The sequence below is a fragment of the Prunus mume genome, linkage group LG2 (genome assembly GCF_029339155.1).
Source record: "Prunus mume cultivar Tortuosa linkage group LG2, ASM2933915v1, whole genome shotgun sequence".
Taxonomy (NCBI): Eukaryota; Viridiplantae; Streptophyta; class Magnoliopsida; order Rosales; family Rosaceae; genus Prunus; species Prunus mume.
Genome location: NC_142699.1, coordinates 1,431,068 through 1,566,225, shown reverse-complemented (window position 1 = coordinate 1,566,225; position 135,158 = coordinate 1,431,068). Strand labels below are relative to the sequence as shown.

General features: G+C 35.9%; 11 protein-coding genes and 3 pseudogenes across 17 annotated transcripts; 7 read left to right on the top strand and 7 right to left on the bottom strand.

Annotated features, from left to right (window-relative positions):
- Positions 1-3,667: 3,667 nt before the first annotated feature.
- Positions 3,668-7,654, bottom strand: LOC148919393 (rab escort protein 1-like; annotated as a pseudogene).
- Positions 7,655-16,982: 9,328 nt separating this feature from the next.
- On the bottom strand, positions 16,983-20,206 carry LOC103319068 (Protein kinase superfamily protein). 2 transcript variants are annotated; one of them, XM_008220560.3, is made up of 2 exons: positions 17,971-20,122; positions 16,983-17,282 (listed from the first exon to the last, which is right to left on the bottom strand). In XM_008220560.3, the coding sequence occupies exons 1-2, from the start codon at positions 19,947-19,949 to the stop codon at positions 17,261-17,263; spliced, it is 2,001 nt and encodes a 666-aa protein (XP_008218782.3). In that variant the 5' UTR covers positions 19,950-20,122; the 3' UTR covers positions 16,983-17,260. The 2 variants fall into 2 exon arrangements, with proteins under 2 accessions (XP_008218782.3, XP_088902774.1); XM_089046648.1 differs by lacking the exon at positions 16,983-17,282 and having other exon boundaries at positions 17,530-20,206.
- Positions 20,207-21,344: 1,138 nt separating this feature from the next.
- On the top strand, positions 21,345-23,432 carry LOC103319066 (uncharacterized). Its single transcript, XM_008220559.3, is given in 4 exon segments — positions 21,345-21,563; positions 21,566-21,616; positions 21,983-22,683; positions 22,785-23,432. Coding segments are annotated over 4 exon segments (1,314 nt in total). The 5' UTR covers positions 21,345-21,455; the 3' UTR covers positions 23,239-23,432.
- A 245-nt stretch (positions 23,433-23,677) lies between these two features.
- Positions 23,678-29,519, bottom strand: LOC103319065 (Glycine cleavage T-protein family). Of its 2 annotated transcripts, none has more exons than XM_089045921.1 (13): positions 29,249-29,519; positions 29,035-29,139; positions 28,396-28,429; positions 27,103-27,176; positions 26,904-26,969; positions 26,727-26,791; positions 26,107-26,194; positions 25,926-25,991; positions 25,629-25,794; positions 24,792-24,875; positions 24,589-24,716; positions 24,113-24,299; positions 23,678-23,908 (listed from the first exon to the last, which is right to left on the bottom strand). In XM_089045921.1, exons 1-12 carry the CDS (start codon positions 29,459-29,461, stop codon positions 24,114-24,116), a joined length of 1,275 nt encoding a protein of 424 aa, XP_088902047.1. In that variant the 5' UTR covers positions 29,462-29,519; the 3' UTR covers positions 23,678-23,908; position 24,113. The 2 variants fall into 2 exon arrangements, with proteins under 2 accessions (XP_088902047.1, XP_008218780.2); XM_008220558.2 differs by having other exon boundaries at positions 29,035-29,136; positions 29,249-29,518.
- Positions 29,520-30,510: 991 nt separating this feature from the next.
- On the top strand, positions 30,511-32,805 carry LOC103319064 (Pentatricopeptide repeat (PPR) superfamily protein). Its single transcript, XM_008220557.3, has one exon. The coding sequence runs from the start codon at positions 30,653-30,655 to the stop codon at positions 32,696-32,698; it is 2,046 nt and encodes a 681-aa protein (XP_008218779.2). The 5' UTR covers positions 30,511-30,652; the 3' UTR covers positions 32,699-32,805.
- Positions 32,806-33,726: 921 nt separating this feature from the next.
- Positions 33,727-38,995, bottom strand: COX10 (cytochrome c oxidase 10). The gene is made up of 7 exons (XM_008220556.2): positions 38,592-38,995; positions 37,959-38,088; positions 36,834-36,971; positions 36,582-36,715; positions 35,695-35,820; positions 35,153-35,256; positions 33,727-34,408 (listed from the first exon to the last, which is right to left on the bottom strand). Exons 1-7 carry the CDS (start codon positions 38,906-38,908, stop codon positions 34,038-34,040), a joined length of 1,320 nt encoding a protein of 439 aa, XP_008218778.2. The 5' UTR covers positions 38,909-38,995; the 3' UTR covers positions 33,727-34,037.
- Positions 38,996-40,132: 1,137 nt separating this feature from the next.
- Positions 40,133-46,081, bottom strand: MEF8S (Pentatricopeptide repeat (PPR) superfamily protein). Of its 2 annotated transcripts, none has more exons than XM_008220555.2 (4): positions 45,783-46,081; positions 44,799-45,075; positions 42,708-44,623; positions 40,133-40,554 (listed from the first exon to the last, which is right to left on the bottom strand). In XM_008220555.2, exons 2-3 carry the CDS (start codon positions 45,042-45,044, stop codon positions 42,734-42,736), a joined length of 2,136 nt encoding a protein of 711 aa, XP_008218777.2. In that variant the 5' UTR covers positions 45,045-45,075; positions 45,783-46,081; the 3' UTR covers positions 40,133-40,554; positions 42,708-42,733. The 2 variants fall into 2 exon arrangements, with proteins under 2 accessions (XP_008218777.2, XP_088903494.1); XM_089047368.1 differs by having other exon boundaries at positions 42,708-44,668; positions 45,783-45,924.
- Positions 46,082-47,594: 1,513 nt separating this feature from the next.
- Positions 47,595-73,225, bottom strand: EBS1 (EMS-MUTAGENIZED BRI1 SUPPRESSOR 1). The gene is made up of 37 exons (XM_008220554.2): positions 72,886-73,225; positions 71,533-71,952; positions 71,272-71,425; positions 70,080-70,251; positions 67,770-67,843; positions 65,839-65,935; positions 65,653-65,765; positions 65,403-65,518; positions 63,495-63,552; positions 62,525-62,677; positions 62,323-62,421; positions 62,078-62,221; positions 61,495-61,563; positions 60,655-60,743; positions 60,355-60,517; positions 59,947-60,081; positions 59,713-59,812; positions 59,530-59,624; positions 59,276-59,388; positions 58,971-59,181; positions 58,616-58,684; positions 58,289-58,434; positions 57,116-57,217; positions 55,747-55,894; positions 54,430-54,486; positions 54,205-54,335; positions 53,973-54,061; positions 53,499-53,848; positions 53,287-53,376; positions 51,547-51,611; positions 50,274-50,376; positions 50,018-50,176; positions 49,774-49,914; positions 49,547-49,590; positions 49,064-49,178; positions 48,305-48,457; positions 47,595-48,172 (listed from the first exon to the last, which is right to left on the bottom strand). Exons 1-37 carry the CDS (start codon positions 73,044-73,046, stop codon positions 47,996-47,998), a joined length of 4,875 nt encoding a protein of 1,624 aa, XP_008218776.2. The 5' UTR covers positions 73,047-73,225; the 3' UTR covers positions 47,595-47,995.
- A 14,930-nt stretch (positions 73,226-88,155) lies between these two features.
- On the top strand, positions 88,156-96,466 carry KT2/3 (potassium transport 2/3). Its single transcript, XM_008220553.3, has 11 exons — positions 88,156-88,781; positions 89,472-89,690; positions 92,126-92,269; positions 92,360-92,417; positions 92,978-93,295; positions 93,473-93,712; positions 94,125-94,466; positions 94,582-94,770; positions 94,962-95,037; positions 95,118-95,684; positions 96,066-96,466. Exons 1-11 carry the CDS (start codon positions 88,537-88,539, stop codon positions 96,197-96,199), a joined length of 2,532 nt encoding a protein of 843 aa, XP_008218775.2. The 5' UTR covers positions 88,156-88,536; the 3' UTR covers positions 96,200-96,466.
- A 2,279-nt stretch (positions 96,467-98,745) lies between these two features.
- LOC103319200 (uncharacterized) lies at positions 98,746-100,252 on the top strand. The gene is made up of 2 exons (XM_008220723.3): positions 98,746-99,263; positions 99,453-100,252. The coding sequence occupies exons 1-2, from the start codon at positions 98,898-98,900 to the stop codon at positions 100,056-100,058; spliced, it is 972 nt and encodes a 323-aa protein (XP_008218945.3). The 5' UTR covers positions 98,746-98,897; the 3' UTR covers positions 100,059-100,252.
- A 1,330-nt stretch (positions 100,253-101,582) lies between these two features.
- Positions 101,583-104,186, bottom strand: LOC103319059 (nucleolar GTP-binding protein 1 pseudogene; annotated as a pseudogene). The gene is made up of 2 exons (XR_016123657.1): positions 102,141-104,186; positions 101,583-101,796 (listed from the first exon to the last, which is right to left on the bottom strand). The product of XR_016123657.1 is annotated as a nucleolar GTP-binding protein 1 pseudogene (transcript).
- A 4,833-nt stretch (positions 104,187-109,019) lies between these two features.
- LOC103319058 (H/ACA ribonucleoprotein complex subunit 4-like) lies at positions 109,020-111,468 on the top strand. 2 transcript variants are annotated; one of them, XM_089046690.1, is made up of 2 exons: positions 109,020-109,170; positions 109,568-111,468. In XM_089046690.1, exon 2 carries the CDS (start codon positions 109,571-109,573, stop codon positions 111,335-111,337), a length of 1,767 nt encoding a protein of 588 aa, XP_088902816.1. In that variant the 5' UTR covers positions 109,020-109,170; positions 109,568-109,570; the 3' UTR covers positions 111,338-111,468. The 2 variants fall into 2 exon arrangements, with proteins under 2 accessions (XP_088902816.1, XP_016648035.2); XM_016792549.2 differs by having other exon boundaries at positions 109,020-109,187.
- Positions 111,469-111,591: 123 nt separating this feature from the next.
- LOC103319199 (geranylgeranyl transferase type-2 subunit alpha 1-like) lies at positions 111,592-115,100 on the top strand (annotated as a pseudogene). Its single transcript, XR_016124376.1, has 8 exons — positions 111,592-111,681; positions 111,896-112,212; positions 112,297-112,473; positions 112,568-112,681; positions 112,985-113,056; positions 113,173-113,353; positions 113,871-114,055; positions 114,512-115,100. The product of XR_016124376.1 is annotated as a geranylgeranyl transferase type-2 subunit alpha 1-like (transcript).
- Positions 115,101-118,046: 2,946 nt separating this feature from the next.
- On the top strand, positions 118,047-124,132 carry LOC148919392 (rab escort protein 1-like). The gene is made up of 5 exons (XM_089046556.1): positions 118,047-118,109; positions 118,228-118,458; positions 123,447-123,572; positions 123,817-123,897; positions 124,037-124,132. The coding sequence occupies exons 1-5, from the start codon at positions 118,047-118,049 to the stop codon at positions 124,130-124,132; spliced, it is 597 nt and encodes a 198-aa protein (XP_088902682.1).
- The last annotated feature ends 11,026 nt before the right edge of the window (positions 124,133-135,158 follow it).

Below are 135,158 nucleotides of genomic sequence, written 5' to 3'. Positions count from 1 at the left end.
GAATTCAGTCAAAGAAAAGAGACCCAGTTAATGTAATCATCTTAGAATTGGAGCCATTTCCACTAATTTTAGCATACACAACCATATCCAAATATCCAGACGTGAACAGAAAATCGGCCGCCTAGGTGGGCTAGGCGTCTTATATATATATTTCAAAATAAATAGTATAGCCACGAGTGTACTCCTTAAATAATATATTTAAAGAGTAGAGATGCGCGGCTGTGCTTTTTTACTCCTAATTTTCCTCGATCGTAAGAGTAATTTAGAGCAATATCCATTACTCTTAGAGCACTTCCACCAATTAGCCCTTTGCCATGGAAAGGGGAGCCCTAGGGCGGCTACTATTCATGTGAATAGTGGCTACCCTAGCCCCTCCAGCAAAGTGTGTTTCTAGCAGTTTTAGGCTTGCCATGGCAAATACTATTCAATTTTTTTTTTTTCACAACTTTGTTTACTTAGACATTTGATTTGGATAAAATGGTTTTTCGGAATAATCATTTTCTCAAGATAATTTTTGACGGCTTTTATTCCTTACACATCAAATAATAAAACTTGATTTTATGAGATTTTAAGATGAAGTATATATTGACTTAATGAACCATAATTTTTAGCCTAAATCGTATTTTGCACTAAAACCGATTTTTCATATTTTGATTTGGTGGGAATTTGATTTTCTAGTATTTTTATTTGAATCCAAATGGGGGGTACTTCCTTATTTACATTGTAAACTTAAGTAAATGGAGTAATATAAAAATAAATAAAAGTAAAAGGACAAAGACATTTACTTAAATGTTGAAAATGAAAATAAGGTATAGAGAGAAAAAAAAAAAAAGAAGGTAATTTTTTGGTTTTTTTCAAATTTTTCGGATTTTTTCAAATTTTTTTTACAAAAATATTGGCTGCCGTTGGATTGGAGCAAAAATTATGATCGGAGAGCCCAGGACACGACACATGGCACATAATTGTTGGCGGACATTGTAACGCAAGGCGTCACGATGACGCGTCGACATGGGCTAGCCCTGGAGCTCCGCCAGCCAGTTTGTTGGGTCCCACCATCGCGCCGGGCCTGCCTCCACCGCTGAAACGAGTTTTACCCCAACCCCAGCCCTCCCATTGGGCCCCTTGCTGAAAATGCTCTTAGGCCATTACCCGAGTTTCTATTGTAGGAAAGAATCATAATTTCTTATGAACTCTAACTCTGAGCCTGCATTCTATATGAATAACTAACACTGCCAAAACCATAAAATACAAACAACATAATGCATTAAGTCACCAAACATACATGCCAACTAAAAAACAGGAGAAAAAAGAGAGTAAATCTTACTGCTTGTAACTTACATGACAAGGATAAGGTGATGGAGAAATCAAGTCTTGTGCACTTCCCTTGTTTCCTGGACTAGGAGCGTTGGACACTACAGGTGCGGGTAACACATGGGGGGACAATTGACATGAGGGACTAGAAGGCGAGTAAGGGGAACCATTAGGTGCATAAGTAGGAGGAACAATAGGGTTAGGATGAGAAGTTGGTGAGGAGCTTGGAGGAATTCCAGAACCGCGGTATGGACATGGATGAGGATGTGGAGGTACCTTGGATGGTCTGGTGGGAGGTGATTCTTGTGTCGGGTGAGGGCGCTGGAGAGTGAAGCTGGAGAAGCAGGATACTGGGGAAATTGTTGGCTCTAGAGAGGAGCGGGAGAAGGAGTCGAGGGGTTGCATTAAGTGTACCCTTAAGATAAGAAGATAAACTGATACTTTTAAATTTACCAAAGACTGAGTTATCAAGCCCGAAAAAAGAAACTAAAAAAAACACGCCATTCAAGTTTTGAAAAATGGGCGCCTAGGCGGATATGCGGGTTCTTTTTATTTTATTTTAATAAATAGTATAGCCGCGCGGCTATCGTTTTAAATATAAAGAACACTGTATAGCCACTCGTCTATAGTATTTCTTAAATAAAAAAATTAGAAAACCCCATTATAGCCGCATGTACTATTTCTTAAAAAGAAAACCCTAGTATAGCAGAAGGCGATACTAGTTTTAAAAAAATTAGAAAACAGAGTATCACGCTCGGCGATACTATTTCTTTTTTTTTTTATTAAAAAAAACCAAGTATAGCCCGCCATACTATTTCCCATAAAAATTAGCAAAACCGAGTACAGCTGTACTATTTCTTAAAAATAAAAAAACGAGTATAGCGGCTATACTATACTGTTCTTTAAAAAAAACTAAAAACCACATATAGTGCTGTGGCTATACTATTTATAAAGTAAAAAATATGAAAAACAGGACCACCTAACTAGGCGCCCACTTGTCAAAAACCGTAGTATAGCCATGTGGCGATACCCTTTAAATACATATTTAGAAGGTATAGACTAGGGCTCGTCAATGGGCCGGGGCTAGCCTGACCCAAATTTAACGGGCTTGGGCCGGGCGGGCTTTAAAGAGGAGAGAGAAAATATCGGGCCGGCCGGGCCGGTTTTTAGAAAATTCAAAGCCCAAGCCCGACGCATAAGTCGGGCTTGAGAAAGCCCATTGGGCCCGGCTAGATAAAGCCCAACAAGTTGGGCCGAAACGGGCATACTTCATTCGAAAAAAATCATAAACTTAATCATAAGGGCATTTTAGTTTAAATTTGAGATTAAACTCACTTAATTCCAATATTTTCACATCAAACCAAATTCATAAAATACCCAATAAAGTCACACAACTTAATAAGATTTTCCACAAAAATAATAAAACAAAGTATTATTTTTGAGGTTATTACATAATTAGACCGTAATATGTTTTAAGAAATAATTTTAAAAAATAATAAGTATCAAAAAGATATTTTTTTTAAAGGATGGTATAAATAAATATGTAAATGTTTGGTGTTGTGTTCAAGAAAAACATGATTATATTTGGTGGTAGTAGTACGATTATGTTTCGTGATATGATTATATTTAGTGATATGATATATTGTTCATCTTATTTATATATATATATATATAATTGTTGTATTAATACTTGACACAAATTAATGTGCTAATCATCCAATTATAAACTAGGAATGAGTAAAGAAAAGTAAATGAAATGAAACAAATTATATATGTGATTTAAGTGATATAATCCTAATCCTAAACTCTTCTTTATACATAATTATATATGTATGCGGGCCTAACGGGCCGGGCTTTTGTGGGTGGGCCGGGCCGGACTTTCTTGGGCATAATCGGGCCGGGGACACCCAAGCCCAAGCCTAGCCCAAAGCGGGCGGGCCATCTCAAAGCCCATAACGGGCCGGGCCGGCTTTTTCCAATGGGCAGGCGAGCCCCATCGCCCATGAGCCCCGGGCCAAATGATGAGGCCTAGTATAGACGCGTGGCTATATTATTTAATTAAAAATATATATAATTAATATAATTTTTAAAATATATATTATGTTTATTCAATAGTATGTGAGAGTATAATACATGAATTTGTGTGTATTTTTGAAAATTTTATAATAAAAAATAAGTGTATTAAACATGAAAAATATGTACATAGATGTATAATATGTGTATTGCACGTTTGCCTTTTTAAAAAGTGAGTTTTACTAAGTCTTTAAGGCGTGTATAGAACACAGATGTAGTATTGAAAAATCAAAGGGGAGCAATAGGGACTCGGGTAATGGCCTAATACTATTAGTCCTCTAGATTAATCGGAATGTACATCATCCTCCAAATTCTCAGGCGAGGGTGTCTTGGGAAAGAATTCTTCATTTGGATACAACTTCTGGAAAAGCTGTCAAGTGCAAACATTGACACCAAATTTCGTAAGGGTTAACATCAAGGGATATATAATAACAAAAACTTTAGCTTAATGAAAACAACACAAGATGTCAGTAAAGAGATAATAATACCAGCACAGTTGCATCTAACATAATATTGTAGCTAAGATTTCCATCTAGCATGGAAGTTGAAATAAGATAATCATGTTGATCCTGAAATTAATGTAAATCAAAAAAGATATCACAACTCATACCTACATCACAATTCATGCCCCGTATACAAAAACCACAACAACATGGTTTCACCAAAGAAATCCTAATGTCTATCAAGAAAAGGTAACACAGAGATATATATATATATATATATATCTTTGTAAACTCGATATGAAAATAAATAATAAATGTTTGTATATCTCTCTATATGCGTGTGTGTCTGAGAGAGAGAGAGAGAGAGAGAGAGAGAGAGAGAGAGAGAGCGCTTGTTTTCAAATAGCATGCACATACATGCCCTTTGGACAAACACCCGTTTCCAAACTGCCACATATCTGGATAATCTGGATTGAGAAATTCTCTTATGTAGACATCCGGACGTTATTATCATGCAGACGCCATGTATTTTTTACTAACTCTCCTTGCTTTCCTCCATGTTAATAACGTGCGGACTTTCGAATGAGAGAATAATTGTGTGTGTGTATATATATATATATATATATATGACCACACATTTTGACACACATTCTCAACCATTAGATAATGAGTCATCCAATGGTTATAAATGCATATGATATGATTTCTTATTTTTTATTGAGTGCTGCTGTTTCCACCCCATGTCCTATTTCCTCACCCACCTTATCTTCCCACCCACCATGTAAATTTGAAAAAACATAATCAGGATACCACCTAAATAACTGCGGCCAGAGAGTAAAATAGGTCGGGAAGAAAGAGTCTGAGGTTGGGTCGGACGACATACATCTTGGAAGGAAGGTTCATTCTTTAAATCCGATGGTTACTTTTGTTCCACTGCTATCGAAAAGCTTGGACATAGTGCAACAAGAAGAGAATTAGCAGAATAGGATAAAGAATTTTCCTTCAAAAGAAGGGCAGTGTGAAAGGAATAGCGTTGAATCTTGAGAATTGTAATACACTATCTTTCCACCCACCATTATTCCTAAAATACCCTTTAATTATTAGTTCAAAAAAATTCTCTTTGCTAATCTATTAGGGATTTGGATCCTTTGCTTTGGTTTTTCTCATAATTAAAACATACAAATATATTTTCTTTAAAAAACGTAAATTAAAAAATAAAAATTATTCTTAAATAAACGCCAAGTTTAATGTCTTTCTTCCTCTTACTTGTTCTTCTTCCTTTCTCTGCAAGTGAATCTGTCTCTTGAATCCAAAAATTCCCTCTCTCATTCATTAATATTGGGGAGATATATTTTCTTTATGTTTTATTTCCCCCCCAAAGCAACCATTAACCACTGTACTAACATTGATTTTGAATAATATTTTGATAGACCGAAATCGGACACTTTAGCTACCCAATTCTCGTCCAATAGAAGGTTTGTGGTTTTCGTATCTCTATGGATGATAGTGCACCTGGCACCAGTATGAAGATAATGTAATCCTCTAGCAGCTCCAATTCAAATTTCCAACCTTTGCTTCCATGGGAGGTTGGTTGCTCTTGTACAGGTGTTCCTTTAGAGTCCCATTAGCCATGTAATCATAAACAAGGACCATCTCACCGTCTTCTTCACAAAAACCAATCAAAGAGACTAAATGCCTGTGTATATTTAGAAATAGAACATTCTCCCAAAGATTCCCTCTCTCATTCATTATTTGGTGTCGCTTTGTTTAATTAACTAATTTTTTTTCCTTTTTTAATTCTTATGAAATTGAGTTTTTATTTTAGGGTTGAGGTTTGTTCTTTAAGTCCTTAAAAGTCATTTTACAAAGGGGTAGATTTGTCTATAAAATTTTGAAGATAAGGTGGGTGGGAAAATAAGACATGTGGGTGGAAATAGCGGCACTCTTTTTATTTTGTCAAGGACATGATTTTTTTATTGAAAGCATTCATTATTGTTTTTGGGAAACACATAACTTCACGCAGTGATGCAGTATACGAGAGGTCAATTCGATCACTCTCCCTTCATTCTTCTCTCTTCTCATCAAATTCAACCTGGATTTTTTTTTTTTTTTTTACAAAGGTTTTGGAATGACAATAATTGAAAATGTACAACTTCATTTTTCTTGCTGTCATCTCAGAGAATACAAGAAGCCAAAGATTGAAGAAGAAAAAAAAAAAAGAATAAACATTCTTTCCCATATAAATAATTTGACATCCCAATTCAACTACAAAAGTTTTTATTTTACAATCTATAGGGAAAAAAGACTGATTGGAATGTTGATGTTTCATCAATGGCAAGAAGTTTAAATTTTGTTTTCGGCTTCCCTTAAAGATTGAATGCTGAAAGAATCACAGTAAAACTTTCACATAATTTTTCCACTGGGAAAAGTTGCTGGGTTATGTTCCTCTAAAACATCCCTCCAGCCATTGTAATATACATATACATATATATATATATATATATATATATATATATAGGTTTGTTTTCTGTTTCAAAAAGAAAAAAACAAATGCGGTTTTCCTAAGTTGTGTGAAAAATCGATTACTAGACTGAGGACTTAGGAAACTGACGAGGTCCTAATAGATCAAGGAGAGTAGAAGAAGAAAGAAAAGAGAAACCCAAGTTTTTGGCAGAAGAATAAATGAGAAAAGGGAGGAGAGTGGAACGGGGCACATGTATATGAAAAAGTTTATGCAGGGCAACAATGGTGTGGGATAACTTTTCCTTTATATTTTTGTTTTTATTTTTAAGAAAAAGGTAGCATATAATTCCACTTTAACGTACACCAATGCAACCTTTAACAGCAGCTCGGCGGGCAAAGGCAGCTGATAAATCCCCATGACCATATTCAAGGTCCATGGGCATTTGTCGACCTAATAAGAACAAGTACAAAGAAGTTATATGCGGGATACTGATGTAACTAGATTCTATAATCTAAAAATGTAGGATAAATGTTATTAACAAAACTTTATGCAAAAAAATCACCTAACCTCGAACTGTGGTAGAGGGCTAAACGCTCCAACCCATCTCTTGTCTTAAGTTAATAAGAAAAAGAAAGAAAGAAGCATAATTCCAGTTCCAGATAAAGAAAGGCGAAGTTATTGATGTGTACAATTTTATTTTGGTTGGCAACTGCATTCTATTTATGAAGTCAACAAAAGGAGTCTCCAAGTCCTCCTCTGAAATCTTGGAACTTTCACTATTGCGGCTCCCTTCTTGGTCACCGCCAATACCACGAGAGGCTTCCAAGTAGTGCTCAAGAAACTTGAAGAACCTTGTTAACATAGTCTTCTCTTTAAGGCTTAGGCTCCTGTCTTTAAACATTTCTATTCGAGAGTGTGGAATATTCCTCAACTGCCCACTCTCATCACAAACGAAAATTGCACCGACGCTATTGAATACCAAGAGCCCACATTCAACATACAAATTTAGTCCGGATTTCATCAAAAGGTCAGTGGCTTTGTCAGCAGGGAATAGCAACCTAGGCCTCCAAGGTCGATGGTGAATTCTCTTGGGCAATGCTTTTCAACGATTTCAGGGGCATATGCGGCAGTCTCAATATTAGAGTATAACAACCGTGGTTTGAGGTCTATGGCAATGTAATCATGGTCGACACTAGGATCAATAGAGGTGGTGGTGGCAGTGGTAATGTGATCTGTAGAATGGGAATTGAGGAAGGAGGTGAGGTTATTTTGGGGGGAGAGAGGCGAAGTGGCTGCCATAAAATGTGTTGGGATCAAGGTGGAGGACAGTTTTTCCGACAGCAGAGGCTGCGGCAGCAATCATTAATTAGGATTTGATAAGATTATTAAGGTAAAAAAAAAATTAGTATAGACGCGCGGCTATACTAAAAACTGCCCACAGCCGAGTCTAGCCGCGCGGCTATACTATTTCTTCAAAAAATTTGGCATAACCCAGTATAGCCGCGCGGCTATTGATAACAAGGCAGATGCCTTGTATAGCCGAGCGGCTATAATATTTTATTGTAAAGAATAAAAACCCGAGTATAGACGGGCGGCTATACTATTTTGTAAAAAAATAAAAACCCGGGTATCGCCGCACGGTGATACTATTTTGTAAAAAAATTAAACACTGCATATAGCCGGCCGGCTATACTATTTCTTTAGATAAACCAAGTTCAAAGAATAAAGCAGTTCTCTGACCAAAAAAAAGAAAGAAGAATAAAGCGGTTCTTGATGAACTATTTGGGTCATTCAGTCGTTTGATCAACCAAACTATGATCAAATTTTCTCAGTGAGCAAACAGAAAATCACAAATTCAAGAAAAGAGAGAGAGAGAGAGAGAACAAAATCGAGGAGACAACTTTTCATGAGGGTAAAAAAAAAAGAAATTGAAAATGAAAAATGAAAATAGAAGAGAGAGAAAGAAAGACACATCGGCGAAGATCGCGAACTGGAGCTTGGTTTCGATTTGCTCAGCGGTGTTAGGAGTCTTATTACTGATTGACAAGACTCAGTATCATCTGAGCCCCTCGAAGTCTTAGAGGCGAGGAGAACGACGCCATTTCTTAAAAAAAAAAAAATTAGAAAAATCGAGTATAGCCGGTCGGCGATACTATTTCTTTTTTAAAAAAATTAGCAAAACCTGGTATAGCCGACCGGCTTTACTATTTATTTTTTAAAAATTAGCAAAACCTGGTATAGCCGGCCGGCTATACTATTTATTAAAAAAATATATAATTCATATAAATTTGTTAATATATATTATGTTTATTCAATAATATGTGAGAATTATATGTATAATACGTGAATTTGTGTATATTTTTGAAAATTTTATAAAAAAAATGTGTATTAAACATGAAAAATATGTACGTACATGTATAATACGCATATTGCACGTTTGCCTTTTAAAAAACATGATTTGGCCAAGTCTTTAAGACGTGTACAGAACACGAATGTACTATTGAAAAATCAAAGGGGGACAACAGAGACTCGGGTAATGGCTTAATACTATTAGTCCTCTAGATTAATCGGAATGTCATCCTCCAACTTCTTAGGCGAGGATGTCTCGGGAAAGAATTCTTCATTTGGATACAACTTCTGGAAAAGCTGTCAAGTGCAAACATTGACACCAATTTCGTAAGGGTTAACAGCAAGGGATATATAATGACAAGAAGTTAAGCTTAATGAAACAACACAAGATGTCAGTAAGGAGATAATAATACCAGCACAGTTGCATCTAACAGATCATTGTAGCTAAGATTTCCATCTGGCATGGGAGTTGAAATAAGATAATCATGTTGATCCTGAAAAATGTAAACCAGAAAAGATATCACAGCCCATACATTCATCACAATCCATGCCTCATATACCAAAACCACAACAACATGGTTTCACCAAGAAAATCCTAATGTCTATCAAGAAAAGGTAACACACACACACACACACACACACACACACACACATATATATATATATATTAAACATATAGCATCTCGGCTACATTGTTTAAAAAAAAAAATTGTTTCCCAGATTTTCCTTTGTCAGATAAGAGTAGTTTAGAGCATTATCCATTAGTATTAGGCCATTACCCCAGTCTCTATTATCCCCTTTTGATTTTTTTTTTTTACTTATTACACATATAAAGAATTTAGTATTTTCCTGTTTAATATTTGTATTATACACGCAAGTAAACTTAATGCTTACCGAGGGTAGTTTCCGGGTTTAACCCTGCAATATTTCTGGCAACATCAATAGGATCAACATTTGCAAGACTGCACACAGGGGAAATCAAATTATTAGAATACCCTTAGACCGGAATCATCCATCCTCTGATAAAAATACGCATATAATCCTTTAACCCAACTACCAAGACTAGAACCAAATATTTACACACATAATGCATCTAACATAGTCCCTGAATATGGGCTATGTTTCTTCAACAACCACAACTCCAATCAACACACAGAATACAGATTGCTTTAAAAAAGAAACATAAAGAAAATTTGAAAGCATAAGCTTAATGAAACAACACAAGATGTCAGTAAAGAGATAATAATACCAACACAGTTGCATCTAACAGATCATTGTAGCAAAGATTTCCATTTGGCATGGGAGTTGAAATAAGATAATCACGTTGATCCTGAAATTAATGTAAATAAAAAAAGATATCATAGCTCATATCTACATCACAATCCATGCCCCATATACAAAAACCACAACAACATGGTTTCACCAAAGAAATCCTAATGTCTATCAAGAAAAGATAACAGAAAGAGAGACAGAGAGAGAGATATATATATATATATATAAACGTATAGCCGATTGGCTATACTCGTTAAATAATATATTTAAAGAGTATAGCCGCTCGGTTATACTTTTTTAAAATTAAAAAAAAAATCCCAGATTTTTCTTTGTAGATAAGAGTAGTTTAGAGCATTATCCATTACTATTAGGCCATTACCCGAGTCTCTATTATCCTTTTTTGATTTTTTACTTATTACACATATAAAGAATTTAACATTTTCCGTTTAATATTGGTATTATACACATAAGTAAACTTAATGCTTACCGAGGGTAGTTTCTGGCTTTAACCCTGCAATATTTCTGGCAACATCAATAGGATCAACGTTTGCAAGACTGCACACAGGGGAAAGCAAATTATTAGAATACCCCTAGCTTAGAACAGAATCATCCATCCTCTGATAAAAATATGCATATAATCCTTTAACCCAACTCCCAAGACTAGAACCAAATATTTACACACAGAATGCATCTAACATAGTCCCTGAATATGGGCTATGTTTCTTCAACCATCACAAGTCCAATCAACACACAGAATACAGATTGCTTTAAAAAATAAACACAAAGAAAATTTGAAAGCATAAGCACTTAAAAATTGATACGTAAGTACTTACAAATGCAGTTGCATTCCCCTTGCTGTTTCGATAGCCTTTGGATCTGCAAAATGTAATCAAACCAGTGAACACTACCCAAAGTTTATTCCAAAGAAAGCTTAATCATTTTCACAAGGAAACTCACACTAGATAGTAAACAAGACTGCAAAATATATGCATGGAAAGAATCACCTAAACCTGTTTGAAGAGGACCTGAGAAGCTGCCACCGATACCAACAGCTATATTATCTTGCATCTCTCTGGGAGTTTTTGATTTACTCTTTTTGCCCATCTTATGGTACTGAGAATTGACAAAATGTACTTGCAGAGATGCTAGACCCTCCAGGAATAAAGAAATCTGAAGAAAAAAAACTCCATTCAAGTTTTTGAAAAATCGGCCGCCTAGGCGCGCTAGGCGGTTATTTTAAATAGTATAGCCGTGCGGCTATACTATTTTAAGTTTCATAATTGCAATAGACCGGCCAGGAAAAAAGAAATCTTAAAAAAAAGAATGCCATTCAAGTTTTCGAAAAATCAGCCACCTAGGCGCGCTAGGCGGTTCCATTTAAAAAAAAATAATAATAATAATAAATTAATTGTTTATTTATTTGTTATAAATAAAATAAATAGTATAGCCGCACGGATATACTATATTTCATAATTGCAATTCTGTTTGAAGGTACTCTATCTTTCAGAAAAAGAAAAAGAAATAATTCAATATGAGGTCTACAACGTAGCATCCCGTTTTGTTCGAAGCAAGGCGTCCCGTATGATTATTGCCTTGCTCAAAAAAATATCCGCACCCATAACTTCTGTCGCGGTGCTGACCCGTTCCGCAGGGACTGCAAACGTTGACTTGCCGCAATACGTACGTATTCTGCTTCTTGTTAGCGTCATGCAATATTACACTAGTTTCATTTCTGGATGTAATTAATTAAGTGGGCATGGACGACACTTGTAGACTGGTCGGCTCTGCTTGATTTGGTTATGGACCATGTCTTAATTAATTAAATAAATAATATGCTGTTGTTGCTTGCCTTAGTAGATAGAAAAATTTGTATATCACGAAGATATTACTGTTTTGTTATTGTACTCGTATAATGTTGGAGTGTATATATGGACTTCACAATTGCGTGCAGTCTTGGTTAACACACTGAGGCAAGCGGAATCTTGGTCTGTGGGGAAGTAAGACCCAATCAAATTCTCATATATTTCTGGTTTGGTTGCTACCCAACCTTTGTGGTTGGGAGATCCTACTAACCCCCGAGGGTAAGGGGTGTGCTTTGTGCGACTTCACCCACCAATGCCAAGGTGAATAGCCCAAGACCACTATGCCTCACCTAGGAAGGTTTCCATAGCAACCAATCACTTTAATGCCCTGCTTAGTTACAAGCTCATGCTACTAGGCTCGGCAATGTGAAGTGATATGTAAGTCCTTATAAACCTTTGTATGGTCGCTTGTTTGACCAATGTGGGACTCTGTATCATCAGAAAACTAGAAATCTGCTCCAAACTCTATTTAAAAAATTTGTCAATAACTCTATCTCATAACCGCTCCTTCTTGCTTTCTCTCTCTATTTCATTGTTTTAGGTTCCTAGCCCTAGGACAGCAGCCATCGTAATTGCCACGAGCCATCGCTACCAGCAGCCGCCATAGCCACCATCCAAAGTAGGTAGCAACGATGTCCCTTTACGTTGATTTTGAATGTATGCAATGTAAGTTCTGATGATGGGTTTCTGTAATGAAAATTAATAAATTTTACAAAACCACACAAAACAAAGGTATAAAGAGAATGGGCGGGGCCTGTACTTATTTTAGTCGGAAATATATACACAAGCTATAAATTGTTACTTAGCTTGTACAAAACAAATCATGTGCTTAAGTTTGGCTGTGAATTGAGAAATGTAGATATAGGGGTAAACGACTGAAGGTATAGTTAGCACATGAATCTTGCAGTTTTGTGCTGCCCTGTAAAACACAAATGGTTAAGCTATAGTTTTCTGTTTTATGCTTCTTCAACAAAGATTGCACAAGTATTTCCTTTGAGGCTAGTATGTTTTATTAGGAGCAATGTAAAGCTTTCCTGCATATTGCTGCTTTTGTAATGGTGGTGATTACACAATATAGCGTAGCTCCCACGACTTCTTTAGTTTTGAATGATGGTAGGTTTGCATGGATCTTAGTTCAAATGGTTCAGAGAATATAGATTTTCGTTTATGCTCAGTTTTGTCATGAAGCAATCATTTAATAAATGTCTCATCATTAGGTTTAAATCAAGAAAATATTTATTAATTAGGATTTGATATGATTTACAAAGTAAAAAAATAAAACAGAAAAAACAGGAAAAAAAAAAAAGAGTATCGCCGAGCGGCTATACTTTCTTAAATTATAGCCGGGCGGCTGTCCGATTTTAACCGAGTCTAGCCGTTCGGCTATACTATTTATTTTTTAAAAATTAGCAAAACCGGGTCGGCTATACTATTTCTGTACAAAAATTTAAAAACCATGTATAGCCGTGCGGCTATACTGCACTGTTTAAAAACCATGTATTGCCGATCGGCTATACTATTTTTTTAAAAAATAAAAACCCGCGTATAGCCGGTCGGCTATACTATTTCTTTTAAAATGTTTGCCAACATATTATAGCCGTGCGGCTATACTATTTGTTTAAAAAAATAAAAACCGTGTATAGCCGGTCGGCTGTACTATTTCTGTTAAAAAAATTAAAAAACCGAGTATTACCGCGCGGCTATACTATTTCTCAATTTTTTAAAAATAGAGTATAGACCGACTGTACGATTTAAAAAAATAAAAACCGTGTATAGCTGCGCGGCTATAGTAATTATTTTAAAAAAATTAGCCATGCCGTGTATAGCCGTACGGCTATACTATTTATTTTTAAAAAATCAGCAAAACCGGGTCGGCTATACTATTTCTTTACAAAAATTTTTAAACCGTGTATAGCCGTGCGGCTATACGGCACTGTTTTTTAAAAAATTATAAAACCATATATAGCCGAGTGGCAATACTATTAATAAAGTAAAAAATATGAAAAAAGAGGACTCGTCTAATGGCTAGGCGCCCACATGTCAAAAACCATAGTATTGCCGCACGGCGATACTCTTTAAATACGTATTTAGAAGGTATAGACCCGCGGCTATATTATTTAATTAATATATATATAATTAATGTAAATTGTTTAATATATATTATGTTTATTCAATAATATGTGAGAATTATATGTATAATACGTGAAGTTGTGTGTATTATTGAAAATTTTATAAAAAAATACATGTATTGAACATGAAAAATTTGTACATACATGTATAATACGCATATTGCATGTTTGCCTTTTAAAAAAGTGAACTTTACCAAATCTTTAAGAAATGTACAGAACACGGATGTATTATTGAATATCAAAGGGGGACAATAGAGCCTCGGGTAATGGCCTTATACTATTAGTCCTCTAGATTAATCGGAACGTCATCCTCCAAATTCTGAGGTGAGAGTGTCTCGGAAAAGAATTCTTCATTTGGATACGACTTCTGGAAAAGCTGTCAAGTGCAAACATTGACACCAAATTTCGTAAGGGTTAACATAAAGGGATATATAATAACAAGAAGTTAAGCTTGATGAAACAACACAAGATGTCAGTAAAGAGATAATAATACCAGCACAGTTGCATCTAACAGATCATTGTAGCAAAGATTTCCATATGGCATGGGAGTTGAAATAAGATATCACGTTGATCCTGAAATTAATGTAAATCTGAAAAGATATCACAGCTCATATCTACATCACAATCCATGCCCCGTGTACAAAAACCACAGCAACATGGTTTCACCAAAGAAATCCTAATGTCTGTCAAGAAAAGGTAACAGAGAGAGAGAGAGAGAGATATATATATATATATATAAACGTATAGCTGATTGGTTAAATAATATATTTAAAGAGTATAGTCGCTCGGTTACACTTAAATTAAAAAAAAAAAATCCCAGATTTTTCTTTGTCGATAAGAGTAATTTAGAGCATTATCCATTACTATTAGGCCATTACCCGACTCTCTATTATCTCTTTTTGATTTTTTACTTATTACACATATAAAGAATTTAACATTTTCCGGTTAATATTGGTATTATACACATAAGTAAACTTAATGCTTACCGAGGGTAGTTTCTGGCTTTAACCCTGCAATATTTCTGGCAACATCAATAGGATCAACGTTTGCAAGACTGCACACAGGGGAAAACAAATTATTAGAATACCCTTAGCTTGGACCAGAATCATCCATCCTCTGATAAAAATATGCATATAATCCTTTAACCAAACTACCAAGACTAGAACCAAATATTTACACAGAATATGGGCTTTGTTTCTTCAACCACCACAACTCCAACCAACATAAGCACTTGAAAATTAATACGTAAGTACTTACAAATGCAGTTGCCTTCCCCTTGCTGTTTCGATAGCCTTTGGATCTGCAAAATGTAATCAAACCAGTGAACACTACCCAAAGTTTATTCCAAAGAAAGCTTAATCATTTTCACAAGGAAAATCACACTACATAGTAAACAAGACTGCAAAATATATGCATGGAAAGAATCATCTAAACCTGTTTGAAGAGGACCTAAGAAGCTGCCACCGATACCAACGGCAATGACATCCTTCAGGATCACCCTCATTGCTCTCCAGGTGTTCCTGTTGCAGAAAGTAGGATCAGATGAGGCTTCATATATATGCCTAGTAATTGAAACATAAATTAAAACCAAAATATATGGTAAACCTGAACTGAATCTCAACCAATGATTCAGCAATATCTTGGCCGAAGATGAGGGTTTTTCCTCTTCTACAGCAAGCTGTATTATCTTGCATCTCTCTGGGAGTTTTTGATTTACTATTTTTGCCCATCTTATGGTACTGAGAATTGACAAAATGTATTTGCAGAGATGCTAGACCCTCCAGGAAAAAAGAAATCTGAAAAAAAAAAACTCCATTCAAGTTTTTGAAAAATCGGCCGCCTAGGCGGGCTAGGCGGTTCTTTTATTTTTTTTTTATAAAATAAATATTATAGCCGTGCGGCTATACTAAAGTTTCATAATTGCAATAGACCGGCCAGAGAAAAAGAAATCTTATATAAAAAAAAGCCATTGAAGTTTTCGAAAAATCAGCCGCCTAGGCGGGCTAGGCGGTTCCATTTAAAATAATAATAATAATTAATATTATTAATATTTTATTTATTTTTATTTTTATTTGTTATAAATAAAATAAATAGTATAGCCGAGCGGCTATACTATATTTCATAATTGCAATTCTGTTTGAAGGTACTCTATCTTTCAGAAAAAGAAAAAGAAATAATTCAATATGAGGTCTCTCAATTCTGAGACTGATTTATAGTTTTTCTCTGCCTATGCACTGGGAGCATATAAGCATGGGAATATCTAATATTTAAGTTTCAGATTTCGCCATTAAAATGTTTTGGTAGCTTCTCATTATATCAACATCAAGGCTGTTATACACAAATGGAGGTGATGCCATTTTGGTGTTAGCATCAAATGGCATTCATTTTCTCTGGAAATGGCCACAGGATCTTAATTCCAGTGATTTGTCCAAGAATGATTTATCTCATATCACCAACAGGAGGGATGATCTCCATTTTTGAGTATTTGCAGAGATACCAGACCCTCCAGAAAAAAATAAATCTAAAAAAAAATCACGCCATTCAAGTTCTGGAAGCACATCCATTCATATTAGGTCATTACCCGAGTCTCTATTGTCCCCTTTTGATTTTTTACTTATTACTCATATAAGAATCTACCATTTTCTCATTTAACTATATTATTTAGGTTATAGGTAAGAGACTGCTGTTAAACGTCACAAACTACAAGGTTATAGAAAATGTTACTGGAACGTTTTGTTTTCATCCATTCATATACGCTCCCCGTCTTGGAAGCACATGTGATGCGGGTCTGGTGCTGACATTGCTGACGCGAGACGGACCAGCAGGATGTTTTATCACAAAATGCCTTGTATTATTGTTAGTAGTGGAGTTGCTCAATATATATTGTACTTTATTATGTCAAGGTTCCGATATGGGATTTTTTTACATTCTTCAGCACTAGAGGTATGACAAAAACATGGAGAGAGCTACTAGCAGGACCAAAGATTTGATACCACTTCGTTGCTTTGCTAAGCAATTTTCAAAGGGTTTCTCAAAGAGAGCAAAAAGACTTGTCTCTGAAAGGAAGAACTCTGATGAATGGAAGAAAAAGTTTCTGCAAGAATATATTTCTTGAAACTCAATTATACAAAAACTGTTACAAATGACATACATGAGAAAAAACTTAATTGATAAAAAAAAAAAAAACTTGTAAGCGACGGCAAACCCTTTTTTCGGTTTGCTATTTCCAACTATAAAGCTTATAGGTATTTACATTACTATACAATATCAATCAGAATTCCAACTAAACCTATGTTGTTGAACTAAAAGAGTTAGAAATGTTGGACTCTTCCAAGTACTCAAACCCCATGAAGTGCTTCACTCTTCGTCTTTGATGAACCTGTTGTATGTGATATCAATGATGCCACTTCAATTGACTGATAAACAGTTCTCTAATTCAACATAATAATGAACAACCTATCATGCTTGCAGCTTGGTAAAGCAAGAAAAAAAAAGCTGAAAACAAAAATCCCAAGATCTTTACATTCAACAAGTGAAAGTACAGCTAGAATCAAGTTGGATTTCTCATTAGATTCATTTCCACAGAAAACTTCCTAGTAGAAAGTTGATTACTGGAACTCTGGAAGTAGACAAAATAGGAATCTTTTATTGGTACCAAGATGATTGTCCAAATCCAAATTCTTGAGTCAATCTGTTATTCTGGAGTGGCCGGTTCAATTCAAATAAATACTGAATTTCTTACATAATAATCTACATCTTCTTTGCGCTATATATGATGTAAAGTCAAATCATATTTGGTAAACAAAACAAAACCACAAGAAGTTACAGCTTTATAAAACAAAATCAAAACCTATCCCACACTATCTAGTTTAATTCCTGACCTCGGATTTTTTAGGTCGTAATATGACCTTCCATTGGTCTATGAGTTTTTATGTGTACTATTTACAGCATTCTCAACTACATACCTTGAGTCAATTCACGGAGGGTCTTCCATGAACATTAATCTTCACTCTTTGCTTTCTTCAAGGCAATGTAGAAACTATAAAATTAAAAGTTTTCTTGATTACCTGAGCATGTCTCCACTATGCAATTTTGGCCCGCTCAAAGCTGGTGATATGCTGAAAGTATTACCATTGCCATTGCCATAACCTGAAGGGTGACCAAGAGGCATTGGCCTATCTGGAATTGGTGGCACTTCAATATCTCCTTCCAACATTTTCAGTGCATCCAAAATGGTAGGCCGCAAAGCCACCATTACATGAGCACACAAAATGCCAACCAGCAAAAATCTCTCCATTATGCTCTTTGGATTTGAATTCACATTATCACCATCTTTAAGCAATGAAAAGTCTAAAGCCTGTTCAACTTTTCCAGATTTCACTAATGACCAAGCCCAATCTGTGATCAAAAATGCGCGTGGTGATCCCAAGGAAGACAAATCAAGTGCTTTTCTACCACACATAATCTCCAAAACAACCACACCAAAGCTATAAACATCGCTCTTCTCAGTCAGCTGTCCATAAAGAGCATATTCCGGGGCTAGGTATCCATGAGTTCCTGCCACTCTAGTAGTGAGATGAGACTGGCCTTCCATGCTTTGTTTTGCAAGCCCAAAATCTGCCACTCTTGCTTTCATATCCGCATCTAGTAGTATGTTTGTTGCCTTAATATCTCTGTGATATATTGCAGGCTTCACTCCATAATGCAAATAAGCTAACCCCTTGGCAACATCCAATATAATGCTCTTTCTTTGAGGCCAAGTCAAGGGTCTCCTTTCAATTTCACTCTGATTACTAGACAGAGAAATAAATAGATGGTCATCTAGATTCCCATTCGGCATGTAATCATAGACAAGGTACCTATGACTTCCTCTCTCCTCATAACTGTCTTCACCCTCAACCACGCAACACCCTCTGAGTGGCACAAGATTTCGGTGCTTCAAATTGCTAATAATCTCAACCTCATTGCAAAATTCAGCATCTCCTTGAAAATCAGATTCTATGACTTTCTTGACAGCTACAGTAGTCCCATCCAGTAAAACACCCTTGTAAACAAGACCAAATCCACCTCGACCGATAAAATTCTTCTGTGAAAAGTTATTAGTTGCCTTCTCAAGGTCCTGAATTTTAAACCAAATCGAACCGGTGTTGGGTCTCACTCTAATCCTAGACTCTCGTTCATCTAAATCAAAACCAGAATCCATACGGGACCTTTCAACCCTTTTGTTCCTCCAACTTCTATCATACCAAAAATACAACCCCAACAAACTAGACATGACAAATACTGCAACCCCGGCACCAGTTAGACCGAAAACAAGAGCGGTACTGCTCTTTTTCGATGAACCCGCATGAGAATCCGGTGACAACCCGAATATACAGGACACAACACCATTACTTTCAGGCCCAAACTCATTGACAATACCAGCAGCATAAAGAATTGCAAAATACCAACAATCTCTACTGTGAGAAGTGTTACCATCAACAGAAATCAGCTTCTTCTGAATGTCAAAGCCGGCGTCCACGCAAGCGCCGCAGGAGGATAGATCAGTGAGGTCTGGCCTGCAAGCAGAGTCAAGAGAAGTACTCTGGCCAAGCTTGGCGACCCAATCTTGGGAAGACTCAATTTTGGCACAGATATTGGGAGAGATGACAAACTGCATAGGGTCAAAGCAATACGAGACAAGATTGGGAGGGAGGGAGAGGGAGGTGAGCTTGGATTGGTAGTTTTGGAGGCAAGAATTGGAGGTGGGCAAGTTGGGAAGCTGAAAGAGGGATGTCTCTTTGAGGTGTTGGGCAAGGCCAACTCCAAGGAGGGACAAGAGGGTTTGGCAACATGGGATCTTGGTGAGGTCCATTTGGGGGGTTTTGGGAGGGGGCTGGAAGTTTTTGCATGACGAGGAGTTGAAGGGGATTCGTAGGACATAGCTGAGATCCATGGGGCACGTTGTTGTGGTGTTGGTTGTGGGGGCTGATGCTGCTGTTGTTCTTGGAGACAGGGTAGAGAGAGAAAGTAGAGAGAGAAGCACCCAAAACCCAATTAGTTTCATCTCTTCTCTTCTATTCTAATTTCTAACTATTTCTCTCACACTCTCTATCTAGGGAAGAAGATTGTGGGTTGTGCTTGAATTTGGATAAGCTGTAGTTGGGTTGTGATTTTGAGAGAAACTCAACAATCTAGAGAGAGAGAGAGAGAGAGAGAGAGAGAGGGAGAGGGAGTGAGTTGTGTTGGTCTTTCACTCTTCCTCGGTTACAGAGATGAGCTTTGGAGGATTGGAGCTTTGGTCAAACAAACCTCCCCCTTCCTCATTTCTGGCTGCTGGGTTGGTGTCACAGTAACTAACTAGGAAAAGGAGCGTGGCCCAAACGCGCTATTTAATATAGAAATGTATGATTTTGATGTTTAATTAAATGTGTTCTTTAAGAGATTAGATTCTGACGTATGTATTTTTTCCGTTAAACATGCGTGGTAGATTGAATGTTTTTTTTTTTTAATTAATTTTTTTTTTAATACAAGCGATATCTTTTTAATTATTCTAGTATTTGCATTCACAAACTATTAATATATTTGCAGATACATTTGTGAGTATACATATATTTAGTTATATATCCATTCTTAGTATTTAGATTGAAAAAAGTGATATTTAGTTATATATCCATTCTTAGTCATCACTAGTAATATAGATAAATTCTACACCATTTAATTTCTATAAACAAACCCAAAAAAATAATAGCTTATCCTATTGAATTTAATTTTGATTATTAAATTACTTTACCCTATTAAGTGTTTTTGGTATTTTTATAAGGTTTTGGGGTTGGACCTGTTTTAAGAAATTGATGGCAATTTTGTAATTTATAGGAAATTCGAAGTCTCTTTCTTATATTGTAAACGGATTTTGGATGTATTTTTAAAGTCCATTTTATGTAGAATTTTTATATAATTTGAGCTCATATATTAAGTATAATAGTAAATCTCCTTTGATTTTTTTTATATATATATTTTTTATTTGATCAGGCAAGCTACAAACATGACCCACCTTGGTTTGTCTTACTTTTGCATTTCCAGTTAGACATACGTTAATTAGGTTTTTTTTAAAGGAATTAGGAGGATGATGAAGTTCAAGCAATGAAGACCTGAATCAAACAAACGAAGAGGAAACACAAGTTTTGAAGCTCTGTGACATAAATTTGTTTCAACTCATGATTACAAAAAGTACGTTTAATTTGAAGCGCATGCATGCATGCATTCATAAACAATGTCTTAACGTGCTTAGAATTGCATATGGAACCGATGGGAATGAAGTAGAAAAAGCAGTTAGGTTAGCTTGGAATGAACCTAAAAATAGAAGCTACGAGAGTAAAATTAAATGAACTAACTAATTAAAAGAATGACCCGACCTATACTCATCCATGTCACAATAACAAACACTTCTTCCTCATCCCACCGAAAAAACAAACACTTCGCCACATAAACGCTCCTAAAGAAACGCTTCTTCATCTTTGAATCCCCAGCCATTCTCTTCTGATATCGACCTCCTCCCTGCCCCCTCTCTTTTATGGGGGATCCTCCACGTTCAGCATCGACGTCGGATCTCTACAGCATGCTCGGAATATCCAATATTTGCAAAGGATACAAATCCTTTGTTATGAAATTGTCCCCAACAACCATCACAAGAACGGACAATCCAAGTTTACAGACAATCATGAAACCACCAAGGTAACATAAATTCATATGTTCTCATTTTTTTTTTTATAAAAAAAAGCAGAACAAAAAAGTCCTCGATTATATGCATTTGCCAAACACCTGCATGTGCTTAAATCCATCAAAAAGTCATACAATTAACATGATGTACGCCTGCAAATCTGCATTGTTGAATTGGTAACATGTATTGTATGCATTTGTGACAATTTTTATCTAGAAATTAGGAGTTATTTTAAGCCTAAATATTGGGTCAAAATTTGATGCTAAATCTTTAATGATGTTTATATCAATTTGCATCGATCCTGATCTTGGAAGGTTTATAGCTTGTTTCTAATCTCATTATATGCTTAATTTGCATAATGATCATGATCCGAGATGCAGGAGGAAGAAAATTTTACAATTAGTTACCCAACGACACCAATAGGCAGTTTTGATCATCAACGAAGTATTGATGATAACTTCTTCTCACGTCGAAGTCTTTCAAGGACTGGGAGTAGAAGATGCAAAACACCCACCCCGAGGACCTTCTCAAGAAGTGCAAGCCGGAGCACCACCCCGACGCCGACGACGTTATTGAGAGATATGAGTCTAAGGCAATCGTCAGAGACCGAAACCTCTGCCTCAATATCAAGAAATATGAGTCGAAGACAATCGTCAGAGACCAAAACCTCTGCCTCAATATCAAGAAATATGAGCCGACGAAGCACCTCAGAGACTGAATTTCATGCCTCTCTATCAAGGAATATGAGCCGGAGACGCCCATCTGAGACTGAAATACCCTCTCCATCACCCGCAGCCTCTTCAGTGTCAGCACCTGCCTCTCCGGCGCCTGCCTCTCCATCACGGACTCTATCACCTAGTGCCAGTAGAACATCAGGCACATCTGATCAACCGGACAAACCTTCCACACCTCTGTCAAGAAGTATTAGCAAGAGGAGCCCAACGCCTATCGTGTTCTCTCGGACAACTGCACGAAAGAAAGCTCCTCCGGTTGAGAAGAGGCTTGGATTCACACTTGAGCAGTTGTGCCATGGATGTGTAAAGAAGATCAAGCTTACAAGAGATGTCATTAACGATGCCGGGTTTGTTATTTTCATTACTTCACCTTATCTCATGTTAAGAGACGCTTAATCTATTTGTGAGGTGATTAATTATACTGATGTGTGTGATTGTTATGAAACAGGATTATTGTTCAAGAAGAGGAAATACTGCAAATAAACGTGCAGCCTGGATGGAGGAAAGGTACGAAGATTACATTCCAAGGAAAAGGAGATGAGAAACCAGGGTACCTCCCTGCTGATATAGTCTTCTTGATAGATGAAAAGCGGCATCCCTTGTACAAAAGATCAGGCCGCGATGACTTGGAAATGGCCGTTGAGATTCCTCTGGTGGATGCACTGGGAGGCTGCTCATTTCCAGTTCCTCTGTTAGGAGGTGACAAAATGAAACTCTCATTCGATGACATCATATATCATGGCTACGAAAAGGTCATCCAAGGACAAGGCATGCCATTGCTTAAGGAACCAACAAGGAGAGGAGACCTCCGGATCACATGTCTAATAAACTTTCCGACAACTTTGAGCGATGAAGAACGTGCAGAAGCTGTCAACATTCTACAAAATTGTTCATATGATTAACAATTCAAATCTCTCCATCACTTATGAGGAACCATTTAGAATTGTTCTCTTTTGATCTTCTCTATGGGGAAAAATAGAAACTCACAGTAGTCAAAATTTTGAATTGAATTGCATATACTCACATGTACATAGCTCTGCAGAGTTACCTATACAATATGAGTACACAAGGAACAAAATACCCTTACCAAGTAGAATTCCACTGAGAATTTTGCAGTAGAGATAGCATTTGTAATGTATTTTGTGTCAAATATAGTAATCTTTCCTCAGAAATTTTTTTTTCTGAATTCCAAAAAACAGTTCTAATCCATTGCTTATGTTTTCTATGCTGATGTTGTGCCTTTGTCCATGACTGCATCAATTTAGGGTTCCCACTTACCTTTCCAATATATGCTCTAAATACCGAAAGGCAGACACCCAAAATGCTATCAACAAAAGAAAATATAGAGATATTCTTTTATAATTGAAATATACTTGGAATATCATGTCAAGTCAACATAATTAAAAATTTAGCTTTACACATGGTAGCTATATAACTGGGGTTTCAGATGGCTAACAAGAGCGACAACTTCACATTTTTATGAATCTGGCACCAAGGATGAAGATGAAGTTGATAGGTCAACAACAGAAAACCCGCCTAGATTAGTGTGCCACAGCACTGGAAGCCTGGACTCTAGCCAATCAACATAAAAGTAAGCCCCTCTTTCGCACAAAACAACACGAAAATATAATTTGATGTTATTTCATGAATAGCTTCATAACAATTTTACTTCCCTAATGTTACAACACCTCTGTGTCTTGGATTGGTAGAGAACAATTAAAATCAAGCCCGAATATAAATTGGATTTGAGATTCATGGTCTAAAGGATGAATGCACCTCAAGAACTTGAGCTCCTTGTCGGTGAGCGTTGCCCAGCAAGAAAAGGTACTTCTACCACTCTTCCAGGAACAGCATCTCCAACAATTACAGTGTCTCCCTCTGAAACAGTTTGCCTCTTGATGTAGCCTAAACCAAAATACCCATTTTCCTTTCTTCCTGATGTGCAACTTGTGAGCTTCCCAACCTGTGAAAATTTCACAAGCTGTCATGACACAGCCTTGAATCTTGCCCTTTATTTTCTATACTCGACCACTGACATAAAATACTGGTGACATTTTCCAGGGAAGGAAAAAAAATTCTTAAGCATTATCTATTTAAAGTTTTGAAGGTGACTTCGTGTTAAATTCCGTGGCCAATTTATTCAGGAAGTTGAATGGAGGTTTTGCTTTCTTCCCTATTATAAAGATAATGACAAGAAAAATATTTGACATGCAAAATTTGAACAGTATATTAGAGAGTGAAACAACTACTACCTTTTTCCCATCAATTGTAATGAGGCTGCCAACTTCTGCCGGGGCTGATAGACGAATCGCCCAAAGTCTTTGCTTAACTCCGTCATATGTTATGAGTCTAGCTATAGTCTCTTGTCCCTTGTAGCACCCTGCAAAAAGACAGAATTAGACCAGCTATTTTCTCATTTTCTTTGAGATGCATTAAAGAGTAAGGAGTATGATACCTTTGTTTAAAGAGATCGAATTCCAGAGACCAGCCTCCAGGACATTATATTCATTAGTAAGCTCCTTCTGAGGAGCTGGCCTTCCTGCAAAAAGTAATCTGGGCTGATGATCACAAGAGAAATCACAGAAAACCGAACTTTAAACGACTAAAACACACTACTATTATTGTCAAGAAACATTTGGTTACATGCTTCTATATTTAATTAGTTGTTCCATTCCATGATAATGCTTTATTTGTTGTTAGTGCACGAGGGGAAAAAAATATGAAAACAAAGGAATATGTCTTTCTGTTTTAACACCCAAAAACATATGAAGCATGTCCACTGCGAGCCTGTTTATGGAAATTACAGACGAGAACTCATCCAATTTCAAGTTTTAATTATTTTCAATAGCAAACAAGCAAACAAAAAAGTGTTTCCACTGAAATGCAACTTCTAAAAAACTTTCTACATTAAATTGTCAAAGAAAACTAAATTGGCAGTTAAGAATATAAAATAGGTAACAGCAAACATATCATAATGCATCAGTCAAAGCATTGACGAAATTAAACATGGACAGGCTTAGCTCCTTGGTGAGGAAGCACTTTCTCCCTACAGTTAAGGTGCTACCAATAACTTTGTATGAGTTGGTGAATGTAGTGGGTTCAATCACATTAAAGTTGTTAATTATGATGATTTAATGTTGTGAAATGGGTGAGCCACATTACTTTCACCATTTATTTCCGTGAATTGGTCACTCAGGGGTGAGGGAGAAGTTCTTCCTTACAGGTAAGTAGCCAACCATTTTTCATTCAAAAATGGGGGATAAGTGCCAACATCTAAATAAAAAATTCTTACCTTGGAAAATTCTTAGTTTTTCCCATGCATTAGAGCCCATTGGAATTGCACCCTGTGACAGAATCGTTTTCCAGACTGATCCAGCAGCAGCTGGTGACATCAAAAGTGAAAAACCCTTTTCAGAAATGACATTACCCACACCCACAGTTATAGGCATCCCGTTAACCTGCAAAGTAATAGGATGTCTTATTAATCTCCCTTGAAAATAATACTTTAAATTTCATCTCTCCTACAGTTATTCTTAAAGAAGATGAAATCAATAAGTACAACACACTCGTATACATTATTGATGCTTACACTAAAATGCTGATGTGTGCCATATGGCTGTCCAACAAGATCACCTAGGTTTAACTCTTCCATTATCTGTTCTCATTTCATGATAAACAATTAACATCATCAAGCTTCAGCTTAGTGAAAAGCAAGATCAAAGACCGAAATAATGCTTGCCACATGTACAAAAAAATTTAAAAAATCTTACCTGGTTGCTTTTAGGTCCCACCAAAACAAAGAAGCAAGTTTGCTTAGTGATGTCTTGAATCTCTACCTTGTCATTAAAGAATATGTACCTGTTGAAAAAATGGCCCAGTGATAAGATTCACTACATGGAACTTATTCCCAATAAAAGTTTATCAATTGAACATCCGCCAGCTCTCCCCTAACTTATACCAGCCTAGAAAACTGTCATGTCCACCCTTAACTCCACATCATTCAAGTCTCAAAAAAAAAAGAAATATTGCAGTTGAGAAAATTCCCACTGTCACCAAATGTAAGTCAACAAAATCTTTATCAGTAGCCATGCTGAATTGGACAGGTAAGAAACTCTCTAAAGAACTGCTTGGCCCCACAGTCATGCCAGATATTCATCTCAGTCTGATTGTTTAAATTTCCATGCCTTCGTAAAAATTCAATGACATTGAAAGTGAGTATGAAGCACTTCACCAAAATATAAGAACTCCCGAGAGAGAGAGAGAGAGAGAGAGAGAGAGAGAGAGAGAGAATTGCAAGCTGGGCATAACAGGACTGTGGTATACATGATGATACCATCTTTCAAAGCTTTTTAAAACAACACTAAGAACTTAAAAAAGAAGATGCACGTACTTATTCAGCATTTCAGAGATACTTCTCGAAGTCACAGGTGAGACCACTAACAGTACAGCATTTTTCTGGGAACACAAAAATAAAATATAAATAACAAAGTTGATGAAAAAAAACATGAACACTATTAAACTTCAGGGAAATCAACAGCATACAAAAATTATGAAAAAGAAAGATTACCATTATCCACGCGTGTGCAATATCTATTGTCCGAGCTGTTGGTGTAACAAAAACGGTGTCACATCCCTACGGATTTCAATCAGAAATCCTATTACTCAAGCCTGTATGATTGTATACATATAAGAATTAAATCAAAAGAAGAAAATTGCGTCAACAGCACATACGCAACCAACTTCTGATTACATCCGACCAAAAATACCTGTCCTTCATGAAGGCATTCAAAATTGGCAGTTGTTTGGTTGTGAAGAAATTGGATACGGTCTTCTCCGCTAACTTCGTGATGAGGCCACATATTCATATGCACAAGGGAAAAACACATTAAAGCATCCGCCAAAGCCAAATACTACAGACTTGACATAAATTTGATTGCATTACCTCAAACAAGTAAACAATAAATACATGACAACCCTAATTCTCAAACAAATAGCAAAAGATTATGAACTCCATACAAAAGGATGACAATATGATTAAATTAGTACAAATAATATTAATGTGAGAGAAAGATGCATCTCTTTAGCACTGCTACTTGTATGCTCACAGAGCATATCCAAGTTAAACAAACGGAGGCTGACTCCATTTAACTTGGCTACACGAGCTTGACTTGGTGACTGGTAAGCTGCATGGCCATCAGGCCAAACGACCTACTGTCTTAGAGCAAAGGCCAAGGTCCCTCAACAGCTCTAAACGAGAGGTAACCTTCTAGACAGTCGTTAGACCTAGCCGAGCACTTCAACACGGTTATGGCTTTGAATTCCACATACAACATTCAGCATAAGTTTCCCCTTACTAGAGAAATTTCCACTTGGGGCCAAATACGGTATGAGATATTTATGCACAGGTTTCCATATTTATCTGTGGGATATTTGCGAGTTATTCATTATAATATCTATGGGATAAGTTACATTTTGGGCTTCGCTTTGGGTGCCGGTTTCTGTCTATATGGGGAAATAATTCTGAATATCTACTTTTTATAGACGAAATTCTGAATATCTATTCTTCTCCATCTAAGACGTATTTAAAGTGTTACAATGATTTACAAAGTAAGAGAAACAACCAACCTAATAAAATTAAACAAAGTCAACTATATAAAATTCTACTAATAAAAAATTGCTATTTCTATTGTATTTCAACACATGTCAACAGTTTCTTCTGCTTTCTGTGATTGTCCTTTCTTTCTTAGGTTTTCCTGACTGTAGTTGTCTGCTTCTTGTGCTGTTTTGTTTGGGTAGGTGCATTTTTTACTGTTCTTTTACTAAGACTGATTTACATCATATAGTTTGAAGTTTATTTATTTTGGACTACTGGTCCACTTTGATTGTTCCTCTCAGTTCTTTACGGGAATGTATTGGGAAATAGAATCTCATATCTCTATATAAAGGACATTGGGCTAGTCTCCGAGGTAAGCAATACTAATCCTTATTGGACAATAATACCAATATGCAACACAAGTTGATATATATATTTATGAAAAGTAAAGGAAAAGATAATATACCTCTTATCCGTCCAAAATGTGAAAGGTCTGCTACCTGAGGCATTACATGGATTCAGAATAATTAGATGTGGTCACAAAATTAATGGCTGCACACTCAATAAATATGAAAACAACCATTATTCAGTTGCTAAAAGTGCACAAAAGAAAGTGATGCCACCTAAACCCCATTCAAAGAATTGACGCTCTATTTGAGTATTGACATAAGAGCAGACAATCAATGTCATAAAGCCGGGCCAAAAGTAAGATGCACACAACACAAGTATGAATCAATCTTATGACTATCCATTCCCAGTGATGGGTCTTTAGGTTCAATCAGCACCAGCTGTTTACATGGTGGCAAGTGATTAAATCTATATCCAGCAGTGCTGAGAGTGAACCCAGAGAATTCAAACCTTAATATAACTAAAACAGCAACTTGACCATCACTTTTCTCAAGACACCCATTTGAAAAACAAAAAAACAAAAATTTTGCCAAGGACGAAAAATGCATCTTGTCAAGGATATCATTAAACCATTTTCAACCTTACAAATCGTGCAATCTAACATTTTATATTGAATTCTCAAGTTCTAAAGCTTACAATACACAAGCATTCAATTCACAAACTATGCAAAAACTGAAATAATGTAATGAATACGCACCACAACACCATTATAGGCTGCATCAAAAGCTTGGTCATCGTTATCGAAAGTTTCGACAATCCCATCATCGGAAACCTTTGCCCCTTCAGTTGCCACAATGTCCTGCTAACAGTCCGTTCATTTTGTCATGAAATATTGAACATTCTTGTTGTGCTTCAGTTTCTTTTTCTAATTCTCGAGAAAACAAACAGAGGAAAAGGTGGGAGGCACTTACCAGGAGGTCGTGGTCGATGGGAGGAGGGGAGAGGTCGAAAGGCAAGGCCAAAACGACACCTTTCCTAGTCGTTTTGGAAGAGAGTGTGAACTTATGCTTCTGCTTATGTTCCTTCGTCTTGGTCTGAGTCCAGGGAAACGCACCGTTCTGGTCGAGATAAGAGAAGGAACGCCATGGATTGAGAAGCAGAAGATCACCTGTAATTGAAGCCATTTCTTGGAGTCCTTTGAGTCTGGACAGCCCTGCGTGTCTCAACCAAATATATGTTCGGATGGACGTTCCTAATCCAATTACTTTACAATATTTTATTTATTTATCAATTATTTTAAATGATAATGAACTTTCCTTTTTATCTACCAGGAGTTAAAAGTCACTTTTCGTCCTTATAATTTGACGAAATTTTCACTTTAGTCCTTATGCTGTGGTTTTCAATTTTGGCATTTTATTGCAATTGAGGGCACGTCCAAATTTCTCTTACTAGGAGGGGTATTTTGGACAAAATATTGGATAAAATTGGATGGAAATTTGGATGTGTCATTCATTGAATTATGATAAAATCAAACTATAGGGTTAAATTACAAAATTAAAACTATATGAACCAAAGTGGAAACATCGGCAAACTACAGCGACCGAAAGTGACTTTTCTCAAAAAAAATGTTCTACACATAAGTGTTCAATCATCGGACTAATTAAATAGCCTACTCACCTTCCGCATAGCAATTAGAGGGAACCTTACCCTTGATAGGGCACCCCATCTCCCCCTAAAGCGAAAGTCATAAAAATTATAGATTACAATCCTCAAAGAAGACATCAATAATAAAATCAGGAGGTTCTTCAAACCAAATCTTAAAATTGCCAATGTTTAGAGCAAATTTCACAATTCTATGAGCCACTCCATTAGTTGTGCAACGGATATGAATGAAACATACTCCAATAACCTGTTAAAGTATAAATTTACTATCCTCCGCTATTGGACCAATTTGGAATCAATCCAATAATGAATTTTTAAGCGCCGTCACGATTTGGAGCGTATCACTTTCAAAACAAACATTTGTTCCCTAGCTGCCAAAACCTCAGAGTGTATAGCTGAGAAAATATTATCAAATCACTTGGCTCCCTCCTTATAAAACTTGAATAGTTTTTGCATGGCCTTTTGAGCAACAACATCAGGCCTCCCTCTCTCTAGAGTTACCCCAAATAATTGAATTGCGGGCCTCCCATATTGCGCACCCAATACCATAAAAATTCCAAAGTCACAAGTGGAGAGAGAGATCGCCACAAAGGGGACCCAATCAGCCACTTTAAGGTACGAACTGCTGCCAACCGCTCGCCCCAGCGGTGAACTGAACCAAACACTTCTTCCAAACAGATAGACAGATTGTAATTAGTTAAAAAATAAATAAAATGAGCATGGACGTGCATTCTTTGTTTCGCATACTGCATTCATGCAACACCCACCATTCAATATACTTAGGAAAACAGCTCCACCTTATTTGTCTCAAAAAAGGTATCATAAATTCTGCTGTTGCATTCGGAAACCGTCTTCTACAAATGTATGTGAAATGCGGTAGGATGATCGATGCACTGAAGTTGTTTGATGATATGCCCCAAAGAAACTGTTTCTCGTGGAACACACTGATTGAAGGTTACACAAAATCTGGGGACCTAGAAAAATCTTTACAGTTGTTTGAGGAGATGCCCCGTAAGGATGATTTTACGTGGAACTTGATTGTTTCCGGGTTTGCAAAAGTGGGTAAGCTGGAAATTGCTCATAGTTTGTTTGATGACATGCCTAGGAGAAATTGGGTTGTCTGGAATTCTATGATTCATGGTTATTCCAAGAAGGGATGCCCTAGAGATGCTTTAAGGCTTTTCCAGGATTTGAGTTCGGACGGGTTGACTTTGTCACATGAATATAAGTTTGTGTTGGCTACTGTTATTGGAGCTTGTGGTGATTTGTTTGCGCTTGGTTGTGGTAAGCAAGTCCATGCACGCATTTTTATTGATGAAGTGGAATTTGACTCTGTTTTGGCTAGTTCGTTGATTAATTTGTACGGGAAGTGTGGGGATTTAGATAGTGCAAGCCACGTTTTCAATATGATGAAGGAACCAGATGATTACTCTCTCTCAGCCCTGATTTCAGGTTATGGAAACTGTGGTAGAATGGACGATGCAAGAAGAATTTTCGATACAAAAAGTAATCCAGATGTTGCATTATGGAATTCATTGATTTCTGGATATGTTAACAGTAATGAAAACATTGGAGCATTAGTTCTATTCAGTGAAATGCTGAAGAATGGTGTTCATGGGAATTCATTTACGCTTGCAAGTGTTTTGACTGCCATTAGTATCTCAGGCATCCTTAAACAGGCTGAACAAATGCACACACATGCTTGCAAAGTTGGGCTGATTGGTAATGTTATTGTTGCTAGTGCTATTCTTGATGCATACTCCAAGCGTGGAAGTCCTAACAACGCTTGCAGATTGTTTAGTGAGCTCAAAGCCTTTGACACAATATTGCTTAATTCTATGATCACTGTGTATTCAAATTGCGGCAGAGTAGAAGATGCGAAACAGATTTTCAAGGCAATGCCAAGTAAAAGCTTGATATCATGGAATTCGATGATCGTAGGCCTTAGTCAAAATGGCTGTCCGATTGAAGCATTAGATCTTTTCAGACAGATGAATAAGCTGGACTTGAGGATGGACAAGTTTAGCCTCGCTAGTGCGCTCAGTTCATGTGCTACTATATCGTCGCTTGAATATGGTGAACAGGTCTTTGCTAGAACTACCAAAATCGGGCTCAATTGCAATGAAATTGTTTGCAACTCGCTTGTTGATTTGTATTGCAAGTGTGGTTTTGTTAAAAATGGGCGAGAATTATTTGACAGAATGGCCAAGTCTAACGAAGTCGCTTGGAATTCTATGTTGATTGGTTACGCTACAAATGGTCATGGAATTGAAGCACTAGCTCTTTTCAATGAAATGAGGCTTGCTTGTGTGGAACCCAATGAAATTACTTTCACAGGGGTTTTGTCTGCCTGTGACCATTGTGGGTTGGTTGAAGAGGGAAGAAAATGGTTTTATAAGATGAAACAGGATTATCATATCGATCCAGGCATCGAACACTACGCTTGCATGATTGATCTTTTCTCCCGCGCTGGTTTCCTCGAGGAAGCAATGAATCTAGTTGAAGTGATGCCTTTTAAGGCAGATGCAAGCATATTGTCTTCAGTCTTAAGAGGTTGTGTGGCTCATGAACACAAGGATCTTGGCAAGAAAATGGCAGAGCGAATCATTGAGCTTGATTCTGGGAACTCTGGTGCTTATGTTCAGCTGTCTAACATATTTGCATACGTAAAAGAGTGGGAAGGATCTGCACAGGTTAGACAAGTGATGAGAGATAAGAGAGTAAAAAAAAATCCTGGTTTCAGCTGGTCTGATTGTTGAACAAGAGACTCGTATGGCAAGATAGTTCTTGCAACCCTTTACGCCTGTATGCGAAATGCAAATGGGCACGTTACTTCGGCCAAGTCATAGGTGGAGGCTGAAGGTGAGATATAACCGGAGCATCAAGTGACAGCACAAATCGCATTGGCCAGATCTCAAACAATCAGAGGGTAGAAAGGGAACGTCCCCTTAGTGTACCTAATTACAGAAAAATCTTGAAATGAAGATATGCAAATCAACAGTTCAACACAACCCAGAAATCTTGGGGAAAAGTGATAAAAGTATCAAAGTAGCATCAGAGAAGGTAAAGTTTCTCAAGGAAGTCAATATAAGGAGCACTATAGAAGTTAAAGGGCAGCCAACACTCATATCAAGAGCCCCTTACACTCAGAACTTGATTCTAAGTTTCAGTCATCAGTCTCGACCTATAAAAAAGGTCAATCATCAGTCTATTTATTCTACAAGCTCGGGTATTATAATCTTTGCAAATTCCGATGTACAAACACTATGATTAGAAAAGATTGAATATTTTTTATTATTTAGAGGAAGCGATTTTCCATTGAATTACTTGGGTATAATTGTTTCATATTTGTAATTATAATAATTCAATACGTTAAATGCCATGACCCCTCAAGGATTGCGCCTCACCTTGTTAGACATAAACCGCCTCACCTTTGAAAATCTTGATTAGCACTCAAAAATGGCCATCATGCACTTCTTCTCTTGTGTAAGGAGTGCATAATAACAGTTTTGAGACAGCTCTCGAGATCTTTTATGGGCATGATACAAAGACCAAAATAAAACTATCAAGATGATGTAGAACAGTTAATCCCAAGTGGTGTCTAACACCAAGACAACATAGTCCACATTTAGTTGTACGGTTGTAACTGGTTTAAACAGAAATTCTGAAATTCTACAACTATATCATTCGATCCGCAGGGACATTTTTTCCGTTTTGCGATTTTTCTAATATTAAAATATAAGACTAATGCATTCTTATGTTGCAATGTTAATGCTGAGACCAATCATGTTCAAGAATACTTGACGATTGAGCAACTGCTCTTCTATAATTATGAATAGACGGCCACCTTATTCGTATACTGCAATTGCAAACGAACAATGCATTACTAACTCAAATACCTAAACCTCAACACTTCAAAAGCAAGAAATACATTTGCAAGAAAAAACTTTGGGACTTGCAACAAACAAAATACAGGCTTTCGACCTTTCATGGAGAGGTTTACTTGGGTAAATAGATATTGGACTTGGAACAAAAAGACCTTTATTGGGCAGCTTTCGGCATTTCATTGTACAAAGCCAGGGAGAAATATATCAACGATCACGATGAAACATACGAAGGAACCGGGAGAAATGGAAATGGTGCAATAGAGGCATATGATACAGGTGGCCGCACTTGTGTCCTATCTGTGGAATTCCTCAACTTATTCTTCTGGTTGACATTTCTATCTTGTGAGGACAATGAAAGCTCAACACTACTCTCTGAATTCTCTTCAGTAAGGCATTGTTGATTATCAGAGAGACGGTGAAACATAATCCCTGACATGAATACAGGAAGATACAGAAGGCTGGCATGAAACATCTTCCTAGCTTTATGTGTAGTGCGGTCCTGATGGAACGAAAATGCCGTTGCAGTTATTGCGAGAGTAAGAAGAGTAGATTCAAGACAAAACCATCCAGAAGTCATACCCCCTGCAGACAAAGAGATGAAATTGGTGGAATTAGATGTAAGCCCCAACCTTAAACTATTCCTGCTTAATTAGTGACCAAAGATTATACATCTCACTCGTGGATGTTCATAGTCATTTTATGACCAAAAGAGTAATCAAGATGGCATGTCCAATTAATCAACTACTTATAGAAGAGATGATCAACAACTGTCCCAATATCATACAATTGGTCATCGGTAGGGGCCACAAATTAATTAAGTGTATCAAGATATACAAGAGGAACAGTGACATGAAATCAACCAAAACCATGAATAACAAATATAACTTGTCAGATTTGTTACACCTCTAAGAGTAAAATCTTAGGAAACATGCAAAAAATAGGTAAGGCCTCAAAATTTAATCTGAATACAGCCACATCAGACATGAAATGGGGCAAATTTTTTGAACTAAGACACATAACAACCTATTTCATTAAAAAATATGATATTTCATGCTTTAACAAATTGTAAATCACATCTAAGTCTGTTATTTTCAATTTAATGCATACCAATGTTGACACCCAAATAATGGACACAAATTCTTTTATTCACTAAGAAACAAAATTGACCTACCATTGGTTGAAAAGGGAGACGAAGAAAAATACTCAAGTAGCTTCACAAGTATACTAGCACAGATAAAACTACAAAACTACAACACAAATAAAACTTCCATTGAAACAAGATTAGAAAAGGAAGAAGTTATTGTGTCTGCGAGTATTCAGACTCACAATCATAGGCCAAGAATCCCAAAGGGATCAAGTATACACAATTCCTTAAAGCTACTAAGGCTGTTTTCTGACCAGAAGCATCAGCAAGGGAGAGCATCCTAAACCTGGATATACAACAAATAAAAAGGGATTAAGGGGAAGGAGCCAAACAAACCGAGGGAAGTAAATCAATAATCGGTGGACTGTCACATATACAAAGATCCCACCCGCCCCATAGATTATCTATCTAGACAATAACTTGATCACACGTTCTGAAATGTCTAGTTAATCATTTGGAAGGGGAAAAAGTGGATCACAAACAGATTACTCACACCATTTGCTCTGAAAATTGTTCAGGATTAGGTGGAATTTCTGCCTTGAACTCATCGGGCATAATTGGATATTGATTAATTATTTCCATGAACAATAAGGCCCATGTCATGAAATCAAAGGCAGGAAATAAAACCCATGTTCTGAAACACTTTCCCAGTACAATAGGTGGATCTGTTCCACTAATGACATAACATTTAAAGTAAGACCATGAAAGAACTGAAAGTCCATACCCTCCAGCGGCATAGTCATTACGGCACAAGTATGCAAGGGCCATAAAATGAGGTATTTGCCAAAAGTATAAAGCAGCTGGGAGAAGCATTGCATTGAGGGAAACCTGGCCAGCAGCTGCAGCCCAACTGAAAGCCAAAAAGAGAAATCTTGAGTCAGAATGCAGTAATAGTCGGTTCTGAATAACATATTTATTTCATTATGAGGAAAGTGGGTATTTCAATATTTGAAAGAGGTAAGAAGGTCTCTTTTGTAGCCCAAGTATCACATATTCCCCTTTTTCCCTTCAAACAAACAATTTAATCAAGTGGAGAGGCACCACCCTGGTGCTCAGAAGATATATAGGAGAAACAAAAGACTTCAAGCAATGCTAAAACAAGAGCTAATCTTTCAAGAAGTCAAGCACTGTATTAGTTAAGAGTGCCGCTATTTCCACCCACTTGTCCTACTTCACCACCCACCATTTAATGAAAATATTAACTGCACATCAAGTATTTTGTTAAATGATCTCTATAAGGGTTCAGGTATAAATAAAAGAATCAAAATTATCATACTATACCCACTCACCTATACTTGGGGGATGGGCAGTCAAATGTATAAATCTATTGCATAAAACAGTGGGAATTTTTAATATTGAAAATCAAACTTGTTTGTTATTTAAGCTTAATGGGAATTGTTTCACCAAAAGACAAAAAGAAAAAGCTTAGTGGGGATTACAGAGAACAATGATCAGTTTTCAGCCACAAAAATATGTTGCAACAACCAACATTACAGCTGCCATGAGTTAACTGAAAACATAAGTTTTCAATAGCCAAATCAATAAGTAAAGCTCCTACAACAAGTCTACTGAAGGAAGCATGTAGCTCAAAGAAATCAGGGGGCATATTACCCTAAAAGTGGAGGAATAGCACCAACAACCGCACCAACCCATGTATTTACTGGGTGAATCTGCTTCAACGGAGTATATACAAATGCATAAAGTATTAAATTTGAAGCTGCAAGTCCAGCTGCCAACATATTAGCCTGCAACAACCTTGCCATAAAAGTTGCAACATTAGCCCCCAAATATTGCATGCGATGGAAATCAGAATATTATTGCCATATAACATTTACAGAAGGAAGTGTTAATTCATGGGGCCACCTGGCTTGCCAACAAAGCAGTGCCAGCAAAACCAGCAGCAGATGCCCAGGTGACTGCATGAGGTATTGTAATGCGTCCTGATGGAAGTGGTCTTTGCTTCGTTCTATTCATTTTAGCATCATTATTCTTCTCAAACACCTAAAAGCAAACAATTTTTAATGATTTAACACCTAATCAAGCCAAAAAGTTAACAATAAAAAAGTAAAGATACTGCAGGCAATGAGCCATTAACTACTCAAGCAACATAAACCAACTCAGCATCAACTGCTGAAAAAATGTTTACCAGTGGCAGGAAAACAAGTCCTACAATCGCTCAACAGAAGTATGGAATTCCTTTAATGCTTTATCTTAGATGCCTTTTATACCCTCACTCCATTCTCCCTAGTTATTTTCTTTATCAACATAATTAAGAGAAAATAAGACAATAACGTGAAGCAATAATTGAGTATAGCATAAGAAACTGCACATATAGTAAGCATTATAAAGATAATCAAATGAATTTGGAAGTGCTTTATCTAATCCTGTATCCTATAATATACATTCCATGTAAACATTCATCAACATAAAACCTCAATAGGAAAGTAAACCTTTACTGTAAAGTAATGTTGTTGCTCATGCACTTGCTTATCAACAGGGAAAAACAGAATAACAAAAGATAAAGATAACAGAATGCATTCTTCCAAGGCTCATTTTAGCTTTTCAAGTACCAAACTCAATTTTGAATTAAAACAAATAGCTTAATGACCTCAAAATCTAAATGTGACTATTGCGGCTTACATATTTCTTTTCTTTTTTCTGAGATAAGAAACAAAGACTATATTCAATCTAAAGAATGAAAATTATAAACTGCACCCCTAAAAGAAGTATAAAACTTTAGAACTCATTCCTCTTGAAAAGGTTCTAATTAATCTATATAGTCAGAGTCCCAGCTTTAAGCTTCATTCCTACTTGTATCTGACAGATAGAAGCTTAATGGACAAAAATTAAATAACTAATAAACTGCATTATAAAAATAAAATAAAAAATAAAAAATTTGACTGAACATGGTGAACACTGCCATAATATAAAAGTTATATATATACAAGTGTGTGTGTGCGTGAAAAAAGCTGTCATCAAAGAGCAAACCTGATTTAAAGAATTAGCAGATGCTGCAACCATCATGGTACCAGCACATGTCCAACAAAGTCCAGAAAAATCAATGGCATGGCCACTTCCAAGAACAAATCCAGTTCCAGAAGTTGCAACAACTAGCATGCTGGATTAAAAGTGAAAAAATTTAAGACTTCACAAGCACCAGTATGTTAGTTGTGGAAGAAAATGAGTTGTTTTTGTAGTCTAGTTTTCATTGTTTTACTGTTTAAGGTGGACAACTTGTCCACCAAAATTGTAATGTTGTGTAATTGAAATAAAATTTTGTTTCTAATAAAAAATTACACATATTAAAGAATCACCCCCCACTATTATAATTCTCTTCTTCCAAAATGATACCATTTTTACCATATCAAAGAAGTAACAAAATATCAATAAAAAATTCTGTAACAGCGATCAAAGAATCACGTTTTATAGAATACAATTACGCAATGTTTTCTTTTACTCTTCTATTGCTACATAAAAAGGACTGAATAATTAACAATTTGAATCAGAACAAACACTACCCAACTTCACAATCAGTTTCAAAAAATTATGAATAAAAACCCAGAAATGCCATTTTCAAATTAATAGAAATGAAAAGAATGAGAATTTCGTGTAAATGTGTACCTGAGGCGAGCTTTGGAGAGCTCCCAATAGCAGCGACCATAGTGGCGAGCCCAGTACGAAGCTTTGGAGGCCCCAGACGCGAGATCAACAGCAGTAGCCGCCGAGAGGGCTCGGAATCCATCGAGGCGCTGAAACCCTAGCTTCAGAGAATCTGAAGGTGAAGGTGAGGGGGAGTAAGAGTAGGATTGGGAGAAAGAGTGAGAGAGCAGTGGCGGTCGAGCGACGTCTTTCGCTGCCGAGGAGGAAATGGAAGAGAGGTGCAGTGAGTTGTTGGATATTACGAGCTTGGGCGAGAATCTCAGCGAGTTCCTCCACATCTTCTCGTCAATTGAGAAAGAGCGAGACAAGAGGAAGAAGAAGAAGAAAAATAAGTCGACAATCGTTTTTTTTTTGGGTCAAAAAGTTGACGAGTAGTTTCTAAAGGCCGTGCAGCTTACCTGAGCCCGTTTCTTCTAAGGGCTCTTTTGATATCGCCCATTAGATGAATCCAACGGCACAAAATGACTTATCTCATCGTACACTTGTTTTTTTGGTTTTTTTTTGGGCGAAATCATCGCACACTTTTTATACCAAGTTATGTGTGTATCTTTTTTTTTCCTTTAGAAATATGCTTTGTTCTTTTCTGTAAAGAAGCCAAAAAAGGGGCACAAGTAACATAGAAGAAAAGAAGACAGAGCCATAGATATTCAATGGTCGCTCATACCGAACTGTATATCCTGAACCTGAAGAAATGAAATCGATTGGGTCATTGGCAACCAGGTCTCACCACTTCAATGTTGTAATAAGCCCAATGAAAAGGTTAGAACCCTAAGCAAGCAAAAGGCCCCACTATGAAATGCAACCTGTTGGCCGATAATATCATGTCATGCCATAAGAGTCTTATAGATCAGGTGGTTAAAAACATTTCCCCCAAACATCCTAAGTCTTAGGATCGATCTCTCTAATATCGCTTATATTGAAAAACAAAACAAAAATCATGCCACACCGCTATCTTTCTGCCATTCTATGCAAAGATTCATGAATTAAAATCCAAAAGTGGTGCATTTGGGCCGTTTTTCTTGTTTGGGAGTAAAACTAATCTTGTGCCCTTCTCCCTCTGCATATTCTTTAACAGTTTCATAAGCTTGGATTCAACAGAAACAAACACACACAAAATGAAGCTTCCAAAATCTTTCTAATAGTAGGAAGGAACAGGGCAAGAGGTATGCAGCCTTCCAAAACTAAGTTCAAGCAACTTTTCAATCAGCTGTACCATTTAGGTCTCTTGCCTGAACCCACCAAGTAGATTCAATCTGGTAGTGCCATAAGTCATAGGTCCAGCAGAAACTTCACTAAGGGATTTATGAGGATAAAAAATATCAACAACATTGCCCATGTATATTAGGTAGAGCAAAATCAAAGTCTCCAAAGATCAGCATGATGGCAAAGGTTTGTCTAATTAGTCCTTAACGCCCATTACAACGTCGCCGATTGCACTGTCATGATGCTCAAAAAATAACAAACTCTAATATTCATGATGCTCACAAAATAACAAACTCTAATAAAATAAAAAATAACATATGACATAAATTAGTGGATATATCTGTATGTGTTTATGCGAAACTACATCCCTGCCATAGTCTAATCTTCACTAATTATTTCTTAATCTAAACAAATTCATTTACTCACTAATTATGAATTCCCAGCTAGTCATCATTCCTTTATCAACTTAAAAAAATCTTACATGCATTGATGTCAAAGTACATCCATGCAGCATTGTACTTGCTGTCATGTCCACAGGCCACTACTTGAGGAGCATTAGCCAATGGTGCTAGCATGCATATATGAATCTTCTTCTGCTTAAATGAAAGGTCAGCCAGATTTCCGTGCAGAAAATTCCCACAAGCATGTCAAAATGGTCATTTCAGAGCTTCCCTAATGGCAGCAGCTATGGCAGGGGTTGGCTCTGGTGTTGGTATCAATCCTGCAGAAATGGAAGCAGCAAAGCAGAGAAGTTAGAATCATATCCAATTTCTTTTGCTTCATTACAAATTTACCACACAAAGGATATATTTACAGCTCCATGGTTAGCTCCCATACTATAGAGTACATAAAATCTGTCAAGAAAATTTGAAATACCATCAAAGCACTCAGTCTGGGGAATTGCAATTTGCTTCCATGAAATCCACTTCATAAACATGTGGAATCAAGAACAGGAAACATATAGCTAGAAAACCATTAGAGAGAGCAACAGGGCCAAACCATCCAGGTCATATGCATCTTTATACAGAGTTTATACTTCTATTTCTTCTAAGTATGTGTAGAATCTACATATATACTTCTATTTCTGCTAAGGCAGTGAAACAAAAATTATACTTCCGTTCCTGAAGTATCAGTTTGTGAAAAGTAGAACATAACCTGTGAAAAACAGACCCAAAAAAACCCTATGAAAAAATATTTTAGTGACAAAAAGAAATACCAATATCCAACTCAGCAGATATCCAACCAAACAAAATTATACTTTCAATATTTTTAGAAGAAAAAAGCCACTATTGCATAAGTAATCAAACATATTGCAGGCAAAATCAAAATGTCCAAACCCATTCATAAAGTATCCATTCAAATACAAAAACCAACACGTACATGGAAAAAAACTGAAGAAATGAGACTTGAAAATCACAAAATGACTATTTGGGAGCTGAGAGATAGCAAGAGTGAGAGTGAGAGAGTCAGTGAGTGCGAGAGAGGTTTTTTTTTTTTTTTCTTTCTAGAACATAGCTAAGAAATAAAGATGCATGGCAGCAGACCAACAAAAAATAGCATATAGCAGAACTCCAATCATACAACAAAGCTTGAAAAGAAATATCCTAAACTCTGAAGATACCGATGCCTGAAGAGACGCCCAAACATGAACTCTACCCCATAGAAGATCCACCTCTTGTCCCTTGCACCCTCAAAATTCTTCTATTCCTCTCCATCCACACCACCCAAAAGATTACGATGATAGCACATCTCCCTAACACCAAGCCCACATTTTTCCACCCAAAAAACTTACACCTCTCACATAATAATGCAAAACAAGAGGCTGGAGCTGCCTATCTCAAATTGGTCTCCTTAACCAGTCTTCTCCACAAGGTCATAGTAATGGGACAACAGGTGATCTGAAGTCTGAGAAGCATTACTACACATCACACATCACACCAGTGGGGAGAGAGCTACCAATAAGACTGTCTCCACTGAACCACATCACAAGTGTTCACATTCCCATGAGCTATAATCCAAACTAACACCTGTAACTTTGGAGGTACTTTGTCCTTCCAAATTGTACGAAGCCACAAAAATAAAAAGAAAAAGAAAGAAAGAGAAGAGTTATATATTAATTTTTCTGCATAAGATTTACAAAACACACTCCTAAAGACTCCAACTTCCATATTCTTGTATCTGGCCGAGATTGCACCAATAAAACAATCTCTAAGACAGCAATAGCTCTGCTAACTGCCCACCTCATGATCATTCAAGTGTATACGAAAACTGAAGTCCCAACTCAGAGGAAAAGAAGAAAAGTCTGCACAAATGCAATTGGACTACCATGCGCCCCCCACCCCCCCTTCTCCCTCTTTTCCTTTACCTGCAACATTTATTCCCAATTAACCAAATGATCTTTCTTCCTTCCAAAATTCCTTCCCACAAAAACTTCCTCATCACACTTTCAATTCTGTTTGGCACACGAACAGGAATACAAAAAGTGAAGAGTAATAATAGATAGACACACTGCAAACCGATTGCAGATGGGAAATCTCCACTTCTTCTCTTCCAACTACCAAACCCCTTATCGTATTCAACTCCCTAGCTCTTTCCACCAACCTACTCAACCCATCTACCACAACAGTAAATAAGAAAGGAGACAGAGGATCTCCCTGTCTAAGCCTCTATATGCTCCAAATTTACCCTTCATCTCCCATTAATTAAGACTGAAAAATTAGCTACTCAAGCACCCCCATATCCACTTCCTCCAAACAGTTTTGAAAGCATTATATCATTATAAATATTTATTTTTCTCATAGCTGCATTATAAGTACTTTAATTATAAAAAACTTTGTCGTTTAAAAAAAGAAAGTTGAGAGAAATTTTTTTTACCTGAGATAAATCAACTTTCATGTTGTTCACCAATAATCTCGACAAGAGCACAAGCCATCTTTGAAATGGTGGAATCTCTTAGCATCTCTCATGATGAGTTCTCTGCCTACAATTTTTGAGATGATCTTCAATGCATTATGGCAATCACCACAAACACGAAGATTCTTGATTACCCTAACAGGTGAACGAGCTGGGCTGCTGAGGAGGGCATAAGCAACAGCAAGTCTCTCACTATGGGCAAGCAGAGCATCTTCCTTGCCTTCCTGATCTATGTCATGTAACACGAATCTAGTCTCTGGAATGTAACCAGCCTCCTTCATTTGTTCCCTTAAACCCCTAAGTTGAGCATAAATCTTATCATTCTCAGGATGAGATGTATCTCCTGCTCGATATTCATGGACTCGGCTCCTGACTTCTAAAAGATTTTGCGATGCTAATTTTTTCTTCTCTTTCTCCTTTACAAGGTCTGAATCTTTTACAGGAACAAGGCCAGCCTTTGATTGCTCATTTAAGCTGGAGGCATCTAGCTGCTCAACAAGCTCAGCACACCGATCCCCGAGCTCCAACTGCCCATGAACTCTGCAGAGATTCATCAAGGTCTTCCAAACATCGACATTAGGTTCCAATGGCATCTTTTCAATGAACTCCAAAGCTTCTTCCAGATAGCCTGTACTTCCTAGCATATCTACTACACTCACATAATGATCCATACTCGGGACAATGCCATAATCTTTGCTCATTGATTCAAAATGCAGCAGTCCTTCTGTAGCATCTCCCAATACACTACAGGCATAGAAAACACCAATAAACATTTGGCCATCAGGTTTCAGACCTGCTTTCTTGAACTCAGTAAATAAATCAATGGCATCTTCCCCAAGGCCATTCTTAGCAAGCCATGTTATCATAATGTCCCAAGATGTCAAATTGCGGTTTGGCATCTTGTTGAAAACCATAAATGCGCTGTCCATAGAACCACACTTGGAATACATCTCCAAAATTCTGTTGTATGTACTCACGTTTAAGGGAGACAGTAATCTTGTAATGTTTTCGTGAACAAATTTTGCTTCTTCTAGAGCTTTAGCCTCCCCGCATGCCTGCATTAACTGAAAATATAGATGCAAATCCACCTGAACCTGTTGCTTCTCTAGCATACCCAAGATCTCCACAGCCTCCTTCACTTTGCCCTCCTTGCAAACCTTATCCAACTCTTCAAGAGTACCACTATATGGGCTACTTTCAGAAGCCTCAATAAGCTTTCTTTCAGATTTAGACTCACTTGCTACTTGAGAATCCACTATTGTATTTTGAAAAGGATCCGGATTTGTTTGATATTGTCCAACATGTTGGCTTAGCTGCCCATAACTTGTAGGGCCTTGCTGATATTGTCCACAACTAGGGGCTTGATGATATTTTCCATAACTAGGATTCGGCTGATTTTGTCCATAAATAGGGTTCTGTTGATATTGTCCACAACTAGGGTTCTGCTGATACTGTCCATAACTAGAGTTCTGATGATGCATCACGTCATTCCTTGTGTAGTAACCATTTAAATTTTGCTGATTTTGTGCAAAATGTTGGATATAATTCTGATTTAGGTTTCCCTGAGACCCTAAATTGCCTTGTAAACCAAAAGCATTTGAGTTCTGTCTGACTTCTATGGATCCCTCCTGCCGAGATGCATACGGATTCTCTATACTACCATTTCCTAAATTTCTTCCATCCAGTTTAGGGGTCTGCAGCAGCCCTCCATTTTCTTGCCGATAATGCCCACTAAAATTTCCATCTTGTTGAACTACATTATTCATGTTGCCTGTGTTTCTCCAGAAAACCCCATTGTAACTCTGATTATACTGATTTGAGCTCTGCTGGGGATCCCTTGAACCATCTGCACGAGCCCCATTTAGTTTCTGTTGCAACTGCACATTATTTTGACAATAAGTTCCACTCGGTTCAGATGTACTCTTCCTCCGTGTATAAACATACAAGAAACAAAATCATTAAGTAGCCCACAACTAAGCAAACTTCATTATCTTAAAGCTTACTGTAAAATTGCAACAAAAAATATAAAGAAGATGTAGTTAAGTTGTCAACCTCATTCTCAGCCTCAATGTCATCGTGCTCGTGACCTGTAGCAAAGGCAGATGCACTGGAAGAGGAAGTGAAGGTGGCGCGGGATGAGGAGAGAGCAGCGCATCTCTGACATGGCATCATTGAAGAGGAAGATGAAGAGATGAGGGGTTGAAAGCTGAGTTTGAGGCATGAGGATCTCCATGAGGCTGATGATGAGGCAAGGGTTTGCAGCTGAGCTGATGGCAGAAATACCATTCGCCTCCACATTTTGCTCAGTTAGCCTGCTGTTTTTCACTCTCTGCAAATGCACAAATTACCCATTTATGCCAGTGTCACTGAGACTGGGACCAAAACTATCTCATCTCAATCATTAAAAGAATCAAATAAAACTATAAGAAATTATATAATAAAATAAAATAAACATAACCATGGGATGAAATTATTATTACAGACTCGATCAAAAATTTGGCAGATGTAAAATTTCTGATTCATGGTTGCTTCAACCAAGGATTCATGGGTGACCTATACTGGAGCTTTTTATCCTAGATAAAGATTGTATTTTCAGTATTTATTCACACTAGAGCTCCTTATACTACATCTTTCAGGTGAATAGATTTCTCATAAGTATTCCTCAAACACAGAATACTTCAAGCGTTATGCCTAAAAGGATTACAAGTTTCTGTAGAAACTCTCTGGTCTCCTTTTTGGTTAAAGCTAGAGACTCCACAGCCTCATAAACCTTGCTGATCGTCTCAGCTGGACAAATGGCTCTTCGGACAATTAATAATTCATTCACAAACAAAATATAATTAAATTGACAAAACATAATGCATTCAGAATATCAAAACACAAACGCAGTACTTATTCCACCCAGACGAAGAAATATTTTATACAGATTTTCAAAACCCATCAATCATTCAATTCGGGATTAACAACCCATCATATGTAACATTGAAAAGCCAAAAAATTCAACAAATACATGAAAAAGGTGTTCCAATATGAAACCTTTCGACTTGTGCGAATATTTTCAGCAAGCTCTTCTCCTCTTTCTCCGATACTTTGCAAAGAACTTTGCAGAAACTCAGCGCCCTCTCTTGCACTGAGTGGAGCTCCGAGAAGGCAGACCAAAGAGAGAACGAGAGGGACGGGTTTTCAGAACCTTTGTGATGGCCTGAGAAGACAAAGTTTGAGAGACAGGAAATGAGAGGAAGAGAGGGGCTGCACTGTAGAAGACAGAGTGCCCGCGAGTGAGAGGAAAAAGAGGCAGTTTTGGAAGAAACTGTTAAACCCCATTTATGCAGAATGGGCTTGCGCTGGGAATGAGCATGCTGACTAACTAATGGTTGTGTTGTGATTGATTGATTTTTATTTTTATTTTTATTTTTTGAGAAAAAGGAGATGGATGCATCCATTATACAGGCCAAAAAGTCGTCAGTTAAAAGGGGTTAGTCTAAAGCCAATTCGGGTTTAGGAAAGGGTTTTGATTTGCATATCAATGATCTCAAGTTTGAATATCCACGGAATCATATTTGTGTGTGTATGTGTGAGAAATCTCCATGTAGTTTAGATTATAAAAAAAAAGTTAATCTAAATACGAAGGAGTAGTTTTAAAACACCCAAAATAGATTATAAAAAAAAACTCAAGCACTATTTAAACATATAAACACACCCAAAACCCATCATTACACACACTTAAAACCCATTTATAAACACACCCAAAAAGTTGACTTTGGGGTTGATTTTGGGTGTATTTCTATGTTTAAAAGTGCTTGGGTTTTTTAATCTAAATACGAAGGAGTTTATTTATACAAATATAAATAATCCATATGATTAATATAAATGATAACCATAAGGGGAGTTTCACTAAAACACCCAAAATGAGGGTTGAAATTATATCCAAACACTATTTAAACATAGATAAACACACCCAAAAAGTTGACTTTGGGGATATGTAAATACCATGCCTAGGAGGGTATTAATCTAAATACGGAGAAGTACATCAACAACAACAATTGCACAAGGTGTACCTCCACTCATATCTACTCTAGGCTAAGAAATTTCTGAAAAAAAGCTCCAAGCTTGCAAAAACTAGACATATACCTTGGCACACCAAACTACAACCTTTTAACTCTAACAAGTAGAAAATATAAGTAGAGTACTACATGGTTCTGAATAATTTTAGGCCCTTTGATTCAAGGAAAATAATTGATGGCACCATGCCTTTTTTCATAGAATAAGAAATGGAAGATTAATCTCTTATGTTTGGTAATGCGGCAAAAATCTTATAAAATATTATTTTATTTTATTTTTGGTGTGTAGTTTGTCTATGAATTGAATTAAAATTTTGTTTAATTTTTCAATTATACCTCAAAAATTGAACAAACTAGAACCATTTTTTACAAAAATTTATTGTGACAAGTACCCTTTTTACTCATGGTTATTAAAAATTTCTCTCAATCAAAGGAAAAGATACAAAAAGAAGCTCCGAGCAATATCGAATTGTAGAAAAATACCGCCCCGATGGCAAATTTAAGATTAAGCAAATGGCAAGTTGGGTCTCTAAATTGCAGAAGATAGTTGCTTTGTCTACCCACATAGGCGGAGTATGTCGCAGTCGCCGGAGCCAAGGAGGAGATGATATGGCCGAAGGGCTTTTCTTGGACGAATTAAGAAAGAATGGGAGCAAATAATATTTATCTAGAGCTGTCAATAGGGTTAAGCTGTCACAATTGCATCCCAAAATAATCTGAATGTGAGGAGAATTTCAGGGGCTGAGGTCGCGTGAAATGAAATAGGAAAATATATTATATATCAGTATTTGTAAACAATAGCTTTCATTTATATTGTCATCAAATATTGAAAGATGGCAAAATCTCTTGTATTCTTGGTTAATATATAGCAACAATAATCTCTTTTCTAAAGTACATCCAGGGCCAAAAATAGTACATCTAGGGCTACTAGCTAATAAGCCTGAACGAGTCTCAGCAGCTAATCAAAAATAGAAAATGAAAATGAAAATGAAAAGCCTGCAAAGCCTCTCTTTTCAGGTATCACATGGTCTTCTTGCTGGCCAAAATCTCTTGTTTAGCATACAACAATTTCACCGTATGGAAGGCTCTGTCACCTTGAGGTCAAATTATGCAAAGTGTACTGGCTACCCAAGATCTTTTGCATAATTGCTCTACTTATACCAAACCATAGTGTATTTTATATTATATTCACAACTCTGCCCTAGATTCAAGGTCCTCTGCTGGACTGCCAATCACTGATTTCTCCGATTGATTAGGCAGTGGTGTGGACTCTTGGACGTCCAGTTCGTCACCTAAGATTTTTGCAGTGAATTGCCTCGCCTCCAAATCAAGATCTGGCCATTCAGAAACTATTCTTCTAGCTCCCTGCAAGATTCAATAAAATTCAGGAAAAGTAATTGCACATCAGAACACTGAAAAAAAAAAGTATAATGATAACTTGGCCAAGGTGTGTGTACTCAGTAGGGAAAAAAACAAACCAAAGGAACAAACATCTACCTGAAGCTTGGGTTCCTTAGTCATGGGATTGTTACAAAGATCAATGGTTTTTGCTTTGGACTTTGTGGCATTACCACACCATGATTCACACCACAGCCATTCTTGCGGTAACGAAAATATCGGTACTGTATGTTGAGCATAGTTTGGAAGATCCTGTAACATTAATAGTGGCATTTAGAATGGTTAATGAAAAATATAATGGAAATGTAGGTCTGGAAAGAGCCTCCAAATTATGTGTTCCCAATGTAAAATTGTTGGGTTCTTATTTGTTTTCTCCTCCATACAGAGATAGGAGCTTGCTGATAGTGCAATGGGTATGTTTGCCCGATGATTAGGGTCGTTAGTTTGTAAATGCATTTGGGTGTTTTATGCACTGCTATGTTGGAACGGCAGCAAGCACACATCCATTTTCTTTGTTTGCACGTATACAAAGATAAAGTTAATGTAAAATTCGTAATATCATTTTCATTGCCTAATTAATCAATCATTATACATGTTGGGCCCTACTTGAGGAGTCTGGGCCCACATGTGACAGTACTGTTAAAATATAAACATTCAGTACCCAAGTGGGGTCCGTATGTCTCTGTCTCATCTTCGAAAATCAATTTATTATGCCTTAAAATGAAAAGACAAATAGACTATCAGACAGACAAAGACATGCACAAGCACATTAATTCTCGTCACATACATCATAACTGGAAGCGTAAATACGTGATCATGCAACCAAAAGAACTGTGAATTATGAGCTTAACCACTTGCCTGATCCAGATTAGATAGACTGTTTGGGTCCTTGCTAAGAGTCTCATAGAAAACTCTCAGATTATCTCCTGCTGCAGTCTCTCGAAATTTCTTCAAATCAACAACATACAAAGCACTGCACAAAATCAACACATCAGCTCCGCAAGTTTTTCCCTCTTGTTAGAATAATAATTTTTGGCTCAGATCCTAATAGTTTTAAGCTTTTGAAAACCATGATTAGCTAAAAATAGTTTATTAAGTATTCAGAACAAAAGATTGTAAGTTCAAATCCTTATACTTGCAAATTCTCAACATAAGTTGAATTCCCCATGTTGAGCCCTCTAGTGGTAGGGAGAAGTCCACATGTGAGAGGTAGTTCTAGAACATCAAATAAATGCTGGCCCACATCCTCACAGGCTAAACTTTTGAAAACAATAGTTAACTACTACAAATATATTATTACTTAACATGTCCAACTTATGATCAATTTCAACATAAACTGACCTTATGTGATAGGATTTTCCCCGTAAATGTTCTTTCCAGAAACCCTGTTCCCAAAAAAAAAAAAAAGAGAAGAAGCAAGTAACCAATGATGAATTAACAAACTACTCCATAACACTCTTTCTAACAGACATGGATCCATGAAATTGGTGACAAACTTCATTCATGAATGCATAAAAAATATAGAAACTGAAGAAAAGAAAAAAGATAAGGGCATTATTGATAACTACTTGTCTCCAAAACCGATATCCATCCATATCCTTGTTGTTATCACAAAATGGAGTATATGCAAGAGGTCTTCCTTTTATATCCATGTCATAGAGTTCTCCCATGTCTGCCCTAACAACTTGATCTGCATCAACAAAAATGACCTGCAGATATTGGCAAATATTGAAGATGTCAAATATATACATATATACATATGAAAAAGCACTAAGACAGCAAGTTGTCTTACGAAATATTAAATGGCAATACCTTTTCCAAAGAAAGGGGGAAGATAACATCAAGGAACAAGATTTTATAGGCCCAAATAATCCTTTGCTTTTCTTTCTGCTTGTGCAACCATGTAGGCCACTTGTAGGTGACTAGTTCATACTCAAACCCATATTCTTGAGCCATAAGTGGAATGACATCCTGCGTATAATAATAATGAACAAGTATCCAAGTAAGCAGTCTCATTTTTTTCTCTGCAAATGAGCCTTGACAAATGTACAACTTAAACATTTATAACCTTGAACTGAGGAGACAAATAGTTCTTTATGAACCAGAATTTGACTGGACGACGGGTGTTCTTCAAGACACTTAAAATCATGATCTTTAGAAAACGTTCATATCTGCCAAGTTATATCACAAGAAAGTCATTAAAAGATTTCACGCTTAATGGAAAAATTAAAATAAGCCAATCTCATAGAATAATGATGACAATTTTTCTTGTAATTACTATCATGATAGTTGTAATAACCATTCTCATTTTTATTTCTATTACTATTATCTAATTGCAAAAGTTGTAAAATGAAAAATTATTTCGGTATGCAACTAAGAGGGCGGGAGCATTTATCTGAGATCTGTCCAAAAACCAATTTTTCAATTCAACGTGTATAGGCATATAAAGAACCAATTTCAACACTTTAATTGTATCGTATGGCACAACATCTGTGGGTCAATTTCAGAACCCCTGAGGTTTGATTTAATTGTACTCACACCCCACTGGGGTCCCAATGAAATTGACCACACCACCATCTGCCAAATATTTATGAACTCCAGGCTCGTGTACTTTTGAGACAACGGCTTATGGAAGTTCACAAATGTTATTTTGGATCATCATTTGTGGCTTTCACCTCCAGGCTGGAAGACATTAAAAACTAATTCCTAAATACAACATGTATACTCAATCTTTGATTTTTCATAAAAACCAATGTTTATTAGAAATAACAGGAGTACAAGGAGGATGAACAAGATGTCCATTAACAATAATCCAAACAATGATCATGAATTAAGGAAATTTCAAAGTTACTGAGTTCCCAAAATAGTAAGATTCCATCTATCCTCTAGGAAAATGAGGACCATATCAAGCATGGTGGGCCAACCAATTTATAAGTTGCATAACTGTCAAGCCACAAGATATTTCAAATCTTGCTTAAATATTATAGAAATGCACATACAATCAAACATATAAGACATATTAAAAGAGAGAATATCACAATCTGAACAAGAATGAAGTTTTGTGAGAACGAGTTAAGTACTTTATTTTTTTTTTTTTTTAAGGAAGTACTTGATATTTAGTAGTATCCTACTACATCATGACTCTTTATGACATTTTGATCATCTTCAAGTAAATATTGTACTTTCCATTTATAATACAAGGCAGAAATTAAAAAAATTAAAAAATGTTGATAAACAAAATAATGATGCAGAAGCAATCATGGACTCAATTATGTTCACCAAAGAAAGACTGTAAAAGAAAGCATAAAGAAGATCAAAATCAAGAGAGAAGAAACACTCACAGGTGTCCAGAAGCAATAGAAAAAATATTAATCGTTTTTCCATGCCGTACATCCTTTCCTTGCTCCTAAGAAGGAATAGTTGCAAGACTATCATTACCCAAAACCATAATAGAGAGTACTATCAAACATAACCAGAGTCTAACTGGAATGATATAATGTTTAATTAACGTAAGGTTTTACACATTATGCAAACTGTAATCAATAATAGCATATCTAAAATTAGTCAGAAGCAGTATTTGAGAAAATCGAAAAATACACACAAAAAAAAAAAAAAAAAGCAGTAAGAAGTTGCATAAAGACCAAGACATTTGCTAAACCTAATGCAATCCATTTGGATGAACTGGACTTAATCAACTTCTGATTGCTTTTAATTAAAAGTAAATAAGGGGAATGTAGACTAATAAGTTTAGTGATGAGCCTGTATGAGGTTTTCGCTTTGTGCCAAAGGGAGGTTTTCTATGTGTCACCATTTCAGATGTTCAAGTGGCATTTGTGAAAGTAAGACAGATCTTGGATATGCAGTTTTGGTGGCAAACAAATTAGTAGGTGAGAAATAAACAAAAATGTGGTAATATTTTTCAAAATGGACTTCGGAAAAGCTTAAAAGCAGGTTAAGCGGAACTTCTTGGAAAGGGTTGAAGAGCTGGTCGAGTTATCTTCATTACTGGGATTGTTGGAGTACTAGAATTGTTAAAGCTAAACCTGATTTGAGAAAATGGAGGTTGGATTTATCAGGAGAATTTTCTTGCTAACCTTTCTTTAGTTTCCTAAATACAAATGATGCAGCTCCGGCTTTTTTTTTTCCCCAGTGCAGACAACTTGGAAAGACTAAAGTCAAGATTTTGGTTTGGCTTGGGGCTCACCAGAGGGGAAATACTTGTTATTTTCTTCAGGGTAGAGAAGCTGCTATTACTCCTCAGCGGCGCATTATGAGTAAGATACAGAGGGAATGCACTGATCATATCTTCGTGTATTCTCAAGTAGCCTCAGGATTATTGCATAACTTTGTGTAAGGACGCTGGAGTGAGTTGGGTGACTGCAACAGGGAGTTAATCTTGGCTAAGTTATAAACATGCTGCACTTCGCGGAGGGACAAAGACTATACTTCAATGGTAGTGGTAATGTCTTGGCTGTACTATGGATAATTTGTGTGGAATCAGAGGATCTTTGGAGATTATGGAGTGGCAAGGGCAGATGATCTTTGTGAGAGTTAAGGTTTTGGTCTTCACTAGGCCATTCATTTCAACAGACTTTAAAGATTATCTTTTTCTTCTGTAATGTTGGATTGGGGAGCAACTGTAGTATTTCTTTTAAACTGAGGGTAATTTTAAGTTATTTCTGAAAATCTAACCTTCATGGTCCTTTTGCTTTATATATACAGACTAAAATCCAAAACACCAAACTGATACATTCCAATTATTATATAATTAGCTTTTTCTTGGTATGTATATAATTCATTAAGTTTAACAGGTTACTTGTATCCACCAGTAGAGACAAATATTAACCTGACTCGGACCAATACTAAATTATATACTTCTATTATGTTTATGTATAACTACAACTTGTTATTGATTTCCATTAACTAAGTACCAATCTATAGTTTCTTATGGCTGCCCATTGCAATGATTGAAGAAATGACACGTGGTACATTGTAATTTTACCAAAAACAGAACAACAGCAGTTCAAGCAATGTTAATACAATCCCGTGAAGAAAAGAAAGGAATTACTAAGATTCCTTACCACTGAAGTACTTCCACTCTTTTTTGATTGTTCAGCAGCACCAATAAAACCAGAAGCCCATTTCAAGAAGTTGGTGTTCCAGCTACTTCCCTACAACAATGGAAGGAAAAAAAAAAAAAACATTTCTAAGACTACACACTAAGACAATATTTGGTCACAACAGTAGTAGGAATTAGGACAATATTTCAAAAGTAATAACAAGAAGCACTCACCTCCTTATTATCCTGTGTGTTGTCTTCAACATCAGACACTAGCAATTTTTCATGCTCCTTTCCCTTTTTCTTCGCTACTTCCAGGTGAACTACTTTACCCCGCAAATCATTTATGGTGATGCGTTTGGAAAATGTTTTGCTTCCACTTCCGTCACCATTATCTTTCAGAACATAAAGTTCCGAACTTCTACCAGGAGCAAGCTGCAAGTACCAAACCCCAGGAGACACTTTCATTTGCCAATATCCCAGATTGGCCATCACAAGAGTATCAACCAGGTGAGGTGTACTCTTAGTACCAATAATCAACTGAAGGCCACGGGGAGGATCATGATCTTTCTCAGAACAATGACCTGGTTAAGACGACTTGTCAGTACATATGACAACATAGTAGTAACCCTCACCTCACCCTTAACTTGCAGTAAAATTGTAAGGTAATGCCGAGTTACAATTCATCTCAAGAGAACAAAATCATACCCGTAAGGACGAGAGCTTCAAGCTCAAACACAGCTTGTAATGTCCGTGTCTCACCAAGATTCTCAAGCAAAATATTATCCAAGTCATGGCTGTGTATAATTAGAAATAAATTTAGTAAAGGGCAAAGCATAAAAAGTGCTAGTCATAACGTAAATTCTTCTACATTTTGTTTGAATCAGAGTCAATGACAGTATGACAGAAACTACAAACTTGTGTTAATGGAGAAACTCACACTGCAATAACAGGCTCAACTAGCCACGGGTCAGGAACATCAAGATTCATTGTGAGAGTTTTGGACAGTGGCATGTTTGCAAAAAAGGCTTTTGGCCCATTTATTGTGTAGTCGGTGCTGCTGAAGTCATCCTGCAAATATGATGACAAAGAGTCTGATACAGGAGTCTACATTCCAATGGAAACAAAAGTATTGGGCTTATAGAAAACTAGTCATCTAGCATACCACTGTTGGTACCACGTATCTGTAATAATTCTTCAGAGGAAGATCGACAAGAGAACTCTGAAAAGAACTCAATTGTTAGAATGTGGAGAATATTAACAGTACTGCATTAACAAAAGCAGTGAGAGAAACATATACACCTAGCCATGAATTTACAAAAATACCAAAACCAAACAAAAGACCATCTTTGGTTTATCGATGGCAATAGTCATAAACAGTACTGTATCAACACATGGATACACTGAAAAGGCAAAGGATAGGCTTTCTATTATTTGTAAATCAAAACTCATAAACTGCTTGAATATCAAACCAAACAGGTAACAACACACCGTGACCTATGGAAAAAGGTCAAACCTCAAAAAGATAAAGCCACAATAAAAAGGCTATACCAATCATGAGTCAATTATTCATTCATGAAAATTTGTTTCTCATTCCATTTAAAAATAAAAATAAAAAGGCTATACCAATCAAGAGTGAATTATTCATTTGGTAGATCAACTTGAATGTGACTTTTTAATTCTGTTGGCAGGTCAACTGGATGGTAAACCAAACACTCTGGCAAGGAAATCTAAACATTTATAACATTTGATCAGATTTATTTCCATTTGTGGGTGGTGACAAAAATTGCCATCCCCAAACTTTGGGATAGCAGAAATCAAGAGAATACCATACTTGGTAAATACAAGATCATCTAAGTTTACAATTCAAACAAACTGAACAAAAAGGAAAGATGAATATGACCCGAGGAGAAAATAGAATGCAGCAGAACAAGTTTTGTTGAGTCCTTTTGCATGCTATGAGAGACCAGGGATAGACAAAATGTAGAAAAAAGTGTTGTCTTTCTTGGGTCCTCTATCAAAACAAAAAGCTCTGAGGCAATGATTACCAGATAAACAGACGGCCATAGTGAAATCAATAACAATATTGAACAGTTTATGATAATAATCAAATAGCTAATTGAAAATTGTTGACGTGATATATTAGGTTTAGGGTTTAATATTTAATATAGTTGACTTTGTATCCTTTTTGTATACTTTGTACATCTTATAAATACTTCAGAATGAGAAGAATAAAATCATTCGATTCATTCAGATTTCTAGAAAAATGAATGGTTTGGATCATGAAATCCGATTGTGAGGTGCACTCCTAAAGGGCGTTTTGTTCCGTATTAAGTTGCATGCTAGTTTGTGTTTGAAAATTTAACTCTATATATATGAGTTTCTGTACCAAAGACTGTAGAATGGAAAGAACACATAATAGGTAAAGGCATTCATGTATCACATTTATGAAGTTTAAGCAACTGAGAAAGTATTATCTCACCATTGGATTTAGTACAATCCTCATGCTGGGCCGAATGTATTTCCAAAGAACGCGAAGAATTGATGATAGCTTCTGGCCATATGGACTTAAAGGATCAACAACTGCATCGATATGAATACTAGAATTTTCATTGTTCAAAACAATGGCACTGTAAGGATAAAGAAAAAGAGGAGTGTAAGATATAATGGAACAACAAAATACATAATCTAACTTTTTACAGACCCCAACATATCCATGAGAATCACCACTACAAACTATACCAAGGTGCTTCTCTCTTAACCATTGTTCATATATTTCAAAAGCTATACTTTTGTACACAACAGAAACTCAGACTATAATCAGATACAAATATGGGAAAGTTACAAAAGATGCCCCCTTTTATTTCCGTTTTCACTAAACATTAGAAACTACAATCAATTGCTTAAGTTTTTATTTTAATACAAGCGATAATCTAAACTACAAGGGGAAGGGGGGTGTCTCTCACACACACACACACACTACCAAGGTGCCATGGGGGTTTGAACCTAAGACCACAAGGCTGCAAATCAAGGTCCTCCTACAAATCTAAACTGCAAATCTAACAGCAATTGGAGGCCTAGTTTGGGGCTGTAAAAAAAGTCTCTGTCTCACATGTTTGGTAAACACTATTTTTAAAGTGCTGTTAGTACAAAAAGCAGTGTTAAAACACTGTGAATAATGACTAAAATAGACATGATGTTAAAAGGTGCCGAAGTTGATGGTTGTGGTGGGGGTTAGTGAACCTGGAAGACCACAAAAAGGCTGCTATTTAAAAATAAACACACCCAAGCACTATTTAAACATATAAACACACCCAAAGTCCATCATTCCTCCTAGGATTGGGTTTATTTATAAATTTGTATTACAAATCTAAACTGCAAATCTAACAGCAATTGTGTACTTTTAAGTTTTAAGGAAGTTGGGCTGCAAATCTAATATCAATTGTGTACTTCTAAGTTTTAAGGAGTTGGGCTCGTTGTTCACAATAAGGGCTCGTTTGGGAGTGATTCTGGCCCAAAATCACTTATGAGGAGAAGCACCTCCCACGTTCTTCTTTACATAATCACTTAAAACCACTTAAAGTGACTATATGGAGAGGCGATTCTAGAGGTGATTATTGGCCTATTCAGAACCACTCCCAAACAAGCCCTTAAAATTTGCACCCAACATCAAATATCCAGGTGAACTGCCACTAAAGACCACACTCACTCATGCTTTTTCTTAAATATTAGATATCTAAAGACAATATTAAAGTTGTTTACATGGTATTATGAAACTAAATTACAATGAGACATCTAGTTGTCATTGCCCCATACTATATATACACTCAAAGAACCAGTTATCTGTTTACCTATATTCTGCATTCAAAATGTCAAAGCGTGCACTTTCAGAACTTCGATCCCGCATAGCCATTGAAGATGACACACACATGATAGTATCACTAATGAATTTGCTGCAAGTACCATTTGAAAAATCACAATTAGTCATTACCCAAATAAAAGATAAGATGGTGAACGAAAAAGATTGATGTCAGTTACAAATGGCCAAAATTTATCAGTGATCCCTACTGAGAGTCATTATCGACATTATCAGTCATCCCCAGTCACCCCAATTATATGGATCCCTTATATCAAATTATTTGCACTGGATCATCCAAATTATGGAAAGTCCAACAAAACTCCAAGGTCAGGACTTGTACCAATACCCAAAACTCAAAACTGAATACATGTAATCACAATTAGTCATTACCCAAATAAAAGATAAGATGGTGAACGAAAAAGATTGATGTGTCAGTTACAAATGGCCAAAATTTATCAGTGATCCCTACTGAGAGTCATTATCGACATTATCAGTCATCCCCAGTCACCCCAATTATATGGACGGCTCCCTTATATCAAATTCATTTGCACTGGATCATCCAAATATATGGAAAGTCCAACAAAACAGGGAAATCCAAGGTCAGGACTTGTACCAATACCCAAAACTCAAAACTGAATACATGTAATACAATCCTCAAGGAGACCTGGGTCATGGACCAAAACAGTGAATATGGCATGCAATAACTGAGATTCAAAAACAATAAATAAATAAATTTTAAAAAGAAAGATGAAATCTGTAAAATTGTTTGCCACCTTGGAGAGCATGTCATATAAACTATGTCTTAGAATATAAAGTAATTGTTGGCCCACGTCCTAACAGCTTAAGCTTTGGGCAGCAAAGGTAAACCAACAAACTTCCTCACTAGGTATCCTATGCAAGAAGGCAGAAGCAGAAAGCCAATATCTCTCTTTCAGAATGAATTTCTAGTTTATGTTCATATAGAAATAATTAAAATTTATTGACTTACAAGAAAACTACTGGAACATGCTTAGGCATCTTAAATTCAAATACACAGGATCAAGCCAAAAAAAAGATGCATAATTATCTTTGGTCTCCACAATGGTTGGGTTAAAAACTTGCAGCTGATTTAGGATGTAAGCAGAACGCATTGCACAGTTAAAGAAAAGAAGCTTGACTAAAAAACCTTGTTAGGGTGTCAGGATCCACATCCTGCCACTTCACTTCTTCAATAATTTCCACTATGTGCTTTATTCTCTGTGCAAACTCCAGAGACTCTAGAAGACGTAAATCATGGCTCAAGAAGGTGCTCTCGTCATTTAAAAGTGTCACCTATATCATCACACAAAATGATTTCATTAATATAGGGATGGTTGCCTAGACATGGAAACTAATTGTAAAGACAATTATTTTTAAAAAAATATTGAAACTTTATACTATGTTTAAGTAAAAGAGCTGAAATAACATTTAATATGACTTCCAACTAAGTAGAATGTCAACATAGAAGACTCACCCTTCCATTAGTAATGACTGCATTAACACCAGATTCAAGGCGAAGCTCCCTATATAAAAATTGTGCTACCTGAAAACCATCATGCACAGCTATCACAAGAACATTCTCACAGTAGATTACCAATGTCTGAACAGATAAAGACAAAATGATTTCTTAATAACACGCAAGGCCAAAAAAGGAAAAAAGGACGAAAAAAGGGCAAAAGCATCAAAAGAACCCTATACACAGAACTATTTGCGAGGAACTACAGCAGGCCAATGTGTACCAGAAGTCAGTAGGCATCTGATGAAAGCAGTGAACTTATACACACTAGAATTTAAAGATAAAAAGCCAAACCACACAGATAATTGTATACCTTATTCATATATTTTCCCAATTTGTCAGCAGAAAATTCAGAAAGAGCAGATCTATAGGGCTTTGATGATAACCCATTAGCCTCAGCCAACTCACAGACTTTATCTATAAATGCTTGAGTGCTCTCAGCAGCTTCAGATGGTGCAAGCAAGTAATTATGCTCATATAATGTGCACATCTGACTCAGAAAGTTTAACACCTTTTTCTTATGGCTGCACAACAAGCATGAAAAATTAACATCAGTTATGTATTCATTGCCCATAGCTTTGATAAACATTCCCATTATGCTTTGATAAACGTACAAACCTATATGAGGATGCGGTGATTTCAAACGCCTTCACGAAAAGAAGACTAGAAACATCAGCATGCTGATTGACACTGAAAAGCACACCTACTCGAGCAGCATTAGACCCATCCATCTGAATTACAATGAAATAAATAAATACAAAACAGAAAACAACATCTATAATTATGATGATGGTGATGAACATGTTTAGGGTGAAATTATGACAGCAAAGATATAATATTAATTTAAAGAATGCAAGTGTTCAAAACTTAACCAGATAGTATAAGCCTTCATGAAGCAGCTTCATCCCTTTCTTTGATGCAACATTAACAGCTAGAAGATGAGTCACAGGCTTCAAATCATCCATAGCTGGGTGGAATCAAATGATCCACCAGTTAGAATTAACTGAGCAAAATTGTATGCACGAACTAAAGGTTTATACTTAGAAACAGCTTACTTTCAGGAGAATGCAAATAGGTAATATCATTTAAGACACCTTCTCCTCCAAGAACATATGTAGACAGAGAAACGAACCTTGGTTTTCCACCAGCAATAATCTACATAAAACAAAAACAAAAAATAAAAGAAAAGAAAAAAATACACTACATGTTAAATCGTTGCAATACATAGACAATCATGACTCTAATTAAAGCATTCTAAATTTTGAATACAATTATTCTAAAATGCTCACCTGTGGATTATAGCGAGTAGTACCACTTTCTGATAAAAATTTATCAAGAACATCTGTTCGAGAATTTATATGCCCATAGTAAACTTGCTCCTGTATTCTGGGTAGCTCATCATTCATGGAATTTATAAGGGCCTCCTGATCAATGTAAACCAAAAAGACTTATGGTTTATACCATCTAGGAACAGTGGACATATTCAAGAACTAGAAGAGGCTACACATGCTATGGATGTTTCAAAAGAAGTTATTGTAGATAGAAGTAGGACAGAGAAGGTTAGGGAGCTAGTGAAAATAGAGTTTAATTACTATGTTGCCCTCAATTTCTAAGTGCATTATTCAGCTTATCTAACATCAAAAGGGTATAAATGATATTGTATTAGTTGACAAACGCTGTTTTTTTCTAAACAATACCTCATTAGAATCCACCACAAGCCCATTCATCAACAGGCCACACTGCAGCTTAGCCAAACCCAGCTTAAAGACAAACATGGAGCTTTCTTGAGAAAGTTCCTTGTAAGTTTGCTCCTTCTCCAGCTTCAGTAATAAATCTTGAGGTGGAGATTTTGCCTTGGATCTACAAAAGGAGAATAAGAGCAGATTTCAGCTCACCCAGAAATAAAATAAGGAATACATATATTTTTAACAGGAAATCATGATTATTATACAAGTATTGGAATTCAAATCAGCCGTAAAATATGTATAAACACTTACAATACAGTTTCTACAAATGCTCCTTCGACATGGTGCATTTCAAGAGCATCATCGTCAGAACCATCAGAATCAATCCGCAATTTATTTATCTGACATGCAGAATAAACAAAACAGTCTTGTTTAGGCATAAAATTAAGGAGTATTGCTTCACACGGCATTATCTTACAAGTCAAAAATAGTGTGCGAAGATGTTAGTGCACATCAAGAAGCAACATTAATGCAAAGATGCCCAGAGAATACAGGGACCATCTAAAATCATTCAAGTTACAAGAGAAGTTCTTTATGGCACTTTTCTATATCTAATTTCTCCCTCCGAATTAGTCCAACATGAGGCCTACTTATACAAACATATTAAGATGTAAAATCTTATTTAGTGGTAAAAAGAATATGTCACTGTGTCCAGGTACAGGATACAATGTGCCTCTTTTTCTAAGAATGAAGTAACTCCACCATATGCAACAATGTATAAAGTAAGCCTATTTCTAATAACCAATCCAGAATACAAAGAAGTAAGGAGTAGAGATAAAATTAAAAAATTGAAAATAACACATCAAGACAGGGATCAGGTGCTTTAGTCAATTAAGCAGTAGGAACATTTGAGCAGACTTAGCACACAGCACAACACAAGAAAACAAACAATGCAATGAACACGTGAAACAAAAGGATGCAATAAAAGATGACAACAGTTGAAATACTGTGACATTATGACAGCAAAAAAAGCTACAGAAAAGCAATATATGAAAAGCAATTATTATATCTCAATTGAAATATCTTTTTAGTGCAATTATTATTAACTAATATGGAGACAAATTTGACAGAAGCATAACAGCAGACACTTACATTGCTCAAAAACTGGAAAGCTGTTTGAATTCCATGATTCTCCTTGATATAAATGAAGAGACGTATAATCTGCACAGACAAAAAAGTGTTTCTTTATAATCCAGGAGCCTCTGCAAGGAAAACCATTTTCAAGAATCGCTACTGTAAGACATGAAAAATAGTTTGTATGATAGGGGCATACGGAAGGTTGCTAATATTAGAATGTGAGCATCCAACCAAAACCAATTGGCAATGTGTGGAGACACCGGAGATCATTTAAACCACTAAGGCAAGGCTTCTATTTCTGATGTGGAATAATACTCTCAACACACACCTTCACATGTAGCATCTCTTAAGACTAACAAGTGGACAACACATGTTATTTGGTGACGTGAGCACATGTGGGTGTTAGCCCATACCATGCTAGAATGTGTGCATCCAACCCCAAACCAATTGTCAATGGGTTGAAGGGAACAAGATCTTTTAAGGTATTATGCAAGTCTTTAATTCCACGATTTGGGATAATACTCTCAACAGCTAAAGCATAGGAGGAAATTAAATACACAACAGAGTGACAAAATAAGAAATGTACAGAAGAAATTACCAAGCTGGATATATCCTCCCCAATTTTACTGTCATCTTCACCGCCACTAGTTTCAATCTGCTTAATGAACTTCGAAGAATACAGTACAACCCCAAATCTCATAGGGAAGTTATTCTCGTACAAAGACGTAATCATGTCAATGGACTGCAAGATTTGAACAAAAAAAGATCATCCAATAAGTATAACCCAGCAAGATAATATGAAACCAGAATATCACTTATCACGTGGCAGAGAATAAAACTTACCTCAAGACCACAAACAGTTGCTGGATCAATAACAGAAATTGCATAGAAAAGGTTTTTACGGATATAACGTAGCTGTCCAGGGAACACTGGCATCAAAATCTACACCCAAATATATTGTAGAGATCATATTTCTAGAAAAAACATAGGCATATGATGTCATCCAAAGTTGAGAGAGAGGGGCTGAAAGAAGCAATATATCCACCTCATTTAGATTATTCCTCCATCGTTTATACATAGCATCTTCTTCCAAGTTATTTAGATAATGAACATGATTTGAACGAAAATCTACACGGAGCATATTAGATTCTGGAGGAGGCACAGTCGACAGGAGTTTCCTTGCAGTGCTATGAGGAATCTGTGATAATTGATAGTAACAATATATCAAGCTAACTTCAAATCTATGGTATAATTCATTGAACAACACTGCTCAACACTACTATATATCAAATTTGAAAGAAGGCCTACAGGACTACACCAGGAGCTTAGTCAGCTCAAAGTCAGATATACAAAGACATTAGACAAAGCCCAACCCAGCCCAAAATTCAATATCTGTGCTGGAATTAACCCATGAATTGGATGTGCATCTGCCCATCTCAGCCTCAACCACGTTAAATATTTTAGGCATCCAGAAGTAGGAACAAATAGTACAAATGAGTGTCATACCAACCCAAGGATCCCCAGCAATGTACTCTATTCAAAAGTAGCTAACTGACTGAAAAAGAAGATTGATGAAAGTGAAGGTGATATCCCTAACTCAGATCACCTTTAAATAACATTTTAATCTAGAAGTGCCAGACCATTATTTTAATCACATTTCACAAAGATATTAAAATATAAAAATATAAAAACAAAAATTGCTTCTGTAAGACAAATAGTTTGTAAAAAAGGGAGGGAGGGAAAGGGGGCCAATAACACAAATTTATACCCCCTTAAAAAATTTATTTATTTTTTTAAAAAATAATAATAATAAAATTAATTATAAATTTAAAAAAAAAAAAAAAAAAAGATGCTCCCATTTAAGACATAAAAACTGACATTGAGTGAATCCTAAAATTGAAAGTTTAGCATTTCATTTTATGGGAGTGAACAGGTCAATTGCATGAATTAACCACATATGAACCAATGATGTGCACTCTTCCAGCTAATCATAGCTAAGATTGAACTCCATTCACCTTCAATTTTGAAAACTGATCCGCCAATGATAAATCCTGATGTACCAAGTCAACCAACCTACGAAATATTAAGGAAATGCAATGTCAGTGGTTGAACAGACTAAGTTGAGCATTAAACTTGTAAACAGTCGAATGAGTGTCAAACGAACAACAGAAAAGTATAAAGGTGACAGGAATAGAGCTGGACATATAGATACCAACTCAAGCACCTCTTACTGTAATAACAATTGATACCATTTTCAATCAAACGTTCTCCACTAAAATCGATAAATGACATTCAAATTTACAACAATGCATGGTTTTCTCAAGATTTTGGACAATCTATTGGCAAATAAAAAGGTAAATTCAATCAATACAAGTAGTCTGCTTTAACAGAAAATACTCAGGCAAGGTTAAGAGAGCAATTTCAAGAGTGTATTAAAAACAACAACAATATGAGCAACAAGCAAATCAATTACAGTGAAGTACTACACAATCTACCCACCTATACTGCATCTAAAATTTGCCTATCTTTCACCAAATGCGCCTTAGGCAAGACCATAACCCCCAAAAACTTCTCTTAATCTAAAAGGAAAAACATGTCATACACCTGAATTTCATTACTAATAAATTGTGACATTTCCATGAGTTGATGTTTCCAAGTTTTGCATCATTTCACTGACATTACAAAACATTTCTGCATCCAAACAGATTAAAATGGTACATGCAACACAAAATATACCCACGGAGGATCGTAAAGATCAGCACAAGCGTGAAAGACAGACTCGAATAGGACAACATCCCAAGACTCTTAGAAGGGTTGATGAATACAATTTTGAACAAGCTAATGGTGAATGATGTGAAATTTTAATGTGGCGAGATTTCTTATGTAAGGTAATCTATAATTGGATACATGGTTAGTAGAACATATTAAGATGTATTCATACTGGTAATGAGATGCAACAGCAGATTAACCTGGGACTGTTTTTATATGGGAGAATTTTTAGTCTCTAAATTATCCTACATGCTTTTCTTGATTTCGCTTTAGAAAATCCAGGCTCCAACGGTGATTGGAGTAACATTTAATTATCTTGCAGCTGCAACAAGGGTTATATTTATATCTATTTTTTGGGGTTATTTTTCTTATTGGGTCTGTGTACATGAGGTGGAATCAGGGGCCATTTCAGATCTGTGCTTGTTGTGGGTCTATGGCTGGAAAGGAAATAATCCAGAGTGGAATCATGAGAACTCAGAGACGAATCAAGGAATTGTAGGCAATATGGTTAAGAGAAGATTTGGAAAATTTTCTGCAGCAGCAGAAGTAGATAGAAGAGCAATTTAACCTGGACACTATTTTTAAAGGCGAGAGTTTTCAGTTTCTAAACTTTTCTACAGACTTTACTTGATTTGCCTTTAGAAAATCTAGGCTCCAGGCTCCAGCAGTGATTGGAGTAGCAGTTACTCATCCTACAGCTGCAAGAAGGGCTCTACATATCTATTTTCTAGGGTTCTTATAGGGCCTTTTTACATCATAATGATGGGAGTATGGGTTATGTTTATCCATTGAGTCATAATATAAAAGTTTTTTAACTAAATTAGACACCTAATGGTAATTGAAATCTGCAAGAAGTTTTTTTTTCACAAAAAAAGAAAAGAAAGAAAGATTACAAAATAATATTAAACCATATCATGTACGATTGAAAAATTATCCTGTCACCCTCCTCAAGCTCATAATACAATTAAAGCAACTTAAATTCTCTCTAGATCACACAAACATTTGTCAAGCCAAAAGAAATCCTACACGTCTAAATTGGTTAAAATAGACAACCACATGCATCACCATCAGTGTGATAACACAAACTGTGAGAATTATGCAAGTTTTTCAGTGTGAAATGATAAAAAGAAAATCAGTAAGAGAAAAAGCATTACAGATAAAGGTCAATATCTTCAATATTGAGTAAAGCACCATTCAGAGCCATTAAGGACTTGCCAGGTGGGATCATTCTCTGGTTTGCACTTATTTCATCCTTAACTGAAGCATTGAGCTGTAAAGCAAAAAGCTTGGTGAATTGATGACAACAGCAAAAACAAAATATCTATTCTGGAAATATTTTCACCATGAGGAAGAAGAAATTATTTAAGATTCATGTCAAATTCAAACCGTACAAAAATGCTTTACCTTCATGCGAGATAAGGAAGAGACAATGCTTGGAAAATTTTGATTAATTTCCTGCATTGCTTGCAAGGGATCAGAAGCATGAACTATCCTCTGTGCAGTTTGATGTCCTAAATCTGTTCAAAAGAGTAACATTTAGCACACTGCACTTCATCAGAAAAAAAGACTAAAGCCTTAATTTGCAGATACCTTTTAGTTCCCAAACATCAAGTGTATCAGATACTGTTGATGACAACAGATAATCCCTGAATGCCATTACCTCTGATGTGAGTTCAGGTCTGCGTTCCTGCAAGTAGATGGAGCAAAATAATGTCATCCTTTATGGTGATTGGGTGGAAGTTCTGAACATCAAATTATCCATTCCCCACACTACAATAATTCCATACGAAGTTATAGAATTCCATTTTTTGATAAAATTGAATTGTTAAATATAGCATCAGTTAATGGCAAGTCAGCACAAACTCACTCAGAAGCAGCAAGTCAAAGTTACCTTCCATTACCTCTCCAAATTTGTACAATAATCTTCATATGAAAATTGAACCATCTTTGAGAACCTTTGCTTGTTGTTAATGGTATCTACCTTAACTTCTGATTTTAATCACTACTCCAGCTTTAGTCACAGAATCAATCATCTTTCCTAAAGTCTGCCAATAAAATGATTTTTCTACATAATTAAAAGCATGTGAGGTCCCCTTCTCTCAAATTATCAATCAAACCTTTTGAAGAGGGCTTTGCAATTGATCTTCTTGGAACAAAATTAGGTCAATTTCTTTTTTCACATGTTTAGTGATCTGTTGGTCATACCCTGATGTTGCCCGCATGGGTTAAAACACAAAAACGTATGCTTTATTTCAGAATATACAACATCATAAAACTCACAAGCTTAATAAAGAGCAGTTGGTGCAGCCTTTGGTTATGCTTATATCTGTCTATAAGTATCATGATGCTGGGTTTTACTAATCCTCTAGAGCTTGCTAAACATATCAACCAACCCTATTAATTCATAAGTCATAAAGACCATCTAATAAATTTCTCGATCCCAGATTAATTTTCTGTGTCCACTAGTTTCTTTTCTCAAATTTTAGTTGAGTCCAGTAGCCTTTACTACTCATCTTTCTCATAACTTCTTTAAACTTAGTTAATAACACATGGTATATCTGTGGATCATGAAAATCCAAGCATAATATTCACAATATGTGTGTAAAACATTTAAAACCACGATCGTATCTAATGACAAATATACATACTTTTTCTTTCTTTTTTTAATAGAAACGATTGTATTGATAATCAAGAGGACAAGCTGTCCTCGACTAAACAACAAAAGCAAACACTACTTAATCAAAAGCAGGAAACTAGAAACAAGAAGAAAACCACTGAACCTACACCACCCTAAAAAAGGCTAGAAAAAGCATCTAAGTAAACATATCTTAAGACAGCTCTCATATCTCTCAAGATAATAGGATAATGGTAATCCTTAAAATGTTCGGTGACAGATGCCCGAAGAGAGGCCCAAAATTTTACTCTATTCCAGAGTTCTTCATAAGTCACTCCATCATACCTATTCATATATACACATTCCACTTTTACTAATAAAAAATGTACATGTGCATATATATATATCACTTATCCCTAATCTGAATTGCAACTTAATTTCATTCTCAATTTCAAAATTCACCGAAAGCAAGGGCGTAGCAAATCAGATAAATCCAAACATTATTTTATTCCTTTTCTATTTATTCCATCTTTTTCTGCCTTCTATAAAAGGGACAAAAAAGGAAAATTTTCAATTTTTTGTTCCAGTATAAGACTGAACATTCTTATGCTCCATTTTTCTTATTCGTGGAATGGTGACCCCTATCAGCCTTTTCCACTTGACACGCTACACTAAACTCAATGGTGGCTCCATACCCTTATAGGTTGGGAATTGTCTAGAAATCAGTCTTTCAGTGGAAAAATTACAAGGGCTTCCATGTGAAACTATTTGCTTTTAATAACTTTGCAGTGTTTCCCATCCACAACGATCAATATTTACAAAAAGATGGCAAGGAAGCACACCAACCATTTGCTTTTAATAAACACTTTGCACTGTAACTTGTGCTATTATATAAAGGATAACAAACCAGAATTTTAGAGAATATAAACCCTCTGACTTCTTGGCTTAGATCTTCAGTCCTCGGATCTTCTAAAGTGACCCCTGCAGCATAAACCTCAAACTCATGAGGTTCTTAACCACAGAAGAAATTAAAAAGACTCCAACACCTAAAACACATGAGTAAAAGCACAAAAAAGATTTTACTTACTACAATAACAAAACAGAATAATATAAAGATGTGAGGAAAAAAAAAAGAGAAAAATAAACTATACAAAATAGTGTACAATTCATATTACTGAAACTTTGCAATTTTCTATCCTAAACCTAAGTCTTTGTAAATAGAGTCAAGGCTATCCAAGCCGAGTTGAGCGATTAGTGTGCAAGCTACTACTTAAGACAGCCTTCAAGCTACATCATGAATCAAGCTTACATCCTGTGTGTGGATGTGGAGGTAACTAACGTCGAATCTCAAGTCTTAAGTGGGTCAGTATGACTTTGGTACACATTCGTGCATGTAAATAAAGGTGTGTACCTTTTAAATAAGTGATGATTTATCTTGAAAACCAAACAAAGAAATGGTTTTCTGCGATTCGTTCAGGCAGAATTAATGGTTTTCTGTAGTTCACTCAAGCAGAATCAAATTCCACTCCAGCAGCTTCTGGAAGAGTGTAGCAATTGGTTTAGAAAGAGTAAAACTGTATCAGTTGTTTTGAAACTGCTCGAGGGGATCATGTGATTCTGTTCCCCAAAAAATTATATATTATTTTTATTCATGCATTCCAATGTCTCTCTTTATTTTTTATAAGACTACTACATGTCTGAGTTTCTTAGAGCTTACTAAGTCTTTAGAAACCTTTTTGCACTGACTCACTTTTGACTCACTTTTGTAATTGACTTTGTGAGAATTAAGCTATTCATAGTCGTATTATTTTTCTAATAAACATATCACATTGATTTGGTTTTGTATCTGTAAGAGTTTTACTGATACTGTAACAAACCCACCAAAGATAATAGATACAAAACAATACAAAGAAACAATCCCCTTCAACAGATCAGTACTAACAATTCTACATATGAAACTCAATAACACTTCCTATCAACAAAGCACATATTGATAAATAAAAAAGCAACTGCTTTCCAACCATATTAAATATCTTAGAAGGAAACATCCCGAAAATCAAATGATACTGCCCTCAAACTCTCTCCAACAGCTCCACACCAAATCATGAATAATCCTATAATATAAATATATAAAAAAGCACACCACCTTTTCCACATATCAAATTCAATTCGGTTTCAGTTATTGATGTTCTGGTGAATTTGTTTCTGCAAATATAACTTTGGATATGTTGGATGTGGCAGTTCTTTGTTAATCAGCAGATTAGGTTTTGTTCTGGCAAATGGATGTGGTAGGTCATTGTAGTGGACATCTTGCCCCCATTCATATACTCTTTTAGTGTGATTAACAAAATGTATCTTTCTATGAAAATGGAAATTTAGATTTTTTAGTATAGAAATTCGAATAGAATTCTTTAGTGATCTAAATAGTATTTTGTTTTTTTTAAAAAGAGTTCCAACAACCTTGAACATTTAATTTAATTTGAATTTTTTTATCACATATCCACAACTATAACAACAAAGACCCTATACACGCACAGAACACGCTCATGTATTAGCCTAGTTTTTTTCTATGTTATATACTTAAGTGCAAAAGTTTTCTTCTCAAAGTCATGCAACACAACTCACTTGCTATCTAACTTTCTAGAAAAGAAAAAAAGATAACATATTCTAAGGTTTGCCTATAAGCAAAAGCTATTCTAAATTAAAGAGCCACATGAAAAGTGGAGAATAAATGAATGAAAGATGTCCAACTCATGTACCACTGGATAGTGGGAAGAGGACCGAAATGGAAGAAATTAGAAATCCCCCACCTTGAGAATTGACTCCAACTGAACTCAACATCATGAAACCAAAATTATGCGTAAAGCATGTACAAACCCAATTGAAAGAACTGGAACTATTTCTACAACCCATGAAAAAGTCAGTAAATAAAATCAAGTGAAAGAGAAACTGTAATTCGGCACACAGAAATTAAGGAAATAATTATAAAAATAACTTCTGAGATTAAGACGCTTAAAAATATTGAAGTGTATACTCGTGCAGTAAAATAACTATCCCAAAAGGCAGTAGACTAATACACAAATTAAGTTAGTAAAAGATTGAACAGAGAAACCCTTCACCAGCACCAGCTTCCCAGAGAGAAAACAAACTTTTAACTTCTAAAGATTAAGCACAGCAGGGGTGCTCAAGGGCAACAGCTAGAATCAATTATTCTAACCTTTCTTTATAGTACTATCATCCATAGCCTTATACTCCATATTCTTCAAAGCAAGTTCTACTCCATAACCACCCAAGTTTACTGAATCTCTTGTACCAACAGCACCACAATGGTCAATCTCCGCATCACAGCCAGAAGGCAATACTTGTCTAGCAACATACTTAACTTTTCCCTGGAAGTTAGCCAATGTATGAGCAAATATAGCATAAAATCACACATAAAAATTAGCAAACAATCAAAGGTACGTATGATGCGCATAAAATAATGCATGCAACACTCACCTAATATATATACCACTACATATAAATGTACGCATATAACAGAGCTATTACACAGCTGGTAAACATGACAGCATCATGATAATTTGGTAATATTAGTGGCACATTACACTTCGACAAGTTAATAAAGGAAAAAGTAGAAAATGAACAAAAAGAATACAAAGCTGACACGTTAAATCAATTATTTCCCCCATGTTCACTACCGTACATCCAGGCATTATGTGTTTCAAAGAGTATCCCTACAATTAACAGACAAATTGGTATTTGCCAATGCTATTACATTAGTTCTATGCTTGTAGCAAGATCAGAAACAAAATACACTACATCTTATGTTGCAAAAAGTGTTTCTGTTGGTGAGAAGTGTAGATTCAGTCACTGCTTCAAATGTCTAACGCCTACCGCCTCTATTAGAAACATTTTTAAATCTGCCCTATGGTTTATAAGCTAAAATGAAATGCAGGTCAAAAAACAAAAGAAAGCTACATGGTAATATAAGCCTCTAATTTCTATAACCAGTTGGTATGTAAGCAATTTATGTTGCTCAAGTGAACAAAAAAAATTCTAAGAATCCAAAATTACTTTTACTTTGCTACACCTAAATATATTGGGCTATATTCACCTTCCCTGATGTATTATAATATGATTGATAGCCATTTCTAGATTTCTAATACAATTTTTTTTTTCTTTGAATACCAGCGATAGTCTAAATTACTCTAAATTAATCTAACATACAGGGAGGGGAATTCGAACTTGGGTGCAAGGGGTGGGCTCACTGCCCTGGCCAACTGGCCTAACCCACGTTTGGACTTCTAATACAATTATTCCAAATTGAAAACAAAGAAAAATCTAACGTAGTATGAGTAATCACTCTAATGTCCAAGAGGATATTAAAGTGAATAACACAAGTTGCGAACCTCTTTTGCAGCTTCAACTAGGGTGAGGTGGAACTCCCTAAAGCAATCAGTTCCAAGAGCTCCATAAAGAACAGCAACCGGACTTCCAACACTTGAATCAAAATGGATGTGATCAAATTCGAAAATTTCAGGCTGTTGAAATGAATCTCCAGAGCTGAAAACCAAGAAATATAAAGTGAGGAATTGCGCCCAATATGGCTTCTTTTTTTAGAGTGATAGGCAGAGATAGATAACAAAGCAAAATGAAAGAGCAGTTCTTACGACTCTCTGGGACTGTGAAGCCAAATTTTCAAATCTGCAGCATCAAAGAACAGTGCACCTCCAGTATCCACCCAACAACATTTCCCATTAGGGCTTTTTGGGTTTAGACCAACATTCAAGGGATCTGACCTTTTACCTTCTACATGCTCGCTCGAATTGCTTTCATCAACCAGAGGAAAAGAAGATAGAGACTCCTCAGCTAGTTGTCGATAAAGCACCAATGTTGGAGATGCAGATCTCAGCATAAGAGAGAATTCAAACAGAGATGCCAGTGGTTCACTTAAAATAGAGAGGCCATGTTTTACAATTTTTCTTAAGCAATCTTTAGCGTTATGAGAATTAACATCATCCTTCTCACTCTGATGCCAGACCTCAACAAAGTCCCAAAAAAGGTCTTTCTGTTCTTTTGATAGTAATTCACTGCATATAACAAAAGACGGAAGATAATAATAGCTTAAGAAAGGCACAACATAGGAAAATAAACTGTATTTACAAAAATCAGGGAAATTTAATTTACTGATTTCAATTACATTTCAACACCAAATTTTAACTTATCTAACAAATAATCATCTAAAAGATATGATTCTGTTATAACCATCATATGAGCACAATATTATGATGTATCCTACTGGAACATGCATGCATTTCCAAGTTCCAAGACAAAATTATCCAAAACTCAAAACCACCTCAAAACTCTCATCCCTTTTAGATTTCCAGAGGGAGCAAAGGGCTTGTGTTTATGACACGTTTATTCTGACCTAAACTTACATTCAAGACCATGATCCCCTTTAAGATTCAGTGACTCCTTCTGTTTGGAAAGATTGTGGAAAACTCATGGGACAAATTTCACAGCCCCAATGCTAGTTTCTCCATGAAAGGACTCATACTTTTGGTCATCTATAGGGAAAAAAATTGATTTTTGAATAATGTCACAACAATTGCCGTCTAAACTACATAAAATTAATGAATTCTTTAAATTTCTACATATACTAGAAAGAATAAAGGAAAGTGTCCAAATCAGTTTAAGATTGACTATCTCCATACAAAAAAAACTGTTAGATATCATTTACTTTTCTTCTTTCTAACATTTCGACGCCTAACTCTCGCCATTTTAACTTCATTTTACCATGTTGGAATTATATTTGTTGAGGCATTGCTCATTCCATGGTTGCCAAAACGCACTCCTATTCAACCATCATTTTCCATTTCTTTTGAATAAGGGCAAGCAAATTCCTATTCGTCAAAGCATGCGCTTTGCATTAAATCATGGAAAGAAAAACTTACGCAAAATTTAACAGACTTAATGAGAATAATAAGCAAGCATTCACATTCATAAATGCATATGCAACCTACCCAGCTTCTAGGAGCAATGGAGTACCGGACCACTTGGCCCGAACCGCAGCCTGAACATTCTTAGGTCTTCGATTCTGAGCAGAAACCGAACCAATTCCAAACACTCCCAAACAAATCACGATGGTCACAGCACAAAACACGAATTTAAAACGGGTCCCCATTTGCAGTTACCAAATGAAACAGAAAGAGTTGTGATCCTTCAAAGGCATGCGAGTCCAAACAGATCCGCCATTGATGAATCAGAGAACGAACGTCATGTGGGATTTTCCTTTTGTTAGTTTTAGGTTTTTCGGCTGAGAGCGAAGACTGACGAAGAAGACGACTCAGTGAATGAGAGTGAGGAGACTGTTTTAACGGTTCTATTGGTCTTTGTATGAAATACCCAAGGGCTTTTCTGGTAATTGAGTGTTGATCGCCACGTCATAGTATGACATGGTGTTCTGTGATTGCATGGCGTTCTGAGTACACGTGGCCATTCGTTATGGGCTCGCTACTCGTCAGGCTTCGGCGCTGACTTTGGCCCAAGTTCGACTCTCGGATCGGGCTGCAACAGAGCAACTGTTTTTTTTTTTTTTTTGAGAACATAGGCTCCTTATTAGATTTAGTACAACATAAGAACACTTCCACCCACAAGGACTAAGAGCAACTCCACCCATTTGCCCTTAAACCAAGTCCATCCATGAGCCCACCCGAGGCTAGGAAAAAAATTTATGTGAATAGTGGGACCCACCAATAGGTGTTTCCACCAGTCCAAAACGCGGGAGACGCATTATTTTTTTGTTTTATTCACAATTTTTTTTACCTCAATAATTATTTTGGATAATATTTTCGGATAAGATTTTTGATTCCATAGCTTCATGTCAAGACTATTTTCATAATCGGATAAAATTTCTGAATAAATTTTTGGGTTCAAATTTTTATAATTTCAAAATACTAAAAAATTCTGAATTTTTGGGTTCTATAATTTCGGATATTTCTCAGATAAGATTTTCATCCAATCTCAAGTACATTTGTGGCATTCTACTTCTACAATTACTCAAATTTTTTATAAAACCAGACTCTTCACTCAACATTTTCTTCACTCTTCACTCAACACATCTCTTTCTTATAATTTTATTTCTTAGTTTTTCATGGCATTCATTCTCAATCGGATGGAGCAATGGAAGAATGTGTGAGATGCATTGTCCCATGAAAGGCATGAGATGAAATTTTTCCATAGAAAGAAAGAATTTTGAGAAACCGTAGAGATGAAATGACATTATCGAGTGCAGAGACAAGTCGATGAACAAGTTCTCAACAGATGGCAAAATGGAAGAGGAGATGAGCAAAAGCGATGAACTTGTATAGAAGTGGGGAAAATCATATATTCTAACGAGGTAAGTATTTTGTAATTTTCGTTTTATTACCACCTCCCAATATTCATATGTGTTAATATTTATTGCATTTTCAATATTTTGTTAATATTTCGGTTGCATTTCAAATATTTTGTTAATATTTCTTGCATTTTCAATATGTTGCTTAATATTTCTTGCTATTTAATTGTTTCTTCATATTTCTTGCAAAATGTTGTTAAAATGCAAGAATTGTTTCTTTATATTTCTTGCAAAATTTATTAAGGATTGCATTTCCAGTATTTTGTTACTTGCATAAATATAAAATAATTGCAATTAAATAGCTCATTCAAATAATGTGGTTGGTACAAAGTGGCAAGAGTTTCAATCATGAAGAAAAATTGAAAACAATAATTATTAACAACATATGTGTTAAAAAATGCAACGACAGAACCTCTCGATATGACTAAAGAGGAACCGAGGCCCATTGGCCGAAATGCGAAGGCAAAGAAATATTAACAACATAGTTTTTGGAGGAAATGCAAGGCATCTTTCCTGTATCCTTCTTGATAAGTAGCAAATAATTTTTGCTTATGGGAATTCGGAATGGATTTAAAATGTCCAAGAAATATTAACAAAATACCCCGTTTAACTGTATTGTTGATTTGCAATAGGTAATATTGGGGCCTTTCAAAACATCGTTGAAGACCGGAGATTATTGATGTCATTAAACTTAATAACTCCAAGAAAGCATGTCAAAATACTTTCAGGATGATACTTTTGTGCCTTTTCTATTTCCGTAATTACCTTGCCAGGCCGTTGGGCAATTCTTCCATTACCAATGCATGCTCGATGCTACCAATCACAAGTCCTCGAGCTTCGCTTTTTTAGAAGCCGTTGTCCCAGTAGGGCAGTCCCTGTCAGATTTTGCATCACAAAATCTTTCCAACGTAGTGGACTTCCACCTTCAAGCAACCTCATCTACCGATCCGCAGATGCTCCATACGATTCTCGAAGCTTTTTTAATAAGGCCCAAAAAGTAGCATCACACTTTTGAACAAAGTATGAATCATAATTGCAAATATCATGCATGACTTTATTGAACAAATTTGCATTCTAAATCGCCTTCGAAAATCAACATCAAAGTACAAAGCAGTTGGGATAAAATAATCTTCCAAAAGATTCTTACCCCGAGAATGCCTATGTCTATTCACAACGGCCGACTTGTGAACCACGGCGGCGACCTTGGTTCTCTTCCTTCCATTGCCACTGCTATGAGAACTTGTTCATCGACTTGCCTCTGCAACTCATTGATTTCATCGGCTCTACGGTTTCTCTCCTTTCTTTCTCGCTCTTTTCTCCAAGCATCTCCTATATTCTTCCATTGAGAATGAATGGAGTATGAATTCTAAACTCTAAGAAATGAAAATATGTAAAAAGATGTAGTGTGAGAGTATGAAGGTGAGTCTCTGGTTTTATAGAAAAATTTGGCAAGATAGAGAAGCTTATTTGATTGGATGAAAATCTGTATCTGAAATTTGAAATTCATTTGAAATTTGAACCCAAATTTATCTAAAATTATAGGGAATTTTGAAATTCAGAAATTTGTATTTTGAAATTAGTATTCGAAATTTGAACCCAAAAATTTATCTGAAATTTGAATTTTGAAATTCATCCGAAATTTGAACCCAAAAATCTTATCCCGAAATTTTATCCGATTATGAATAGTCTTGACACGTATGAACCCGTAAATCTTATCCGAAAATATTATCCAAATTAATTATTGAGGTAAACAAAGTAGTGAATAAAACAAAAAAATAAATAGGCCCTTAGCAAGGGCAACGAGTGGAAACACAAAATTGATTTGCAAGGGCAACTACTATTCACGTGAATAGTAGTTGCCCTAGCTCCCACCTTGCCATGGCTAAGGGCAAATAGGTAGAGTTGCTCTAAGTCTAAGAGCATCTCCACCCACAAGGGCAAGGGCAAGCAAGGGCTGTTGCCACTATTCACGTGAATAGTGTCAGCCTTTGCATTTGTGGTTCCATCACATGAGGGCAAAGTCTAGGGCAAGTCTAAGGCAATTACTATTCATTGTACTTTATTTCCTCAATTTTTTTATAGTTTAAACCATTAATTTTGATAATCTTTTGTAATTAAATTTTCGGATAAGATTTTCACCCTCTAAAATTGTGCCACGTCTGATGTAGAACAAATGTCAGATTTTATCGCTGCAGATTTGTCGTCCGAGCTCCGATTAGGACGCAAAATACCATTCGGAAAGGAACGACGCCACGAGTCAAACTCACAGCTTTGCTGTGATGTATGATGGATTTTGGCATTTTGAGGTCGTTTGGCCTTCCAAAACGGCATTTAAAGTTTCGTAGTTAATTTTCAGTATTTTAGATTTTAATAAAAATTATTCAAAGAAAATTCCTTTTAAAATTGTGCCATGTGTCAAATGTTAGATAACATTTTCAGATATTTTTAAAAAATTTTAATCTCAGATTTTAGATAAGATTTTCACCCTCTACAATTGTGCCACGTGTCAAATGTCAGATAACATTTTCAAGATATTTTTAAAAAATTTAATCTCAGATTTTTGATAAGATTTTCACCCTCTACAAATGTGCCACGTGTCAAATGTCAGATAACATTTTCAGATATTTTTAAAAATTTAATCTCAGATTTTTGATAAGATTTTCATCCTCTCAAATTGTGCCACGTGTCATCTCAATCTTCTAAATCTCTCTATAAACTATTACCTGATTTTCAAACCCTCACACCATCTCTTATCTATTCCTTCATTTCTCAGATTTTAGAAAACACATTCTACTCTCAATGTTCAAACTTGTTGAGGGTGTTGGAGAGGCAACAGAAACAAAGGGAAGAAACAAGGCGTAGACGTGTTCAAGAAGATCGGGACGCCGATGAAGAAGAGGAACAAATACGCTTGCAGCAGCGGTGTGTATGATGGATCAATCAAGGCAAACTGTCGTCCGTCGTGCCCCGAATGTGGACAGACATAGGAGTCTCGGGGTAAGAATCTCATGGAGGATTATTTTATCCCAAATCCGTTATATCCTGCTTCTAAGTTTCGAGAAAGATATAGAATGCAACCACATTTGTTCCAAAAAATCATGCATGATATTTGTAATTACGACACATACTTCATTCAAAAGCATGATGTTGTTGGAGCTTTGGGTCTTATCCCGGAGCAAAAACTTACCGCTTTGCGGATACTTGCTTATAGGCATCTGCAGAGCAGGTGGATGAGATTGCAAGGATGGGAAAATCTACTGTCCTAGAGTGCTTGGTGAGATTTTGTGATGCAGTGGAAAATTTGTACACGAGGTGAGTACCTTCGCAAACCAACGCCAAGAGACCTGCAACGGCTTCTACAAAAAGCGAGGCGAGGTTTCCCAGGAATGATTGGAAGCATCGATTGTATGCAGCGGTGGAAAAATTTGTCCCTGCTTGGCAAGGAGTACGGGAATCGGAAGGGCCAAAAAGTATAATTTTGGAGCTCATAGCTTTCATTCGATTGTTGGGTTTGGCATGCCTTCTTCGGGGTTGCCGGATCTCAGAATGACCTCAATGTCCTTGGTCAATCCCCGGTGTTCGATGAGGTATTGCGAGGTCATTCCCCCCGTGTCACGTACCAAATCAACAATACCGTTACTCTGGTGCGTACTACCTTGCCGATGGAATTTATCCTAGGTAGACGACATTCGTGAAAACAATTCCGAATCCCCAATCCGAGAAGGAAAGAAACTTTGCTTCCTTTCAAGAAGGTTACAGGAAAGACGTGGAGAGGTGTTTCGTATCTTGCAAGCTCGTTGGGCAATTATTAGAGGTGCTGCTCGGATGCTAGATGAAGGAGGTGCTGCGGAGTATTATGATGACTTGCATCATCCTTCACAACATGATTGTGGAGGATGAGTATGACTATGATGCTCCAAGAGGTGTTTGAACCCGATCCCAATGAACACATCGTTGACAAGAATATATGAAAAGCCGATTGGACCAAATGGACTACCTCTGGAGCCCGAACCGTTACTTCGGGATGGTCAATTCAACAACCCCATGATTGATCGGTATCAAGAAATGCAATCTTCATATGTTCACGAGATACGTCAAATTGACTTGATCGAGCACTTGTGAGAGATGAAAGGCAATCACAATGGATGAAGTCAAGATTAGTGCTTTGTTTGGAATTATGCTTTGTTTTTAATTATGCTTCATTTTGTGTGTGGTTTTTTTTTGAATTAGGCTTTTTTTATTATTATGCTTTTATGTATGGTTTGTTTTGTGTGTTGTTTGCAATCAATGAAGGTTTGTTTTTGAATTAATATTTGTTTTGATGCTCAAATGTTTTTAATAAATAGTCATTTAATTTAATGCTTTTTTTGATTGAATAAAAAGGAACAATACAACAAATTAAAGGATAATAGGGAACAATACAACAAATGAAAGGAAAATACAACAATACAACAACTTAAAGGATAATACAACAATACAACAACTTAAAGGATAATACAACAATACAACAATTTAAAGGATAATACAACAATACAACAATACAACATATGGCAAAGGTGTTTCAATTGCTTCCTAATGGTTTTCATCATTTAACCAATCCGTATTGCTAGGTCCGTCGTCATGGAAAAGTTTTTTCCTCATGACATCTCTTCTTCGTTAGCTTCCAATAAGCCTTTGTTTCGGGAGACATATGGCTCGTATCCATAGCCATGATTTTAATCTCTCTATCATCTATGTCTTTTTCTTGTGCCATTTGTTGTTGGAGAACAAATGCTTCCTCTCGTGCCTTGTCCATTTCATCTCTTTTCAAGTCTCTCTCCATTCTTAGTGAGGCGCTCTTAGCTATATGCTCCAATAATTGTACACATTCATTGGTCGAAGTGGCCCCTCTCTTGGCCTTTGCCGCCTTTCTCCCAATAGGTCTTGGCGGACGTGGCACAAATGGTGACTCCGTTTCCATTGGGGAGTCCAATGGAGAATCGGTTGATGTTGAATCGTGGAGTGGCGTCTCATTCATCACAACCGGCGGACCGGTGGGAATAATTTTGAATCTCGAACAATCCTTCACAATTTCCCAACATTGGAAATGCACGAAACTTTTTTTGCCTTGCCCCATGGCACAGAACCACATTTGTGCTTGTACCATCTATTAAAAATAAATAATTGGAAGTGCAAGAAACACAAATTATTATGCAAGAAAATATAAACTATTTTGAAATGCAAAAATAAAATTGATTATGCAAGAAAATATAGACAAATTAAAGGTGCACCAAGAAAAAAGAAATTATGCAAGAAAAACAAATAGAATATGCAATAAAAAAAAAGTGACATTGAATTGATTAAAATGGCAATTATAAATATTTTACCTCATCGGTTAAATTTTGACCGCTTTGAATGTTCGCCTTTGCTTTTGTCAAGGCATTTCTCCATTTCCCTAACTCTTTATTAAGAAGTTTCCATCTACTAGACAACGCCATTTCGGTCCGAATAGAACCCGATCTTTGACAAAATTCTCCATGAATTTTGCTCCACATGTGATGAAACTTCATCTCATTACCCGTGATAGGGTCATGACTAATGTTCACCCAAGATTGACACAACGCAATATCTTCATTCGTTGACCACGAGCCTCCGACTTCAATAGAAGATGCCATTTGTTTTTTTATACAAATGGAAAGTAGTAGAAAGAGAGTAAAAAATATTTGAAGGAGAAGAGTTTGTATGGAGAATTGGTGTGGAAGTGAAAAATGTGAGTGGAGATGAACTTGACAAGAGATGCTCTAAGGCAAAGGCAAGCAAGAGCTGCCACTATTCAAGTGAATAGTGTCAACCTTTGCATTTGTGGTTTTATCCATGAAGGCAAAGTCTAGGGCAAGTCTAAGGCAATTACTATTCATTGTACTTTATTTCCTATTTTTTTATACTTTAAACTATTAATTTTAATAATATTTTGTAATTAAATTTTCGGATAAGATTTTCACCCTCTAAAATTGTGCCACGTGCACCATGCCAAATACAATTTTCAGATATTTAAAAAAAATTATAATCTCAGATTTCATATAAAATTTTCACCCTCTAAAATTGTGTCACGTGTCCCATGTCAGATCAGATTTTCAGATATTTTAAAAAAATTATAATCTCAGATTTCATATAAGATTTTCATCCTCTAAAATTGTGTCACGTGTCATCTCTATCTTCTAAATCCCTCTATAAAATTACACCATCAACTCATACCTCTCACATCATTTCTTATCTATTCCTTCATTTCTCATATTTTAGAAAACATATTCTACTCTCAATGTCAAACTTGTCAAGGGTATTGGAAAGGCAAGAGAAACAAAGGAAAGAAATCCGGCGTAGACGTGCTCAAGAAGATCGGGACGCCGATGAAGAAGAGGAACAAACGCTTGCAGCAGCGGTGTGTATGATGGATCAATTAAGGCAACACCGTCGTCGTCGTGTCCCCGAATGTGGATAGACATAGAGAGTCTCGGGGTAAGAATCTCCTGGAGGATTATTTTATCCTAAATTCGTTATATCCTGCTTCTAAGTTTCGAGAGAGATATAGAATGCAGCCACATTTGTTCCAAAAAATCATGCATGATATTTGTAATTACGACACATACTTCATTCAAAAGCATGATGCTGTTGAAGTTTTGGGTTTTAGATACTTGCTTATGGAGCATCTGCAGAGCAGGTGGATGAGATTGTAAGGATGAGAAAATCTACTATCCTAGAGTGCTTGGTGAGATTATGTGATGCAGCGGAATTTATCCTAGGTGGACGACATTCGTGAAAACAATTCCGAATCCCCAATCCGAGAAGGAAAGAAGCTTTGCTTCCTTTCAAGAAGGTTACAGGAAAGACGCTGAGAGGTGTTTCGGTATCTTGCAAGCTCGTTGGTCAATTATTAGGGGTGTTGCTCGGTTGCTAGATGAGGAGGTGTTGCGGAGTATTATGATGACTTGCATCATCCTCCACAACATGATTGTGGAGGATGAGTATGACTACGATGCTCCAGAGGTGTTTGAACCCGATCGCATGAACACGGAGTTGACAAGAATATATGAAAGGCCGATTGGACCAAATGAACTACCCCTAGAGCCCGAACAGTTACTTCGGGATGGTCAATTCAATAACCCCATGATTGATCGGTATGAAGAAATGCAATCTTCATATGTTCACGAGATACGTCAAGTTGACTTGGTCGAACACTTGTGGGAGATGAAAGGCAATCACAATGGATGAAGTCAAGATTAGTGCTTTGTTTGGAATTATGCTTTGTTTTTAATTATACTTTATTTTGTGTGTGGTGTTTTTTTGAATTATGCTTTTTATTATTATTATGCTTTTATGTATGGTCTGTTTTGTGTGTTGTTTGCAATAAATGAAGGTTTGTTTTTAATTAATATTTGTTTTGATGCTCAAATGCTTTTAATAAATAGTCATATTATTTAATGCTTTTTTTATTGAATAAAAAGGAAACAATACAACAAATTAAAAGATAATAGAATAATACAACAAATTAAAGGATAATACAACAATACAACAATTTAAAGGATAATACAACAATACAACAATTTAAAGGATAATACAACAATACAACAATACAACATATGGCAAAAGTGTTTCAATACAACCTAATGGTTTTCATCATTTAACCAATCCGTATTGCTAGGTCCGTCGTCATGGAAAAGTTTTCTTCTCATCACATCTCTTCGTCGTAGCTTCCAATAGGCCTTTATTTCGAGAGACATATGGCTCGTATCCATGGCCATGATTTTCATCTTTCTATCATCTATGTCTTTTTCTTGTGCCTTCTGTTGTTGAATAACAAATGATTCCTCTCGTGCCACGTCCATTTCATCTCTTTTCAAGTCTCTCTCCATTCTTAGTGAGGTGATCCTAGCTATTTGCTCCAATAATTGTACGCATTCATTGGTCGAAGTGCCCCCTCTCTTGGCCTTTGCCGCCTTTCTCCCAATAGGTCTCAGCGGACGTGGCATAAATGGTGACTCCGTTTTTGCACTGGGGAGTCCAATGGCGAATCGGTTGATGTCGAATCGTGGAATGGCGTCTCATTCATCACAACCGGCGGACCGGTGGGAATAATTTTGAATCTCGAACAATCCTTCACAATTTCCCAACAATGGAAATGCACGAAACTTTTTTTGCCTTACCCCATGGCACCGAACCACATTTGTGCTTGTATGATCTATTAAAAATAAATAATTGGAAGTGCAAGAAACACAAATTATTATGCAAGAAAATATAAACTATTTTGAAATGCAAAAATAAAATTGATTATGCAAGAAAATATAGACAAATTAAAGGAGCACCAAGAAAAAAAAAATTATGCAAGAAAAACAAATAGAATATGCAATAATAAAAAAAGTGACATTAAATTGATTAAAATTGCAATTATAAATATTTTACCTCATCGGTCAAATTTTGACCGCTTCGAATGTTCGCCTTTGCTTTTGTCAAGGCATTTCTCCATTTTCCTAACTCTTTATTCAAAAGTTTCCATCTACTAGACAATGTCATTTCAGTCCAAGTAGAACCCGATCTTTGACAAAATTCTCCATGAATTTTGCTCCACATGTGATGAAACTTCATCTCATTGCCCGTGATAGGGTCATGACTAATGTTCACCCAAGATTGACACAACGCAATATCTTCATTCGTTGACCACGAGCCTCCGACTTCGACAGAATATGGCATTCATTTTTTTATACAAATGAAAAGCAGTAAAAAAATGTAAGTGGAGAGTAAAAAATATTGGAAGGAGAAGAGTTTGTATGAAGAATTGGTATGGAAGTGAAAAATGTGAGTGGAGATAAAAAATATTGGAAAGAGAAAAGTTTGTATGGAGAATTGGTATGGAAAGTGAATAATGTGAGTGGAGAGTAAAAAATATTGGATGGAGAAGAAATTGTATGAAGATTTAGTGTGAAAAGTAAATAAAATGGTTAGATATTTATAGAGAAAAAATACAGAATTTTTTATTTTTTTAGCCAAAAACTAGAGATGCTCTAAGAGTAAACAATGGAGAGGATGAAAACATCCAAAACCTAACGGAAAACCAAAACAAGGACGTGATCTTAAAAAGATTCGCATAAAGTAATGCGAGGAAACAAAGAAAACGAAAAAAAGAACACTACTACCCAATATATATATATAAAATATATATATATATGAGTGACTAGATCCAATGATGGAGCAATTGTCGCCTCATTAAAATATTGCCTAAAAAAACTTCCCAAATTAAGGAAAATTCGGTCAAGAAAAAAGAGTACCACAGTAAAACTTGCTCATCAGCAACAACAAACAGGCAAATTTAGGCCAATAGATAATGAACAAATGTTGCACAAAGCGGCCCAACAAAGCCCAATCCACGAACAAAGGTAATTGCTCCAATGCAAATATGTCTTGGAACTCCCACAGTGCAAAACTGTCTTGTAATTTGATCTAATTGATTAAAGTCTATAAGTACGGGTTTGGTTGGAAACTTGGATTAGTTATTGGAAAGAGGAAGAAGTTGCACTAACTCCTAGTGGTCTTGGGTTCGAAGGTTGGTACCACATTCTCTACAGTTCCCTAAACTTTTATCTAATAGAATTTTGGTTTTTTCTGGGAATGGGTCTGTTTAAGTAGTGTTTTGTTTAAGGGAAATTTGCATAAATATTACCTGAATTTTTAGACTTGTGTGCAATTCCACTTGAACTTTTAATTTCTACTATTAACCACTTGAACTTTATATAGCATTGCAATGTACCACCTACATCTAATTCCATTAAACCTTCTGTTAAGTTTAATGGTATTTCGGTCAATTCCCTATAACAATAAAATTTAAATTTGTTAAAACGAACATAATCATGTTATTAAACAAATAATTAAAAAAATAACATAACCTCACTAGCCCCTTCCAACTCCAATTATGCTACACTGCCATGCCCCCGTCCCCCACCCTTTACAATGTCTTCAACTTCCATCTCTCCCCCTTCTCTCTCTCTCTCTTTCTCCCAGTCTCTTTCTCCACCGAAGAAGAATATTATTCTTCTATAGCCATATTGCAATTACTCTCAATACTTTTTGAAGGTTCAAATGTCAAACAACATATCTATCTTTTGATCACTCAATTCTTCAACAATCTATATCAAATTTTGTTGGATTTGGAGGAAGGAAACAGTAGGAAAGGGAGAGAGAGGTATAAAGTAGGGTTACGCAGAGGGTGGGATAGGGAGGTAGTGGGTAGCGGTGGAGAATTGGTGTTGGAAGATCCAAGAATAAAAAATATATATTTATAATTCTCCCCATCCGCCAATACTATTCCATTGTGTCGGACTTGAGAACTAGAAATTTTAAATTTTTTTTTAGTTATAAAAGTTGACCGAATTTTTATTTGCCATTATATAAATTAACAGAAACTTTAACAGAGTTAGACGTAAGCTTGCCCTTACCTTAGTAGCCCTTGTGGGTGGAAGTGCTTACAACACCAAATAAAGTGCAAGGTGGTTAATAATAGAAATTAAAAATTCATGTGCTAATTTCGCACATGCCTAAAAGTTCATGTGGTATTTATACAAATTTCCCTATATTTAATAAGCTTAGCCCACTAAGGCTAAAGGACAATTTTGGTCTTTCTAGTTGTGATGAAGTGACTTAAGACCCTCCATCATGAAGGCACATATGCATATCACAATAGTTTTTCACTAAATTACATTTTAGGTAATGTATTTACTCATTTACTATTTTGGTAATTTTTTTAAATAAAAAGGCGAAATACTTATTATTTTAATTTAGAGAAATTTTCATGTAGTTTTGTTTCGGTTTGGCATTTAATTCTAATATGTAAATTTTGTCGAATTAATATATGAAGTTTTTTTTAAAAAAAAAATTAAAGATAAACTTCAATAATACAATCAAAGACATTAACATGATATCTAAAGCAACAATCCCTAGAGGACAACAAACTTAAAAAAACAAAATTAGAGTAGACAAAAGCCACAATAAAACTATTAGCCTACATCACAACAATTAAGCATAGTCTCAAACAAAGCCCATAAACCAAATATAGCCAAAACCCTAAAGCAACCTACCAACCTAAATGAACCCTATGAAGGAAAGATTGTGTTTTTCTCAAAAACTTAGGTTCATTTTGGTATCTAGATAACAAAATTCATATATTATGCAATAGAAGACATTAAAGAAAATCCTATAGCCTAAAAACAAAACATTTCGAAGGATCTTAAGGTTCAAGTGGTTGATGTGCATAAGAAAACAATTTTACAAGAAAGCAAAGAGAGAATGATGAAGAGGAACCCACAAGCCCAACTTGAGTCTTACTCAAGTCTTCCACCAAGGTTTGGTGGTTGGATTCACTTTGTCCTTCTAGTTGCAAAGAAGTAACCTCCAATGTCTCCACATCAAGCTTGATTTGGAAAGGAAGATGAGACACAAGGGGAGCTAGTAATGCTAGCAACTCTCCCCTTGGTGGCCGGTTTTAGCTTGCCAGGGAGAGGAGAGATTTTGTTGATTTCTCTTTCTTCCTCCTTAAACTTCCACAACTAAAAACCCTAGAGAAAAATGAGAGAAGGAGATGCTTTTATAAAATCATAAGAGAGAATCCTTTAGCAAAAGAATGAACAATTAAACCAAAACAATAACCCTGACAAATATCAATTGAGTGATTTGCACCAAACTCCATCAAATACGATGGAGAACCAAATTTAGGAAATATCAGCAGTTTTAGGAGAATGATTTGATTGAGAACATAGCCCGAAAGAGCTGATGGGGAACTTCAATCTAAGCATTGCTCAGAAGAAATCATCACAATGGACTTTTTATTCAACACACCCTAGTGGACTTAATTCACTAACCCAAAAGAAAGTGTAAATAAGATAGGATGGGGAAGAGGGACAATAACACTTCTTCCTTATCCCCCATATATTGAGTTTGGAGTTTTTCCTTGGGACTTACAAAGGAGAGTGTGAAGGAAATGTGCTATATTTTGAAAAATTCATTTAAGCCACAACCTAGATTAACTATTTATTTAAGCAACGAAAGCTATTTAAGAAAGATTGAGCTTAAAATCAAAACTTTTCATCATTAGACTATGTGTTAAGTGTTCCATAACTTTCTCTACCTCTGCACTTTAATGAGAGATGAGAACTTTTACCTTTGAAGCACCACTTGAGGAATCTTAACATCTATCACCCAAGGGAGGGCCTTCTTCTTTGGTTCTCAAGAAATAGCGTAAAAAATGTGAGACCTCTAAGTTCACCATACCAAAGAAATGATGAAAAAGATGAGTGAAAACTTGAGATGAATTAATGCTATTGAACTCTCTTAAGGGATGGCCGGTTTTAACTATGGAAGAGGAGAGCTTGATGGTTCTCTTCCTCTTCACACAAATAGCACAAAACCCCTAACTATCCAAAGAGGCAAAATATGGCCCCACATGAAGGAGAGATAAGTCTCCCTCTAGGTAAAACCAGTCATGGGTCTTTATTGGGCCTCTTGGGCTCATGCGGTCATCCTACTATGCCCACATGTTCATAACTAGCCCAATGAGTCCAAGTCCAATGGGCCTTGAACCTCGGTTTTGTACTTTAGGCTCAAATTAACCTTTTTTCACATTCTCTTAATTAATTTAATCTCTAGATTAAATTAATAAGTCAATGCTCATCATTATTTTTCCTTCAATCCAACCTTATCGGTGTGTGATCCATTAGATTCTAATTCGGCAAGGTAGTGGGCGATCCAAAACTCTTTATTGATCGATTGTGAATTAAAACCCAATTTTAATTCTCTCTTTATGAGGACTTGATTGTGGTGTGTGCTTAGGGCTATCACAAACCGTGAGTGACATCTAGCAGCATATCACGGTTATCCAAGCCAAGATAGAATGAGGTTGAGAGCCTATTTCAGTTTGAAATTACAATGTAATATAGTCTTTCTCTATCTCAATACTCTTGATCACACTTATTAGGGCACCGAATTTATGTCAAGCCCCCTAATGTGAATGAGCTTATATGACTCATAAGAGCACGATTAGAATCATCATTCTCAATTCGGCTCAATGTTTTAACCAAAGCCTTCCAAGTCATATTGTCATAGCATTCTCCCTCTTTACTGAAGGTTGAGATCCTTTGTTGTTACACTCACCTACCTCTATGGATTGATCATGAACCTCAACCATACCATAAAGTCATGCCCTCGAGAGAACCCAGCTATTTAGTATAACCTCCCAGCCACTTTCCCCACCCACACCTCAATGCCCCCAATTCCCCAAGCCACCTCCCAGCCAATTTTGTAATAGGTCGTTTAAACCCTTGCTTAGTTTCTCAGAAAGTTGAGGGAAGCCAAAATAATGAAATTTCTTAAATTTTTAGAATGTTTTCTTATCTGGGTTTTCGAAGATATTGTCTTTTTAACTCAATTATGAATGGTACTTACTTGTATTAGGCTCAGTTGGGGAAATGCTAATTTAGTTTTTCAGATGTCCTATCCATCAAATGATGTTAATTGGGAATGTTTAAGTTAATTCAAATTTTTATTGATTTTAACAAGGTTTAAAGGTTTTTAAAAGACAAAAAAGTGGATAATGTTTATTGAACAGAAAATTTAACGGATTGGATTATATTTGCTAATTATTCTAAACACATAAACTAAATTGGCCAACACAATAAAACACAGGGATCATTTTGATATTTAAGCCTAACAATATGTAGGACCATTTATGTTACATCAACCTAATTCTGCATTATATAATTCATCCAACCACATTGTTGGCATTATATGTGAGAGAGAGAGAGAGAGAGAGAGAGAGAAGAGAAGGTTTGTGGTCAAGCAAACACAAGGCCAAAATTTGCAGAGTACGTACCCCACTTTCATTCGCATGTAGACTCAATCTCTCTCTCTCTCTCTCTCTCTCTCTCTCTCTCTCATAATCAGATTGCAGAACACTACTAGTACTACCAGTTTGATTGGTAGGACCACCACCACCTACACTCCAATCTCCCACATCCACAATAATTTCATCATAATCAGATGCCAATACTTGCCTCCACTACTTCTTCCATCAATGTCATGCCTTCAGAAATAACTTCAGCCCCATCCCCCTACTTCCCTTTTGGTCTTCAAATGAACTCATATTGGAGTTCAATTAAGATTTTCAAGAATATTTTTAATGGAATATTAATTCAAGATTGGTCCATACAATAATATTCTTGATCAATATCACCCACTAGCTTCAGAAGCTGCCTCCAACAAGATGAACAAGGTTTGCAGCTGCAAAACCCAAAATGGCCACTCCCATGCTCATACCCAGAAGCAGCAGCAACGTCATGATGATCAAGATCATCGTCAAGATGAAAACTTGTACTCCTCTTCGTCGTCGGATCTCAATTTAAGGAACATTTCAAAGCTTATCCTTCCTCCTTTGGGTGCTTCAAGCTACAACCAAACTCCAATTCACTCAAATGGCTGGATAATCTCCCCCATGGATTCAAGATACAGGTACAATAGTACTACACAACCACAATATCTTACCTTTTTTTTTCTTTTCTTTTTTTAATACATATAATTAATTAACCATGGAAAAAATTGGTGATTTCTTCTTCATATCCTTCTTTTTCTTTTTCTCCCTTTATATATATATATATATATATATATTTTTTTTTCTGGCTGAAGATGTAATACTTGACCCTTGAACTTAAATCTTTTTTTATACAAAATACAAAATTACACACACATATATATATATATATATATGTCGCGGTACGTAATATCATATGCATGTATCAGTAACCCTAGGAGCACATGAACAGGTATGAGACCTAATAATTAAGTGTTTTGCCCAACTCATAAGCTAGCAATTAGGGGTTAATCACCAATTTTAGGCAGCTAACTATAATCCACTAAATTCCTTATCTCACCTCTTAATTAATTAATTAATATACAATATTATGTAATTAACCATAGCTTCTTTTTATTTTCTTATTTTCCCAACTTACGTGCCTACACTATAAAGAAATTTTGAGATATCTTCCAATGTTGGGAAGAGAAATAGAATTAAGCTAACAACTAGTTTGTGTATAACAAGATAATCGGGCTTTTCGACAATAATCGTCTATTTCAATATGTGATATTTCATTTTCTTACGTTTAAGTAAAACAATTGTTTTTAATTTTTTGGCTATGTATTAAGGTGTTGGGAGACATTTATGGTACTTTTGGTGGCATACTCGGCGTGGGTTTACCCCTTTGAGGAGGCATTTCTCAACTCCTCTTCTTACAACCCACTGTACCTAGCAGACAACGTGGTGGATCTATTTTTTGCCATCGATATCATCTTGACATTCTTCGTTGCATATATTGATCCAAGATCTCAGTTACTTGTTCATGACTCCAAAAAGATCGCTATGAGGTTAGTTCTTAGGCTTCTACTTCAATTTCAATTACATATATTAAATTTGCAAATGATTTTAAAAACAGTATTACAAAACGTCCGTGAGGTGTACGAAAATATTTATGAAATAGGATTTTAATTAAAGAGACGGCCACCGACATACAAATATTAATCTAGCCATATATCTCTTGTGCTAAAAACTTTAACACAAAACGCACATTTAGCTGAAATAAAAAGCTCTACTATGCTTCATATTAAAGCACTTGCAAATAGGATATCAAATTTGATTGAAACTTTGCCCCACTACAAGATTCTTATCTCAAAAAAAGTGAAAGCTTGAAAGACCCAAAAGAAAAAGGGGAAACACAAAATAGAAAAAAAGGCCTACTTTTTTACTCTCAGGTTGTTTTATTATGATCGGAATATTTGTCACAACAACAATTGCGATGACATCCTCACTTTATTTGTGGGAAACAAGAAAGTTCGATAAGAGTATCTCATGACTCATTTTGATGAGAGGATGACTTTTGAGTGATATTTGTTTATTTTATTGTTAATGTTAATTACATGTTCACATTGATGTGTGGTTTGTCACTCAAACCACATCTTTTTAGAGAAGAGTAATTTTTTGCTCTTGAAACTCCTACGTGCCAATTAGCAATATACACTTGTTCAAACATTAAAACACCCCCGGCGCGCGGCGGGACCCGAGTTCTAAATTTTTAATTTTTAATTTTTCAATTTGTTGGAACCTATTCATGATTGGGCTATGTGTTGATTGTCTAGCCTCTTCTTTTAGGAGCTAAGCATTTTGATGAAGTTCAATCATACTCCTTGAGATTTGGTCTAATAATAGTCAGATTCTACAAATTTCATTTATTTCGGGCCCGTTTGATAACAATTTCAATTTTAGATTTTAGTTTTTATTTTTGATGCTAGAGTATATAGGAAAATGAGAGTCAGAAATGAGAGTGAGGATGAGATTGAGAGATGATCAAGGGAAATGATGAGAAGGAGGAGTAATAAAAGTGAAAACATATAAAAACACTTTGTTGAAATTAAAGTAATTTAAATTTAAATTTAATCATATGTGAACTGCCACCAATAGCCAAAGGGCATTACTGTCATTTAAATATTAAAAAAACACTTTTTATTCAGCCAATAAAATTTTAAAAATGGGAAACAAATCATTTGTCATCACTGTTGGAACGTTCGGTTTGGGGCTTGGGGAATGGTGGGTGTGGTGGTGGGATCGTCGTGAGGGGATTTTGGGTGAATGGGATAAGGATTCGTTGGCTAAGATGGGTCCCTTTGTTTTTTTTTTGGGTTTTTTTGTAGTTTTAATATATTTTTTTAATTTTCAAATGTTTATCAGTATTTTTAGCTCACTTCAAATATATAAAGAAAAAAAAATTAGGGACCTTAAATGTTTATTTATTTATAATCTTAAATGAGTTTAACATGTTTAATTTAATTTTGATTTAGGGGAAGGGGCGTATAATTCGTCATGTTTTCTCAAGTTTGGTTTTCAAATTTATTTTTAATTAAGTGTTTCTTTTTTAAAAATTTAAATGTTTATGATTTAATTTAATACTTTCAAATAGGATCTAACAAACATAGTCAACTCATGTGATTTGTGTTAAAATTATGAACATCAGAGGGTGTAAGTGAAATAAATGAAACATGTGGAGTTTGATTGTAATTAGACTAAAACTCATGGGGCATAACTAAACTTCTCTCCTAAATTGGCAAAAATCACCCTTAAAGTTCCTTGTTACACTATTAATTCATTCATTTTCTGCTTAATATTCATGTTGAATTCGAGCTGTGTTATCGTGTCATTTCAAACATCGGCACCCCTATGTAAATCTCATGGCTCTATGTCTCTATGTCTCCATGTACTTAATTCAGTTTAGAAAAATTAAGCATGTACTCAAGAAGGGAATTTAACTTTGAAATCATCATACCCTCCGCCTAATAACACCTAATTACAGGTAAGAGGTGTCACTGTAACTTCGTTGGTGGTAGGCTTATTAGCAAACTTGACAAGCCCACGCTGAATAGGAAAATGAGGCAATGAAGACTGAATCTTATTGTTGGCTTAGGAAGTATACATATTGGGATTACTTATCTTTTTCTTCTAATTCCCACCCCAAAAACTTACGTTCTCCGCTATCATATTCATATTTTACTGAAATTGAATTATTTCATCTTTTTTATTTATTTATTTATATACAAACGATATTATCATATTAAAGAGGGAGAATCAGACCTAGGACCTCGGATGCATGAATAAATACTCCTCTTGCATTATTACTTCATCCTTAAGGCACTGACACGACTGTTCCTTTTTCTTTTTTCTATTTATTTAGTGTTGATTGGTTGTTACATTTTAATTAAGAGGTAAATGATGGATTTGGCATAAATATGAGTAATTGTTGTTAAATTAATAGGTACCTTTCAACTTGGTTTGTGATGGATGTGGCATCAACATTGCCATTTGAGGCACTTGGCAAAAACAAGTTGGGTGTTTCTTACTCTCTCTTAGGGTTGCTCAGATTTTGGCGAATAAGACGAGCAAAGCAACTCTTCACGAGGTTGGTATATTATACCTTGTGCATTTGTCTCCAATTCCATTATATGTTTTGTGACTCAAATTGCATGCATTATATCATCTTCCTTGGCAGACTTGAGAAGGACATCAGGTTTAGCTATTTTTGGGTCAGATGCGCCAGACTTTTGTCAGTAAGTAAAATTTTGCACCTAGTCCTTTTTATAGCATATACTTTTTTACGCTCGAGTATGTTTACCTACTCGTTGTAATGGGGATGTCATGAATTGGGAAAGTCGGGGATACGAGAGAGAATGAACAGGTAGGATTAGGTCAGCTACCTACTCCCCCAATAATCTAATTCATGATTTTTCAAGCATTAAATTAGGAATTTTAGTGTGTAATTTACATAATTTTTTTATTCCTCATGTGTTAGTAAAATACACGAGAAGTCATTGTCACCTTATAATTCATTTGATGAAAATCGAATGGCTTCAAACATCCTCGAGTAATACTTCTAGAAGATTCCTTTTTATGAATAGAGGAGGAGGAATTTGAATTTAAGAAACTCTAAAATATTACTCCACAAGAATGTTTAAGGCCCTCAAATGATATATAGGTGCTTGATAAGAAGTTACCTCAATTTAAAAAAATTCCGGTTGAAAGTCTAAATTTTTTTTTATTGTAAAGGAAGTGCCGGAAACAGGATGCATTTTAATTTAAGAGATTGATCAATTTTGCTTCCTATATACAGGTGACACTGTTTTCAGTACACTGTGCTGGATGCCTCTACTACCTGCTAGCAGACCGATATCCACACCAAGGGAAGACATGGATTGGAGCTGTCATTCCAAATTTCAGAGAGACAAGCCTTCGGATCCGATACATTTCTGCTATGTACTGGTCCATAACCACCATGACCACTGTTGGTTATGGCGATATGCATGCAGTTAACACCATGGAAATGATCTTCATTATTTTCTACATGCTCTTTAACCTTGGCCTCACTGCTTACTTGATTGGCAACATGACAAACTTAGTAGTCGAAGGCACTCGTCGTACCATGGAATTTGTAAGTATTCTTCAAATTACCTACGCACTACATGTTATTGACCGACACTCTAAAAAAATTATCTTGTCCTCCTTTTCTTATTATCAAAGGAAACTGCACTCTGAGCTGTGCATGATGACTTTTTCGACGTACCAATAACAACTGTCTAAAATTGTATATCGATGATTTAATGTACAGAGAAATAGCATTGAAGCAGCATCAAATTTTGTGTGCCGCAATCGCTTGCCTCCACGGTTGAAGAACCAAATATTGGCTTATATTTGCTTGAGATTTAAGGCTGAGAGCTTGAACCAGCAGCATATAATTGAACAACTACCCAAATCGATCACCAAAGGCATCTGCCAGCATTTGTTTTTGCCAACTGTGGAGAAAGTTTATCTTTTCAAGGATATCTCAAGGGAAACACTTCTACTTCTGGTAGGGTAACATACACGCTCTCTTCTTTTTCTTCTGTTTTATTTCTTTTTGTTCAAGGGAAACACACACACACTCTGATTCCAGTTCCAGAATCAAGATCATCATTACATAGCTATATAAAGAAGAAGAAGAAGAAGAAGAAGAAGAAGAAGAAGAAGAAAAAGACCAATTACTTATTGGGAAAAACATTTTTGCAAAGAAACTACTAACTGCTTAGACTTAATTTTCTTGCATCTCTTTCAAACAAGGGATTTATTGGTAATGTAGTTTTGGATGTGGATGTACAATTTCCTGCTAAAATAGTTGGACTGCAAATTAATGCATACTATAAAACTGTGAATAGAGTGTGAATTTGTACAAATTTTAAAACCTTGATGATGTCTTTTAACAATAAAACCACATTGATGATCAGGTTGCAAAGATGAGGGCAGAGTACATACCACCTAGAGAAGATGTTGTGCTACAAAACGAAGTGCCGGATGATGTTTATATCATTGTTTCTGGAGAAGTGGAAATAATTGGTTGTGAGATGGAGAAAGAACTAGTTGCTGGGACTTTGAAATCTGGAGACATGTTTGGAGAAGTTGGTGCACTTTGTTGTAGAGAAGTTGGTGCCCTCTGTTGTAGGCCTCAAAGCTTCACATACCGAACCAAAACACTGTCACAACTCTTGAGACTAAAAACCACTGCTCTGATTGAAGCAATGCAGACGAAACCAGAAGACAAACTACAAATGCTTAAAAACTTCAAACAGGTTGGTGAACAGGGTACTCAAGTTAAATCTTCTTTGTAATAATTCCATTATTATTTCTTTTTAAGAAAAGGAAAAGAAAGAAATGACTTACAATCTGCAATATGTTCCATTGAAGCATCACAAAAAGCTGAGGGATCTGAAAATTGGAGAAATATTGGCTGAGAGTGGAGATGAAGAAGGTGATGCAAACGTGGCATTCAACTTACTGACTGTTGCTAGCAAAGGCAATGCTGCTCTTCTTGATGAGCTCCTCAGGGCAAAGTTGGATCCTGACATCGGAGACTCCAAAGGAAGAACTCCTTTGGTATGCCTTTCTAGCCACAAGTATTTAGTTTGTTTGTCAATGCCAGACGAAAACAAATATAAAAAAAAAAAAAAACAGAACAAGAAGAACAATATGGAGAAGATAATTCCCTTTTTACTTTAGAAAGTGAGCTAGTACTTCATCATTTTTATTAATTTGAAAAGACTAATTGTTTCTTTTGAATGCATCAGCATGTAGCAGCATCAAATGGGCACGAAGAATGTGTCTTGGTACTCCTCAAGTATGGTTGTAACATACATGTAAGAGGTAATTAAAAATAATAAACACAATCTCCTTGGTACTGTTCTGTTCTTAAACCCATCATCTTATAATCTGTACATTGGCAGACATAAATGGCAACACAGCTTTATGGGATGCTATTGCATCAAAGCACCATTCCATATTCCGGATTCTCTATTACTGCGCTGCCATATCCAATCCATACACGGATGGTGATCTTCTATGCACGGCTGCCAAGAGAAATGATATGACTTTGATGGAGGAACTCCTGAAGCATGAGTTAAATGTTGACGCAAAGAATCATCTTGGGAAAACAGCAGTACAAATAGCCATGGAAGAAAACAATGCAGACATGGTCAATTTGCTAGTGATGAATGGAGCAGATGTAGCCAATACACACAACTTCTCATTTCCTTCAGAAACCTTGACTGAAATGCTACAAAAACGAGAGGTTGGACACCGGATTACAGTTCCAGACACTACACTAAATGAAGTGCCTTTGATAAGGTATGATGATGAGCAAAATCCTGACTGGAGAAAATCCAATCGAGTGAACTTTCCAAGAGTGTGCATATATAGAGGCCATCCTATAGTGAGGAGAAACACATGTTGCATGGAAGCTGGTAGGCTAATTAGATTACCTAATTCGATAGAGGAGCTCAAAAACATTGCAGGTACTTTTCTTAACACTATGCCTTTATCAATTGCTAAAAGATTGTGGCTTCTCTCAAAGCCAAGATACCTAGCAGAACATGGTAACATACTGCATGATTTATTCACAAATTAGTGCTTATATATGCAGTGCGGATAGTACACAAACCCTTACAGTTTTAGTAGCACAAATTTTAGTCTATAGCATGTTTCTTGTTTCAAAATATTGCATCTTTTACCACATTTTTCTTATCAAAGCGATTAAGGCAGTTTTGAAATTTTATCCTGTGTATATTTGATTTTGTGGTAGCTATGGATGCTTAGAATTCTATACACAAATTGGAATTCATATATATTTGAAGAACGTTGTAAGAATTCCTAATATCTTTCATCGTCTTAAACAGGTGAAAAGTTTGGATTTGATTCAAGAAATGTATTGGTAACTGATGAAGGAGGAGCAGAAATTGACTCCATTGAAGTGATCAGAGATAATGACAAGCTTTTCGTATTTGAAGACTCAAAGTCTATCAAAAGCTGAAAAATCCTCAATCTCCTGAAGCATTATACTTAACCTTGAGGAAGGAAAGAAAGAATCGCACTTTTCTTCATGCAAATCTCTTGTAAAGATTCCTCTTAGAATGTACACTTAAATCTTGCATAATCAAAGTGTGAGACTAGGAGTCTCAGTTTAATTTTTATGCACAATGTAATACATAAGGCTAGGGCGGGCTCTAGCCTAGTGCAAAGTTTGGGAAAAAGAACTCTAGTATTAATTTTTAGGCATTACAACCCATTTCACAGAAAATTAGTCTATCTCGTAATCAGTTGAAGCTTCAGAGTGTTGAGATACATGACTTCTTGCTTGGCAGTTTTCTTGGGATCAAATCTCTTTGGTGCAGATATCTTCTCACCACGATTCTGAGAAGCATTCACAATATGGAGCTCAATCTAGCATAGCAGTAAGCTATAGTCTCAGATTCATCCATCCTAAGACTTTCAAACTGTTCTGTATAAAGTTGAACTGTTCATTGGATACAATTATGAACAAGGCATTTCCGTCTTTTCTATTGGCAATGCTGTGAGTGGCATACTCCAGTATCCATTCCAAATAAGGCGGAGGTACATTCTTCTCATGTCAGAAACTTGACAAAATAAAAAATAATATATAATGAGTGGTCCCACTATTAATAACATCGAGGCATTTTCCTTATCAATGACCATGATACTAATTTAGAGCACAAAATCTCTCTAGATACCGTAGGAGCTTGGCTCTGATACTAGTTGTAAGTGATGGATGGATCAATACCCCTTGAGCCTATGAGGGGGATGAATAGGCTCTTACACAAAAAACAGTTTTAAACTAGTTAGCAGGTGTTCAAACAAAGGGGCATTTTGACAAATGTTGGAACAAATAGCTCTACTATAACAGGATATCTTTCTGAACCAAGATTCACACAAATCTAAACAAGTGGATATAACTGTGAATGGATCGATATGAAGTTCATCATCACGATCAATGGTAAATCGAGAAATAGAGAACATAACTACTGTACACAAGAAGATCTGGTCACTCATAATACTTGGTTTTGAACCCTAGCTACTCCTTTTTTTAGAGGAAAATGGATTTCATTCATAATCTAATAGTTTCATACAAAAGATCAGCATGAACAGTGGTCACGTTAAAACCTTCCTAGGAAAATCACGTGGGAAAAACCTCAGGGTATGAAAGAGTACTACACATGCTACGGACTAACAGAAGAGTCCAAAACAGAACCAAACAAAGACCACCAATATAAACAGAACCAACTACCACACTACTAAAAAACCAACATAAGAGACCCCGCAGAAGAGCACACCAACGCATCCCAAACTGTCAAAGAATGCCTTCTATGAGAACAATCATAGTCCTTTATACATTGCAAGAGTTATTCAGCAAGCCAAGGGTCAGAGACACAAAAACACACAAAGAAGAGAACGCAGAGGAGGCAACAAAAAAGGACCCCACAAAAGCACACTAACTCATCCTAGAACCTGTCAAAGAAAACCTCCTATGATAACAATCATAGTCCTTCGTACAGCGTAGGAATTAATCAGCATGCAAAGAGTCAACAACAGGAGAAGAATCACAATGAGCAAAACAAAGAAGACAAATGAAGAGAAACTCTCAAGGAGCACACCAACGCTTCCCAAAACTGTCAAAGAAAACCTCCTATGAGAACAATCATAGTCCTTGAACCCTAGCTACAACTTAAAAGGCTATACCTGCTAGGCTTTTGCTCCTTTTGGGCATGGTCTATCCTAGGAACGACCTATCACTTTAGAATCATTTGAGACATGTGCAAGCTTTATAATATTCCGTTCCATAATCAATTTAGAATGGTGGGTACCAGAAGAGAAACAAATCTGTGTTTTGAACATAAAACTAGTCTCGATACACAAAATCCATTCATCCATTTCCTTTTCAAAAGTACCAAACAAAAATAAAATACAGCTTAAGTAGGAAAAGAAAACAAAAAAGGTGCCATGTTGGGAGGTGTAGAAAAATGGGGAAGAGAAGAGGTAAAGAAGCCAAGAGCACTCAATCCAAAAGAGAACCAAATCAAAATGGAAGAATGTGAAGAAGAATCTCATTTAAAGTGGTCAAACTTTACAGCGTAGGAAGCACAATCCAACATCTTGTGTGATAAAGAGTTTGAACATTTTGGCTTGCTTTTTTTTTTTTTTTTTTTTGGGTTATCTTTTCATATCCTGCCTATGACATTATGGCCGGACCAAAACATAAAGCCTTACGAAGGTTACAAGAAAAGAAGGAAAACCTACAACATAACCTTTCTTGTTAATTTGAAAGAAGATGAGGGTGAGAAAGTTAGGAAAGTTGATAAAAACAGATTAAATCTAGAATGAAATCAAGTAAGAAAAAGTAAAATGAAGAGAAGTTGACAAACATACTCCTAAGTTTTCTCTTTCTTTCTCTCTCTACATATTTCATTATATTATATGCCCACTTAACCATGAGGCAGAAGATATTCCCAATCATCCCCTCCACTCCTCCCTGTAGGAAACACCCATAATTTCACCAAACAACATTATTAACCTATAGAAACTTGAGCTCTTGAAGCAACCCACTTCTTTCATTGCTTATAATTTTCTTCTTCTTAAAATATATACCTATAAATGTACATCTTACTCTCACCACCATACCAATATCCTTTCTTTTTCTTTATCATCTTTATTCCATGATGGATCCTTCATGCACCTCAACTTCTGTCAGTGGCTTCTACAACTTTCTCACTCATGAACTCAACAATCTTGATCAATCTTTCCTCTCCCATAGTTTCATGTCAATCCAATTCCTTCAGAAGGTACTCTCATCTCTCAAGTCCTTCCATTCTCAGTTGACCACTTTGGTTCAAAAGCTTCACTTACCCATAGGAGAGAAGTGGCTCGATGAGTACATGGATGAAAGCTCCAGGCTCTGGGAAGCCTGCAATGTTCTTAAATTAGGAGTCTCTTGCATGGAAAATGTTTTCGCAGCTGGAGCCAATGTCCTGTCCTCCACAGATGAGTTCCACTACCACTTGAATGAACAAACTTCTAACCAGGTTAGTACAATGTAGTCAATTTAAATTTTATAAAAAAATAAAAAAATTATTCCACTACATATACATATAGGAAACATATGCATGGGTAGTGCTGTCTTACATATTCATGTGGCCAGACATGCTTATGTTGTTAAAATGTGAATCTGAACGATGTATATGAATCAACCTAATGCTCACTTTTTTGCCTAGGTTATCCGGGCAGTAAGTACATACCAAATGGAAATTATTGGTTTGGAACATGATAATAAGGCCTTGATGGAAACAAGAATTGAGCAGCTATCACTACGCATCAATGAAAACATTATCTCAATGGGGTCCAAGTTCAATGGGTTCAGTGGCTTTCGTGGCGTCATGTATGCAATGAGGAACGTCAGCTCATTGCTTTTGATGATCCTGCTAAGCGGGATTGTATATTATTTGCCAGGATCAAGTTTTCAAAAGGAAGGAGGGCTGGAAGGCAGTGTGATATTTGGCTCAAATTTCATGGTTTCGGTAGCAAGATTGCAGCGAAGAGTGGCTAATGTGTTCGAGCAGATCCCTGGGCCGCCTCATGGATTGCTTCTTCATGAGTTCCAGGAAACGAAATCTGCGATGGAGGAGGTGAGAGGTGAGTTGGAGAGAATGGTGGAGCATGAAGCAGAGATTCATGATATCCAAGATAGGGTCGACAAGTTGAAAAGTTGCTTTGGGTTGTTGAGAAGTGGGGTTGAGGCTATAATTGAGCAGCTTGATGACTTCTTTGATGAAATAGTGGAGGGAAGGAAGAAGCTTTTGGACATGTGCACTCATAGGTAGACAAAGAGTACGTTGGACGTGATCAGCCTAAGCTAGGTGGGGAACATATGGAAACAAAAGAAAAATGAAATGATAAAGAGACAGAAGGGTAATCAGTATTGAAAAAACATATTTTGTTAAACTTGGATATGAGCTCCTTGATTGTAATCGATTGATTTCCAAGTAGTCTATATAAGGGGAGATTTAAACTTAAATAGTTGTTAGAATGTGGTCCAATATGATTTAAACTACTCATGCACCTATTTCGTTTCCCATGTACGTAAATAGTATGAGCACGCCTCCGCACATGTGAATCAAGCTAAACACGTAGAGGACACATATTATGGTTTCAATACTCAAAACCAAAATTAATTGGCAATAAGTGAAGATACTCAAAATCATTTAAACTACTACTAGTGCACGGGTTTCATTTACTCTTAACAATAGTTAAACACAAAAGTTCATATTATTATTACTACTTATACTTTGATTTTCAATGCACGAGTTAGATTAAAGACCAATTGAAAGGATTTAGATACTATAAGTTGTCACCAATTTCTTTTGTTGTTTTCTTTTCCCTTCTTCTTTATGCTTTTTATGCTTTCTTTTCCTTTATGTACGGAGGCGTAGCAATAAATATTAATGAAGCACTGAGAGAGCATTTTCTCAAGAAACCCCAAAGGGGAAAATTCTTACACGAAAACAGCATGTGATTCTTGCTTTGAAGATAAGCAATATACTATGGAAAGATAAAAACACGAGGAATGTTTAGGTCACATCAGCCTAATGAAAAAAAAGCAAGATTTTCCCATCCTAAAGGCATATTCTTCTCCTATAGCGACCAAAAAGATAATACATGATAAAATGATAATGATGCTTCTTGTTTCCCACAAGACCAAGAAGCTATGCAGAAATTTCAAGTACTGTTTGTTTAGCATTTATATACATGCTTGAAGTTGATGAGAAATTGAGAATCTTTGTTAGGAAATCACACCATTAATCTACTAGATTGAACAAGTGCAAAATAATATAAGCACTATCAACAAACACAAAAGTACAGAAATCACAACCACATCAGGTTGTGGTTTGTTTTAACTCGTTCGATCTTGGCTCGTAAAAGAAACTAGCCAAATTAAGCCATAGCTCCATGAACAAACTTGAGCTCAGCTTGGCTCAGTTCATTTACACCACTAACTGGGGTGACCAGGTGGGGAGGTGGGGAAGGAGAACCTGGGGAGTATTTTTTATCTTATTTCTTGAATGTTCTTAGTTTTATACCTAAATTCAATCTTTTTAAGCAGCAATTTTTTATTATTTTTTTCTTTTGCACATGTGGCGTCCATGTGTCATACATATAAGGAACAAAATGAGTCTCTTGCGTGCCAAGTCAGCATCTTGAACAGAAATTCTAACGAACTTGAGTGAAGCAGGACAGCAAAATTTGATTTAGGAGTAAGTAGGATCAATATCACTTCTAGGGAATAAAATGAGATTCATGACATCTTTCTGAGTACTGGAGTAATTGCCTTTGGAAAGATGAGATGGTTGAGTTGAACGTTACTCAAAAATATTGTAACTAGGCATATCTAGGATCCAAAATTGCCTTAACAAATACAATTAAGAACTAAGGAAATTATTAGACCTCATGCACATGATCTTGCATACTGGAAACGCCCGCCGGACCAAAAACGAACCAACTCTTTCAACTGCATGTGTAAAATCCATGGTGCAGAATACAAAAAAGCACAAACTTACTTCCCTGCAAGAACAAAAGGCATATTGCTTAATAGAAGAAAAACATCAAAAAGATTGTGCACATAAAAAGTCTGTTCCAATTGGTCTAGATACATGAAGTCATATGCGAAAAATAGGCCTCTTTGCGGCTTAGTGAGTATGCAACAGAACAAGGAAAACTGACATACGTATTTCCTTTTCTAAGGGCAGTGAAAATCAGGATAATGTAGATTATAAATTTGCAACCTACCTCTAGCATATAGAGCTAAAACTAGAGAACTTTCAGACAGGAATTAGAAAGTCACCCCCCAGGATTTGCTCAAAACAAAGACAAGGCTAATCAAAATTGATGTCATATGTCTGAGGTACCTCCAAATATCTCAGCGCCTTTGGGTTTTTCCAATTGATCGTTTTCCAGAGAACAAGTGCTTTGGTTTTAAAGTGGGAATCACTCTATCTGCCTCTCCACGGCGAGCATCCTTGTTTCTCTTCTTAACAGATTTTTTGGCCTTTCTTAGCGCCTGGGACTTTTGAGAAGAGTCCTTGAAGCCCTCACCAGGGACAACTTCACTTGGAGGCCTTGATCTTGACCTCGAACGGGATCTAGAAATCATTCGCAGCTTCTTGTTGGGTGTATCCACATCCATATCCATGGCATCCCCAAAGCCAGGATCACCCCTGTCAACTGATCTCTCCCTCTTCCGGCCCCTCCTAGGGACAGATCTGCTGCGGGCTCGGTTAATTGCCATTCTAGGATCAAGCCCCAAATCTGATAGCTGCCTCCCCATTCTCTTTGACGTGAACTTCCTGTCCTTGTCAAATTTCCTTGGTACAGTTGGTCGACTCTCAGCTGTACTTTTCTTCATCCTATGTTGCTGAATGAGCAAGCTTTTCTTTTTCCTTATCTCGACCAATGTCTTTTGCTCTTCTGGAGTCAATTCCATGTCATCCATCTCAAACTCATCATCGCCCTCCTCTGCCTCTCGTTTCAACTCCTCAAGCCTATGCACAATGTCAGGATCAACAAAGTCATACACATTGTGCCCATCAAGAATTTCTGGCATGACATCCTCTTTCCATTCATCATTAGCTAAGATATAATTCTTCTTCAAATTAGCAGAGTAACACCTGCACCACCATTCTCATTCTCCAAATCCTTTTCCGTGTTTCTCTTTTCCTTGTCCCCTGCTTGCTTGGCCTTAGCTTCTGAAACTGACTGAGGTATACATGGAGGCCTTTCCTTCTGGTCACGTGGCTGTGGCATTGCAACATGAAAACGATTTACGAAGTCATTTATCTTTTGGGATTTCATCTTCAAATCCACTCTCTGATTCAATAACCTCTCACAAGCTGCATTCTTTACAGAAATCACCCCATCCTCGGTCAAAGTGCTCATGGTTAAGAGTACCCCCTCATCATTTGTAGCCTCACCTCCTAGACCAATCACTGTCTTCATTGCTTCAGATTTCATCTCCATAACCAACTTCATGTCTTCCTCAGATATACCCTCCAATGGCTGCAAATCAGTCTTGTTGCAGACTATTATCAATGGTTTGTTCATAAATAGAGACTTAATGCTGTGAAACAGAGCTGCCTGCTGGGCAATGCTGTACCCACAGGACCCCGAGATGTCCAAGAAGAACAACACAGCAGCAGCTCTCAAATGCGCCAACGCTGTGATGCTGCACATCTCAATAATGTTACGATCTTCAAATGGTCGGTCCAAAATCCCTGGTGTATCAATTACCTGGTACCTCAAGAATTTGTAATCTGTATGTCCCACAAAGAGTGACTTTGTGGTAAAAGCATAAGGCTGGACATCCACATCAGCCCTAGTGATCTTGTTAATGAATGAGCTCTTTCCAACATTCGGATAGCCACAAATCAGTATAGTACGGATATTTGGGTCAATTGAAGGTAGTCTTGATATGTGTTGCCTAATCTATTCTAGGTAAGCTAAACTAGGGCCAATCCTCTTTACAACCGTGCACATGCGGCCAAGAGCAGCAACCTTGAGACACTTACAGCGGTAAAGTGAATCACCATACTTCAACAATTTCACATAATCATTAGAAATCTTTCCAATAAGTTTCCTTGCAGTATTGACTTGACCAAGTGCAAGCTTGTAGTGGTCTTTGTTGTAGAGAACATGAAGGAGGTCACCATATAATGGGTGCACATCATCCAACCTGGGAAACTCATCAATGATTGTAGAGAGCTTCTCACGAAAATTCTGTTCGGAACATTTAACTTTTCGCATATAGAACTCCGGAGGCTGGAAATGGCAGAACCCTTGTGGACTACGGTTGGGGTCTGTCGCTGGGTGCGAGATAGGATAATGTCAATGAAGTCCTTCCTATTTGGTACCACAGGCATCTTCTTGAAATTATATTGCACCATGTTTACTTATATTAGTCTGTCTGTCTACACAACAAAACAGAATCAAGTTAACATCTACCATTTATCTTTGGATTGAAACATGAAGGTACCATAAAATACACTAAAAGTACCAAACCCAAGTACCCAAACGAAATCAAACATAATTCAACATTAAAACATCTAGTATCTTCATTCACTACTTTAAAAAACACAATTCACTTGTCAACCAAAACTTGTATTAGCTGCACCAACTGTAACACCACAGACAAAAATGCATAAATCATCAAGACTACAGTCTGTCTGCTTTAAAAATATTTGAGGACAGGATATAGGAGCCTCAAAGAGGGTTTGAAGAAGACCTTACAAGTACAACTTTGGAGAGGGCTTCGGAATAGAGTGCATGAAAATTCAGAGACTCAAAGAGGAGCGGCAGCTCTAAGGCGCATGTAAAAGGTTTTCGAGGTGACAATCATACGTAACGTGGTGTAATATGTATATTTATTTATTAGGGCTCAATGGGTGAGGCTGGGCTGGCATTTTCAGACTTGAGGAAATAAACAGCGGGGTCGAGCCGGCCCATGGGCTGGGCTTTCACGGGCCTAAATGGGCTAACGGAAAAGGAAATAAATCATTCACAAAAAATATATGATTTTCATCCAAAGTCTGAAACATACATCTAAAATCCAAGTCTCATACAGAATCATAACCTTCCAACTAAAATCCAAGTCTCATACAGAATATCATAGCCTTCCAAAATCAAAGTTTAATACAAAATTAAAATTAAAATTAAAATCTTCCAAACAAAACGTGTTCAATTACATATCATTTCAACTATAACTTGTCAAATTTTCATTAGATTCTCTCTCAACATTTTCACTGATTGTCATCCAATTTGGTCTTGATGTTCTAATGTTCATTAATTCTTCAGCGCCTTGCTCATCTTGTGTTGCATCTTGCATGCTTGAATTGGCTAAGACCCAATATTTCAAGCAAATTAATGATTCTATTGTATTTGGACTCAAATTGGACCTCTTCTCGAATATAATTCTACCACCTCACTAAAACATGATTCTAATGCTACAATGGAAGCTGGAATAGTTAGCAAATCACCGACCCAAAACACTAAATTTATTATCAGCATCAACCTCTATTGTTGATAAATTAAGGTAAAATTGTAACTCATAAGTAGCAGTGGAAGAAGAAGATAGATTTGCCTTTTTCAAGCCTTCCATAGAGAAATTTCTCATAATAGGGACAACTATAGAACCAGGAGCTTGGCTCAAGGTACTCGAAGTTACAATTGAATTTTGCGCATTTTAACCCACATCAGACATTACACTCTTCTATAGATATCAAATAACATAAACAATAAAGTTTTTAAAGTTAAAAGTTTTGAGTCAATGGTTAATTAATCAATGCCCATCATCTTTAACCATTCACAAATTGCAAATAATTTAAACTAGAGTTCATAATAGTAGCAAAGCAACTGGACTTTACCAAGCGTGTTTCTATGCCTGATAGGTCAAGTGAGAGCTGCTAGGTCTTAGAGATTAAGTGAGACCGGCTAGGTTATATGAGCGTGTTTCTATGCCTAATGGCAAATGCCTTTTTTATTTTATATATATATATTTTTTATCGAGGTATTAGGCTTGGAACGGGACTTTACTAAACCAAAAGCTCTAAAAAGAGTTGTTACTAGACTTATTCCCAATCCCAGTTAGTTATATATATATATATATATATATAGAGAGCTTCCATTGAGGACACCCCTTGTAGGCCCCACTATGGATTGTATTTCACTAATCCAAACCGTCTATTTTGTAGATACTCATTCAAAGATCATCTCTACAGAAAATCACTTGAATCCGATATCATTTGACCACTCAATTGAGTTATTGAAATTTTAGTACTTTCTTGAAGCAGTGTTCATTGATTTTGTAAGACATAATTGGATGTCGAAACGATTTCCGATTTGTCTAATTTTTTGTAAGGATGATCTATGAATGAAAACCTAAAAATATATGATTTGGATCATTGGAAAAAATTGTAGGGTACCTAAAAGCGTCCTCAAATAAAATTATTTGAGGATCCTCAATGTATATATATATATATATATATATATATATGGACTTGTTGGCTGGGCTTTCATGTGGGCTTTCAAGCTCACTAAACAACAAGACGGACGACCCATGACCTATAATGGGCTGCCAAGCTTTTACTCAATGGACTAGACGGGTCCACATCGGCCCATGGACTTGTGGGCCAAATGGCGACCCCTACTTGCACTTATGTCGAGTTTCGTTTTGGTCATCGACTCTTTTTTTCACGCCAATTATCCTCCAATTTCCTATTTTGTGTCAAATTCATCCTACCGTCATATTACATCAATTTAAATACTAAAATTGTAAATTTGAACTAAAATATTCAAAAAGTAATTAAAGATTAAAATAAAATGTTATTAAAAACTGAAAAAATTAAAAGAAAAAAATTTGAAGCCTAAACCCTAAGCCCTCTCGAGAAGCACAACTAAAATTATACAAAAAATATAAAAGTGCTCTACATATATAGCCAAATTCATGATGTCCATTGACGCGAGATTCTAGTACGGTGAATGCTAAGACTTTGGATGTCAAAGTCTAGAGCCACGATGGATGTGCTCTAGGGAGCAGTGGTAAGGGTGAAACATGTCACCTAAGTGTCGTTGGTATGACACATGCATACCCACAATACTCTGGTGCCTGAGTTAGAAGAGAGTTTTGAGTGTATTTGGGCAAAGTGATGAGACATTTGTTTTTGCCCAAGTAGCGGATTAGACGTCTCCAATATGTCCAAATTGGCCGATCAAATTCAATTCAATCCAATTTTATTTGGTTTTTATGATTTGACGATCGCTTTACTAATTTTTAAAACCGACATGACTGGATTGGATGATGGATTTGCTTGTGAGAATCCAATCAAATCAAATCAAATCCAATGTAGTTAGTTTCATTCTTGTTTTGCTTGTGTAAGTATTTATAAAAGGAAAAGACGAGGGGCCTTTTATTCAAAATGCCCTAGTAGACTTATTCACTAACCGAAAAAGAAAAGACGAGAAAATATGAGGGGATGAGGGGCAATGATGCTTCTTTCTCCTCTTCCCTCTATGGAGTTTTCCTTTAAGACTTATAGAGGAAGAAAATGGCTAGGATTTTTTTTTTTCCAAGGTAATCCAATCTCTTAGCCAAGAATTTGTAATTTTTATCTAAAGGCCCTCCCATTTGAGAGGAAAAAAAAAAGGGGTTTCTAGGTTGAATGGTCCCTAAACTTTGACTCACTTTGCATTTTGGTCCTCAATTTTCAAAATCGTTCTCGTAGTCCTTTAACTTCAATTTCGTTAGGACAAATGGTCACACCGTTAGTTCTGTCAATTTTTTCGTTACATTTAGGGGTAAATGGGTCATTTCATGTTGGTTTTATTTCTCTTCCATTGCGAAACTCGCATTTGCTCTTAAATTTGTTCAAAAGATATTTATGATATGTCTTGTAATGAACAAGGTTATATTGAGACTGAAGCTCAAGGGCTATGAGAGATTTCTGATGATGGGGCATGTTCTGATGCTTTCTATTATGATGGGACCACCTCAAATGATGAGAATAACAATTGCTATGTGACAAAAAAACAGAGGATTCGCCTACCAACGTTCAAGAAATATAGGAGAGCTACTGACCCTAAAAATCCAGAGTTTCATTTGGGGATGCAATTTGCAAATTGAGATCACTTGAGGTCAATGAGTCAAGAATAGAAATAACCAAAATTTTCAAATTCCATAAGCCATTTTCATAACTAATAACATTTCAAGATTGCATAACTAATTATAGAATGACATTAGCTTCAAAGTTTTTACTGCCCTTGCTCCCATACATTTTCCAAACATGTTCGATGCCATTATCATCATCAACATCACAATAACCATAAATAAAACACAAATGCCCACACTCATCCTACATTCTCTTTGTGGATACCTCATTATATTGTCTTCCAATAAAAGTCTTGGCAAAAGGTTGCAACTGATTTTAACGGGAAGGCAAGTTTCATAATGGGGAGAAATAAAACTAACCTGAAAATACCCTTTTACCCATAAATTTAATGAAAAAATTGACAGAACTAAATTGTGAGACCATTTGTTATGACGAAACTAAAGTTAAAAGACTAAGGGAACAATTTTGAAAATTGAGGGACAAAAATGAGAACCGGGTCAAAGTTCAGTACCATTCAACCTAAAAACCCAAAAATAAAAGAGGAATGCTAGTAACATTTTCTCTAACCTTCTCCTTTGGACCTTCTCCATTTTTTGCTTGACATGTGTTATTCTCCTTACACTTAAAACAATGTCATTAATATATTATACAAACTAACTTTTGTTTTCCAAGTTTACCCTTATTAAATGTATTCAATTTATTCAAACAAATTTCACAACTTTCTTACCATCTTATTAAATTTTTTTTAAACATCAATTATTTTTTTTAAAGAAAATTTTTGCTTTTAAAAAAAAGAGGAAATGTCCTTTAAAAAAAAAAAAAAAATCTAAACTTGACGTTAAAAAAGAAGAAGGGACATTTCATCTTTTTTTTTAAAAGTAGACATTTTCTTAAATAAAAAAAATTATCATTAAAAAAAAATAATATGGTAAGAAAGTTGTGAATTTTTTTGGGATAAATTGAATACAATTAATAAGGGTAAACTTGAAAAGCAAAAGTTAGCTTGTATAATATATTAATGACATTGTTTTAAGTGCAAGAAGAATATATATCTAAAAAGGAGAATGTTCAAAAGAGAATGTCAGGAAGAAGGTTGTTAGCATTGTCCAAAATAAAATAGCGGGTTAATTGCATAACCCTAACTCCCGCCATTCTCTCTCCTATGCCTCTCTTCTCTCTCTTCTTAAAGCCCCCACCCGGCAGGCGACATATTTCTTCTCTTCCTCGACGCCGCCGCACATCTGGCTCTCCATCTCTGCCGCCGTCGAACCATTCCAATTAGGTGCTTTTAAGTAAAAGGTGTTGATTTTCTACTTGCCCTCTTTTGGGTTTTCTGTTATGAATACCTGAAGTGATTTTTATGTGAAAGTCTCTTCTTTTGTCTTTAGAAGCTGATAGGGTTCCTAACCTGTCACTGCACCTGAAACTAGTTTATTTGTAAAACCCCTGCTATTTTGTGTTAATCTCTGGACTGGGAACTTAATGATGATGCTTTGTTTTCGAAAGTCACTATCCCCAAGCATGTAATGATTAATGAAGCTTTTTTTTTGTTTGACAATGAAAAAATCAGAGCGATTATTTGCTCTTATTATTGCCCAGAATAAAATTTGTATTTGATGTTGGGTTTTACCTGCTGTTCTAGTTTTTCTTTTTTCATTTTTGTTCTGTTTAATGTGCAGGAAATGGCTTCGTCTGATGATGATCGGGCCCCAGTGAAGGCTGTGGCGAAAGGGGCGGATATAGAGAAGAAGAAGAAGAAGAAAAAGCATAGAGATAAAGACAATGATTTGGACAAAGACTTCATGATTAAGCCCCAGAGCTCGACTCCCTCCATGGACACCTCTCAGTGGCCTATCCTTCTCAAAAACTATGACCGCCTCAATGTTCGAACTGGACACTACACCCCTCTTCCCTCCGGGTATTCGCCCCTTAAGCGCCCTCTTGCCGAGTACATCCGATATGGTGTTATCAATCTTGACAAGCCCGCCAACCCCTCTTCGCACGAGGTTGTCGCTTGGATTAAACGCATCCTTCGCGTAGAGAAAACCGGCCACAGTGGTACTCTGGATCCTAAGGTTACAGGTAATCTCATTGTCTGCATTGACCGAGCCACGCGACTTGTCAAGTCCCAGCAGGGTGCTGGGAAAGAGTATGTCTGTGTTGCACGCTTGCATTCAGCCGTGCCTGATGTTGCCAAGGTGGCTCGGGCCCTCGAAGCCCTCACTGGGGCTGTCTTTCAGAAGCCGCCTTTGATATCAGCAGTCAAGAGGCAGCTTAGGATTAGGACTATATATGAAAGCAAGCTTCTTGAGTTTGATGCAGATAAGCATTTGGTCGTTTTCTGGATTTCTTGCGAGGCAGGAACCTATGTGCGTACACTCTGTGTCCATTTGGGTTTGCTTCTTGGTGTGGGGGGGCATATGCAGGAGCTAAGGAGGGTCAGGTCTGGTATTATGGGCGAGAAAGACAACATGGTTACCATGCACGATGTCATGGATGCTCAATGGGTGTACGATAATTACAGGGATGAGAGTTATTTGAGGAGGGTCATTATGCCTCTTGAGGTGCTCTTGACCAGTTATAAGAGATTGGTTGTCAAGGACTCAGCAGTGAATGCCATCTGCTATGGTGCCAAGTTAATGATTCCAGGGCTGCTCAGGTTTGAGAATGATATTGAGGTTGGGGAGGAAGTTGTGCTTATGAGTACCAAAGGAGAAGCAATTGCATTGGGAATTGCCGAGATGACCACTGCTGTGATGGCAACTTGTGATCATGGTGTGGTGGCAAAGATTAAGAGGGTGGTGATGGATCGGGATACTTACCCAAGGAAGTGGGGATTGGGACCAAGGGCATCCATGAAGAAGAAGTTAATTGCAGAAGGGAAATTGGATAGGCATGGGAAGCCTACTGAGAGTACCCCGCAAGAATGGATGAGGAATGTGGTTTTACCTACAGGTGGGGATTTTATTGTTGCAGGCACTGCTGCTGCGCTCTCCACTGAACCTGCCGTGGCAGAGAAGGAGAAGGAGAAGAAAAAGGACAACAACAACGATGAAGAGGAAGCTAAGGAGGTGTGTAAACGCAAACTAGAGGAAAGGGCAGAGAGCCCTGTTCCTGTTCCTGCTAAGAAAAGCAAAAGTGAAGAAGTTGAGCTTGAAGTTGAGAAGTCAGAAAAGAAAAAGAAGAAGAAAAAGGACAAAGAGAATGGTGTTTTGGAAGCTTCCTATGTGGAGAAGTCAGAGAAGAAGGTGAAGAAGGAAAACAAAGATAAAGTTGAAGTTGGTTCACCTGAAACAGAAAAGTCTGAGAAGAAAAAGAAGAAGAAAAACAAAGAGGCCGAGAACAATGGTGCTGCGACTCCCACCGCCGCTGATGACGAGGCTGATAAGAGTGAGAAAAAAAAGAAGAAGAAGAAAAAAAAGGATAAGGCAGATGCAGAAGAGGATTAGGAAGGATTTAGGATTTGGATCTTTAAATGGCAGAACTAGTTTTGAATGTATGCCTTCTTTTAATTCCATCTACAGTGAGAATTTTTGTATGACTTTAAATTTTCTTATCTTATATAAGTAAGTTTAATGGACTTGTTTCAGGGCAGAACTAGTTTTTTTTTGTAGTTTAGCCCTGTATTGCAGGCTGTTTTCTTCTTGATCGTCTGAGTAATTTCAATTCACCATTTTCCTTTTCTTTGTGTTTGTTTTCTTCCCTCAAACGTATGAATGAAAATGCACTTCACTTGCTGTACGGTTTCCTTAAGTCTCAACAATTCAGTGATGCTGTTGAGTTCAACCTTCTGGTTTGTATCTCTGTCTCTCTGTATATAAATTATTTCTACGAGTTTAGAATTCATCATCGATGCAAATCGGTGGACATAATATTTTGGGCTCATGGTTGTTTCAAAGATGGACTTGTTTTTTTTTTTTTTTTTGGCCTTTGGGCTGAAACCTTTACAAAGAAACTATTGTTTGCATACCCCTAATAACTACTGTTTTGGTTCCTCTTAAAAACAGAAGGAAGATTTGTGGAGGAAAGGGAGAAAAAGGGTTGTCTCTGTGATCTTAAAATGCACGGACGACCCCTCAAAGCCCCGACAAGAGAAGATGAAGCAGGTTCAGCAGGCAAGGGCAAAAAGCTTGGGTTCCTCCAGTCTCAATACAACCACCACAAGAAGATTTATAACGAGGAAGCTCTCGACCTCAGTGCCAAAACCCTCCAGACAAACCCCGACTTGTACACCGCTTTGAACTACAGAAAGCTCGCTGTCCAGCACAAACTCGCTGCTTCCCACCCAGACTTCAACTCCATTTTCGACCCAGAACTTAGACTGGTTTGTTTGATTTTGATTTGATTTGTTTTATGGATTGAGAGACTTGAAATTGATGTCTCTTATTGATTGTTCCTATTCCTAAAGGTTGAGATTGCGTTGGGAACGAATCCTAAAGCCTACGGAGCATGGTATCATCGTGAATGGGTGCTAAGAAGGCTAAGCAAGGCCCATTCTTCTTCTTCTTCTTATTTGAATGATTATTTAGACCACGAATAATAACGGGCGTGATTCCCGTAATTTCCATGCTTGGAAACACCGCAGGTCAAACTTCAGCTACCAATTTCCATTTTGTGCTGACACCTCAACTTATTTAATTTAGTTGGTTCCCTTTTCTTTTCTTATTTTCATTTTTCAGATTTTTAGCTACATTGTTCAATACATCAGACCATGAGGAATTGAAGTTTACCAACAAAATGATACAAGATAACCAGGACAATTTGAGCAATTACTCAATGTGGCAACATCATAGGTAGCACTTGGATTTTCTTTTACCAATTTAAGTTTAATAATTGGAATTGGAAACCATTTCAAGTTGATTGTTTGATCTGAATATGTTGTCACCAAACAGCTGCCTACCTCAGTGGTTGAGGTGTTCCCTCTCCCCCTCAGCAGCACCTTGAAAAACCCAAGTAATATTTCCCCACCTCCCAGCGTTGACCAAACAAAAAAACCCATACGGAAGGCTCAATTATGTGATTCCATCTTCTGCGTTATGATGCACCCATGCTTAAACATGTTTATTACTAGTGGAATCTAATTGAGGAACTTGCAGAGTACTTCTGTCTGGTTTGCTGAAGAAAAAGGCTCAAGGATTCTCCTCAAAAGAGAAGGTTTTGCATGATGAGTATGAGCTTGTGGACGGTGCTCATAGCCATGGCCGCTTTGAATTTAGAAGTTGCCCTTTTGTTACATTTCCTTATTTTTCTAAGTCATCCAACTTGTCTTTTTTTTTTTTGGCAGTAAAATTGGAATTCTGACGCTTGCGAGATTGTTGACAGCTATAAATGTTCTTTTGTCCCGATTTACAAACAAAACAGTCGATTATATAGAAGTTCTTGAACTTTATAAAGACTTAATGAAGTTGGATCCGTTGCATTCTCCGTATTACAAAGATCAGCACAGCTTAGTTTTCCTGCAGGAGGTAATGCTCTCTTCTCCTCATGTAGTCAAGCATAATCCTCAATCCTTTATGGATGTAACCTTACTTGTCAATGGTGCTGCTACATGTGCGCCTCAGGTCAATACCTTTTTGTCTGGACTACACTGACCTCAATGCTTTAAAATCAAATAATCTAATTTAGGGATGAAAGTGATGAATGAAAACACTCATTTTGATGATGATGCTGGATGCATCTGTGTTTCAACCATTGTTTCCAACTTAGTACCAGGGAATTGGATAGTATTGATACCTTGATTATAGGATGCTTATGACACTTGAATCGGATAATATAATTTCTGAAGTGATAAAGCATTTGTTGCCCTAGCACATTATCCGCTGTTCTGGGTGTTGCAATTTTGCTTCTTGCTAAGACTGGTCCAAAATGATGCCAGTAGCTATGCGTTTCAACTTCACTTGAAGTGATTGGATAGGCTATTTTATTGGATTTCTAAATACTGGATTCTATAATTTTTTTTATCACATTTTGTGGGTATTGCAGGTAACTTCCAACAGGGAGTCTCTGCAGTGACACTGCTGTAGTTATAAAAATTTGGCTTCTGCAAGCATTGGTAATTATGTGTGTATGACTAAATAATATATCCTTATCACGAATAGGGTCTATTGAGAAATTATTGTGGGTTAGCATGCTAGACCTCAGCCACAATGAACTTTGTTCTATTGAAGGTATGCTTACTTTTGTTCATGTTGTGAATCATGTATGTCTATCTCGTAGCCCTGCCTTCTTTTTATCCAGATTGTGTGTAATTTCCTGCAATTTACTTGGGAAGTTGTGCTTATTGCATATAGGTATAGTTTAATTTATTTAATTTATGACCAAAAATATTAATTTATTTGTTTCTTACTTCCCATCTTCCCGTGGAACTCATATAGTTGGGAAACAATTTTATATATACACACATAGTTTGGTCAATCTGGGAATATATTGGTAGCCTGTTAGAGGACATCTCATGATTTAGAAATTGGATTCTGGAAAGCTTTTGTTTTCTTACACTAGCTGCAATGCTAAAACTTCTAAATTATACAGTGGCAAATCATCTTTTTGAATTGGGTCTTTGGACAGGATTATGATTGCTTAAATCTGAGTGGCAAATCATCTTTTTGACTTGGGTCTTTGGACAGGATTGGAGGCAATGCAGCTTCTGTCTTGCTTAAATCTGAGTGTCAACAAATTCAGTAGTTTTTCTGCCCTGGGACCTTTGAGGTTGCTGAAGTCACTAAAAGTTCTGAATATCTCTTACAATGAGATGTTTACACACTATTGACACGACAAGATATCTCTGTTCATCTCCTCTTGCACACACGGAAGAAACTAGTTGGAACTGTGACGAAATTATGCCTGGGGGTGTCAGTGTGACGAATTATTGGGAAGCTTTTCTGATTTTTAAAAGCTTCTTTTTTTTTTGGTCTGAGATTTTTAAAAGCTTGAGGTTGATGCAATTAGACATTGTGGGGAATGCAATTTCTGGTGAAAATTTAAAGTCATTTTTGGTCAAGGTAGTTCCCTCACTTCAGTGGCTGGATAGTGATAAATTGCATTAACCTTTTTCGTTGTCTAGTTCTATTTGTGTGGGTTTTCCCTTTTCATTTATCCGGTTCATTTATCCAATATACTAGCCCCACACATGATTACACATTCACTACTCGGTTAATGTTGGTAACTTATCAGTAGGTAGCAGTTTGACTGCAGAATCAAAACAGTTCAAGTTTTTATGCCAGCTTCCTTCTAGCTATTTATGTATTTTTTTCATTTTTTGTTCCAGTGAAAATGGGATTTTGTGTTTTCATGATATGTCGTGCATCTGAATATGAGAAGGCCTCTCACTATTAGGGCATCAGGATGCTGTATTTTAAGCAAAGATTATTGCATGTAACCAGAATATACAACCCTTTCTCACATGTAGGGTAATCAAGGAATTGGAATTTATATATTTTGTATTTTTTTAATAAATAGTATAGCCGACTGGCTATACGCGGTTTTTTATATTTTGTTTAAAGAACAGTTAGCATGGCCGTATACACGATGTTGCTAATTTTTTAAAAGAAATAGTTGCTATACCTGGTTTTGCTACTTTTTTAACAAACAAATAGTATCGCCGTGCGCCTATACTCGCGTTTTTAATTTTTTATTTATTTAAGAAATGGCGTCGTTCTCCTCGCCTCCAAGACTTCTCAGGAGGCTTAGACAACGGCTGAGTCTTGTCGACTGTAACAAGACTCCTAACACCGCTTAGCAAATCGAAACCAAGCTCCGGTTCGCTAATCTTCGCAGACTGGTCTTTCTTTATCTCTCTTCTATTTTCAATTTTTTTTTTACCCTCATGAAAAGTTGTCTCCTTGATTTTGTTCTCTCTTTTTTTTCTTGAATGTGTGATTTTCTGTTTGCTCACTGAGAAAATTTGATGATAGTTCGGTTGATCGAACGACTGAACTGATTGAAATAGTTTAGTCAATAACTGTTTTTTCTTTGAACTTGGATTTTCTAAATAGTATATTCTGCCGGCTATACTTGGTTCTATTTTTTTTAAATAAATAGTATAGCCGCGCGGCTATACATTTTTTAAGAAGTATAGCCCAACGGCTATAGGGGTTATTCCGAGTTTTTAAAAGAAATAGTATAGCCGGGCGGCTATACACGGTTGTTCCCTAATTTTTTTCCTTTATATATACCGGGTTTCGCTAATTTTTTTTAAAAAAGAAATCGTATAGCCGCATGGATATAATCCATTTTTTTTAAAAAGTAATAATATGGCCGCACGGCTATACTCGAAATAGTATATTAACCCCTTTAAAAAAACGAAAAGAAATAGTTGGGTTTTTCCCTAATTTTTTTTTACCTCATAAACAAAACTGAGCATGATTGCTTCATGACAAAACCGAGCATAAACAAAAATCTATGTATTGAACCTGTAAACAAAAATCTATGTACTCTGAAGCATGATCACCACCATTACAAAAGCAGCAATATGCAGGAAAGCTTTACATTGCTCCTAATAAAACACGCTACCCTCAAAGGAAATCGGTTAGGGTCTCCCAACCACAAAGGTTGGGTAGCAACTAAACCAGAAATATAATGAGAATTTGACTTGGGGTTACTTTGACCCCACAGACCGAGATTCCGCTTGCCTCAGTGTGCTGCCTGGGAATAGAACCTCATCACACAATCACTTTTTGCAGAGGTGTTGCGGAGCGGAGAAGATGATGAAACCTAACTTTATTTCTCTCAAAACTTGATCCCGTACAGTGGTTGTGTTTTAAGAGTCGAGCAAACGCAACGTTTCATCATCTGTGGTTAAAAAAAAATGATTAAATTAATTAGTCTCCGTGCCTTTTATTTTTTGCTATTTCTTGTTGATAAATGTAGGGTAATCAAGGAATTGGAATCCTAACTAATACCCTAGTTGATTACAGACACATAATTGTATATTTAAATCTATGAAACACATTATATACATTGTGTATATCGTGCCTATTTTCGACACTCTAACCCAGTTTTATAGCTGTAATTTGTAAAGAAGAATAGACAGAATGTTTTGATCAATAAGATTCATTAAAGAATTTCATCCCATGAGAAGGAGATAGTAGTTCAATATGAGCCACACAGAGTAATCGCATGCTTGTCTGATTGCAAAGGACATGGCTGTGATATAAACTAATTTGTGCAAGAATGGATTGCTGCTTACTAACACAACATGGATCAATTCAATACCAGAAAGAGCGATTGTTCCAGAGGATATCTGTATAGTGAAACGGATTGATACGATGTACAAATGAGAAGTTGTAACAAAACAAAATTAATGTTTGTATCAATCCCGAGACAAAATTGTGAATGTGGAATACGTGTAAGATGATGTATTAATCCAAGTGAATTACACTTCGGTATGTTTGGTTCGTGGAAAAGATTTGATGGGAAATAATTTCTCATGTTTTTCCCAAGAAATGGAAAATGGAAAATTTATTTCTAATTGTTTGGTAATCATGAGAGAGAGAGTAATAAGGAAATACCACTTTGGTAATCCTGTGTGTGTATATATATATATTAATAAAGATGTACATGTATAATATATATTAAACCCGAAACCCTAAACCCTAAACCCTAAACCCTATATATATAATATATATTTCAACAATATAGCTGTTCAGCTATACAGCGGTTTTTTATCTTAAATTAATAGTATAGCCGCGCGGCTATACTATTTAATAATAATAATAATAAAAATAATCGGCAGCCTATGGGCTGACAGGATTTTTTTTTTAAATTAATAGTATAGCCGACCGGCTATACTAAAAATAAATTAAAAAATAATTGGCCGCCTAGGCGCTAGGCTGGGCTGGTTTTAAAAAATAAAAATAAAAAACTAGTAGAGCCGCGCGGCTAATACGCTTTTAATATAATATAATTAACAGAGTATAGCCGAACGGCTATATGGGTCCTTTTAAAATTAAAATAGTCGGTTGGCTAATTGTTGATAAAATGATCTCCCAGTGTAAAACTTGGTTAAACAATCCCTATAAATATATCTTATTGCCGCGTATCACCTTTTTCTCATTTTTTGTTTTCCTCTTCTAAAATCGCTGTCTGCCGTCTCTGGTTTGCTCTCACTCAGCCTGCATATATGTATATGTGTGTGTGTATATATATATTCTGTTGTAATGCATGTCTGAAAAAACTGTCATGCAGGCTTTGGAAACGCCAGTTATTGCTGTGCTTATGGATAAGGTATGGGAGTGAGTGTAGTTCTATTGATTTTAATATAAGATACTTATATTAATAAAGTAACTTGGTACCTGAGAGTTACATACAAAATCATATTCGTAATGGCTTGAGAATATCGCAGGATAGTGGACAATATAAGGGTGTTAGATTAGCATCAGGGCAAGATTTGTTTAGCTATCAACTTGTTTTGGATCCAACCTTCACGGTTACATTGGCACCAACTTCATCTCCACCAAACCTTCTAAGAGAAGATCTTCAAGTTTTAAGTCTGAAAGATGATAAAGGAAAGGTGGCTAGGGGAATATGTATTACATCCAGTTCCTTGAAGCCAGATATATCAAATTGTGTGCTTGTATGTCCTCCTAGATGTAAGACTTTATTTAGGTTCTTTTTTTTGTGCTTTGCGTGAATGAGTAATAAAAAGATAATAATAATCATTTTCTTTCCTTTTTCCCTCCCAGCTTTGTGCCCTGAACAGGATACCTCAATCCGGATTATCCAGATATGTGGCAGTTTGGAAACGAGTGTTTGTCCAAAGGGCGTGTATGTTTATGCTATTTGAAAACAAGCGCTCTCTCTCTCTCTCTCTCTCTCTCTCTCACACACACACACAGGGAGATATACACATTTATTATTTACATACGAGTTTACATTTTTTTATACATACGCATCTTTGGGAAGATATCACATGTTCAAAATAAAAACATTATGCTAGATATAGAGATCCTCCAATGCTATAGCGATGATAACTTTGTGAACAGGTATAGAGGAATTACCACTTAACTGTTTTTTTTTTTTTTTCCAATCTTAAATTGTCATAGCTCAAGTTGGTTGAATTTTTATGCGCTGAAAATGAATGTGTAAGCCTTTTGGTTTTCTAGTCATGAGATGGAACTGCTAAGTAGATGGTCCTTATTCCTAGAAATGAGTGAAGTTAGGCAGAAACTAATTATTAATGGTTTTTGACCCTTTTATAGTCGGTTATTACTGATACAATCTTTCAGGATTGTTTACATCAACAGACTTTGACTTGTATACAGCAGATCATGACCATTGTCTATTTTGATACTTTCATATGGATTAGATATACTTATAACAAAATTGTAAGCTGCCTGCACTTCTTTTGAGGTGTCTGTTGAATTTTTACATTACCTTCTCGTCTTTAGGTTTCTGCTGTACTTTTCTGCTTTATGCGATAATGCTGAGCAAGGAAAAATGTTGCTACATGCAGTCCAGAATGCTCTTATCACACTTCCTATATATGTCTGGAAATCCTGAAAGATCTTCCACAGTTCAAAGTGAAAAAGCAGAAGTAAAACCCACCTTACTTTGGAGCACGTTGTATATTCAGGAGCTGACTCTGGTATCTTGACTTTTATTTGTTTGCACTAAATTTGTTTCTCACTAGTTCTACGTATTACGTACACGCATTGATTATGCAGCCTTATTCTTCTCTTTCTTTTGAAGTCAAATCATGGTGACGAGTATGCTGATTTGTTGTCATAGATGTTTTGGTTAGCTGATGCCCAGTTGATGATTTGTTCTGAACTATGATTTTTTTTATTGATTTCTAAACACAACAGTTAGGAACTGCTTCATTTTGTGTGCTGCAGAAAGCTATCTGAAATGTGCGTTGAGCACTTGGAAGGCCATAACTTGGAGCTCAATTAACCATTTTGCGAATGCGAGTACTCATTTTGACAAGTTTTTTCGTGATCTATACATTGGGAAGGAGAAGAATTATTTTTGAGGACATGTTGGTAGATGAACTGGCTCCCTAAAGTTGCTGTTAAAATGGGTTCAAACTTTGAAAGGTCATAACTTTGCGCTCGGGTGTCCGTTTGGGGCAAATTTTTTTTTGATTTCATGTAACTTTTCGAGATCTAGAACGTCCCAAGTCGCTGGAAGCGGCTTGAGTTCTCCAGACCCCCAAAAAACGCTGTTTTCTGCTGTAAAACTGGATTACATCTTCCCAATGTAACAGCAGAGACATTTTTTCCTTACATTTTCTTAATGTCATGCAATCAAAACTTCAATTTTGAACATAGGAGACAGTAAGTGATGGGCAGACATATTGTTCAAGTACATAGGAGACAGTAGCAATATAGAATGGAGAGTGTTGTTCAAGTACATATAACGAGCAACAATATTGAAATGTTTCATATTAGATGGGCTAATTTTCGTTTTAATTATTAACTTCAGGGTCTAGGGTTCAAGTCACTAAAAGGGCACACTTGGGTTTCTTTTAATTTTAATTTTAATTTTTAAGTGTTTTCGCTTGTTAATTTTACTTTGATGCTTTTGTCACGGCACATGTGCGCACCCTGTTCGACAAGCCTCCCATAGGCATGTTGATGAAAAAACCTATGCCGACGAAATTTCATCGGGAGAGGTCTACGTGACCTATGCCGACGAAATTTCGTTAGGAGGGGTCTTTTAAAAAATATATATATATATATATATATAAATTCAGGATTTTTAGGTTAATTAATTTTTTAAAATTTTATTGTTAGTAATTAAATAACATATTTGCCTTATTTAATAAGTGAAATTAGCAATGATATTTTAAATATTATTTATTTAGTGAATAATTAGTATTAAATTTATTAATTAACTTCTTGAATTATATTACTTAATAAATAGTAATTCAATTTTCCCCTTTTTATTTTTCCATTTAATATTCACTAAGTAAAACATAAATACTAATCAAAGTAATTAAATGGAGAGCTACTTGAAGGGTATAGCCGTGCGGCTGGACTTTTAAAATATTCTATTATTCGGAGTACAGCCACGCGGCTATTCTTTTGAGGTGCCCTTTGTGAACACCCCACATTGAAAATCCACAATCCTATAACGGTCTTTATAAACAAAGCACTACGGTGGTTTGGTAAGTGTGGTTAACATTAAAGAATTTGGGTAATGGGCTTGGCTACAGGCTCGGCTTCGGATTTGGCGCTGATTAATAATAATTATATTATATTAATCAAAGACTTGGGCCTTGGGGCTCTTGGGCTTTGGAGAGATTTAATTAAGACACCCAAACGAGAATAAGCAATTTATTTATTTTTCGTTTTGACATATCCTTTCAATTTAAATTTGAATGAAATTAGGTTTGAAAATTGCACAAAATAATTCAAAATAATTAATTACTATTCATTGAGCAATTTATGAAATAAGTAACATATTCAAATAGTCACTAAAGAAATAATAATTAAAATATAATTACTAATTAAAGTAATTCAAAAAGGATATGATATTACTTAATCACATATATATATATATATTAAATAAAGGAAGTTGGCCAGAAGAAAAAGTAAAGAAACTAATTTTAAAAATTAAAAATTAAAAAAAAAAACACTTCCCCTCGTCGGCATAGGTCGATGCCGACAAAATTTGCGGATTAGGTTTTCCCCGAAGAAAAAACCTATGCCAACAAAATTTCGTCGGGAGAGGTCTTTAAAAAATATATATATATATATATATATATAAACTCAGGATTTTTAGGTTAATTAATTTTTTAAAATTTTATTGTTAGTAATTAAATAACATATTTGCCTTATTTAATAAGTGAAATTAGCAATGATATTTTAATTATTATTTATTTAGTGAATAATTAGTAATTTATGGGTCCTATTAGTAAAGAAAGAAATTTACGAAGTTGATCACCTGTCAGCTTTCCTGCTGAAGGCAATTTATGGGTCCTATTAGTAAAGAAAGAAAGCTAGTCTCATGCCAGGGATATGTTTCTATTTCTAGGCATCTTAAGAAATATTAAATATAATTGAAGCAAATCAGGGAGCATTTTTACAGAAGTAGAAACTATAAAATAATGAAAGCAGAAGTCAAAAGAGTCAGGTCCTTGTGTCAAAGGAAGAAGTTGCCAACTGAGTTGAATTTGGTCTAAATCGAACATCAGTAATTATCAAGGAGTGCCCCTCTGGTGTGCTTTCAGTTTGCAGTGCTTCCATATCCCAGACAACAACCTACTGACATGAAAAAACGAAAGAAAATCATTCACATAATTCCTTTTCTCATTAATCAATTGAAGTCACTAATTTGTTATCAGATAACAAGTACCTAAACCCAATCCGTAAATCAATTACTTAGCTTACAACAAGACTTGAACCTGGGCTCTTCGGTTCGGTTTCAATTCGAAAGGAAAGTGAGGAGAAATCTAATAGGAAAGAATTATAAAGCATGTCATTCTTTACCACTCCACTGGAATTAAGATCCTGTGGCCATTTCCGGAGAAAATGAATGCCATTTGATGCTAACACCAAAATGGCATCACCTCCATTTGTGTATAACAGCCTTGATGTTGATATAATGAGAAGCTACCAAAACATTTTAATGGCGAAATCTGAAACTTAAATATTAGATATTCCCATGCTTATATGCTCCCAGTGCATAGGCAGAGAAAAACTATAAATCAGTCTCAGAATTGAGAGACCTCATATTGAATTATTTATTTTTCTTTTTCTGAAAGATAGAGTACCTTCAGACAGAATTGCAATTATGAAACTTAAATATAGTATAGCCGAGCGGCTATACTATTTATTTATTTATAACAGATAAATAAAAAATTAATTAAATTATTATTTTTTTAAATGGAACCGCCTAGCCCGCCTAGGCGGCTGATTTTTCGAAAACTTGAATGGCATTCTTTTTTTTAAGATTTATTTTTTCCTGGCCGGTCTATTGCAATTATGAAACTTAAATATAGTATAGCCGCGCGGCTATACTATTTATTTATTGAAGAACCGCCTAGCCCGCCTAGGCGGCCGATTTGTCAAAAACTTGAATGGAGTTTTTTTTTTCAGATTTCTTTTTTCCTGGAGGGTCTAGCATCTCTGCAAGTACATTTTGTCAATTATCAGTACCATAAGATGGGCAAAAAGAGTAAATCAAAAACTCCCACAGAGATGCAAGATAATATAGCTGTTGGTATCGGTGGCAGCTTCTTAGGTCCTCTTCGAACACGTTTAGAAGATTCTTTCCATGCATATATTTTGCAGTCTTGTTTACTATGTAGTGTGAGTTTCCTTGTGAAAATGATTAAGCTTTCTTTGGAATAAACTTCGGGTAGTGTTCACTGGTTTGATTACATTTTGCAGATCCAGAGGCTATCGAAACAGCAAGGGGAAGGCAACTGCATTTGTAAGTACTCACGTATCAATTTTTAAGTGCTTATGCTTTCAAATTTTCTGAAAGCAATTATGTTGGAGTTGTGGTGTTTAACATAGCCCATATTCAGGGACTATGTTAGATGCATTCTGTGTGTAAATATTTGGTTCTAGTCTTGGTAGTTGGGTTAAAGGATTATATGCGTATTTTTATCAGAGGATGGATGATTCTGGGTGGGGTTGCCTGTTCTGCAGCGAGGGCATTGTCGAAGTCGGTTCCAGGTTTTGGCTCTATAAGGTTTCCCATTTGCACATGGCGGAACTAGTATATGCCGTCGACGAAGTACGTAGTGGTTGTTGCAAAGTGTAACTGAGCGACTATACTCTTTAAATATATTATTTAACCAATCAGCTATACGTTTATATATATATATATATATATATCTCTGTCTCTCTCTCTGTTACCTTTTCTTGATAGACATTAGGATTTCTTTGGTGAAACCATGTTGCTGTGGTTTTTGTATACGGGCATGGATTGTGATGTAGATATGAGCTGTGATATCTTTTCAGATTTACATTAATTTCAGGATCAACGTGATTATCTTATTTCAACTCCCATGCCAGATGGAAATCTTTGCTACAATGATCTGTTAGATGCAACTGTGCTGGTATTATTATCTCTTTACTGACATCTTGTGTTGTTTCATCAAGCTTAACTTCTTGTTATTATATATATATATATATATATATATATATCCCTTGATGTTAACCCTTATGAAATTTGGTGTCAATGTTTGCACTTGACAGCTTTTCCAGAAGTCGTATCCAAATGAAGAATTCTTTTCCGAGACACCCTCACCTCAGAATTTGGAGGATGACGTTCCGATTAATCTAGAGGACTAATAGTATAAGGCCATTACCCGAGTCTCTATTGTCCCCCTTTGATATTCAATAATGCATCCGTGTTTTGTACACGTCTTAAAGATTTGGTAAAGTTCACTTTTTTTAAAAGGCAAACATGCAATATGCGTATTATACATGTACGTAAATATTTTTCATGTTTAATACATGTATTTTTTATATAAAATTTTCAATAATACACACAGCTTCACGTATTATACATATAATTCTCACATATTATTGAATAAACATAATATATATTAAACAATTTACATTAATTATATATATTTTAATTAAATAATATAGCCGCGAGTCTATACCTTCTAAATACGTATTTAAAGAGTATCGCCGTGCGGCTATGCTTGTTTTTGACATGTGGGCGCCTAGCCATTAGACGGGTCCTCTTTTTTCATATTTTTTACTTTATTAATAGTATTTCCACGCGGCTATATATGGTTTTATAATTTTTTTTAAAACAGTGAAGTATAGCCGCACGGCTATACATGGTTCTTAAATTTTTTTTTGATTTCATGTAACTTTTCGAGATCTAGAACGTCCCAAGTCACTGGAAGCGGCTTGAGTTCTCAGACCCCCAAAAAACGCTGTTTTCTGCTGTAAAACTGGATTACATCTTCCCAATGTAACAGCAGAGACATTTTTTCCTTACATTTTCTTAATGTCATGCAATCAAAACTTCAATTTTGAACATAGGAGACAGTAAGTGATGGGCAGACATATTGTTCAAGTACATAGGAGACAGTAGCAACATAGAATGGAGAGTGTTGTTCAAGTACATATAACGAGCAACAATATTGAAATGTTTCATATTAGATGGGCTAATTTTCGTTTTAATTATTAACTTCAGGTCTAGGGTTCAAGTCACTAAAAGGGCACACTTGGGTTTCTTTTAATTTTAATTTTAATTTTTAAGTGTTTTCGCTTGTTAATTTTACTTTGATGCTTTTGTCACGGCACATGTGCGCACCCTGTTCGACAAGCCTCCCATAGGCATGTTGATGAAAAAACCTATGCCGATTTAAATTTCATCGGGAGAGGTCTACGTGACCTATGCCGACGAAATTTCGTTAGGAGGGGTCTTTTAAAAAATATATATATATATATATATATAAATTCAGGATTTTTAGGTTAATTAATTTTTTAAAATTTTATTGTTAGTAATTAAATAACATATTTGCCTTATTTAATAAGTGAAATTAGCAATGATATTTTAAATATTATTTATTTAGTGAATAATTAGTATTAAATTTATTAATTAACTTCTTGAATTATATTACTTAATAAATAGTAATTCAATTTTCCCCTTTTTATTTTTCCATTTAATATTCACTAAGTAAAACATAAATACTAATCAAAGTAATTAAATGGAGAGCTACTTGAAGGGTATAGCCGAGCGGCTGGACTTTTAAAATATTCTATTATTCGGAGTACAGCCACGCGGCTATTCTTTTGAGGTGCCCTTTGTGAACACCCCACATTGAAAATCCACAATCCTATAACGGTCTTTATAAACAAAGCACTACGGTGGTTTGGTAAGTGTGGTTAACATTAAAGAATTTGGGTAATGGGCTTGGCTACAGGCTCGGCTTCGGATTTGGCGCTGATTAATAATAATTATATTATATTAATCAAAGACTTGGGCCTTGGGGCTCTTGGGCTTTGGAGAGATTTAATTAAGACACCCAAACGAGAATAAGCAATTTATTTATTTTTCGTTTTGACATATCCTTTCAATTTAAATTTGAATGAAATTAGGTTTGAAAATTGCACAAAATAATTCAAAATAATTAATTACTATTCATTGAGCAATTTATGAAATAAGTAACATATTCAAATAGTCACTAAAGAAATAATAATTAAAATATAATTACTAATTAAAGTAATTCAAAAAGGATATGATATTACTTAATCACATATATATATATATATTAAATAAAGGAAGTTGGCCAGAAGAAAAAGTAAAGAAACTAATTTTAAAAATTAAAAATTAAAAAAAAAAACACTTCCCTCGGCATAGGTCGATGCCGACAAAATTTGCCGGATTAGGTTTTCCCCGAAGAAAAAACCTATGCCAACAAAATTTCGTCGGGAGAGGTCTTTAAAATATATATATATATATATATATATATAAACTCAGGATTTTTAGGTTAATTAATTTTTTAAAATTTTATTGTTAGTAATTAAATAACATATTTGCCTTATTTAATAAGTGAAATTAGCAATGATATTTTAATTATTATTTATTTAGTGAATAATTAGTAATTTATGGGTCCTATTAGTAAAGAAAGAAATTTACGTTTTTAAGTTGATCACCTGTCAGCTTTCCTGCTGAAGGCAATTTATGGGTCCTATTAGTAAAGAAAGAAAGCTAGTCTCATGCCAGGGATATGTTTCTATTTCTAGGCATCTTAAGAAATATTAAATATAATTGAAGCAAATCAGGGAGCATTTTTACAGAAGTAGAAACTATAAAATAATGAAAGCAGAAGTCAAAAGAGTCAGGTCCTTGTGTCAAAGGAAGAAGTTGCCAACTGAGTTGAATTTGGTCTAAATCGAACATCAGTAATTATCAAGGAGTGCCCCTCTGGTGTGCTTTCAGTTTGCAGTGCTTCCATATCCCAGACAACAACCTACTGACATGAAAAAACGAAAGAAAATCATTCACATAATTCCTTTTCTCATTAATCAATTGAAGTCACTAATTTGTTATCAGATAACAAGTACCTAAACCCAATCCGTAAATCAATTACTTAGCTTACAACAAGACTTGAACCTGGGCTCTTCGGTTCGGTTTCAATTCGAAAGGAAAGTGAGGAGAAATCTAATAGGAAAGAATTATAAAGCATGTCATTCTTTACCACTCCACTGGAATTAAGATCCTGTGGCCATTTCCGGAGAAAATGAATGCCATTTGATGCTAACACCAAAATGGCATCACCTCCATTTGTGTATAACAGCCTTGATGTTGATATAATGAGAAGCTACCAAAACATTTTAATGGCGAAATCTGAAACTTAAATATTAGATATTCCCATGCTTATATGCTCCCAGTGCATAGGCAGAGAAAAACTATAAATCAGTCTCAGAATTGAGAGACCTCATATTGAATTATTTATTTTTCTTTTTCTGAAAGATAGAGTACCTTCAGACAGAATTGCAATTATGAAACTTAAATATAGTATAGCCGAGCGGCTATACTATTTATTTTATTTATAACAGATAAATAAAAAATTAATTAAATTATTATTTTTTTAAATGGAACCGCCTAGCCCGCCTAGGCGGCTGATTTTTCGAAAACTTGAATGGCATTCTTTTTTTTAAGATTTATTTTTTCCTGGCCGGTCTATTGCAATTATGAAACTTAAATATAGTATAGCCGCGCGGCTATACTATTTATTTATTGAAGAACCGCCTAGCCCGCCTAGGCGGCCGATTTGTCAAAAACTTGAATGGAGTTTTTTTTTTCAGATTTCTTCTTTCCTGGAGGGTCTAGCATCTCTGCAAGTACATTTTGTCAATTATCAGTACCATAAGATGGGCAAAAAGAGTAAATCAAAAACTCCCACAGAGATGCAAGATAATATAGCTGTTGGTATCGGTGGCAGCTTCTTAGGTCCTCTTCGAACAGGTTTAGAAGATTCTTTCCATGCATATATTTTGCAGTCTTGTTTACTATGTAGTGTGAGTTTCCTTGTGAAAATGATTAAGCTTTCTTTGGAATAAACTTCGGGTAGTGTTCACTGGTTTGATTACATTTTGCAGATCCAGAGGCTATCGAAACAGCAAGGGGAAGGCAACTGCATTTATAAGTACTCACGTATCAATTTTTAAGTGCTTATGCTTTCAAATTTTCTTTATGTTGGAGTTGTGGTGTTTAACATAGCCCATATTCAGGGACTATGTTAGATGCATTCTGTGTGTAAATATTTGGTTCTAGTCTTGGTAGTTGGGTTAAAGGATTATATGCGTATTTTTATCAGAGGATGGATGATTCTGGGTGGGGTTGCCTGTTCTGCAGCGAGGGCATTGTCGAAGTCGGTTCCAGGTTTTGGCTCTATAAGGTTTCCCATTTGCACATGGCGGAACTAGTATATGCCGTCGACGAAGTGCGATAGTGGTTGTTGCAAAGTGTAACTGAGCGACTATACTCTTTAAATATATTATTTAACCAATCAGCTATACGTTTATATATATATATATATATATATATATCTCTCTCTCTCTCTGTTACCTTTTCTTGATAGACATTAGGATTTCTTTGGTGAAACCATGTTGCTGTGGTTTTTGTATACGGGGCATGGATTGTGATGTAGATATGAGCTGTGATATCTTTTCAGATTTACATTAATTTCAGGATCAACGTGATTATCTTATTTCAACTCCCATGCCAGATGGAAATCTTTGCTACAATGATCTGTTAGATGCAACTGTGCTGGTATTATTATCTCTTTACTGACATCTTGTGTTGTTTCATCAAGCTTAACTTCTTGTTATTATATATATATATATATATATATATCCCTTGATGTTAACCCTTATGAAATTTGGTGTCAATGTTTGCACTTGACAGCTTTTCCAGAAGTCGTATCCAAATGAAGAATTCTTTTCCGAGACACCCTCACCTCAGAATTTGGAGGATGACGTTCCGATTAATCTAGAGGACTAATAGTATAAGGCCATTACCCGAGTCTCTATTGTCCCCCTTTGATATTCAATAATACATCCGTGTTTTGTACACGTCTTAAAGATTTGGTAAAGTTCACTTTTTTTAAAAGGCAAACATGCAATATGCGTATTATACATGTACGTAAATATTTTTCATGTTTAATACATGTATTTTTTTATAAAATTTTCAATAATACACACAGCTTCACGTATTATACATATAATTCTCACATATTATTGAATAAACATAATATATATTAAACAATTTACATTAATTATATATATTTTAATTAAATAATATAGCCGCGAGTCTATACCTTCTAAATACGTATTTAAAGAGTATCGCCGTGCGGCTATGCTATGTTTTTGACATGTGGGCGCCTAGCCATTAGACGGGTCCTCTTTTTTCATATTTTTACTTTATTAATAGTATTTCCATGCGGCTATATATGGTTTTATAATTATTTTTTAAAACAGTGAAGTATAGCCGCACGGCTATACATGGTTTTAAATTTTTTTTTGATTTCATGTAACTTTTCGAGATCTAGAACGTCCCAAGTCACTGGAAGCGGCTTGAGTTCTCAGACCCCCAAAAAACGCTGTTTTCTGCTGTAAAACTGGATTACATCTTCCCAATGTAACAGCAGAGACATTTTTTCCTTACATTTTCTTAATGTCATGCAATCAAAACTTCAATTTTGAACATAGGAGACAGTAAGTGATGGGCAGACATATTGTTCAAGTACATAGGAGACAGTAGCAACATAGAATGGAGAGTGTTGTTCAAGTACATATAACGAGCAACAATATTGAAATGTTTCATATTAGATGGGCTAATTTTCGTTTTAATTATTAACTTCAGGGTCTAGGGTTCAAGTCACTAAAAGGGCACACTTGGGTTTCTTTTAATTTTAATTTTAATTTTTAAGTGTTTTCGCTTGTTAATTTTACTTTGATGCTTTTGTCACGGCACATGTGCGCACTGTTCGACAAGCCTCCCATAGGCATGTTGATGAAAAACCTATGCCGACGAAATTTCATCGGAGAGGTCTACGTGACCTATGCCGACTAAATTTCGTTAGGAGGGGTCTTTTAAAAAATATATATATATATATATATATAAATTCAGGATTTTTAGGTTAATTAATTTTTTAAAATTTTATTGTTAGTAATTAAATAACATATTTGCCTTATTTAATAAGTGAAATTAGCAATGATATTTTAAATATTATTTATTTAGTGAATAATTAGTATTAAATTTATTAATTAACTTCTTGAATTATATTACTTAATAAATAGTAATTCAATTTTCCCCTTTTTATTTTTCCATTTAATATTCACTAAGTAAAACATAAATACTAATCAAAGTAATTAAATGGAGAGCTACTTGAAGGGTATAGCCGTGCGGCTGGACTTTTAAAATATTCTATTATTCGGAGTACAGCCACGCGGCTATTCTTTTGAGGTGCCCTTTGTGAACACCCCACATTGAAAATCCACAATCCTATAACGGTCTTTATAAACAAAGCACTACGGTGGTTTGGTAAGTGTGGTTAACATTAAAGAATTTGGGTAATGGGCTTGGCTACAGGCTCGGCTTCGGATTTGGCGCTGATTAATAATAATTATATTATATTAATCAAAGACTTGGGCCTTGGGGCTCTTGGGCTTTGGAGAGATTTAATTAAGACACCCAAACGAGAATAAGCAATTTATTTATTTTTCGTTGTTGACATATCCTTTCAATTTAAATTTGAATGAAATTAGGTTTGAAAATTGCACAAAATAATTCAAAATAATTAATTACTATTCATTGAGCAATTTATGAAATAAGTAACATATTCAAATAGTCACTAAAGAAATAATAATTAAAATATAATTACTAATTAAAGTAATTCAAAAAGGATATGATATTACTTAATCACATATATATATATATATTAAATAAAGGAAGTTGGCCAGAAGAAAAAGTAAAGAAACTAATTTTAAAAATTAAAAATTAAAAAACACTTCCCCTCGTCGGCATAGTCGATGCCGACAAAATTTGCCGGATTAGGTTTTCCCCGAAGAAAAAACCTATGCCAACAAAATTTCGTCGGGAGAGGTCTTTAAAAATATATATATATATATATATATATAAACTCAGGATTTTTAGGTTAATTAATTTTTTAAAATTTTATTGTTAGTAATTAAATAACATATTTGCCTTATTTAATAAGTGAAATTAGCAATGATATTTTAATTATTATTTATTTAGTGAATAATTAGTAATTTATGGGTCCTATTAGTAAAGAAAGAAATTTGAAGTTGATCATGTCAGCTTTCCTGCTAATTTATGGGTCCTATTAGTAAAGAAAGAAAGCTAGTCTCATGCCAGGGATATGTTTCTATTTCTAGGCATCTTAAGAAATATTAAATATAATTGAAGCAAATCAGGGAGCATTTTTACAGAAGTAGAAACTATAAAATAATGAAAGCAGAAGTCAAAAGAGTCAGGTCCTTGTGTCAAAGGAAGAAGTTGCCAACTGAGTTGAATTTGGTCTAAATCGAACATCAGTAATTATCAAGGAGTGCCCCTCTGGTGTGCTTTCAGTTTGCAGTGCTTCCATATCCCAGACAACAACCTACTGACATGAAAAAACGAAAGAAAATCATTCACATAATTCCTTTTCTCATTAATCAATTGAAGTCACTAATTTGTTATCAGATAACAAGTACCTAAACCCAATCCGTAAATCAATTACTTAGCTTACAACAAGACTTGAACCTGGGCTCTTCGGTTCGGTTTCAATTCGAAAGGAAAGTGAGGAGAAATCTAATAGGAAAGAATTATAAAGCATGTCATTCTTTACCACTCCACTGGAATTACGATCCTGTGGCCATTTCCGGAGAAAATGAATGCCATTTGATGCTAACACCAAAATGGCATCACCTCCATTTGTGTATAACAGCCTTGATATAATGAGAAGCTACCAAAACATTTTAATGGCGAAATCTGAAACTTAAATATTAGATATTCCCATGCTTATATGCTCCCAGTGCATAGGCAGAGAAAAACTATAAATCAGTCTCAGAATTGAGAGACCTCATATTGAATTATTTATTTTTCTTTTTCTGAAAGATAGAGTACCTTCAGACAGAATTGCAATTATGAAACTTAAATATAGTATAGCCGAGCGGCTATACTATTTATTTATTTATAACAGATAAATAAAAAATTAATTAATTATTATTTTTTTAAATGGAACCGCCTAGCCCGCCTAGGCGGCTGATTTTTCGAAAACTTGAATGGCATTCTTTTTTTTAAGATTTATTTTTTCCTGGCCGGTCTATTGCAATTATGAAACTTAAATATAGTATAGCCGCGCGGCTATACCTATTTATTTATTGAAGAACCGCCTAGCCCGCCTAGGCGGCCGATTTGTCAAAAACTTGAATGGAGTTTTTTTTTTCAGATTTCTTTTTCCTGGAGGGTCTAGCATCTCTGCAAGTACATTTTGTCAATTATCAGTACCATAAGATGGGCAAAAAGAGTAAATCAAAAACTCCCACAGAGATGCAAGATAATATAGCTGTTGGTATCGGTGGCAGCTTCTTAGGTCCTCTTCGAACAGGTTTAGAAGATTCTTTCCATGCATATATTTTGCAGTCTTGTTTACTATGTAGTGTGAGTTTCCTTGTGAAAATGATTAAGCTTTCTTTGGAATAAACTTCGGGTAGTGTTCACTGGTTTGATTACATTTTGCAGATCCAGAGGCTATCGAAACAGCAAGGGAAGGCAACTGCATTTATAAGTACTCACGTATCAATTTTTAAGTGCTTATGCTTTCAAAATGTTTATTTTCTTTATGTTGGAGTTGTGGTGTTTAACATAGCCCATATTCAGGGACTATGTTAGATGCATTCTGTGTGTAAATATTTGGTTCTAGTCTTGGTAGTTGGGTTAAAGGATTATATGCGTATTTTTATCAGAGGATGGATGATTCTGGGTGGGTTGCCTGTTCTGCAGCGAGGGCATTGTCGAAGTCGGTTCCAGGTTTTGGCTCTATAAGGTTTCCCATTTGCACATGGCGGAACTAGTATATGCCGTCGACGACGTGCGATAGTGGTTGTTGCAAAGTGTAACTGAGCGACTATACTCTTTAAATATATTATTTAACCAATCAGCTATACGTTTATATATATATATATATATATATATATATCTCTCTCTCTCTCTCTGTTACCTTTTCTTGATAGACATTAGGATTTCTTTGGTGAAACCATGTTGCTGTGGTTTTTGTATACGGGCATGGATTGTGATGTAGATATGAGCTGTGATATCTTTTCAGATTTACATTAATTTCAGGATCAACGTGATTATCTTATTTCAACTCCCATGCCAGATGGAAATCTTTGCTACAATGATCTGTTAGATGCAACTGTGCTGGTATTATTATCTCTTTACTGACATCTTGTGTTGTTTCATCAAGCTTAACTTCTTGTTATATATATATATATATATATATATATATCCCTTGATGTTAACCCTTATGAAATTTGGTGTCAATGTTTGCACTTGACAGCTTTTCCAGAAGTCGTATCCAAATGAAGAATTCTTTTCCGAGACACCCTCACCTCAGAATTTGGAGGATGACGTTCCGATTAATCTAGAGGACTAATAGTATAAGGCCATTACCCGAGTCTCTATTGTCCCCCTTTGATATTCAATAATACATCCGTGTTTTGTACACGTCTTAAAGATTTGGTAAAGTTCACTTTTTTTAAAAGGCAAACATGCAATATGCGTATTATACATGTACGTAAATATTTTTCATGTTTAATACATGTATTTTTTTATAAAATTTTCAATAATACACACAGCTTCACGTATTATACATATAATTCTCACATATTATTGAATAAACATAATATATATTAAACAATTTACATTAATTATATATATTTTAATTAAATAATATAGCCGCGAGTCTATACCTTCTAAATACGTATTTAAAGAGTATCGCCGTGCGGCTATGCTATGTTTTTGACATGTGGGCGCCTAGCCATTAGACGGGTCCTCTTTTTTCATATTTTTTACTTTATTAATAGTATTTCCATGCGGCTATATATGGTTTTATAATTATTTTTTAAAACAGTGAAGTATAGCCGCACGGCTATACATGGTTTTAAATTTTTTTTTATTTCATGTAACTTTTCGAGATCTAGAACGTCCCAAGTCACTGGAAGCGGCTTGAGTTCTCAGACCCCCAAAACGCTGTTTTCTGCTGTAAAACTGGATTACATCTTCCCAATGTAACAGCAGAGACATTTTTTCCTTACATTTTCTTAATGTCATGCAATCAAAACTTCAATTTTGAACATAGGAGACAGTAAGTGATGGGCAGACATATTGTTCAAGTACATAGGAGACAGTAGCAACATAGAATGGAGAGTGTTGTTCAAGTACATATAACGAGCAACAATATTGAAATGTTTCATATTAGATGGGCTAATTTTCGTTTTAATTATTAACTTCAGGGTCTAGGGTTCAAGTCACTAAAAGGGCACACTTGGGTTTCTTTTAATTTTAATTTTAATTTTTAAGTGTTTTCGCTTGTTAATTTTACTTTGATGCTTTTGTCACGGCACATGTGCGCACCCTGTTCGACAAGCCTCCCATAGGCATGTTGATGAAAAAACCTATGCCGACGAAATTTCATCGGGAGAGGTCTACGTGACCTATGCCGACGAAATTTCGTTAGGAGGGGTCTTTTAAAAAATATATATATATATATATATAAATTCAGGATTTTTAGGTTAATTAATTTTTTAAAATTTTATTGTTAGTAATTAAATAACATATTTGCCTTATTTAATAAGTGAAATTAGCAATGATATTTTAAATATTATTTATTTAGTGAATAATTAGTATTAAATTTATTAATTAACTTCTTGAATTATATTACTTAATAAATAGTAATTCAATTTTCCCCTTTTTATTTTTCCATTTAATATTCACTAAGTAAAACATAAATACTAATCAAAGTAATTAAATGGAGAGCTACTTGAAGGGTATAGCCGAGCGGCTGGACTTTTAAAATATTCTATTATTCGGAGTACAGCCACGCGGCTATTCTTTTGAGGTGCCCTTTGTGAACACCCCACATTGAAAATCCACAATCCTATAACGGTCTTTATAAACAAAGCACTACGGTGGTTTGGTAAGTGTGGTTAACATTAAAGAGTTTGGGTAATGGGCTTGGCTACAGGCTCGGCTTCGGATTTGGCGCTGATTAATAATAATTATATTATATTAATCAAAGACTTGGGCCTTGGGGCTCTTGGGCTTTGGAGAGATTTAATT

Excerpts from the sequence above, each read along its gene's own strand:
- LOC103319068 (XM_008220560.3), bottom strand. The coding sequence starts at position 19,949 with ATGAAACTAATTGGGTTTTGGGTGCTTCTCTCTCTACTTTCTCTCTCT. Across the intron at positions 17,283-17,970 it reads CATAGTGGAGACATGCTCAG|GTTCATCAAAGACGAAGAGT; the intron begins GTAATCAAGAAA and ends CACATACAACAG.
- LOC103319065 (XM_089045921.1), bottom strand. The coding sequence starts at position 29,461 with ATGGCTTCAATTACAGGTGATCTTCTGCTTCTCAATCCATGGCGTTCC. Across the intron at positions 29,140-29,248 it reads CCATCGACCACGACCTCCTG|CAGGACATTGTGGCAACTGA; the intron begins GTAAGTGCCTCC and ends ACGGACTGTTAG. Across the intron at positions 25,795-25,925 it reads GCACACATCAGCATTTTAGT|GTTAACGGGATGCCTATAAC; the intron begins GTAAGCATCAAT and ends ATTACTTTGCAG.
- LOC103319064 (XM_008220557.3), top strand. The coding sequence starts at position 30,653 with ATGAGCATGGACGTGCATTCTTTGTTTCGCATACTGCATTCATGCAAC.
- COX10 (XM_008220556.2), bottom strand. The coding sequence starts at position 38,908 with ATGTGGAGGAACTCGCTGAGATTCTCGCCCAAGCTCGTAATATCCAAC. Across the intron at positions 36,972-37,958 it reads CTGCTAATTCTTTAAATCAG|GTGTTTGAGAAGAATAATGA; the intron begins GTTTGCTCTTTG and ends GTTTGCTTTTAG. Across the intron at positions 35,821-36,581 it reads GCTATTCCTCCACTTTTAGG|TTGGGCTGCAGCTGCTGGCC; the intron begins GTAATATGCCCC and ends TTTGGCTTTCAG.
- MEF8S (XM_089047368.1), bottom strand. The coding sequence starts at position 45,044 with ATGTGGAGGCGAATGGTATTTCTGCCATCAGCTCAGCTGCAAACCCTT. Across the intron at positions 44,669-44,798 it reads ACATTGAGGCTGAGAATGAG|AGTACATCTGAACCGAGTGG; the intron begins GTTGACAACTTA and ends ACACGGAGGAAG.
- EBS1 (XM_008220554.2), bottom strand. The coding sequence starts at position 73,046 with ATGGGGACCCGTTTTAAATTCGTGTTTTGTGCTGTGACCATCGTGATT. Across the intron at positions 59,389-59,529 it reads ATGAAGGCTTATACTATCTG|ATGGATGGGTCTAATGCTGC; the intron begins GTTAAGTTTTGA and ends ATTGTAATTCAG. Across the intron at positions 54,062-54,204 it reads GTTGAGCCTGTTATTGCAGT|CCATGACTTGGATAATATTT; the intron begins GTGAGTTTCTCC and ends AATTATACACAG.
- KT2/3 (XM_008220553.3), top strand. The coding sequence starts at position 88,537 with ATGAACAAGGTTTGCAGCTGCAAAACCCAAAATGGCCACTCCCATGCT. Across the intron at positions 94,467-94,581 it reads TGCTTAAAAACTTCAAACAG|CATCACAAAAAGCTGAGGGA; the intron begins GTTGGTGAACAG and ends GTTCCATTGAAG. Across the intron at positions 94,771-94,961 it reads CCAAAGGAAGAACTCCTTTG|CATGTAGCAGCATCAAATGG; the intron begins GTATGCCTTTCT and ends TGAATGCATCAG.
- LOC103319200 (XM_008220723.3), top strand. The coding sequence starts at position 98,898 with ATGATGGATCCTTCATGCACCTCAACTTCTGTCAGTGGCTTCTACAAC. Across the intron at positions 99,264-99,452 it reads ATGAACAAACTTCTAACCAG|GTTATCCGGGCAGTAAGTAC; the intron begins GTTAGTACAATG and ends TTTTTTGCCTAG.
- LOC103319058 (XM_089046690.1), top strand. The coding sequence starts at position 109,571 with ATGGCTTCGTCTGATGATGATCGGGCCCCAGTGAAGGCTGTGGCGAAA.
- LOC148919392 (XM_089046556.1), top strand. The coding sequence starts at position 118,047 with ATGTCTGAAAAAACTGTCATGCAGGCTTTGGAAACGCCAGTTATTGCT. Across the intron at positions 118,459-123,446 it reads ATATATCAAATTGTGTGCTT|AGGATGGATGATTCTGGGTG; the intron begins GTATGTCCTCCT and ends TATTTTTATCAG. Across the intron at positions 123,573-123,816 it reads TAGTATATGCCGTCGACGAA|GATCAACGTGATTATCTTAT; the intron begins GTACGTAGTGGT and ends CATTAATTTCAG.